Source organism: Micromys minutus (genome assembly GCF_963924665.1).
Source record: "Micromys minutus genome assembly, chromosome: 2".
Lineage (NCBI taxonomy): Eukaryota > Metazoa > Chordata > Mammalia > Rodentia > Muridae > Micromys > Micromys minutus.
Window position 1 is genome coordinate 59,580,014 of NC_137971.1, and position 121,896 is coordinate 59,701,909.

Below are 121,896 nucleotides of genomic sequence, written 5' to 3' on the forward strand. Positions count from 1 at the left end.
TGATTTTCAGCATCTGGATTCCATCTATACAAGGGCATCAGGGACCAGTGACCTCTCCATTCAAACTTGAGGGTGACATTCACACAGCTGGTTTGCCTTTTCCTAATTTTCCTTCTTGAATTACGATCAGGATAAAATATTCATGTGAAGCTTTTTACTAGGTCATGAACCAGTGAGTTGAAGAATAAAAATATGCCTAAGGGCAGCAAGAGGCAGAGGAAGTGAGACCTCACACGTGTTCCAGAATGTAGGGCCTCAGCAATGAGTTCTGTCAAAGCGGTGATGAAAGAGCCGGGAAACCAAGGCCTGCAGACACCAGCTGGACAGAAGTTTGCATTGCTACCAAGACTTTTGTGTGTCTCGTATGCCCATGACACAGGGGTGTGAAGGCCACACTCTCAAGACCCCTCAAGAGAAGTGGCTCCTGCTGTGTTGAACATCATAGCAAATCCAGCACCATGAGAATGGTCATTTGTCTTACCTGTTGATCTGAGTCACTAGGACACAAAAGGTTCGTTAAAGGGCTATAGAAAGGTTCTGGGTCATCCCATATATGTCTCTTTTGAACTCTTACGTACTTGCCTCTGGTAGAAGTCTAGATTTATGGTGAGAGCAAGGCTCAGTAAGGGGTATCCACATAGCTTGGAACCAGCATCTCAGGCTACAGGACATCTCTGTGGACCCTGATGTCCCGTGTACGCTCCTGAGGCTCTGACCTATAACTGACATCCCCATGGCCTGGGAGTTTTCTGTTCTTAGGGGTATCTGTGGTCTCTTCCTGGACATTCTTCAGGACCCACAGCCCTTCCTGTCTCCATCAATCTTAAGTTGCTTCAAGATCCTGTTTGATCTCAGCATCTCCCACTAGCTGGAAACCCAGTTCCCAGTGTGAAATGCTGTCTATGCATTGGAGACACCAGCATGTTTCCTGGCTTCTTGGTGGACCCACGGGACCCGGGGTGGGCCCTGGAGTGCTGTGAGGCAGGTGTGGTGAGGCAGTCTCGGTTTTGAATCAGCTGGAAGAGTAGAGGTGAGGCTTGAAGGCTCCCTGAGCCTGCCTGTTGTGGTGGATTGGGCCGAAGGTGTGAAACTACAATGGTGTGTGTGCTTAGCTCTGTAGAAACAGAAAACAAAGTGCTCCCCAGAGCACTCCCCCAAAAGGCCATGCTGAGTGACGTTCACGCTACTCCTCTCTAGTCGTCTCCTGGCACAGCCAGCGGTGGTGTCTGGTGATGATTTGTGTGTAGAGATCAGATGTCATCATTGTTTAACTTACACTCCATGGTGACCTAACACGGGGAGCACCTCTGAGTCTCACGGGTGTCATGTGCATCTTCCTTTCTCTGTTGTGTTGCTCTTCCCTCCATGGAGAAAGTATGCATGTCCAGTGCACAACTGAGTGTCCCTGCTCCTTTCCATGAGCTGCCCTTTTATTTTTCCTGTGGCATCCTTTAATGAAAAGTTTGAAAGTTTTGACAAATTGCATTTTTTCACATTTTTCCATTGTGTGAATAGTATGCTCCAGATAAGGATTCTTCTTATAACCCAGGATTGCAACAATTCTCTCCTATGTATCTTTCTGGAAGCTTTATTGATTTGAAGTTTACATTATGGCCTGTGGCCCACTGTGAGTTAGCTCTGTATGGGTTAGGTAAGGGAAAATGTTCTTTTTCTTCCACAGGGATATTTAGTTGTTCTAGTGTTTTGGGTTTTTTTTTTTTTTTTTTTTTTTTTTTTTTGATTGACTGATTTTTGTTTTTGCTTTTGCTTTTTTGAGAAAATTCTTTCTCTGGGGAATAATTCCAGCATCTTTGTCAAACAGTTCTCTCACCAGGTGTGTGGCAGCTGGACCATACTGCTGTGCTCCAGTGTGTCTGACTGTTCACCCTGTGTGTGTGTGTGTGTGTGTGTGTGTGTGTGTGTGTGTGTGTGTGTGTGTGTGTGCATGCAGTCACAACAGCTTCATGGACAGCCTCCAAATCAAGACCACAGGTTTGGTCATTTTGGTTTTGTTTCTAACAACCATCTGGATATCTGTTCTTTGTATCTGATGCTTCCACATGCGTTTCAAGCTGTCTTGTCAGTTTCTACCAGAAAAACATTTACACTGAGAGTTTTTTTAAGATGTGATTTTGTACTCATAGATCAAGATGAGAAAGCTAACAGTGTACTACTATATTTACATTATTTTCACCTGAATATATACAGCTTGAGCATAGTCAAGGTCTGTATTAATTTCTTTCATGTTCATAAAATGTTCTACAGTTTCAGCAAAGAGGTTTTATACCACACATTTAAGTTTATTTCTACATTTTCAATGTCTTCCTCATATATTTATCTTGTATTTTATATATTCTTTGTGTGTTTGTTTACAATACATTTATCCTATGTATTTATCATGGACTTATTTTTTGTGTTTATTATGGACTTAGTTTTTGAGATTTCAATTTCCAAATGTTGGTTGGTATCATATTAAAATACACTTTATTTTTTTAAATTTACATCTTGCACTTCTGCCAAACTTATTAACCTTCATGGCTATTTTCCATAAGTAATAAATCATGTTATATGTGTGGCTCTCTTTAGAGCCAGCCTTACTTTTTTCTTCCAAACATATGCTTGTTTCTTTTCTTGCCTTATCGCATGGAGGCTGCAAAGCTGAACAGAATCACTGAAAGCCAACACCCCTGGTTCGTTCTGAACACCAGCAGGAAGGCTTGAGGATTCTCCAGATGCCTCTTAAGATGTAAGAAACCCCTTATACTCTTAGTCTGCTGAGAGTTTTTGCTTGTTTCCTTTTTCTGTAGGTCATTATTTTTGGTCATTGAAATTTTATCAAATGTTTTACATCTGTTAAATTTTTTTTCTTTTATCTTTGCAATGTGACTGAATATACCAACTTTTAAAAAATGTTAGACAAAGCCTACCCTTCTGGAGTCATGCCCATTGGACCTCACTGTGTTATTGGCTGGATGTTTTTTTTTAAATATTACATTATATTTATTTATCGTGAGTGTGTGTTGTGTGTGAATGCAAAGGTGCCATACTGTGCTTGTGGAGGCAGGAGAACAACCTTATGGAGGTTGGTGGAGTTGGTTGTCTCCTCTACCCTGTGGGTTCTGGGGATTAAACTCAGATCATCAGGCTTTGTGAGAAGTTTGGTTGACATTTTGTCATGGATTTTTGCATCTATATTCATAAAAAATGATGATGAATTTTTCTTTTTCCTCTTTCTAACACACACACACACACACACACACACACACACACACCCCACCTCACATGCAATGTAATGAATATTTGGCCAACATGCATGTCTGGTGTCTCTGAAGGCCAGAGAGGTCATCAGATCACCTGGACCTGGAGTTAAGAGACCAACTGGGTGTTCTGGAAGAGAAGCCAGTGCTGTTAACTCCTGAACCACCTCTCCAGCCTCATCCTCCTTTATAATAACGCCTTGTTACATTTTGGGTTTCAGGCTTTGATGAACTCATAACATGAGGGTAGAATTGCTCCCTGGCTGTGAGCTGTCTGGAAGCCTTGGTACTAGAGTGCTATTGCTTAATAAAACTCATTATCTCAAGCAAGCCATTTAGGGGTGAATATTTGGACCAAGGTCTTGACAAGGAACATCTCTGAGGGGATGGAGCTATTCATGCTTTCAATTTAGTTTTGGGTCAATGTAACCAGTCATTTGAACATTTAAAGAATTTGTCCATCCAGACAGATGGGTCTGGAAACACAGAAACAAGAACAAACCACATAGTATAAATACGCCAAGTTGTTTATATTGGGGCATCGGTTTGAACGGCTTGAATTGAGTCAAAAAGATGAGCACTGACCAGAGGCGACCAGGTTCATAGCTCGACACAGAAAAGAGCAAGTTTTGGTTGATTTTCTGGAGTGGGCTCAAGTTTGGTAATTGTCTGTGGTGCAGTTTCAAACAAAACTTTCTACTGTGTGAAAACATTCTAGCTTCATATTTGAACGGCTCTTGGGAGAACTCTTGTCCTTGGAGAGGGCGGTAGGACTTCCAGCATTTGAGATGAACTAAGCACGTCGATGCTATAGACAGGATTCACAGATTGTTCCAACGGTCAGCAGACCACGTTCACCCTGTGATGGTTTTCGATAAAACATGATTGACATGTGCAGAGGGTCAGCTCTAAGGTTAAGGAAGCAGAAAGGGGCAGGCACAGTGACAGAGACATGGGGCTTCTTACTGGGTTCAGTCACTCAGTGGGGCTAGAGGCTAGAGGCACAGGTAAAGAGCCAATGTCTTTGCTGAAAGCACACTTCAAAATTCTACAGTGACCTGAGAAACATTTCTCAAGACCCACATACCAGAGGGCAAATCCTGCAGCAAAATTTAGTGGGAGGCCGATTACCTGTTGCTCAGCTGTGTGACTTCTGCAATTCATGATTTTTAAGTTAATGAGAACAAACGAAAGAAATAGTACAACTTATTTGCTGTTGTTTTTTGTAAAAAGAAAGAAAAGAGAAAAGAAAACTCCTCACTTATATTTGTCATTTATGAGTCCACTGTGACAGCTTAGTCACCAGGGTCACCTGCTGTGCAAGCATTCTCACTTCATGGTTTGACTTGGGGACCTGGGGCTTCATGATAAAGCAATTGAGAAAGCACAAGGACAGAAGAGGAAAATGCATGTTACTTTAAACAGGCAGCAGGTTAGGGTCTCTCTGCAGTGGTCCCTACTTCCGGCTCCACCAAAGCCAGTTTGCACGAACTATTGCAAAGTACGTGCTGTTCTCACACCTTCTGCTGTAGCCTTTTATTAGGCAAGGTCTCACTCTGCAGTCTAAAACTCAAAGAGATCCTCCCGCCTCTGCCTCCCCTCCTACCTGCTTGGATTTTAAGCCTGAGCCACCACACCCAGCCTGGATCTCTAGGAGTAATGGTCAGTTACCATGTATCACGGTTACTTGTTTTCAACTTAATACAAACCTAGAACTGCCTGAAAGAGACACTCTGTAGTGGAACTGCCTCCACCAGTCTGGCCTGTGGGCACATCTATGAGCTATTTTCTTGACGGCCCAGTCCACTGTGAAGGCAGGAAGTTTGGGTGGTGTAAGCAGGGTAGTTGAGAAAGTCAGAAGAGCAAGCTAGTGAGCAACATTTCCCCAGTCTCAAGGTAGGATTTGTGAAATCCTGCTCGAGCAGCCTGGCTTTCCTTAATGATGAATCATGACCTGGAAGCTGAAATAAAATCTTTCCTCTCAGGTTGCTTTGGATGATAGTTCTTATCACAGCAACAGAAACCAAATTGGAACAGTATGGTAGTGTGTGTTTGTGTGTGTGTTTGTGTGTGTGTGTGTATGTGTGAGTGTGCATGTGTGTGTGAATGTGTGTATGAGTGTGTGTATGTGTGTCTGTGAGTGTATGTGTTAGTGTGTGTATGTGTGAGTGTGTGTGTATGTGAGTGTGTGTTTGTATGTGTGAGTGTGTGTGTGCATATGTATGAATGTGCATATATGTGTGAGTGTGTGCGTGTGTATGTGTGTGAGTGTGTGTGTATGTGTGTTAGTGTGTGTGTGAGTATGTGAGTGTGTGTTTGTGTGTGTGAGTGTGTGTGTGTAATGTGCATATATGTGTGAGTGTGTATGTGTGTTCGTGTGCATGTGAGTGTGCATGTGCGTGTGTGTGTGAGATCATCATTTTCTACTGTACCTCTTCAAGTCCCCAGTCAAATCACTTGTTTAAAGAATTGGTGCTTGGTTTTTAAAGCTTTTGCTGTTTGGAGGGTCTTCTATTTTGCTGAGTTCTGTGCCTTTCTTAACTGCTTACTTTAGGGTTTTTTCCTTCTCTTCTTGATGCAGTCACTGGTCATAAACATTGAAGAATTTGTAATATAAAATTCACTGTACAGTTTCTTCTGAATGTTGTTTGAGCTAAACTTTATTCGCGAGAGTGTGTTGTTACAGTGTTGTTCACTATTGAATAATCTCTAATTTTCTTTTTGATCTTGTATTTAATTATTGGGTGATATAAGTGTGCTGTTTATTGCAAATATTTGTGATTTTCATTATTGATCCCAAAGTTAATTTCATTATGTTCAAAGGGCATCTTCTATATAATTTTAATCTTTTCTACTGTGATGTTGGGTTTTTAAAAATAGGATCTTACTACATGGTACAGGGTAGCTTTAGTTTCCCAAGTATTGGCATTGCAGGAATGCTCCCTGCCTGGATTAGTGCCTTTAACTCTATTGAAAATTGTTGACTGGCTAAGGACATAAGATTCAGTTGAGTGAAGAGACCATGTGTGTCTGCAGGAGCTGAGGTCTGCCAGGGTTGGTTAGTGGGTTTCCAAGAGCCAACTGATCCAAGGCAGTTGGCCATGAAGGACAAACTGTACTGGTTGCCTAGTTCTGTCAATTGCTAAAAGAAAGCTTTCAAATCTTACAGTGATATAGAATAATGCTCTTCTCCTTGAATCTGTCAATTTTTACTTCCTGAATTTTGAAACCCATTTCGTAACTATAAATGTTCATAACTATTGTGTCTTTTAGATGAATTAACCAAAATTGATCATTTTGGAATGTCCTTTCTTACCTCAGTAACAATCTTTGTAATGAGACACAATTTTTGTGCTGATACAAAATAAGGCCCTCTCTACGTTCCTCCTACTTACTGCCATCTGGGTGTCTATCTTTTCCCTCTGATTCTACTTGAAGTTTTCTTCCTTTGTGGGATTCTGTCCTCCTCCAGGCATGACTTAGCTGCTGCTGACCTGAAATCAAAGCAGCTGTGGTTGCCAGCAGGAGACCTCACAAGAAGGAGTCTGTGAACATTGCTCAGTGGTGGTGGTGGTGGTGGTGGTGGTATGTGTGTGTGTGTGGTGGTGGTGGTGGTGGTGGTGGTGGTGGTGGTGGTGTGTGTGTGTGTGTGTGTGTGTGTGTGTGTGTCGGGAGTTGGGGATGGGGCAGCCAGAGACTCACTAGAGATTGCTTTCATTCACTCTTGGACTCTTACCTAGCTGTGTGGTATTCTTCCTCAGGTCATAGTCCCCAGGGGTAATAGAATATGAAGAAGGTGGAGGGTAAAATGACCAGGGAATCTCTCTGCATAATTTTTGTGAGTCATCACCCATGGGGAGATGGGACTTTTCAGTTTACTGACCCATGCTTTGTAAACCACCCCAATGAGCTCTCTTGCTCACCAAGCTGGACATTGGTGAGGTCATTTCTTTGGTTTGTAGTCTTCCTTTATATCTGAAAGTTAGAAAAAATCGCACAGCAGTCTCTTTGGAGATAACATATACCTAGATTGATGTTGTTTGTTTACTATTTTATCCATTTTTATAATCTCTGCCTTTTTGAGTGTCATATTTGCTCAATTAACATTCAATACAGCAAATGACATGATTGATCCCACTTTCTGTCATATCAGTTTTATAGCTTAGGATTTATTTCATTTCTAATGGCTTTTTGATAAAATGTCTCCACCTCTTTTGCTCTTCTAGCTCTTGCTTTAAGCATTGTTTACTCTTGCTTTGGGAAATGTCCATTCTTCACTACCTGGTCAACTTTAAACACTTTACATAAAGTGTGGAAACATTGTAGCCACGTAAGGCATGTTTCCATTCTCATATCTTTGTTGTTTGTTTACCAGCCCTGTAACTTTTTTAACAAGGTAATTTTTTTTGTTTGTATGATTATATGTTTTACAATTTTAAATTACATTTATTTGTATGTGCTAAGGTAGGCACTTGGAGATCAAAGGATAACTTGCTGGAGTCAACTCTTTCAGGGTCTTAAACACAGGACATCAGACTGGATGCAAGAACTTTTACCCAGCCATCTTACCGATGCCACATTTATTTATATTTCTGAACAATTAAATTGTAGATTATTCACGCAAAAGCCATTTTTCCCCAAGAGCTCTTTTGAAGTGTCTGAGCATTAGATATTCACTTTGAAACACTTTTCAGTGAACTTCTAGTAATAAATTCTCTTGTTTTTCACTTTTATTTGTCTCCTTCGTTGCGGGTGAAGATTCTTGTCACGTATAGAACTCTGTACTAAGTATTATTTCTCTTCGGAGTATATACTTTGGTGGCAGGTGGTCAGTCTTGGCACACGGTTCCCTGGAAACACCGATCTTTATTCCTCTGTCATTTTTCTCACTATTTCTATGGATTGTGTTTACTTCTCAGGTCATGAAAGTCTTACTACAAAAATGAAATTATTAGTTTTTCAGCCTCTCTTTGTCAGTATCATTGGTTTCCTGGATGATAATCCCCATTCTTGCATTCACTGTGAGTAAACTACTTCCTTTGAGCTGTATCAAAGCCCTTTTCTGATTGCTGTCTTAGGACCTTTTGGGTCTCTCTGGTGTCTTGGAGAAATTTCCTGACTGCATACTGAGTGATGAGGATCATATTCACAACACCAAGTTCTACATTTTGTGGTCTCTGGGTGATGATGCTTTTGTTTGCTGCAGCGCCTTGGTGAATGCCTACACTGTGAATTCTGCTTCACCGAAGCAGTGGCTTGGGTCAGTTCAGACCTGTTGGTCCTTCTCTTCTTGGGAAGCTGAGATCAACCCAGAGACTGAGTCAGTCCAAACACTGTCCCAGACTTCTGGCTCTTTCTCTTCCAAGATCCCTCTTCCTCCTCTCTTTTACACACGCTTAGGCAGCCTGAGTGTCCAGGGGCCCTCGCCTGTTACCAAATCTTGCCAAGGCAGAGATTTCCTGTCATCTATCCACCCATGCCCTAACACCCACAGGCTTAGACTTACCTTTGAAGTCTACCTCACGCTCTGGGGCTCTTGGGTGGCCACCTCTGCATTTCACCTGGGCTTACACTGACTGAACTCTGGGAGTTCTCAATGTCAGACCCCGGCTCCTCTACATCAGAAGCAAACTTTTTAATTTTTGTAACATTCTCCTGTCAGCTCTGTTTTTTTCCCACAGAGCTACCTTTGTCCCCAGAGGCCTTTGAGGCAGAGTCCTGACGCCAGGGGTCCTTTTATAAGGACAGGGGTATGTGAGAGAAGACATAGGAACACCATGTTAGGAAGGTACAGTGTTAATGCTCTCCAGAATCACACTCCGGAGCTGCCACAGAGGCTACAGAGCTCTGTACACCTTGCCCTGGGCTCACCCATCTTGCCTCTCAAGGCCAGCATGACCCCTGCTTTGGGCCCTGGCCTCCTCAAACCAGTGTGACCCTTTGTACGTGACATTTAGGAGACTGTGATTTCTGTGGCTGCTTACTCACCGTGCTCCTGTGATCCTAGTGGAGATGAGCAGATGACAAGACACACAGGAAGAAGACAGTTGAGGGACCCCATGAGGACACCTTTGTCTGAGGGAAATTGAGAGAGGACAGACAGAGCTTTAGGCCATAAGGTGAGGAAATGGGGCTTTGTGTAAAGTTTGGGGCACAACAACAGATCAGTCATTAGAAGAGCCTGCCTCAGATGCAGGGGTCAGAGCCTCCAACTATTTGGGAACTTCGAGCTCACTGAGGATGAGAGCTCCCAATGGCCCCAGCCGCCCCAAGCCTGTAGTTCCTAGCTTACACAACCCACATTCTGTTCTGTTGATGAAGACTAGCCAGAGCATATTCTCTGAAATTGTTCCAACCTTTAGAATTAAATGTAGAAGAAAACTTTGCCAATTTCCTACTAGGTTAAATGTCAAAATATCAAATTGAATTGCTGCTAACCTATACACAGTAAACTAATCAGAACAAGAAATTAATTAATAAACAAAAAGAGGTCACACACCTGCCTTGGGATCTTATTTTTTAAAAAAAGAACTCTCATTTTGTTTGACATTAGAAGGTACCAGAGCAGGACAATTATGAGATGCCCCTGACACACTTGACACTCTCAACACTTAGAGTACAGGAAAACAACTACCATGCCACAGACGTAGACACCTGAATCCACATTGGCTTGGCTGCTCTATCGATGAGTTTTTGAGTTAACGCCTTTGTAAAAAGAACACTGTATCATCTTCCTGGGTTAATATTCCTGCTACAATCCATGATACTAGGGAAGTTAGGAGCAAAGCCATTGTCTTAGTCACTGTTTTATTGTTGTGAAAAGACACCATGGCCAGGGCAACTCTTATAAAAGAAAGCATTGAATTGGGGGCTTGCTCACAGTTTTAGAGAGCGAGTCCATGATCAGGAGCAGTAGCTGAGAGCTCCTGATTTTCAGGCAGCAGGCAGGGAGAGGCAGAGACAGAGAGAGAAAATGGGCCTAGCACAGACTTTTGAAACTTCAAAGCCCATTCTCTAGTTACACATCTTCAATAAGGACACACTTTCTAATTCTTTCCAAACAGTTCCACTCACCAGTGACTAAGTTTCAAACACGTGAGCCTATGTGGGTGGGGGATTCTCATGGAAACCACCACACACTTTTGGAACACTCAGTTCTAAATGGGATGTCTTCATCAAACCTGTCTCCTCAGTGCTCAGGGAGCTATGCAGAAAAGGAGGTGGAAAGAGTATAAAATCCAGAGAAAATGGGTGACACCCAGAAACAGTGTTATTCAGACACAGCAGGTCTGACTTATATATGAACTCAAAGACTGTGGCAACATGCACAGGATCAAGCTACACAGGGTCCCAGTGCCTAGAGGGGAAAGTGGGCATAAGCTCCTATCTCTAGACAAGAAACTATCTTCAACTGACACCTGCTTGCAAAAGAAAAATTCGTTTTCTCCAGTGATGTCTCATTAGGAATGTAAACCACGCTTAAGGGTAGACCGCATACCAGCAGGAGATGTCCAACACAAAATGAGCTCAATGGTAATTTTGTGAACTTTTTCTCTCAAATACTTTTAGGCTTCCTTTCTCTTCTTTCTTTCTTTCTTTTCTTACTGGTATCTTGCTTGTATATTATAGTTTTCCATTTTGTGTTTTCATGGTGTGTGTGTGTGTGTGTGTGTGTGTGTGTGTGTATGTTTCCTTGCATCTTTTTTTTTTTAAGAATTCTGGAGTTGTGTGTTTGTTGCCCATTAGTTATATAAGGAGAGAGAGAAAGAAAAGATGTGAAACTGGGTCAGTAGGGAGGTCTAAAGGATCTGGCAGGAGTTGGGCAAGAAAAAACTGTGGTCAGAATGCATTGTATGAAAATTAAAAAAATAAAAAGAGAATCCTTCTGCCTACCTTTTTCTCAGCATCAGGTCATCAGGCAGTGACTATGAGCTATAAACTCTAAAGGTCTGAATCAGCTGCTGTTGATATGCGAGCTTACAGACAGGGAAAGCAAGGTCCCTCCTCCTCCTTGAGCATGTGTGCACCCCTCTTCACACACGGACTTCTCCATGCAGCATCTTTTTAGGGAAAGCAGGTCTGCAAACACACCCTGTGACACCACTTAGAGGTAAATGAGGTGCTATAATAAAGCCCTAAAACCCCATAGGTCAAGGTCCCCTCGGAGATCACATTATCTCAGATGTCCCCTGTTTTCTTTGTCGTGTGTTCTTCAAGGGAATTCCAGACATATAGGAAACCTGCTTGTGTGATAACCTTGTGTACCCCAAGGATTCCATATCATCTATGGAGGCCATCAGCAGTCACCCCAACTGCTTGTTCTTAAGCGAATATCAATAATAGAACTTTATGTATTAATATTTCAGTGTATTTCACAAGGGGCATAGCCCCTTATTAGATCAATAACTTCAATACCATTTCACATCTAAAAGGAGTGGCAGCCAGTTTTCTGCACCATCACATGCCCAGTAGGGATCTGTAACACTGTGTGACCTGGCTTTCCTTTCTCTCTCAGGATAGCGCCTTAAGACTCAAAATATTGGGCATGGACCCTTGCCTGCTAGGTCTCTTCTGCACAGTAGTTTCCCCGTCTCTGCCTTTTCTATGTGGTCCTCATTTTCTGAGCTGCACCACACACTTTCTGGGTAGACATTAGCGAGACAGTAGGATTGAGGCATAATCACGGGGTCTTTAGTCATAAACACCTCCAGCATAGGTGACATCTGCTTGTCTTTCTTTTGGGGAGAAGGCTGATGATCACTAAATGCTTTGGTAGAGGGCTGTTTCTATGAATGGAAGGACGGCAGAACAGATGGATGGGAAGGTGGGTGGACAGAGGGGTGGATGGATGGGAGAGTGGGTAGGTAGGTAAATTGGTGGGTGGATGGATGAATGGATGGATGGGCTTGCAGAGATCTCCTCCAAGTCAGGCATATATATATATCCTTCCTTGGCCTCTGATTCTCTCATGCATAGCTTCTTCAGCTTATTTAAATTAATAAAATGTATACAAAAAATGCAGAAGTAATATACAAACTCCACCTGTTCCCTGAAGACCTTCATCACTGACATACGTGGGATTTCACTGCAGACACTTAGCTTCCACTAAGTTACACATCTCAGTGTGTTCTCCTAGAACAGAGTATGCCATTGCTGTGGCATAGTCGTGGCTGTGCCCTGCCACCCACAGTCCTATTCAACCAAGGGCCTCTTTCAAAGTCCAGGGCTGAGTTACACCCAGCCACCGAGGGTCTGGAGATGAAGCAATTCCTTGACTGCCCTTGAATTCAGAGCTCCCACAGACCAGCTGCCTTGTGTTATGTGCTATGCCCTTCAATTTTTACAGCAGAATGGCTTGTTTTTCCAGAACACAAATGCTCTACTTGATTGTTTAAAGGGAAGCATATCAATGTCAGTCATTTGTCCCCTGCCGGTCACCTGGCTAACAGGCTGGCTGCTGGGCTTCTCTGTTGTTACAGCAACTAAACAAGCATGATGTGTCTGACAAGGGAAAGGCCCCCAGCATGGCCCATGTCCTGATGCCCAGAATGTGGAATCTATAGAGCAAAAGGGTTCAAGACTACAGGTAAAGACCAGGTGGCAGACAGCTGTCCTCCTCTTGTGAGTTCCGCAGATACAGAGTCCAAAGAGGAGACAGAGACTGCAGGGCTAGGGAGAGAGCTAGAAACACATCTAAGCTTTGAAGGTAGAGGTGCTCCTTGATACAGGAGAGCAATCACCCATACATCTAAGAATGTGGAAGGCCCGGGTGGTACAATGACCTCAGAACATAGGACAGTTATGTTTAGGTTGTTTAAAGCCACCAAGCTTAGGTTAATTTTTTGTTGTTGTTGTTGTTGTATTTGCAGCCACTGAAAATGAATACATGTGGCACACATTAATTAAAAAGCAATTAATTCTTATTTTCTAGGGAGATGCTTAGAGAACAGTTTAGTTTCCTGTATACCAGAAATATGCCTGCCAAGTTGGCATCCTTAGAGGACTGCTGTCTAAATTAATGGCGGCTGACATACTGTTCATGGCAGTTTCCTGAGCCGTGCTCAGTAGAGGCTTTTTTGTAAGACAGGGCACTTGAACACTCCAGCGGCCATGTCTCTACCAAGTGTCCATAGTGCTCGGAGGCAGCGCCATCACCAGGCAGAGGTGCGGTCTGCCCTTTGAAAGCAGACCTCCATTACTGTAGCACGTTCTTCCAAGCCGACTAGAAGACATCCTGCATTTATCTTGTGGATTATCTGCCATCATCCCAGAGTTGATATTTAGATGTTTGCAGTTCGTGTATGTATGCATGTTATATGTGCATATAGACATGTGCATGCAGATATGTGTGATGCTACATTATCTATGTATAATACAAGTATGCTTGCACATGTGTATGTACATTTGCGAGTATGTGTTCGATGCTTACACATGTATCTGTGCGTGTGCCACATGTTTGGTATGTATGTGCTCATGTGTGTGTGTGTGTGTGTGTGTGTGTGTGTGTGTGTGTGTGTGTGTGTGTGTACTAGCATATGCATTTCTTTGCTTGGTTATCTTGGTCACCTGATTACTTTCTCTCCAAAAACAGGTGATTTAAGTGGTTAGCACCCTAGACAATCTGTGTTGAGGAGCTTAGATGGTCTATTCTCCATGAGACTCCTCCTTAAAGGTCTCCTACTTCTCCACAGGGGTAATGCCTCCCTTGAGATGTTCACAGAGACTGGATGCCCAAACCTGGTAGTCCAGAAATTCTGTACTCATCTGGAGACAGTTTGGAAATAGCTCATTATGGTTCCAGGATGCACAAGCCTGCCATCTGAGAGCATGAGATAAGAGTCAGGAGGCCCAGTGTGTCCAACGGTGCTGATGCAGGGACGTGAGAGCCCTGCCAGAGAGCTATAGCTGAGGTGGGTGGTCAGATGGCCTCGGCCTAGCCTAGGTCACCAGTGTGGAAGGGCCCCTGTGCTGATCTGCTTTCTCATGGCCTCTGACCCTAAGACAGCGGGTCTTTTGGGGAAAACAAGTTGCTGATTTTCAAACAGGAGGAGAGCTAGGGATAAGAGCCTGGGGTCTGGGAAAAGCTCTGGGGCTGTGGGTAAGAAGGGTATTAGGCTGCTTTGTAAGGACCTGAGACTTGAGACTAAGATAGTCTCTGTCTCTCTCTGTCTCTGTTTCTGTCTCTGTCTCTGTCTCTCTGTCTCTGTCTCTGTCTCTGTCTATCTCTCTCTCTCTCTCTCTCTCTCTCTCTCTCTGTGTGTGTGTGTGTGTGTGTGTGTGTGAGCAGTAAAATATAAAACTATCTCACTGGGGTCTGACTGCAAGCCTTAGCTCAGAAACCCACCAGGCTGGCCATGAAAGGGATCCAGTCAGCTCACAAATTGGGAGGGAGAAGGAAGAAGGAAGATAAACAGGGAGACCACAATTTCTGTGGCATAATCTTTTCTCTTCCTGGGCCCAGTACTGCCCCCAATGGACATCTGGAGTTCCAGCTAACCCCTGCCTTCCTTTGAGAGGCGGGTTCTAAGGTTCTAAGGTCACAGATAGGAAATTACAGGAAGTGGGGCACCTCTGGACTCTTAGCTGCTACCCTAGAATGCCTCAGTGTGAATGAGAAGCTAGTGGACATGCATACAGCAGTCTTCCTCAGACTGCAGAATCTTACTGTGGTTCTGCGAGTGCCCTAGGGTGCTGCCTAGGGCATTTTTGCTCTTCCCAAGGGAGTAAGCAGGTTGCAATCTGCAGGCTGCTGGGGGCAGAGGGTAGGCTGCACTTCAGGGTACTTCTAACAACCTTCTTGAATCTAGCTACCTACCACATTGGGGATGGGTCCTCTGCTAGTCTGCCTTTAGACCTGCTCATTTCTGCTCCAGTTTCCAGATCTTAGGAGAGCAGAGGTGCCTTTGCCATGGTTCTGTGCCTCCAATACTTGGCAGACACTGCACTCAGCACTCATCCCCACCCCCAGCACCTCCACCAGGCTTGGTTCTTCTTGTCTCCCAGACTCATTGGCATCCAGAGCATGCAAAACTCCTGTGTCTTGTTCTGCCTGAATCCAAACCCTCCCTTTCTTCCCAGAGCCTTGCTTCTGCATGACAGCCACGTCCAGGTGTCCAGGTGAAGATGTTCCAGGGCCCCTCTGCCCAAGACCTTCTGAAGCCTCAAAACCTATGGGTGAAGAGCTGCCTCTTGCCTGGCTTTAAATAGCTCTGCAGGGAGGTGAGGCAACTCAGCTCAGAGGACAGGAAGGTAATCACGCCTGACAAGTGTTATTTTTACACAGATCTGTCCAGCTGCGGGGCGGGGGTGGGGGTGGGGGCTTATGTAACTAAAAGCAGGATATTGCTAAGTCTAAGTAAACCCTCAAAAATGGGAAGAGAGGGGGGCGGAAAAGGGAGGAAGAAAGGAAAGGATGTAAAGAAAGAGGAAGGGAGGAAGGGAAAAAGAAGGTAAGGAAGGAAAAAGATAAACAAAAACAGATAAATAGAGATGAAGGGAGGGTGGGTGTAGAAAGGAAAGAAAGAGCTAGAGAAAGAAGAAAGGAAAGGGGAAATGTCAGGTCACCACAAACCAGCTGCTACTTTCTTTTGCTGCCATCTGGTGGTCACCAGTGTCCTCTATAGGTATGAGTCACCCACAGTGCCAGAACCCTGGAGTAACCTAAAACAAGTGTAACTAACTTTCATGGGGCACAGGGAAGAGGTCTGCCAGCCTGTGCTAAGGACTGAGCCTGCAGCTCCCAGGGGTCAGCACAACTAATGATGACATCTATCCTGACCACAAAACTTTGAGTGGATATGGTAGAACTGATCCTTTGCATCTGAGGATGGAGAAGCTGTCAGGAAGCAGTGAGCACCATAATACTATCCTGTCCCAAGAAAGCCACAGAGTGTGCTGTCAGCTACCAGGATTCTGATCTGAGGATGCCAGACACTGTCTCATAGGCTGGTGATAGAGATTTCCAACATCTTAAGCTGGATTTGGAGCAGTGTATGCTTGAAGTCCACACAGCATGTGGAATGGTTCAAAGCCCCTGCCCCTTGGGATTCTGGAGGAGGTGACAGGTCACAGTGCGTGCTTCTGCAACAGGGATCTATGCCTTCAAGGGGAAGGGGAAATGGCTCTCCCAAAGTCCCCATGAGTAAGCCTGTTCAAGATGGGGCTTTGAACCCCTCGAGCACAGCTTCAGCTCAGCCCCACCCATGCCAGTAGCTTCAGCGACTCGCCAGCAGGCTCAAATCTCTAGAAATTACCCACTCTGCAAAAAAGAGAGGCAGTCTTTTGAAAGCATAGGAGAGGGGTTGGTGACATAATTCACGTGCACATGGAGTCCCCTAAGGATGCGAGAAAAGCAGTAGACAAAAAAAAAAAAAAAAAAAAAAAAAAAAAAAAAAAAAAATGAGGGAATATGGCCAAGATAGGAACACGTTCAGATACTCAAGAAGTCCAATGAGCTTGAAGCTAAATAAACAGAGAAGTCAGACCTAAACACAGCACCAGCAGCTAAATAACCACAGGCCAGGAGAGAGTCTGTACAGTGGTCTGGGTCAGAGAACGCTGACACAGCTGCCAACTGACTTACGGAAAACGGACAGCAGAAAGCACACCTACCACCCACAGTTCTGTTTCTTCTGCATATGTGATTTTTATTTGCAAAATAGATATGTCTCCAGATAAGAAAGTATTCTTAAAAACAGAAAATCAACCAGAAGCGTTCTACAGGTAGCGTGCATGCAATTAAATGTGAAGGACTATATCCCTTTACAGCCTGATTATTTTAAAATGATGTGAACAGTTTAGCATAAAGAGGACAACATGCAGATTCTGACTGTGGGACCGTGGCGTGCAGAGACTTCAGTGCCCGGGGCTGTACTGCGTTAGGTGAAAGTGGATCAGTGTTTGCACTAAATAACCAAGAAAAGCCAAAGTTGCGCTTTTAAACTCTGAGATCAGGCATTAAAATAACCATGCAAAGAGGCAGGGAAAAAACATCACCGGGAGAGTTAAAATATATTAGATGACTTTCAAAGAGGCGGAAGGAAAGAGCTGAAAAGCAAAAGAGACAGAAAGAAAGAAACCAGGTGGCAGGTACGGTCGTTATGGTAGTTACAGGGGGTCCTGCTTCTCTGCTAAAAGGCTGGGGTTGCCAAGGTTTATGTGGTTCAGGGTAGGGTGCTTGCTTGGCGTGAGTGAGGATCTAGACCCAATTCCCAGAGGCACCAAGATAAAGGTCTAAAAGCAAATGCTGGCTTAGACTATAGGAGGCTGTATTTTAAAGATTTCTCTCTATTACGTTCATTGAAGTGGGGGGTCGGGCTGTGAGGAGACGTGCAGTGTGAGAGTGTGCTCATGGGCCACAAGAGGGCACTAGATCCGCTCTTCTCCAGTGGAATTACAGGTGACTGTGAGCCCACCAGAATGGGCACTGGGAACAGACTCAGGTCCTCCATAAAAGCACTGCAGGCTTTTTACAGCAGAGCCATTGCTTCAGTCCTCAGGTTATATTTTAAACACAGCTGTGGGGATAAGAAGAAGACAAAGGTGCCAAGAATGAGCGAAAAGTGATCTACGATAAATTAATGTTAATTGCTCAACACTAGACAAGACAGATTTAAGACAGTCGCAGAGATAACGGGTCAGGTTGTCAGTAAGACATGCAAGCCATAAACGCATATGCCCCCTAACAGAGACACTTAGACATAAATCCAAATCCAAGTGGGTTTTAGTTATAAAAGGAAGGCAATGACTGAGGGTTAGAAACAACATACGGATGCAGTCGCGGTGTGATGGTCCAGCAAGAGTCTTTACTGCTGGACGGAGAAAGTAGCTGAAATGCAATCAGGAACCTCACATTCCCACACACACTGGCCTCATGGCTCCCACAGGACACTCATGCTTACTTCAGATTAAACAGTCTCAGGCACACATTGAACATTTGCCCACACAGTTGGTAAGGTCAGCCAAAACAAAATTTTAATAAATTTCAAGACATTGACGTTACATTGAATGTGCTCTAATCACAGTAGAATTAAATTAAGAAATAATGCCAGGAAGAGATCGAGGAAAAGCTTCTGCCTGCCAGACATTTGGCAATTAGGTGACACACTTCTCAATAGCCTGTGGATAAAATAAAATAAAATTCTAAAAGTTATAAATATTTTAAATTGACAATGAACATTCAAAATTCTTTTATGTCTCATCTTACTTGGATAATTTTAGGGGATAAAAATTCAAAAGCAATTATCGAAGGCAAGGTACTCCAGAGAAACCTGACCACTGTACAAATAAATAGATAGGTAAACTGATAGAAGACAGATACACAGATACATAGGTAATTGACAGATATAGATAGACAGATATACAGACAGATAAATTATAGATAGATAGATAGATAGATAGATAGATAGATAGATAGATATCAATGAATGGATGAATGGATAGATAGATATATAGATAAATAGATAGATAGATAGATAGATAGATAGATAGATAGATATCAATGAATGGATGAATGGATAGATAGATATATAGATAAATAGATAGATAGATAGAAAGATAGAAAGATAGATAGATAGATAGATAGATGATAGATAGATAGATAGATAGATAGATAGACAGGCAGACAGACAGACAGACAGACAGATGAGACAGTCCAACAGGTAAATAGGGGGTAGAGAGGATATACAATAAAAGGTAAGTCAAGCAAATGGTAGTTCAGTTCAAGTCCAAGTGCTGAGAAACAAGGTTGATGTCTGAAGAAATGGGGTTTCCATCTCAAAGAAGTCTGTGTGCTCCTTACCTTTGTGCACTGTTCAGGTGCTCTGTGGCATGGGTGATACCCACTACACTAGTGACAGTGGGTCTCCACTTGGCTCACCCATTCAACTGCTGGTGTCTTCCAGAAGCACCCACACAGACACCCAGGAGATCCTGCCACTCTAGCCATCTGCACAGCCTGTGACCCCAACTGTTGCATCAGTACCAGAGACTGTGCCGCCCAGCTGTGATCTCCTAGGAGTACACTGTGAACAGAATTAAGGAGTTACTGAAAATAAGAGTAGACAGTCAGAGAAAAGGGGAGCTGGATCAGTTCAAATTTAAATTATCTCTTACTTTCTATTTTTCACACTTTGCTTATACACAGGTGGAGATCAGAGGCCAGCCTGTGGGAGCTGGCTCTCTTCTTCCACGTGTGGATTCCAGAGATCAAACTTAGATGGCTGGGATCAACGACAAGTGCCCTTACACTGAGATTTCCCCCGAGCCCCAGGTTTATTTATTTGTTATTATGTTTGTGGGCATGGGTGTTTTGCCTGCATCTGTGCCTGTGCATTGCACGCATGTCTGATGCCCGTGGAGACCGGATAAAAAGCACTGGACCCCTTGGAACTGAAGTTACAGACGGTTGAGAGCAAATGTCTCGAACTCAGGTCTTCTGGAAAAACAGCCAGTGATCTTAACTGCTGAGCCATCTGGACTAAATTCCATTATTTAAGAAGATGAGTAAAATCAAGGGAAATCTGAAAATATTATAAATTACTTCATAGAAATTCAAATCTTATACTATAAAATTAATTGGGAATATTCCTTGAGAAGCAGAACTTAACCCAACCTTTAATGAAATGAAATGGAAAATCAGAATGTCAGCTCGGATTAGGGATATGAAGATCAAACAGGTCACATTATCCTAGATGACACCCAGAAGAAGTGAAGGACATTCTGACAGCTGGCGGCAACTGAATGTCTTTGCCTTAGTTACTTTTTCTGGATTTAATTTCCCATTTTTCTAACTATTGTTTGGTTATGAAAAATTATGTCTTTTTGAGGGAATGCAACCATAATGTATTTAGCAACAAATTAAAATACTGTATTTCATTGCCAGTCTGACCACACACACACACACACACACACACACACACACACACCACACACACATCACACACACACATCACACACACACACACACACACACACACACACACACACACACACGTTGCAGAACTCTTCCAGACTCTGTTGTGAGGAATATCTTCAACATGGACTCACAGAGTGGAATAGTCGTGGACGATTAGTTCCTGAGTCTGTATGGTCGGTTCTTTGAAGGCTGGGTCAGGTTGCTCCTCTCACCTGTGGCTGCCAGCCTAAATGGTTCTTTATTTGTTTGTTTTAATGCCACTGGGGACCTGTTCACACCAGCATCTTTGATTATGTTTCTGTCCCCTTACAGTCAGGTCTCCTTTTCATCAAAATCTTGAAATGGAGCTTAGATCAAGCCCTTAGAAGTTCCAAAGCCCACTTTTCCAAGCATTCGATTGCTGGGGTAGCAAACTGTTCTCTGTTGCAGGAGGTAACTGATTCTCCTGAGGTTCTGATTCTGCCCTGTGCTGTGACCTATTCAGGAAGGGGCTCAGGCTAGAGCAGCTGGTATTTAGGGTTAACCCTAGGTGAACTGGGCTGTGAGAGGCATGTGAACCCCAGACAGACACTGGAAGATGAAACAAAGGCCGAAGCATTCAGGGAGGGGCCGCCTTTTCTAGAGCATTCTAGTGATGTAGCTGCAATTATAGGTTTTGGGAAACTGGACTGGAGGCAGTAAATGCGTGCTGATTCCAGCTCTCCACATCCCATTGCCGCTACATCCCAGAGCCCATAGGTTTCCAGGCCTCTTCCTCCTGAGGATGGAAAGTGTGTACCAGGAGTCCTGTCCCCATGGGAGCTCTCCAGTGAAGCTGGTTCAGTTGGCTTAGTGAGGTCCTCGGGTTCACTCATCTAGGAGAGGCTTTCTTGTGTCCTGTGAAGGTGGCAGAGCATCCTCTCTCCCTGCATGCATCCCACCAGAGCATCGGAAAGAGATGAGCAATTAGCAGGCTTTGGGTGTCTCCTGGGAAGTGGCTATAAACTCTCAGGTGCAGATCAGCCTCAGCCTCAGCCCTGGAAGTTATCAGGAAGAAGTTTACATTCATAAAATGAGGAACCAGGAGCTCTACTCCCTCCCACCCCCCACTCAAATGCATTTGTAAACAGCTTTATTTTGTTTTCACTTTGGACAGGGAGATCATTTAAATTTTAATTTCAGTGGCTCAAGATACCAGGGCTGCTCTTCTTGCTCCTTGTTTTCTTGGAAAAGATCAGGAGTGCCTTGACAAAAGAAAAAAAATAAGCTTAATGAATAATGAATGCAGAACAAATTACTAATGTTTAAAATTTCATACTCCCATGAATATTTCAGCAAATAGCAAAAGGTTCTCCCAGATTGTGATAATAAGGCTGCTGGGGAGACACCTTCTCCCCAGGACCCTCTTGATGTCATTGTTTAAAATTAACCCAAGAGCCACTTCCAGGTCACTGGAGAGAGATTCACATTCACAGTACCTCCAGCACCGCCCAAGATATTTTCCAGAGGATTGCTGTCGGCTCCTCAGAAGTCCCTTGCCAGCACATTCTGTTCTCACCTGGCTTTGAAGTGGTGTGCCAGCCGCTTGCCTGTGACGGGGCCAACTCTAGTCACATTAACTATAAAGGTGGAAACCCAGAGTATCTGCCTCGGCACGTGTATATAAAGAAGCGGAGGCCTCACATGTACCCAGGCACACACATGCACACAAATGTTCACTCTCCACAGACTCACATATGCTCAACAATCATACTCCCCTAACCCACCTTTCTGCGCACACACTCATGTACCCCAATGACACCCACATGCTTACATGTACTCCTTCACATATTTATGCACACTAGTATATTCATACACATTCAATTATGTGCTTTCATGCACTTGTATGTGCCACATATATGTTCACTGTCTTAGTTTTCTCTGCTGTTGACAAAGGCAACTCGAGGAAGAAAGGGTTTCTTTGGCTCATGGTTCCATGTTCCAGTTTATCAATGTGGGGTAGTCAAAATGGCTGGACTTGAAGCAGCTAGTCACCAGTCATGCTCCACCGATAGTCAAGAGCAGAAAGCAGTGGATTAACACACACATGCTGGTGCTTGCTTTGCTTTTTCCAGTCTTTAATAGCTCAGGATCTTCTTCCTAGGGAATGGTGCCATCCACAGTGGACAACACCCATCTGAATTCATATTATTAAGATACCCTCCCAACACACACACACACACACACACACACACACACACACACACACACACACACATGCCTTTAAGTCTAATCTAGACAGTTCTTCACTGAGATTTCCTTCCCTGGGAGATGACAGCTGAAACTTGTTGGGGAACATTGCTATTAAGGTAGTAGTTCCTCATGACCAGATGTGATCAAAATGGGGGATTCCCTTTCTTAGTGGAGATTCCCTGTCTCTGTCTTTGCCTGAAGAATGCCCATGAACATATGTGGCTAGCCTTGGCTGGCTTTATCTGAAAAATGACCTTGTACAGAGCTCTGTGCAAGGCTGGATAACTCAGCACACACATCCTACCCTGGCTTCCTGCCTGCATGATAACTAGTTAATGTGCTAAAACCAATTAGCCATTCCTGCTTGCTTGATACTATCACCAATTAGCCCTTTCCACCTGTACCCCCCCGCAAAATCCCTTATATACCCTATCCCTGAAACAATAAAGTAGACTCGTCTCCCTGAAGCTCTCTATGGAGGTCATTCTGTCTAAACCCTGCTCTCTGCCTCTGAACAACCCATGGGGAGAAAAGAGAGAACCCAGAAATTGACCCTCACATTTGCATAGATAATCACATACACTCATACAAGCCCAACACCCACACATTCCCAAGCTTACATGCTCATACTCATGGGTTCAAATTTAGGAATATACCTAAAACCAACCTCAGTCAAAACATTTTCAAAATTTCTCAGACATTTGCTGATATCACTAACAAAGTCATCTTTCTTACCCTTTTAAAGGCCTAAACATTAAGTTCCTAGATCCAAGCCACAGGCTGGCCCCCAGCACTTCTCCTCATTCCGGGCAGCACAGGGTTCTGGCAGGCTTTGTTTTCACACGTAGGCACAGATAACATCATTGGTAGACTCACAACTCATCACTCATGAGTAAGGACTTTAAGGGACACTTTTGGCTTAGACCCCAGGCCTCCAGGCCTGTACAAGGGAGCAGAGTTCCCTTGGAACAACATCTCCAGGACTTGGAGCACAGACCTGACTCTTCCATACAGCAGGAGACAGTCAGTGAGATTAACACTAGTGATGTTGGGGATTCAAGGAGCAGAACCCCAGTGAGCTCTTGGAGGCCTTGCTGTCCATGAGAAAAGGCAGGGTTCCCAGGGTAACTGAAGATATCCATGCAACAGAACCTGTGGGAACTGTGTCCTGGAAGCTCTGTTCCCATCCTCCACCTGACCCCACCTCCAGCCTCCAGGCACATTCTGTTCATGCTCTCTTCATCCCATATAGCAGCCCTGTGTGTGTGAGACCTAGATGCTATGTGATAATAGCCTGGGAGACATATAGGCATTGAGGCTAAAGTCGGATTATACAGAACCTGGTGCCTCCTGGGTTTGGGTCAGAACAACCTCACTTGACCACATGACCACTGAGCAGGAAGGTTCTGACTCAGACACCATGATGTTAGAAATACCTACTTCACTTGGCCTGGTCTTGAGGGGGACACAGTGGTGGTACTCTAGACCAAAGGGCAGCACCTCCATCAGAGAGACAACTTCTTCTACCCTTCAGGAAGGGGATCTCCTTGATTTACACTTCTGAGAACCTAACTGATCCAGACCTTGTCTGAGATGAGAGGCTGGGGCCACTGATGGGATCATCAGCTGGGATGGAAACCTGTATCTCCAATTTCCAGAAACAAGCCTTGCAGAGATCTCCCTCTGGAATGGGCATCAAGAGCATGCTACATGATGACTGTAGGCATGTCGGCAAAGATAGTATCCACCCACATATGTACACCTACAGGGGGTTGGGGTGCATGCAGCCCACAAGGGTTAGGGTAGAGGCAGTGCCAGGGCCCTTAGAGCCTAGGTTGACTTAGCCGGGAGCTCTCGTGACTAATGTTCACAAATGTGCTCTCAGAGGGCTCATGGCAACCTGACTACCACCTCCTGAGGCTTCCCTGCAGACCAGGACTTGTCCTTTCCCTCAGTGCCCATCCTGGCATGGCTGATCCTAAGGCTAAACAGCACCTTCCACTACCTGCATGATTCTCCACTTCAGTCTGCAGGGGATCCAGCAGCAGCTCCAGAGTCCCGAGGGGGGCATGATCTGGCCCCACAGGATGCTCCAAATCTTCGTGATTGTTACTGTGCACTTGACCATGATTACTTGGAGGACCAACCTTAGTTCCGTAAGAATTCCCCTCTCCACGAGGCAGGCGACCCTCTCATCTCACCAGGTAAGCGTGGGTAGACGTTGGAGTTAACATGACAGTGAGATGCTTGTGTATGGAGGGGTGGGCAATGCTAGCATACCTTTGTCAGATAACTAGAAGATTCAGAGATACAAGATTTCACTGAGAACTCAGGGTACAGGGCTCACAAAGAAGTGACTGTCTTCTGAAGCAACAGCTGAGCAAGGGATCGGTTAAGTCCAACTTGTCCAGAGCCTTCCCTGAAGGGATAAGTTGCCCGTCACTGTTAGAGCAGCTGTATATTTCCAGTCCCAGTTCCATGGTGTCAGAGACATAACCTGGGCAGCTTCTAGCATAGAACACATAAGCTCCAATAACAGCCTGCCCTTCTCAGAGCTATGTGTTGAGCTGGGCTCATCTTACTGGGACAACCTAGCACTTTGCCCCTTTCCCCTTGTTCCCAGCTGTTGTTACCTCCCAGAAGGTACCGAAAAGAAGCCCCTAAGATCTCCTTCCTTCCATATTATCTGGGGTTCCGGGGTGTGAATGCCACAGGATCTTCTCCATCACTTTCCAAGTGGCCCTGTTGAGGCTGATGGCAGTTAAGTGTTCAGGAGTCCCTGTCCTAGGAACAAAAGCTCAGCATGGCCTTTGCTTGCCTGTCACCAGACAAGGAGGCTATGACCCACTTTCTTCTCTTCCAGCTTGTGGGAGTCTGGTATAAAACTGTGACATGTTCCTCTCAGATCAGTGCCTCTTGTCACAGCTGAGTCTGCCTTTAGTCAGGTGCCTGCTGTGCTTGATGTTAGGACAAGAAGTGCCCTCATTTCTCAGGCTGTGTGTGAGGGGAAGAGGTCCTGTGTTGGCAGCATAAGAATAAGGCCCATGCCTCCCTGAATGGCCTGCAGAGGTGGATGGTAGTTGATCAGGGTTCTTTTTGATTGTTGGTCACCAAGAACACCCTGAGCATGGAGACAAGTTGTTGGAATCTCGGTGGTCAGAAGGCCAAGAGGCAAGGCCGAAGAGGCACCAAAATACCCAAGTCACTGGGGTCTATTTTCTTAGTATCTGTTAGATATCAACCCATCTCCTATTCAAGCTTCATAAACCAAACCAATGTGTTTCACAGGGTAAAGAGACCCTGAAGAGATGACCCAGCTCCCTGCATTAAGTAAAGCCTCCCCACCCCTCCCCCTGCTTGTATCACTTCTTGGCCACAGCTGGAGCCCACCCCTTCCCTGTAGCTTTCACAGTTACTTTTGATAGTGGAACCAAACTGGCAGGTTGTGAGCACATTTATATATGTTCCCTATAGGAAGCAGGATACAGGAAGGAGCTAGGAGCCAGAGGGAGCAAAGGGAAGGTGGAACAGAGTATCACTGGCACCACCCTTATTCCCCAGGATGAGAGCTGGGTGCAGCCTCTCATCACACAGACTGCAGACACTGCTTTGCTATCTTGCCTGCTTCCCCAGGGCAAAGGAACTTTTTTAAAGATGGCCCCACAACTCCAGTCACACACACACATACACACAAATGTATGCTTATGCACATAGATGTGCATACTTCCATATATATACACACCCAAGCACACACATGCACAAACACCCGTGCCACACGAGTATAGCCCCATCCAATAGAATCTAGGAAACTTTAAGGAACACAGTCATGGCCTCTGAACCCAGCACAGCAGCACACAGAAAAACAGCACATTTCAAAATTTCAAAAGAGGAGAAATGGTGAAATGACCTTAAGTATCAAATGAAGACTCTGATTTCATATAAGAGCTTAACCAACTACATGGAAAGGGGGCTAACAGAACACCACCCAGTCCTGGAGCCGAGTGCACAGGCTACGAGGTGCCATCCAGTCTACACTGGAGTACCCATCATCCTAAAGGAAATGCCATGGGATGTTTTCAGTTCTGTTTTCTATAGGTGTGTTTTAACTAGACCAGATGACTCAGCATTTACATAAACATGCAAATACAGGCTTGAAAGATGCTAAGAACAGAGACAGGACAAGCTCAGCCTGGCGCAGCAGATGCAGAAACATATTGGAGATGGGAACAACAAATCAGGGTGTGTGAGTCCCACACAGAGATGCAAGAAGAAACCAAATCAGAATTACACAAGACAGAGTGTGTGGGCCCCACACAGAAACCTGAGAAAAAAATCAGGGCACACTACAGCATATCAGGGTGTGTAAGAAGAAGCCAGAGCAGAGCCACCAGGACAGCATATGGTGACGAGGGCCTGGCTTGCTCCTCACCCACAAATCAAATGGTTTTTGTCAAAGACCTAAGAATCCCTGAAATATGGGAGGTCAGCAGGAATTTGCCCTGAGGGTTGAAACCAGGCAGTTCTTCCTGGGGAGATAGAAACAGCCAATGAACTCCATTTAATTTTTTAAAATTCTGGCTGACAACAAATCCAAGTAAGCAAAATCAGAGAAAAATAACCACAAAGCATGAGACACACTTGAATTAATACCACAAAGTGGTGATTTCCTTAGCCTCTAATGCTCCTGACAATCACCTAAACTTTCCAGGAGCCTAATGAAACTAACTGTAGAGCACAGTGACCAGCTGACAGAAGTGGGAAAAGTCAACACATACAGACATGCTGGGATTAGTTCAAACAAATGCAACTCAGAGCTCAGGGAGAAAACACACTCCCCAGCACATTAGTGAGACACAGCAAATTTGACAGCAACTTGTATAAACTGGAACCAGCCAGGCTGTTCCTTATCAGAGGAAACAGAAATCAATACATCATTGAGGGTGGGGGGACAGGAGGAAGGAAGCCATGTTGACAAAGTTTTAGATGCACAGGGGCCTGTAATACTACAACTTGGGTGCAAACTTCTTGACAGACAGACAAACAAGATCAAAGTGGGCCTCTTTGTATAAAAAATTAAGGTGCATAAAAGGAACTTGGGGAATGAGTATAGGGAAAGCCACACCCACTTCTGTCTCACCCTGGTGCACAGCAGATAAACTATTTAAAATAACCTTCTCCTTCTACATACTTATTCCCTGGGACCTCTTTCCTCAGTCTTTTGTTTCACCTTGTGTTTTTTTTCCTTCTCTGGAGACTCTTACGTACAAACAAAATATAAAATATTGACATCACATGAAATTTGTATCTTGCTACTATGTTGTTTGCTGATTTAATTCCAGGGCCCAAGATACTAATCCTAAGAGGAAAGAGGAAGAGATTTTACTCCCTGAAATAGATGGGAGACCAGGGGTGGAAGGAGAGCCCCTGTTTCTGAAGACATCATGCACTTCCAACATAGGAGACCCTTAAACTGGAACTGAACTCAATGACTCCTCCCTGAGGTCTGGTTCTCACAGTACCAGAAGACATATGTCTTAATTAGGGCTCTATTGTTGTGAAGAGATGCCATGACCACAGCAACTCTTATAAGGAAAAACATTTAGTTGGGGCTGTCTTAACAGTTTCCGAGGTTTAATCCATTATCATCATGGCAAAAAGCATGGCAGCATGCAAGCAGACATGGTGCTGGAGAAGGAGCTTAGAGTTCTACATCTTGATCCGAAAGCAACAGGAAGGGACTGCTACTTCTATTTGCTTGAGCAATGAGACTTGAAAGTCCACCTCCTCTGTAACATACTTCTTCCAACAAGGCAGCATCTCCTAATAGTGCCTTTCCCTTTGGGCCAAGCGTTTAAACACCTGAGTCTATGGGGGAGCATACCTATTCAAATCACCACAACACACACCACGCAAGCTTCCAAAGGAGGGAAGCAGTAACAGGCCTACGCAGTTGTGATGTCTATGAACCACAATGACAACCAGCAAGCCATGATAACCCCCAGGGTGCAGCAGCAGCATGAATTCCATGATGGTTGACAACAGATCTCAAATTGGACTTAAAACCTGCTCAACAGGATGGAAATCATGCCTAGTACTGAAAACCTAGCTAACTAACCAGGGTTAGTAAAGTCATGGATCTTAGATGAGAACTTATATGTGGGTTGATGTTACGGTGAGACATGATGGGAAGTGAAGAGGTAGGCAGGGAAAAGGCTAGGAAAATGGAAGAGGAGAAGAGAAAAGAGAGGAATTCCAGGAGTAACGGAGATGGAGGCAGATGTATGTTTCTCTCGGAGCATCTCTAGCTTGATGAGGTTGTTATTATTTCTAAGGGTTTCTATGGGTCTTTTATCTCATATAGAAGGGCAGTTTATATCTTTGTTCATTGGTTGTAAGTTTATTGTGTAGAGGGTTTGTAGATTGAGAATTTAATATATAAACCTGCTTGATAAGTTACCAGGCTGTGGAGTCATGCTTGCACTGGGTGATGCTAGAGGGTGTGGGGGTATCGTGGTCATACCCACCTGGGACAGAAGCAGTAAAGGGTGGTAGAGTGAACCACACCAGAGTTCACAGAGTAAGGACACGAAGTTAGAGATCCCCCAGTGCCAGCTGGCCATTGGGAGCCAGTACCCAGAGTTTTAGACAGAGAGAGCTGAGAGATGGTGTTGTGGGGACCTAAAATGTGTGCTCAGCTCCGCACTAGAGAGGCGTTCTCCGGTTGAGAGCGCGGGGCCTGATAAAAGGTTAAGCCACCCTTTTAATATTTACTGCAACACCTATAACCACTGCTTTACTAAACCAGTGCAGTCCTGCTCTATATGCCCAATAGTTGTCTTTATACCCACAGGTAAGTGTGCTCTTCACCCTTTATCAAGGAAATTTCTCTTTGCAACAAACACAGATCATTACAGAAAACCACACCCAACTGAAATGCAAAGTTGTGGAGCCCAGTCTCAACAGATATATCTACAGAATAGTTCCCACACCTAAGCCTATGGGGGCATTGTGGAAGATGGGCCAGAGAGATAGTAAGTGCCAAAGGATTGGGGAGTTTGCTGTGAGATTGTGCCTCCTAGTAACGGTAGAAGGCACACCCATATTTCACAAACATTGAAGCAGACACAGGAGAAAGGATGCTCTGCTAAAGCAAGCACGTGAGAAGACATGTGATGAAAGAGTTTTTGCTAGCAACACACATGTATTGGTTTGCCTTATACTGTGTAGTTGAGGCAGAGACATGGATCCATGGGCTAATGGAGAGAGCTTGGTTTGCTGGTACAGCTCGCTGTGCAATGCTTAGGGTCTCAAGTCTTCACTGATCTTCGCTTCCCTGAGAGTGGCACAACTGAGACCCTCTTCTGGTGCTCCTGTTGGTCCCTCCTGATGACTCAAGCCGAGGCTGAGGCCTGGCTGTCTCTGCTAGGTCATGTCACCGCTGTTACTAACCCAACTGTACTGGATTGGACTGATGGTGTATCCATGAGGTTTTTACAAGTGGATCAGGCTGCTGCCTGCTAACCTGTGAAAACTGCCCAGTGTCATGAGCTCAGGACAATTCACCCTACCCCCTCACCAGCATTCTGGAGAACAGGCCCTGCACCTTCCCTGAACAACACAGCAGAGCTGACCTTGGTGATGGGGGTACAGGTTAGCCAGACCTGAGAGCAAGAGTGTAGAAGAGATGACTCCATCATTTGTCTGCCATGAGGTGGTGTGACTGTAGGGGTGATGCTGCCCCCCATCACCACCTGCAGCATTTGGGAGAACTAGCCCTGGGGTCATGAGAGAAAATGAATGAGCTGTCTGTCCCTCACTGAGTGGGTCCTGACTCTCATCTGGACAGCACAATAGAGCTGGTCCTGGTGTGTGTGTGTGTGTGTGTGTGTGTGTGTGTGTGTGTGTGTGTGTGTGTGTGTGCTAGTGAGCTACCCCAAGGACGAGAGTGCAGGAGAGATAGTCCTACCACTAGTCTGAAGTGAGGAAGCATGTGTGTGTGTGTGGGGGGGTGATGCCCACCTCCTACCCCCTCCCTACCCAAAGTATCTGGAAGAGCAGGCCCTGGGGTCATGAAAGTGAGAGCCCTGGAGAACACAATGGAGCTGTCCCTGGTATTCATGGCAAGAGTGAGCCAGCCCCAACAGTGTGAGAGCTGGAGAGCTGGCCCAGCCCCTCACAGGCTGCAGCACTTGGCAGAAGGGGCCCTGAACCTTGGCTGGGCCACACAGTGGAGCTGGCTCTGGAGAATGGGTACAGGTAAGGTTCCTGATGGAATGACAGCAGGAGGGCTGACCCTGCCTCCTGCTGATGGTGGCATTGGAAGACATGGCTGGAGACCTTGTCCTGGTGGGTGGATAAGGGAGAGCAGGCAAACTGACCAGCTCAGCCACCATGCAGACCCAGATCCAGGGCTCTGAACTGGTTCAGCCCATCATTTCTATCATCTGTGAATGGCTGAGATGAATGAGCGGGCCAGGGCCAGAGCTGCAGGATCTCCATGACACAGGGCAACAACATGAAAACGGGAAAGAGTCCCGATGAGGATCCATATTGATGCTGTCACAGAAGCCAAAGATCTTGAGTCAGACCAAGGACTCACTGCAATGAACATGTGCAAGTAGAGGTGTGTGGTATACTGTGGAACACACTGTGACACACTACAGCTTCCATGGTGAGATGTTTTCTATGCTTTTGTTGTTGTGCATCCGTGCATGCGTGTGTGTGTGTCTGTGTGCACACATGTGTACGTGTGTGTATCTATGTGCACAAGTGTACGTGTGTGTTTATGTATGTGTGTGTTTATTTTGGGTGGGTGAGGGGCAGATATGAGAGGGACAGATATGAGAGGGACAGGGAAATGAGCTGGACTGGGTTGCATAATATAAAACTCTCAAAGAACCAATGAAAAGGTTTTTTTTAATTATATAAGAGATATGGAGGCACACTGAGGGTCTCTGTTGCAGTTCTGCCCCAAAGGATGCAAACATTTGGAGTTACTATAATCCAGGTGGGAAGACAATGCTCCTGAAAACTAATTCCATTGGCCATCCTGGGATGCACATGGCAGTTCCCCAGGGAGCTATACTGCTCAGAGTTTCCTCATGCTGAGGCTTAGGAGCCACAGTCTGCAGCGGCCGTATCTGCCACATGGGTCCTTGAGTGAATGGGTGGCACTTAGGTGGGAGAAAGTGAGGGAAACTTCTGTGAGCAAGGACACATTAGATGTGCACATGTCACCTGAGCCGTACTGTGACTGTAGGGTGCAGAGATGAGGCGAGAGGCACCAGATGACAGCTGCACACTATAAAATGAAGACACAGGAAGCCAAGTGAAAACCTAAATGTCAGCTAAATAATGAATGCGCTATTTTAGCATTTCCATAAAATCTTTACATATGCTTGCACAGAACTAAAAGGATTCACCATGTGATACCATGTTTAACTGCCATCCTGTATGTTAGCTGGCCCAGGAGGGTGGTGGGCCCCACTGGAAATGGAGGAGCAGTAGGGGGTTTCTGCAGACTGTTTGAGCACATTCCTTTGTGAGGGGTACTAGCAAAGCAGAGATGAAAGGAACAAATTTGATCGATGGAGAAAGATCCAGGTTGCAGAAGGTATAGGAGGTGGCAGAAGTCATAAGGACCATTTCCTGCTGATTCTGGATATTCAGGATGCTGGGATACCAGGTGTTAGGGTATTGGAGATACTGGATATCAGAGATGTTGTGTGGTGGAATGGTGAATGTTAGGGATGCTGGAGACACTAGGATGCTGGGGATGTTGAAAATTAGGAAAGATAAGATCCTAGGCATACTGGGAGTCTGTGGATGTTGGCATTTGAGGAAGCTTGGGTTTCTGGATAGCTGGGGTGTTGGTTTGCAAGGATGTTGTGATGCTTCACCCTGTTTGCAAGTGGGGTACAGAGTCGCGCTTTGCCCAGGGAGACAATGTCCTTTCTGTTGTGGGCTTGTTCCTTGAGAAAGGTGAAAATGGAAGATAAGTGGGCATCCCCTACTGCTCCATGCTCCCCTTGCTCTCCGTGCTCCCAAAAGGCATCAAGCTCTTCCTCTTGGTGAGGGACATGGCAGTATAGACTTGGTCTGGGAGAGGGGCAGGGCTTTCTGCACTAATTCTCTGCCCACCACCCAGAGCCTGGTCCTAGCTATTTGAGGGGAGAGAGGTTGTACGCCTGCTTCCTGGGCCAGAAAAAGATTGTGTGTAAACTCTCATAGTCACACTTGTGAACACTTACATTACATACTGCATACATTCACATGCTTGTGTTCATATTCATTACTTGCTCAACATTCATACACTTACACAATTCACACCTCTACAGTCACACACATCAACACAATCACATTCACACACATGTATAACTCACAGCCATATCTCCACACTCTCACACAAACACCTTGGATTCACACACTCACATGCACATGTGTACTCAACACACTCAGCAGAAGACTTGAAGGTCCCACTGACTGACTAAGCACCCCCTCCATGCCCAGGGCACAGGATGATCCAGAGCAAGGATCCCGCCTCCACATCTCCAGATGGACTCTGATCAGACTGCCCCTACCTGTGGTCACCCAGCCTGACATGCTGCCCATATCCCATATTTGAATTCCTGTGCCATCATCAAACAGACTCAGTGGTTCTCAGTGTGAATCCACGGCCAGGAAAGGCTGCCTGCAATGTGAACAGGAGACACACTTACCAGTCTTGCATCCCACAGCTGTTTCTTCCTGGTGTGGCAGATGCAGACCAGCAGCCTACTGACTTTCTCCAGGAGACATCTAGTGATAGGTTTTAGCCCACCAGCAGTGATGTGTGCAGGAGGTGGTGAGCTACGTAAGCCTGAGGCAGTTCGGACAGGTTGTATCAGGAGAAAGAGCAATGCTTTTGATTGGGGTACCATCTTTGTGACCTCTTGTGGGAGCCAAAGGTGTTCTTTCACATTCCTCCAAGAGCAGCCAGTGTTCCTCCTGTCCTTTCTTAACTTTGCTTTGGGTGTCTGTCTACCTTCTAAAGTTTTGCCCACTGGCTTGGGCACGGGGTCTTTGTGTCTGCGTCCTTAAAATTATTGAAACCTAGCCAAATATGAATCCTTTAAGGAGTCAGGGAGCCTTAACCATGATGGACAGACATGCAGAGGCTCCTGAAGATCAGTCCTTATAACTGGTGCTTAAGGTATAGTGCCTTGAAAGACTGCCATAGTCTGTGGGTCCCCATGCTGATGGGGACTCCCAGCTGTGCACAGAAAGGGTGGGAATGTCCCTTTGGTGGAGGAAAACTATAATTTTTCAAACCAGAAAAGTTGGTGACTGTCTTCCTGTTAGATGCTGAGCTCAGCGCTGCCTGGAAGGGTCCTAAGGACTTCCTGCTGTAAGTGGGAGCCAGTGGCATCTGAGAGTTGGGAGCAAGGAAAACAACTTGAATAAAAACTAGCAAACCCCAATCTCAGGAGGCCCGCCTCAGAAGAGTCTGACACCAGGATCTCTGCAGGCAGCCAGGAGATGTAGCCCTGTCTTCAGCTTCTACAGACAAAGGGCAGTGAGTGGCATCTGCTAGAAGGGAAGTAAGTTTCAAAGTAGCATAATGGACCCCACAATATTACTCTTAGAATCAGTGACCTGAATGGTCTTGGCAAAATGAAACACATCTAGCAAGAAAAAAAAATATTTTGTGTCACATTCTTCATATTTATAGCTACGATGTTACCAGAAAAAAATGAGGTTTAATATTTAATGTGTTTGGTTTTGGGAACTGAGAAAGCTGACTACATAATGTTTGAGCGATGTTTTCTTGGTGGAAGTAAATATCTTCATATTTACTGCTGTGTACACACTACAGAGAATCTTCACAAATAAACAAAGACCCACATCAGTGTTGTCTTTGGAGTGGAGAGACTTAAGGTTGCTACTTCCAAGGTGGAATACTGCTCTGGGACCCTTGAAAAGAAATATATGACATTTATGTTTCAAAATTATATCAGGCATACTCAGTTTTATTATACACCCCCACACAGATGGTCCTTGGGATTTTCTACCTCGTGAAAGTGCAAACGAGACCCATATTCAATAAAACCCACACTGCAGAATTGGATTCCAATTCCTTTCAGGTTAGCCATATAAAAGACAAAACTCCGGTGATACAGGGTAGTGACTAGAGTTGTGACCCCCAGTCAACCCCATGTATGTGCCCTCCACTCTTCAGGGGCCAGCAGACTCTTGCCCTAGGCACCCTCATGTTCTGGAAAGTAAGAAAATACCTCAAAGATGTTTTCAGCTTCCCAGTGCAAAACTTTGGTGGTAAGCATCTCACCCCTTGGGCCCCATAACCTGCCCAGGGCCCAGGGGGAGCTCCAGTCCCATTGCATCTCCTTCCAGGTAGAGTTCCTTGCTGGACCTCAGGGGCTTTGTATTTTCTTTGTTCCATCATGGAAGAAAAATGAACAGATGTACCTGTGTTCAGCACCAACCCAGGAATGGAAGAAACTTCACCATCGAGTCTTAACTGATCTGAACATAACACCCCAGCCTCTCAGTGAGAAACCTTCATGGCTCTCCAACATTCTCACAACACACACACACACACACACACACACACACACACACACACACAGAGAGAGAGAGAGAGAGAGAGAGAGAGAGAGAGAGAGAGATGTCTACTGTTCCACATTACCAGAACTCCTCATGAACTGTTGCCTGCAGGTTCATTCTTTATTGCTGAGCCACAGCCCCTTGTGTGACTGACCATCTTTATTGAAGTCTTTGTTGGCTATCTGGGTCACTGAGCCGTAGGCTATCGTGAACAAAGCAGCCAGGATCCCTCTCTCCACCTTCCTACTCTTCCTTCCCCTTCCCTCCCTCTTCCTTATCCTCCCTCCCCAGGATTACAAAGGGTAGACTCATTTAACCCTTAGGGCAAGCACCTAGGAGGAGAATTTCTGGGTCATGGGTCACATACATGCCTCAGGTTACTTAGAGCTTCCAGTTTTCCAGTGATTGTCATTACATTCCCGCGGGCTGTGTGGCACATGCAGCTGCTTGTCCCCACCAGGCTGGCTACCGTGCCTCTTGATTTTAGCTGCACTAATGGGTATGAATATGGGAGAGATTTCTTTGTGTTGTTTCTCTGATTACCGAGAACGTTCCCACTCATTCCGTGCTCACTGGGTAGTCAACTAGCTCACATTGTCAAGTGTCTATCTAAGTCTTTGGCATCTTCTAAACGTGTCTGTGATTTACCCATTGGACTATTATATAATCTAGACACAGGTCTTGTATCAGATTTTGGTTTGAATGTTTTCTACCTTTCCATTTTCCTATCAGCCTTTTTCAAAAGATCAGAAGACTATTTCTGAGGAAAGATGTGTCTGTTTCTCCCTCTGTGGTTGGTTTTTCAGTTTGCACCTGCTAAGGTCTCAGGGGCTCGTGTGCTGACTCATACCCCCAGCAGGTGGCGCTATTTTGAGAGGTTCTGTATTCTTTAGGAGGTGGCGCCTGACTAGAGGAAGTAGGTCACTGGGGGCGTGGCCTTGGGAACTGCCGGGGGAGGAGGTTTCCTTCCTTAGCTCCTGTATACACTTTTGTCCTTCTGCACTCTGTTTTAAACGTTCATGTAGGTTACTAAAATCAGCTTTGTCTTTGCCTATGCCCCTGCTAACCTGCTGTCCACCTGCTGCCCCAGAGGTCTCCATCGATACCCACTGACAATTGCTTCTCAGCTGATAAAGCGCAGCCCCTCCTGCGGCTCGGAGCTCTGCCCCAGATGGACCTCCAATGTCTTAATGGAAGTCATCTCTAAGAGTGGTCCGTGAAAAAGGGCCCTAGAGCGTAGAAGGCATTCCCCTATCCTCCCTGACCCCAGAACTGCTCCAATTCCAAGGCCCAGACAGCAGCTATAGGCGGGTCTACTCGGTCTTCACTCCTCAGATCCTTTAGATAATGTCACGTGTAGACTCGCCACAGGTGGCACTCTAAGATAGAAAGGGGGATGCTTTCTCAGGCTGGTAACTTCCCTGACCGGCTGGTACCCAGCAACCCTTCTTCCTGCTCTGGTAGGCAACTTCTGTTAGATAGCACCCCGACACAAACACAACACCCGTACCCCTGGCATCTGTTCAACCCGTGCTCACCCGGAGCAGGGAGGTTTCGTGGAGTTCTCTTGTCTTTCTCTGCTGCAACCGAGCAGGACACAGACACATGGGTGGGTGGATGAGAGAGGTAAGCGCAGCCAGACAAGGAAAGTGAAGAAAGTGGGTGCCGAGTTCTTGACCTGGCCTCACTCGTGTCCGCCAATCCCGCTCCGCCCTTGCCTACTTCCGCGCCTCTTTCCCTTCCCTTCCCTCTGCGTCACGGACCCCTCAAGTGTTGCCCCGCCCAGAGCTCCCGCGTCCCTGGTCTGGGCCCGTCTCTAGGCAACCGCTACTGGTCCAGCAGTGGAGCTGTCTAGCTGCGGGCCTCCAGCGCCATGGACCTGGTTATCACGCAGGAACTGGCCCATGCCAGGAACCAACAAGGTGGGTCTCACCCTAGCTTTGCTGATGGGAGCCCCTTGGCTCTAGTAGAGTGGTACAGGAGTCCTCCCATGATGTGATGCGATGGATACAATTGTTGACCCTGGCTGTGGGTAGAAACCATGTTTCTGTGCCAGAGGAAGGCGCTCCCGGGGGACTGTGCACTGTGCCTCTCTAACACACCCATGCTGGGCCCCTCTGCTGATTCTCTGCCCGACAGATGCAGCTGCCCTGAGACGAGCTTATGAACTGATCAAGTCAGCCAACCTGGGAAAGTCGGAGCTTGACCCCACAGAGAGCTTCAGCCCGGACCTGTTTGTACTGTGTGCAGAGCAGGCACTCAAGGTGGAAGCGCTAGGCCTGGCTGTCACTGGCACACAATGACCCTGTCCCCACCTTCACATCTTTGGGCGTAGACAGCACAGAGGGTGGATGGGACACTTGATGGGTGTCATGGGTATGGAAATGACCAAGCTAGCCTCACCGGTGACCGGAAGCTCCTTCATCCTGGGCATCATCTTCCTTTTCCTGGCTTCAATGTACAGATGAAAGAGCCCGAGATGAGCGAAGACTGCCTCCAGATGTACTTCAAAGTGAAGGCGCCGGTCACTCAGTTTCTGGGCCGAGCACACCTGTGCAGGGCCCAGCTTTGTGCCCCACAGTCAGAGGAAAACGTGGTAAGACCAACCCGCCCCCATCCACTTCTCACCCCACCTCCAGGGATGGCAGCAAGGCTGGGCTTAGAGAAGCTTTAAAGGAAAATGGAGTTGAGGAGCCAGGCTCTCATTCACAGTGATAAAGATAAATAAGTAAAAACAAAAGAAAAACAAAGCGACAGCTCCTGTTCTGCTTTTCTCTCAGATTAGCACTCCTGGTGCCTGACAGGAGTCCATGCGACCTTCCATCTCTGCAAGGGGATGCTATGACCTTTCTGTCTCCCCCCCACCCCCAAGCCCTCCCTGAGCTGGGCAGACAGGGGAGGTGGGAGAGTCTGGAACCCGTGGTCACGGTCAGCTGGACCCTGGCTGTGCATAAGCTGGAATGACAAGCAGTTTGCACTGGATGACAGGAATGAAGATGGCCGCCGACTGGTACTCAGGTGGCAAAGTTGGCTCACCGGGACATTGTTTGTGCTGTTCTAGGAGGAATTTGAAAATTGCGTGACGCAGTACATGAAGGCCATAAACTTTGCAAAAGGAGAACCGAGGTAGGTGTGCTGAACTGCCCTCGCCTACTTGATTGCTTGAGAGTCTGGGGCCCCACAGAACCAAGTGTGTTATTTATGTTTGTGACATCTATCCCTTCGTCCCTTCTGTTTCGTGCTTGTAATGGAGTTATGACACCGTCATGACCTGGGAGGATCATGCTGTGCTCAGGGGTCACTGAGATTGGTAGATGGCTGTCAAGTGTTTTCTCTATGGCCTCCTTCCCAACCTGTTCCCCCAAACTCCTTGTTCCTGGCTTTGTGTTTCTCTGAAGGGAGAAGGGCACACGGTCAGATTCTTCTGTGTAGACTGTGGTCCTCTGGCCCAGAGCCAAGGCTTCCTGCCTGCAGCCATGACTAGCACAGCTTTCTACTTGGTGGTTGTCTTTTTTCTTTTTCCACCCAAACCCAGACTCGATTATTGAAATGGTTAAGGTGGCACACACTGGCATTGGCACACATTCAGTGGGCCCCTGTTCACTGCTCATCGGTCGATGTCCTTCTCAAGGGTGCAGGGTCAGCCCCATAGGTCTTCATTCCAGGTGTCAGGAGCCAGTGCTACACCAGAGATCTTAGCCCAGTGAATGTTTCCACATAAAGCCTTGCAGTTCCTGGCCATGTCCCTCTGCAAGGGTCTTGGAGACAATTATAGATGTGCCAAACAGGTGGCTGGGAATCACTGGTCTGGCTGTTGATTTCTCCCCCTCCTTCCTGAGTAATGAGAAGCAACTGCCTGTCCAGGGCCTTTCACAGGGTTTTACTGCTGTGAAGACACCATGACCAAAGCAACTCTTATAAAGAACACATTTAATTGGGGCTGGCTTACAGGCTCAGAGGTTCAGTCCATTATCATCAAGGAGGGAACATGGTAGCATCCAGGCAGGCATGGTGCAGGAGGAGCTGAGAGTTCTACATCTTCATCTGAAGGCTGCTAGCAGAATACTGACCTCCAGGCAGCTAGGGTGAGGGTCTTAAAGCCCACACCCACAGTGACACACCTACTCCAACAAAGCCACACCTCCTAATAGTGCCACTCCCTGGGCTGAGCATATACGAATTATCACAGTGACCAACCAATAATAGAATGTCAAGCCTGACCACTCCAGAAAGTGGTTTAACAATAAGAAAATACCCTATGTGACTCCCTCAAATGATGACCTGCTACTCAGAGGAAGATGCTGGGAGGTAGCTCTCATACATCTTCAACACCATTCTCAAGAGTTTATGATCAGGCATGGAGTTTACCTACAGTCCCTCACTTCTGCCTCAACACACTCATCTGTCTGACCATTTTTTCCCCACTCAGCTCCTGGCTAATTCTTGGGCTTCTTCCAGGTCACAGTAGGATGCCACCTCCTCAAGAAAGCCTTCCATGTTCTTTCCTTCCTTGCTTTTAACTATTTTTCATAGGGTGTGGTTAGTTTGTGTCTGGACTGAAACTAGTCCAGACAGGTACCAGGTCATCACCACTATGAGTGACACAGCCACTGCTCGGGTGGGAAAGGGCTGTCGGGGTGGCTTTGCATCCTGGTGCTGATGCAGATGGGAGAGAAGTACTCTAAACGAGGTGCCTGCATCTGATGGTGAGTGGACACACCCCTCCTGAATGGGTTCAGGAATCAGGATCCCCTAGCCCTGTGCCTCTAGAATTCTGACTTCTATTCCCTACCCAGGTATTACTTCTTGGTGTTCAATGCTTCTGTTCTCTACTGGCACATGGTGCGGCCATTCCTCAAGCCTGGGTATCACCACCTCGTGATCCCCAGCCTCTCCCAAATCATCACCGTGTTAAATCAGACAGAAGAGGAGGACAAGGAGTGGCAGGCAGAGCTTATGATGTGAGTGGGGGTGGGGTAGCCCTGACAGCCTGACAAATCCCTTGTTATGATTTAGCCCTCGCTTTCTCTTCCAACGTAGGGGTTGGGTTTCTGACTTGTCAGCAGGTTCTTTCTAGAAATCTATGGATGTAGCAACAGGCCTTAAAGACAAATCAGGAGTCAAAGCAAAGGAAATATGACTCAGCCCTTACCCCGGCCCGTGTGTCTAAATCATTAGTGCAGTGGGGTTTTGTTGTGGGTTTGGTTTAGGTAAACATTTTGGCAAATGGCTATGCCAATGTAAGCCTCACATCTGGGTTCCCAGGTTTCTGTGCGTGGGAGCTCCGGGCTTGCTGCTCGAAAGCCACAGACTGTCAGCAAATGCCTGGTCACTGTGCCAGTGAGTCTCACAGGGTTCTGAGGATCTTGCTACAAGCAAGAGACCAGGTAGATTTTGACAATGTGAATTCCAGCACCAAAGATGCCATCTTACGTCCAGACCACAGTCCACTGGCTTAGGGTACCTGCCTGTAGCCATTCGGAAAACCTCTAAGAGGAGGTTGATGTAGATGAGATGTTCCTTCAAAGTGTCCACTGGAAATGTTCTTAATTAAAGTGCCGGTACCTGTCTGTGCTGTCAGCAGGGATTTCTCCCATCCCCGCTGGCTTGGCAGTGAGTGGTGGATGTGTCAGGGGCTCCCCTAGGAAGCTCTTGAAAGTCCGTGGCGCAGAGTTTGCAAAACCTGAGATCCTGGTTTCTGGAGATTTACAACAAGGGAGAGCTCTAAGAAGGCTAATGTCTGTTGTTCTCTGATGTCCAGGGAACTTCTTGAATGCTACCTGCAAGCCGGAAGAAATGAGGATGCTACCAAGTTCTGCTTGACGGCAGCTCCATTCATCAAAACCCATGTGCCGCACAAGTACCGGCAGATTTTCTCAACCATGGTAAATGGACACTTTGAAGAGAGAGGCAGCAACTAGCACAGCTCACAGCCGTTGTTCATAAACTGTGTCCAAAGCAGTAATAAGCCCACTTACTGAGGAAGACAGAAACATACACCTATGTGAACAACACAAGAACAGTGAAAAGAACGGGCAATTCCTCCTGCATGAAAAGCAACATCCGTTCATTGCTGTGCTTAAATATTCCTTCCGTAACAGCATCAGCTTTTTAAAAGACTAGCGGAGAATGTGTGGAACTAAGTACTTGCTCTAGCACTGTACCCCAAGTGGGTGCATAAGCATCAGCTGAGGTCACATAGGAGAATGTATGGGACTTAGTGAGAATTTGTCTTAGTTTCAAATACCCATTCTATAGGAGGGACTAAATAACACATAGACACAGAGCCTGAGTCCTCCTTTGAACAGATCATGACCCTGGGTTGCGTTCCCGGCAGGTTCGTTATGAGGTGGTGGATGATCAGGTGCTGAGGGAAGAGAAGAGGCACTCCCTTACTCTCTCTATCACCTACCACATCAATTCTCTGAAAGCGTAAGTGGGTTGGGAAGGCTGAACTTCCCAGCTTGGGATCAGCCTGGGATCAGGACACTGTCTGCCCCCCCACCCTGGGACACCCTTTGTCAGTCAGAGAATTCTAGGATGTAGGGCCACAGGGGCTTCCCTAGAGGAGGTGGCTAGGGTTTTGTGGGGAGGATCTAAAGTCAGCCCCATTTGCCACACCCCACTACTGGGAAGTGGGGTGCAGTGAAGCCACCAACGAAGCAGTCAGACTCCTAGCTAGTGGAGAGCATCCCACCAGAAGAGGCGTGAGGTAGACCGTGAGGAGGCCCTGACTGTGTATTTAAGGCTGAAAATGGGGAGAACGGTATGCTTGGTCCCAGGGTGAGCGAGGTGACCGCAAGATATCCTTTACTGAGGTAAAGTGAGAAGACTGCAGTATTTTGAGGTTGAGGGGGATGGCTTATGTCAGGGTGTTTTTTACCTCCGGGCAATAATGCTGAGATACCGAGAGACTTCTGGTCTCAGAAACTATAGCAAAGTGAAGTTAAGGGCCGAAGTGTCCCAGGGCAGGGGATTCTAGGGTTGGTGCTGGATCCACAGACAAGCCCTTGCACTCTCCCCCTGGAGTTTCCCTGCAGTGGTATGGGAAAGGAGCATTGCCTGCCAAGAGGGAGCATAAAGAGGTAGGAGCATTTACCTAGGCAACGAGACACAAAGGGAGACCGGATGGTTCAAGACCTCCATTCCATAAGAAGCGCGGACTGGCTCATTGGTTTCAGTTCTCCTGACCATCATTTTTAACAAATGTGGCAGGGTGCTTTGGTAACTTAGTGCTTACATCATTCCCAGGAAACTGGATAAGAACAATTTGCCGGAAAACATGGAGCAAATTCTGAAGAAAATGTATAAAGATTTAAGTCAGTACCATCACCAACGCTTCCCTGCCATCCGAGAGGAGAAGTAAGTGGGACTCCCCCCATCTGTGCACAAAGAGACACCTCATGGTCACCACACAACACTCAGTAAGTGGGACTCCCCTATCTGTGCACATAGGACACCTCATGGTCACCACACAACACGCAGAAAGTACTCAAACATATGAAAAGATACGAAAAAAAAAAGTAACTAGAACCTTGCAAGGACCAGCCCTACTCCAGGGGAGAATCTGGTACATCTCTGGTAATACTGTCCTGGGGTTCATACTGTCTGTGGACTGCACTGGGAGGTAGGTCTCTGAATCCCACCCTGGAAAGTCAAATTTACCTTCTAAGCAGTCATTTCAGTTTGACACAGTGCCTCGCCTGCCTCTTAGTCACTAACCAGGGAACACATTGCCACACGTGCTTTCCAGGGGTTGATTTTAACTCTGAGATCTCGGGCCTTTCTGAACATTGGTGGAGCTGGAAGGAGCTCTGGGCTGGTTCCTGAGTGAAGAGAAGGATGTTGAAGCAGAGGCGAGGTTCTGGAATGTTCTCTGACAGAGGTGGAGGGAGTTTGTTTCTCACCCCAGTGGCTGGCTGGCTGTCACACCACAGTGAGGACTTTGTATTCATTTGAGATGATGAAATCGCAATTGCCTCCACATGTTGGCTTTGACTTCTGAGTCTGATCACCAGTGGGATTCAACCTTCACCTAAGTTTGGGGTTTTGGGACTACCTCCTCTGAGAATTCTATCTTCCACTAACTTCTGTCTACTTCTAATGTATGAAACCTGCTGATCCCTTGATGGTGATCATTGTTTTAGCCATAGGGCCTCTCAATATGATGGCTACTGTTACCAGAGACAGCCAGAAAGAGCACCCACTGTCCTCGATGGCCATCTGGCTGTTGACTCGGTCTGCAGCATGTAGAGTTTAGGATACAAGGGGATGTTCTATCTGTGGCAGTGGTGAAGGCGTCAGACTGCAAGTACGTCTTGGATGCATAGTCTCTGTTCAGTGTGAGTTCAGGCAACTTACCCTGAAGGAAGGTGGGCTCTGACTACCAGGACAGGCATCCTGTTAGGAAAAGGGGAATTCCCGCACAGAGGCATACATGGGGAAGCCCAGGTAGCAATGGAAACAGATGGTACCAACATTTGCTGGCCACAATCTGGAGAGGCAAGGAGCGAGCATCCGCTGCCTTCAGATGGAACACCTTGATCCGAGGTCTGGCACGAGAACTTGGAGACAACCTTATCTGCTATTTCATGCTACTCCATCTGTAGTAAGCAGAAAATGAATGGCAAGCACGTGTGTTGCCTGTGGTGGTGTGACAAATGACCACAGAACCGAAGCTTAAAACAAAGCACACTTGTATCTGTCTGGTTGTATCTGTGTGTACGACTCTAATTCAGCTAACCAGCAAGATGCCAGTTGCCTCTCTCAGGTCTCTCTGGCAGCTAAGTTCAGAGAGAGCATCCTCCCTCACATGGCTATTAGCATCAGTAGGTCCTCTTGCCATGTAGACCATAGGATATCTCCATGGGACAGTCTGCTTTGTCAGGCACAGCCAGGGAGAGAACGAGCTGTCTATAGGCAGGGGTATGTGTGGCTCAGGGCTAAAGTAGACTATGCTTGTACATGGTGGCTGTGGAATGCTTGATATATACTTCTTGGGCAGAGGAGCATGCAAGGAGCCATATTTGGGTTCCCAAGGACCCTAAAGCCTGAGTAAGAGCCAGAGCAGAGGGATCAAGTGCTTCTGTGTTTCTAGATCCTCTGTCAGGCTCATAGGAGCTCAGAGGAATGAACACTCATGTGCGTTTGAGTGTGTATGTGCTTGTTCCTTGAAGGAAGACCACATCTGTCGTCTGATTCTGAGTTACTTTAACTGAAATCAGACCCCAGCAGCTCTGTCCGTGGCAGAGAATTCTACCTGGGGTTTGAGGATAATGAGATCCCTTTATGAGGACATGCTCACTGCTCTCTGAGTGAGATCCCTAGAAATGGGGTTCTGGGGTACTGCATGAGGCATGCACACAGCACGTTTGCTTTCCGCTATCATGGTGGCTTCCCTGAGAATGTATGGCTGGACTAGGATGACGCCAGGCATTGACTCATACAAGTGTGAGCACTGCTTTCTCTGTCGGCTCCATGGTCCTCTTTGATGCTCCTGACTTTGGAAATAGCTGACTGTAGGACCCTTCCTGTCTCAGCATCTGAGCCCTTCTGCTTTGTTATAATTACACATTCTCCAGGCGACCAGTTACGCTTTTCTAAGGTTTCATATTCAGAAATGTTGTACTTAACACGCACAAAAATAATGTGAGTTAATATTCACTCCTGCCAGTCCTGGGCCAGATGCTATCTTTGGTCCTTTACTTGTGTGAACTCAGCTACTTAGTGGAACCTGGGGGTGGATGTGTAGATGCTCAGAGGAGCTCACTGGCCTCAGCCAGGTATATGATGTTTCCTTGATCATCTACCTCCTAAAGGATTCCTCACAGTGAGCTGATGAGGAGCTAATCTCCAAGGCTCTGCTTCTGGGGGAACTTGTAGTTGAAGTACACAGGGACACCCCTCCAGGATCTATTGTGTATAGAGGGACCCCAGAACTGCTACAGCCCTTTATACAATCCATACTCTACTACCGCTCTTAGGGTACAACCATACAGCTCCCAACTTGTCTGGGATATGGCATATGCAACCTAAGCTGCCTTCTAATGGATATAGAACCCTTCCCCATAATCCAGAGAGCCTCAGAGCCTCCTGACACTACTGGGCCATACTGCAATACCTTCATTTGGGCTTTTATGCCTGGAATTCTGAATGCTGGGGACTGTACTATTTGACCAGTTATTTACTCTTTCCCAAGCTCCTCCTTCTTGACTGGCAGGGCCAGAGCTCAGGCGAATCAAGGAGGCAAAAGTCCTGAGGCCATGCCTTGGCTATGCAGAGCCTAAGGAGAGAAGGGTGGGCAGCCAAAAGATCCTCTCTTTCTGAAGCTGCCCCTCATCTGGAACAGCTCAAGAGCAAAGAAAGGGAATCTGGTGGCACCACATGTAGTCACTATGACTATATGGATGTGTTTCTGACATTACAAAGGCAGACGAGATGCTCAGCCTATTCCCCCGCTCATGATGGCTGTCCTATCTGGAGACACTTAGTGGTCACTGATAGGGATGTTGCTGGAGCCTAGTGGGAAGAAAGCAGGAATAAAGAAGGAGAAGATGATGTGATGCAGAAGGAAAGAATGATGGAACGCAGAAGGAGAGGATGGTGGGATGCAGGAGGAGAAGAGGATGCAGAAGAAGAAGAGAATGATGGGATGTAGGAGGAGGACAGGATGATGGAATGTAAAAGGCCCAAGGTTGAGTCCAGGAAGCTCCGGTCAGCTTCTTGGAGTATAGCCTAGCATAAGTCTTAAAAAAAAAATTGACAGTTTCCTCTATCAGGTTTTTCTTTGTCAAAATTGTCTATCGTAGGTCCCTGCATTTTAATACGTGCTGAGTATCACCCGCTGAGACTCAGACTAGTGATGGTGAGTATATTGGTGACATCCCGTATGCCTGTCACAGGGAGAAAGCACCCGTGCTATGTCTTCTGTGCAGGGTCAACTGTGTAGGGACTCTGTGGTGACCCAATGTTACCATGGCCTGGAGACCTGGATGGAGACAGTGTGTCCTGCAGGGACAGATGCAGCATTGTGGAGAGCCCTGGATCCTACAACAGCTAGCTCTGCCAAACAAGTGAATGCCTGCTCTGTGCTGAGCCAGGGCCTGTTTCTTTCCTTCCAGAATCCTTTTGCTCTTTGAATTGGGCCGCCTGTGTCTGACCTTGAAGAATGAGCCCATAGCCTGTGACTGCCTCTTGAACCTGAAGAAAATGGAAATCAAAGTGAGTGAGTTAAAGTTGGCTCGGGGCGGTGGCTACAGGGGGCAGCTCATAGGACGATGGGCCCAGGGCTGAAAAAGAAGTGTTGGTGGGAAAGGCCTTGTCTCCTCAGCCTGTGCCTTCTGCAGAAGTATGCCAGCCATTTCTGCTGATCCACACCTGTGTCTCTCCTTCCACCGTTGTCACTGGCTCTGGCCTGTGTAGCCACCATTGTCCCTTCAGGTCAGGGGAGAGCCATGTAATACGCATAGTAGTAACTATATGACCCTTGACCCCTGACCCCTGACCATTTAAATCATACTTAATTTTTCTTATCTCACAAAGGACTACCATAGAGATTCTGTGTCTAAACCAATCCCTTAGCCATCAGGGCTTCTTCAGTAACCTGGATTACCAAGGAACTATAACTTATGTTCTTTATGCTTATGATAATATTGGCATCCAGTGGAAGCTCAGGAGCACACACAGACAGGAGCAATCTACTATCTATCCACCTGCTGAAGCAGTCCCCAACCAACATCCCAAGGAGGCCTTCGAGCTTCCAGGTTCCACCCTGCCTAGCTGAAGCTGTGGTCTCTTGGTAGTGAGCCTTGGCTGCTCGCTCTGGGTATCTTTAACTCAGAGGCAGGGGAGTGTTGAGGGTACTGTGCCTCTGAGTCCACGCACGCTCTCTCCTCCTCAGTGATCTGTTTGAGGCCTCTGCCTCAGTGTGTCTAAGGAACATCATTCATACATGCATACTTAAAGGAGATATAGCTGCATTTTTAGTTAAGCACGTCGGTGTCAGTAAGTTCTCCAGCCTTTTACATCCTGTTTTCTGTTTGCTCTGTTTTTATTTCCTGTGGGAAAACACCCCTATTCTTTATCTACGTGGATGGATGTCTCAATTTGGCAAAGAACGCCCGTCCTCTGTTATGTTCCTCGGTATGAGTTGAGGGAAGACTGGCTATTCTTTACTGGTAAAGTGTCTCGGGTCTTCCTTAGAAGTATACTTCAGCATGTGTTCCTTGTCCATGTTCCCTGCTGAGGTGACGCCTTCTTGGACACTTTGGCTTTCTCCCTACTATACCTCTACTTTCCTGGTGTGGAACCTGCTGCCTAAGAGGTGGTCAGAAAAGGCCTCTATCCTGCTGAAGATGGCCAGCCCTCAGGTCTGCAGCTCCTCATGTGGCCTGAGGAACCTGAGGCTGGGAGTCAAAGAAGCAGGCCACCTTCAAGGTCAGCAGAAAGACACACCCCAGGAGGAAGAAGCACCAAACCCAAACATCTGGCTCTTATGCAAAAACAAAAGCAAAACCAATTCTGTCCAGATTGTCCAGGAGTGAGTGAGCTTTTCACTGTGAAGCAGCAAAGGGAGACAACGGTGGAATCCATCTTGTGGCCCAAAGAGCAGAGGTGCAGAAATGTTGTCCTCAAGTTCAAAGCACCTAAAAACCAAACAGCATACAAGGAAACACAGCCTTCAAGGCGCTCGGCAGCAGATAAATAGGGAAAGTCCGGTGCTGTCTTACCACCAGTAAGAGAGATTCAGGCAAAGCCTGGCGCATCAGCCTGGAGGTGGGGGTGCAGTGGGAACCAGTCAGCTGCAGGCCACGGGACAGAGTTGGAGGAGTGAGAGGCACACTGGAAAGCTGCTGTGCCCCCTAGCTGAGCATTAATGAGCACCTCCACTTTAGGGCAGCATTCATGTTGGGGAAACAGTTTACCCAGAGAAGAAAGGCAGTAGAGGTCTCTGTAGACAGCCTGGGTAGGAATAGCTCCTGCCCTCTTCAGCCAGAGAACCAGACTCTGGATCTTCAGGCTGAAAGCTCAGGAGTGTAGCACAGGAGCATCCCCACTGTTACATCCTGACTGCATGTAAGGATGCTTAAGAACAGCAATAAAGAACTGAGCTATGATGAGACAAATGCAGGTAGGAACTCACAGTGGCAGATGTGAACTCACGGTGGCAAGCATGAGCTCACAATGATTGTGATTGTATGCACAAGGCTTGCACAAGATCAAGCCAGACAAAAATCTCTGTGCACGTGCTGAAGGGGTTTACGAGGCCCACCCTAGCTGGAGAACCACTGGCACGTGATGTCTGATTTTCTTTAAGGATGTAACCCCTAGGGGGTTACCCACACTCCAGTAGATTGCCCTGCACCCATGCACATACCAGAGAACTAAGTAAACTCAAGGTGGAGAGGGGGAGGGGAGAGGGAGGAAGAGAGAGAGAGACGGTGGGAGGAAACAGTAGTGTGAGTTATACAGAAGGAGTTGGAATGGAAAGAGTGGGAGGTAGATCAGAATACATCATATGCATTGTGAAGTTCTCAAACATTAAAAAAAAAAAAAACCTGCCTTGTCCAACAAAGTAGAATTATTAGTATGTGGCACCTGTCAAAAAATTGCCAGGCATGCAAAGAAGAGAGAAAGATAAGGCCCATGGGTAAAATGAGAAAATAAAAACAATCCAAACCAACCAACACACGATATAAATACCATGACATGGGTGATATAATATCTAACGTATTCCAAGCATTTAAAACGGTAGAAAAAACATTGACCACCCATGTGAAATAGAAATGAAGTCACGAAACATAGAACAAAGTTTAACTTGAGCTCTTGGAGTTGAAAACTATACTGGCTCAGATAAAATAATTCTGGACAGACCTCAAAGCAGGTTAGACACCAGTTGAAACTCAGAGAAGCTCTGTGAGGAGGTTCATAGTGTCTGCAAACCTGGGGTGGCTTCCAGGAGAGCAACAGATACGCTAAACAGCCCCGAGGACAGACAAAAAGAGAAAGATACTGGAAGACATAATGGTGCAAATGCTACATTAATAGCCTTGAAGACGGAGAAACAAGGGTTGTTGGGTACTTAGAGGGTACAGTTAGGGGTGGCAGTAGCCTTCTTACTGGAGAAAGTAGAAGCAAAAGGACAAGGATGGTCATTAAAACGATAACATCTAGTTGGTCTAAAACTACAACCTAAGATATACCTGTGATGGTTTGTGTATGCTTGGCCCAGAGAGTGGCACTATTGGGAGATGTGGCCTTGTTGGAGAAAGTGTGTCACTGTGGGGGTGGGCTTTGAAACCTTTGGCTTGGCTCCCTTCAGAAAAAGATGTAGAACTCTCAGCTCCTCCAGCACCCTGTCTGCCTGGGCACTGCCATGCTTCCTACCATAATGATAATGGACTGAACCTCTGAACCTGTAAGCCAGCCCCAGTTAAACGGTGTCCTGTATAAGACTTGTCATGGTCATGGTGTCTCCTCGAAGCAATGAAACCCTAAGACAATACCTTTTAAAGCAGAGTCGGCTTTATTTGATCTACTCCACTTCCCAAGAGCAGAAAGGAAGCTGAATGAGAAGAAAGCGGTACTTGACGGGACTAGAGCCGCAGCGGACAGCAGTAGCAGCTGTGATAACCAAGGCATGCTGCGGAAAGTTCGATAAGTAGAATTTGACGTGAGGCACCACGGCAGACTAGCAAGAGAGAAGTTATGTGTGCGCTGCTGGGAAATTACTCATGTGGAATCACAGTGGGGAAAAGACTGTAGGAGGGAGGCACAGGGAACCGCTGGCTGGAGTGTTACCATGTCTTCACTAGTGAAGCTTTCCTACATTTCAAAGGGGAATTATTAAGAAAGCCAACAAATTAAAATTGCCCTGAAACACAGACGTAGCTTCATCCATGCCAGAGCCCGAGCTTCCTTCATGTTCACAAGCCTGTTCCTTGGGATCCTCATGTATTCTCTGAAGTGCTTTGACATGAAGACTTGAACAGTGGCTGTTATGTAACTCTGAAAAGTTCAGAAGTTCTGGCTCTGCCTATTCCCACTAACTCTCTTTTTAAACTTCAGACTTCCACCTGTAAGATTTCAATACTGGGATGAGGTCCCTGAACGGGGTTCACTCAAGGAACCCCGCAATGATCATAGTGAAGACAGAGTCAGGGCTTTCACCACATCATCCCACAAGAGCAGGGTGCCTCACACCAAAACAATGAGAATTTGCTGCTTGATGCTGGGACCCCAGGCAGTAACGGAATGAAACACATTTGCCAAGTTTCATAGATGTTTGTTGGAAACTAGTTTTGTTCTTTAAAAACTCGAGCCAGTGTCTCACAGGGTGACCCCCACAACATTACAGAAATTTGGCATTGACCAAACTTGATGGCAAGACACTGTTCCTGAAGACTCCCAATAGTTTAATCATAGAATGGAGAGAAGTTGGGCTGCTATGTGGGCACTCCCTCCCTACTGTCTGGCTTTCAGAGAACTGGCTCTAAACACACCACCAAGGCAGACAAGCTGTCATTAGTGCCACCCAGCTGCAAGTCCTATGAACTACAACAATAAAGGGCCTGACAAGATAGCCCACTGGTGCAATAATGGCACAACAGTTATGGGAGAAACAAGTCACTTTCTGACCAGGTTTAAAGCTGTTCCTCATGGCAGAACTCATGCTGCCTAACACTGCTGACATGATCCAAGGCTAGGTAGGTAGTAGCTCTAAGAGAGAACCTACAGTTGCTGTTCTTCTGAGTGGAACTAGCAATAAACGGACGCCTAAATATTTAGCATCCTTGCACTAGAGAGATGATAGCCCAGCGGTTAAGAGCACTGTCTGCTCTTCCAGAGGTCCTGAGTTCAATTCCCAGCAACTACATGGTGGCTCACAACCATCTGTAATGGGATCTGGTGCCTTCTTCTGGTGTGTCTGAAGACAGCTCAGTGTATTCATATACATAAAACAAACAAATCTTTCTTTAAAAAAAAGAGGTTTAGCATCCTCACAGATGAGTGCATCTCTAAACCTCATGAGAGAAATGTCTTGAGGTAGATGACTAACACAGAGTCCCACAACTATTCAACCCGCAGAGCATAAGAAATTGCTGAGTGCTCAACCCTAAATGAGACATCTATATCATATCTCATCCTCCCAGCATTCAGGATCATTGCAGAAGTGGGGATAGAAAAGGTATAAGAACCAGAGGCAGTAGGTGACTACAAGAACCAGTGTCTTCCAGGCTGTCACAGACATGAACTGCCTGGCTGTGTTAGTATACACCATACACCATCAAGCCAGACACAAATACCAACACGAAGTGTAGATATCTGCAGGTCCCATGCCTAGATGAACTGATATTGGCTATTGGTGGCTTCCAGGAGAAGGAGGATCAGTTTCCTTCAGGGCTGTCACCCCTGGGAGGCTACCCCTACTCTGGTAATGGCTCTACACCAATGCACGTGCTAAGAGCATTAAAGTACTCAAAAAAGTAGACATCAACAAACCAAACAACCCAACTAAATGGGGTATGGATCTAAACAGAATTCTCAACAGAGGAATCTCAAATGGACAAGAAACACTTAAAGAAAGGTTCAACATCCTTAAGCCATCAGGAAATGCAAATAAAAATGACTCTGAGGTTTCATCTTACACCTGTCAGAATGGCTAAGATAAAAAATACAAGTGACAGCAGATGCCGTGAAGGTGTGAGAACAAGAGGACACTCCCGCATTGCTGGTGGGAGTGCAAACTTGTATAGACACTTTGTAAATCAACACAGTGGTTTCTTAGAAACTTGGAACTTGATCTACCTCAAAACTCAGCTATGCCATCCTTAGGTATATACCCAAAGGACACTCCATCCTACCACAAGGAAACTTGCTCAACTATGTTTATATCAGCTTTATTTATAATAGCCAGAAACTGGAAACAACTTAGATGTCCCTCAACCAAAGAATGGATAAAGACAATATGGTACTTATGCACAATGGAGTGTTACTCGGCTGTTTTTAAAAAATGAAAATTGCAGGCAAATGGGTGGGACTGGAAAAAGACCGTCCTAAGTGAGGTAATTCAGACCCTATATAGAAAGTATTGGTCACTTATAAGTGGATATTGGCTGTAAAGTAAAGAATAACCATTCTACTATCCATAGACCCAGAGAGGCTCAAGTGGGAATGTATGAGTCCCTCTGGGAAGGGGAAATAAAACATATGTCTTGGGTGGATGAGGGGCAAGTGGGGACAGAAACAGGAGAAATAAGTTTTGAGCAAGAATGGAGGAAGAAAGTACTTTGAGAGACAACTGCAATTGGGGATCATCTCTGGGGCAAAGTAGTAAACTAGTAAAAAGGAAACTCCCAGGAATCTCTGTGGGTGACCCTAGCTGAGACTCCTAGGATTGGGGATAGAGATCTTTAACTGATCATTTCCTGTAAGCAGGCAAGACTTCCAGTGGAAGGACTGGGACACCAACCCAGTCTTAAAACCTTTGACCTACAATTTAATTTGTCCTGCCTGCAAGACATGGGGGGGTGTTAAAGGTGGCATAAAAATTGTAGGAGTGGCCAACCAATGACTGTTCCATCTTGAGACCCATGCCACAACAGGGAGCCCACTCTTGACACTGGCTGGAGGGCCAGAACCCAGAGGCTAGATAGCCCAGAGACCTAGGATAGAACCAAACACGACTGGGGAAACAATTTATGAAATGATGCTATCCTTGTATACCAGAGCTTAACATAATCTTCATCAGAGAGGCTTCATTCACCAACTGATAAGAGCAGTTGCAGCCAGCGACACACAGCTACACCCTAGGTGGGGCTCAGGGAATCTGGCAGAAGAAAGGGAGGGAGGGAGAATTGTAGGAGCAAAAGGGATCAAGGACACCTCAAGAAAACCCACAAAACTCACTAATGTGGGCCCATAGAGGGTCACAGAGATTAAAATGACAATCATGGAACCTGCAGGAGTGTGACTAAGCCCTCTGCACATGTTTTAGTTGTGTAGCTTGATCTTCTTGTGGGAGTCCTAACAGTGGGAACAGGGGTTCTCTCTAGCCCTTTGCCTGCTTTGGGGGACCCTTTTGCTCCTGCTGGTTTGCCTTGTCCAGCCTGGAAGGAAAAAGAAATCTAATCTCCTCACACGGGGCACCAATGTTGTAAAAAGACGACGTTCCATGGGGTTTACAGAATCCCAACACAGCCTTAATATGAGGGGAGGTGCCTAGTCTTACTGCAACATAATATGCCATGATGGGTTGATATCCCTGAGGGGGCTGCTCTGAAGGGACATGAAGGGGGAGTGGATCTGAGGGAGAAGAGGTGTAGGGGAGGGACTGGTAGGAGAGGAGGGAGGGAAAACAGAAGTTGGGGCGTAATATGTAACAGAAGTAGCTTTTAGAAGTCAATACCTGAAATTTGAAGGAATAGAGGTGGTGGGGATGAGTTAGAGTGGATGGAATGGAGGTGAATCTGATTAAAATACATTATATGCACATACAAAATTCTCAATTAAAAATGAGAAAAATTCAAATCAGAGGCCGGTGAGATGACTCAGCGTGCAAAGGTGCTTGCCAACTCAGCGTGCAAAGGTGCTTGCCACCAAACCTGATGATCCGAGTCTGAACCCTAGGATCCACATCATGAGAGGAGAAAACCGGCTCTGGCACAATGCCTTCAGACTTCCACACTCACACACATGCATGCACACAGTATGTTTTTTATCTTAGGTCATGTGTGGTGGCTCAATTCTGATAATTCCAACACTCGGGAAACCGAGGCAGAACTGGTGTGAATTCAAGGGCTTCCTGGCTCCAGGGAAATCCTAGAAATGTGAGACCCTGCATTTTTAGAGAGAGAGGAGAGAGGGAGAGACAAATAGAGGGAAGGAGGGAGGAAGAGAAAAATATTTTAAAAGGAAAGAAAAATTCAAGGTCCCCATTCCCCCACAAAGGTTTCAAATAGTCTTGTCTCCCTTTGTATCTTTTGAGACTTGTTACATTTTCTCCTACTTTGTGCTGTTCTGATTGTCCATTTTCTGGTTTCTGTTTCTGCTGGGACTCAAGGCTTTTTACGGGTCTTTAAGGCTGATGAATGTGCATGATTGCAGTCATTAATGTTTTTGTGTTCAAAACTCCATCTGCATCTCCAGGATCCTAGCAAGCTGCTAGAAATTGAAGGTCTGGAGTGTGAATTAGATGCTTTGAGACTGGAAAGCAAGCTCAAAATGTACCTTCGAGGAGCCGTCGAGGTAAAGCCTTAAGCCCAAGTTAGAGGTCCCGTAGACCAGAGCATCACTGGGGTCAGACCAGGTTTGAGGACACTTGTGCAGCATGGCAGTGAGGCCCCTGGGTGCAGAAAGCCAGAGGACATGGAGGGAGGAGGCTGACAGAACAGGATAGGTGTGGTGTTTGAGGAAAGGCTTGAGTATGAGTGTGTTGGACAGCTCCAGAAAGCTCAGCCTCAAGCCTTCCTGCTGGAAAGGTCGCATAACACAAACCAGAGGTGATTCTTCTTGGGTGGTGAATGAAAGATGTAAGTCCTAGCAGGTAGACTCCAGTTAAAAATAAATGGACTCTGACCCCACTCGCGTGAGAAACATGATGAGCTGCAGCCATGTCTAAGCCTTTTGCCTACTACAGGATATCAAGGATCACCTTGGCATCCTTAGAGGGATCAGGGCCCTGGTCTGATGAGCCCAGAATCTGCCATTTCCTCTGACTGTTGTCCCCAGCACTGGCTCTTCCAGGTGGTGACCATTGCTGGCTTCCCATCCAGCCACAACCCTCAGCCAGCCATTCACTGTGCCCCTTACAGGAACAGCTTGTCATCATAAAGAGACTGGACAACATACTGCAGCGGGCCATTCGTCTGGGTAACCCCACGACCATCCATGTGCTGTGTACCACACAGTGGAACACCTGCCTGCCCCTGCTTCAACACAACCTGAGGCACCACCTCCGGAAGCCGCTCACCAACATCGCCGAGATCCTGGAAAAGGTTGATAGGTGGGCACCATTTATTCTGTGCATGGGGAGAACTGGAATAGAGATTTTTTAGTACTATAAATAGAGCCCAGGATGTGTGCACCCTGTTCTCACCATCACCCGTGGAGTAGACTGGTACAAGAGTGGGTTTCACTTGTTCAGATGATGTCTTTCAGTCACCTAGGCAACCTAGATGTAGACTCCTCGTGACATAAACAGTCCTCACTCTAGCCACCCATCAAAGTATGGTGGTGGGATTATCTGAAGAGAGACTTGTAAATGTATTCTCAACAGCCACTGTGGACATGTGGTGGACAGGCGATTATCATAAGCCAGAGACCCCCTCTCTCTAACTGCACCTCCCTTTGCTCACACCATACTGCAGGGTCTCTGTCATTCCATATCCAGACAAATACTTGACTTCAGCTGTACTGTGAATGAGTATTTGTATTCGACAGTAGGTGCTCTTCATTTCCCTTTGTGAGCTAGCATCTTTCTTGTGCCGTTGATGTTCATCTCTCTGCTTTGTGGCCTGCCTGCTCAGACCTTAGATCTCTGCTAGTTTGACACCAAGGTAGCAACAAACTTTTTGCAAGCTACTTCTAATAAGGGTTCAACCTTTCCTCTAACCCCTCACCCAGCAGAGTTGGTGGAAGAGAAAAGTTATTAGGATGGAGGGAAATGGACCTGTTCAACAATAGTTTTTGGGGGGTGAGATTGATCTTCTTTGGCAGCGGTTCAGTTCTATAGCAAATGCCAAATATGACTCAGCAGCTGCAGACCAGTCCTCTAGGCAGGCAGACACCAGACATAAACCAGCAGCTACAGTTCAGTCCTTTCAGAAGGCAGACACCAGGCATGAACACCAAACTGCCTGAGGCGAGGCTGTGGAAGTCTGCAGGAACCTCAGGAGCAGTTCTTGGGTGAATTTCTCTCAATGGTGATGTCACCACAAGTTGAGCTCAACAGCGTTGTGTAAGACAAACCAATATATGCGTGTTGTTAGGAAAGAATGGCAAGGCGGAGCAAACCAAACCAAGGCTAGTGCTCGTCTGTGGCGTCACATTTGTAATCCTTAATCAAAGGTCCTTTCGCATGTTTGCTATATCAAAACATTCTTTTCACCATGTCTGCTTCGGGAAAACATTATTTTCATGTTCACCCGTGTGCCCCAGCAAAACATCATTTGACATAACTAACTTCCCAAAGAAGCTAGAACTTTCTACTTCAGAGGTCATACTGGCTGTATGCATTAGTTGTGAGGTGCCTTTCTAAAATCCCTTTCCAGCATTGCTGATATAGGTACTTGTCTTGGTTCCCATAATCAACAGTTAGATAGAGATCACCCAGCCCCTGTGGGATACTTGTCTAGTTGTCTATATTCTGGGAAGCTCTTCAGTCTGAGATAGTCCCTATGTCTGGACTGAAACAAGCCACCCCTTCCCCAGAGCACAGTGTCACATGCTTGGGTGGTCATGTGGCTCATGCTGCAACCCAAGATTTTGTAGATTGTAAAGATCCCAGGGAGAGGAACACCACATGTCCTCATTCCTTCCACCCTGGCAGATGGACTCTCCACTAAGGCAGTGTGCATGCCTAGCCTGGCAGCCTATGTCACTTGATGGGGACTCCAACATGCCTACTACCCATTCCCACTGTTACACAACATGTCCACCAGTCCTTGTTTGAAGTGAGCAACCTTCCTCCTTCAATTTGCCTACTGCTCTATCCCCTGGAGCTAGATATTCTAAAATCCTCTCTTCCTTCTACTAGCTTTTTTACTTCTATGTATCTCTTGGGAGAAGGGCTCCTCCAAGGCCACTGTGGTGGTGGTGGGGGCTCCTATACCTCACACAGCCTGCATGGGGCAGTCAGTTCTTATCATTCATCTCCCTACCCATGGAGATGCCAGCCTTATGCCACCATAGTCCTGCCCCACAGCTAGCCTATGCCTATTGCTGGCAACCTTTTCATCCTATGAAAACCATGACCTCTTATGTCCACTTCATTTTTGCAAATTCCAGGATCATCTCCTCCTTCCACAGAGCAGAGTTCTCCAGCTGGGGGATAGAGGATGGGGGTTGGCCATCCTAGAGAGCCGGACATGACTGTTCTCCCTCAGCTCTGCTGATTTGAACTGGTCCCACACCATTTCAGCTTCAGAGAACGTGCTTGTTATCGGATGCTGGATTGACAGATGTGGCATTCTTCAAACAGCCGAGGGGCTTCTTTCTCCCGGTCTCTACGGTCTCTGAAGGGAAAGCCAGTGCAGTATGGTTCTCTGTGTGCATCTTTTTCTATTTCTGAGCATGTCTCTTTAAATTTTTAGCATTGTAGCTATAATATCTCAGGGGCCTTTTAAAATTTTCATATAATTCAAGAATGTTAAATGATACTTTCATCAGAATGAGGAATTTTTGGCTATTGTTTCTTTGAATGCATTCTGCTGCCTGGGATGCTTGCATACACATGCAGAATACGGGGTGCTTCCTGCAGCTCCTGGGGATTGTTTGGTTTTAAATTCCTTTTGTCTTGGTTCTTCCAATCCACCCATTTCTGTTTCCAGACTCATGAGCTTCCTGGCTGTCCACTCTGCTGCTGGCCTGGTTCTGCTTCTGACCTCCGGGTGTCCATGCACCTGGCAGGGCCAGAATAAGGAACAAAGCTTATCTGGGCAGGTTCGAGGGAACTCACAGGACCTGGCTTGAGTGCTGGGGAGAAAGAGCCTACTGTTCTCATTATTTGGGATGGTAGGGGCTATATAACCCTTGGGGAGTGGGTAGGAGTTTTCAGGGTGAGCGTACATTACTGGGTGGCACTGGGGTGCTGGGATTGCTCCATTTACATGAAGAGGAATTCAGGTGCTTGCTGGACATGTCCTTATAGGGAGAGAGGACGTTTAACCTGTGATAGGGCCACTGGGCGATGTGATTACCTCAACAGTGGTGGAGACTGGGATCACAAGACTATGTGCACCGGAACATGCAGGCAGAGAGAGTGTGATCCTTACTCCTGCCAGGCTCCAGATGAGATTTCTGGGATTTGGACGTATTTTGACCAGGTTGGTTCCCCGAGTCACAAGGCTCACTGCTCCCAGACTCCGCCATCACACTTGGCTAGGATTGTCCTCTTTCCACTCACCACCGATTTTAAATCAGTGTTTACTTTTTACCACTGTTTTCCTTGATTTGTGAGCAGCTTCGTGTCACGTATATCTACTTGAAAAGATTTATCTGCAAGCCCCCAAAGCCAGCCTGTCTGTGGCCTGACCCTGAACTATCTTCTTCCATCTCCTGGCAGGACCATGACTGATAACTCTGTATCAGGCATTGCAGGTGGAATCCTAGGAAGTCTTTGCGGTTTTTGTTTGTTTAACACAGGGTGCGTAGCTTGTAGACAATAAAGCCATGGCTAGCCTTGAACGTGTTATATAAGTCAGTTTAACCTCCAGCTTGCAATGATCCTCTTGCCTCTGCTTCCCAGATGCTGTGATTACAGGCATGCACCATGAAGGCTGCCATTTTAAAAGAAGTGCTGTTTCTGTTTCAGTGGCTAGTTCAATGTTGGCCGATAGTCTTAAAATCACACCGGCTGCTCTAGAATATCTCTGGAAGTCCAAGTGCTTTCCACACTCATCCTGGAGAGCATCTTCCCATGAAGCAGGCTCTCTTCAGGCTGAGCTTTGTGTTTTTCTGGGACAGAGACACAAGGATCCCTGCTGTTCAGCAAGCCAATGTTCTGCCTGCTGCCTGCTCAACTCAGGAGACACTGTGCCCACCTGCTTTGCCTCTCCTTGAGCTCATGGCCTCGTGAGTTTCCTTCCAGGGGACCCAGATTTCATGCTGTCCAGCATCAGTACCTAGGAGCAGGTGCCCTCTTGTTAGATAGTTTTTCAGATGCTGTGGGTGACAGGCTGACTTTATCGGACTTGGAAGCAGAGGGAACAGCTATGTGGCTTGTTTTCAGGTCATGGACTAGGGTCTTAACACCTGCTGGTTGTGGTTTACATTTCTGCCCCTGGTGGGCTTCTCTCTATGAATGACTCCTGCTGTCGTCTTGCTCCTGGCAAGATTCACACGGCCCCTCTTGCTCCATCCACAGTAGACACCATAGTACACCAGGTTCCTGTTCCTTTGGGTCCCAACACCTCATAGCACAGTCTCTCTGCCTCTCATCACAGCCCCATGGTATGTATCCTCCCCCTGAGGTAGTGAGAGTGTTGCAATCACTTCTGTCTCTCCATCCTGGCAAGAAGTCAGTGAGCCATGGCCACTGGGACATCTCCATCCAGCAGTGTGTAGGTCGTTAGCTCTGCATCCTGCAGCAGTGTTTGCATCCTTCCATCGCTGCTGTACAAAGCCTTTGCTCAGATGCAGGGGCTTCCCCAGCCCTGGCTATGATTAGCCATAATGTGCCAAGCCTCCTGAGCAAATGTCCAATTTATCCATCAGGCAAAGACAATGGACCACAACATTGCCGCCAAGTATAGTCCAGGAGACAGAGGTCCATTGCAGTGGACAGCAGCATAGCTGTGACCTCTGAGTGACAACAGAAAGGCTCAGCATGCCCTTGTGATCATGTCATACTGGAAAGTAACCCATGAAGCTTTTTTCTGTTGGCTTTTTCTCAGCCTGGGCCAAAGGCTCAGTGAGTTTATCTCCAGTGGTCTGTAGCAACCATTATAATTTCTCTCTCCCTTTGTGAGGTTTCAAGACAAGATAGGAAAGAGTCTGAAAAGCAGGGTTCTGAACAACCCTATCATTTTGTGCCCCTCACTGGTGACAGGACAAAAGCCACACAGGCTCACTAGCAGCCCACCCTAGCTCTCTCATGTGCATGTCATCTCCAGTCTCATGATCCTGATGCGCTGCCAAGTCCACATGGAGATGGCATATATTGAGCAGGATGAGGACCGGGTGGAGCCTGCCATTGAGCATATGCAGAAGGCAATGCGCCTGGACAGCCTAGGTCTCTACAAGGACAAGATCAAGATAACGCTCCGCCGGCTGCAGCTGGGTACCATGCTGTACCAGTCTCCTGACCGTCCTGAGGACAAGGCCACTATGGCCATTGAACAGGTGCAGACCTAACTTGTTATGGGGTCAACCCTCTAATGAAAAGACCAAGGAGGGGGAATCTTGGGTCAGAGAGAGCCTAAGGGACATTTAGACCCAAGCATGAGGCCCAAGCTCATCTATCCGAGGTTCATATGGCAGTCCCAAAGGCCTGTGGGAACTGTGGAAGCATAGATGCCTTGAGTGTCTCAGCTGTCCCAGTGGAGTGGGGGACTCAGATATCATGCACACCTCTCCTGTCTGTAGGCAAAGAAAGCTACCATGAAAGACAGCGCCCGGAAGAAGCGTGCAATCCTGGTGAATGCAGGCCTGGCTCTTGCCCCGGACACCTTCCAGATTGTGCTGGACAGCGAGAATGAAGCCAAAGGTCAGTGCCACCCTCAAACTCTCCGTCCTTGACCTTGCTGTGACACACCTTATTAGTCACTAGAAGCAATAGGGAGGGGTTGTGCTCATGAGTGGCTGTTAGTAGCAAAAAACTATACCCAGGCCTTAGCCTTGCTGTTCTAGAGACTGAACGTCTGTGATGGCAATGTGGTGGGCTCGTCTCTCATACCTTCCACCTTCCTTGGCTTATATAAGGTCATCTTTTCCTCATGTCCTCACCGAGTGTCATACATGTCAACCTCAATATCCTCTTTATATAAGGATTCAATCAGATTGAACAAGACGCCCTCCCACCAATGAGCTCTTCAACCATATCACCTATTCAGACCCCATCTCTTGAAAGCAATACTTTATCCTAGCATCCTAAGGGCAGGACTTGGAAACAGCTGGGGGCCTAATTCAGCCTACAGTGTCATCTGAGGGATGAAGAGAGTGGTCCTGGAGTGCTCTATGGATCAAAGCTAAGTAGATTTCACTTACCTGGCCCACTTTCTTTCCAGTGTAGATAAAGGTAGTGCTACACCCTAGTTGTGGCTGCTGAGCCAAGCTCTGGGGGACAAGCCAGCAACTCTGGCTGGATATAGGCAGTCCCAGTGTTGCTTAAGCACTAGGCAGGTCTTAGTTGGTGGGGACACTCTCCTGGAGCTCCCTCTCACACAGTGCAGCTCTGATGAACATATTATAGGGACTTGAGCTTCAGAGATTGAAGTTGAGTTGGCTTTAGCCCATGTTGTGGGTCCAAAGCAGGGGACAAGATGGAGAGGATGGAGTCATGGCCCTATGCTAGGATGATTGAAGCCTCTGAAATAGCCCTTCAGGCCCACAAGTTGTCTTACACCACCATCTGCTTTGGCATTTGCATTGATTTGGTTTTATTTTGACCCTCATGAGTCTGTGCAGCCATTGGTTTGGTGACATCACATGGTGGGTCTAACTTGGTTGGTTTCTTTTATTAGACGAACACAAACAACGGTCTACAAGTCTGCATTTTCACCAAAGGACATAGTGCCAAGCTGATACCTATAGGAGATTTTGATATTTTCTAAGGTAGGGGCTCCAGTGAGAAGGCTACCCCAGTAAGTGGACACCTGCGTTATATAGGGGAGCACAGAGGAGGCAGAGCACCACTGAAAGGCAGTGCATTCAGGACCAAGCCCCAGTTTCCTATCTGGTGTCTCCTGTGCCTGACTCTGCAATGGCATCTGGCTCTCACTGTGAAGCTGAGCTTTGGATAGGTATTCACCTTAGATCTAAAAAAGGAATCAAGGCCTCCATATGAAAGAGACAGGCCTCCCGGACTTGGAAATGGACAGTGAGTGCTGCCCAGGAGGACAAGATGAAGGGGCAGGACTGAGACTTGGTGCTACTAAGCCCACACAAGTGATCTGTATATGTACATTTTTGTAGCCTATTTTTATAACCGTTCTTTTTTCCCATTACCCACAAGAGGTAGTGAAAGAGAAAAGTTATTAGGATATGGAGGGAGTGGATCTGTTCAGCAATAGGTCTTTGGGGTGAGCTTGATCTTCTCGGGCAGCAGTTCAGTCCCATAGCAAACACCAAATATGACTCAGCAGCTGCAGACCTGTCCTCTAGGCAGGCAGACACCAGGCACAAACCAGCAGCTGCAGTTCAATCCTAAAGAAACCACAATGCTTGCCAAACAACTCGAGGCAGGCCACAGAGGTGGCAAGCTGCCGCAGAATCTCCTGAGCAGTTCTTTGGTGAGTTTCTCTCTGTTGTCACCACTAGTGGAGATCAACAGCACTACGTAAGGCAGCATAGTACATGTATGTCATTAGCAAAGAATAGTGAGGCAGGGCCAACCTAGCCGAGGCTCCATCCCTAACTCCCGATGTCTCTGGGGTCATATCTATATTCCTTCACCACAGGTCCTTTCACATGTCCGCTATAGCAAAACATTCTTCCCCTGTGTCTGCTTCAGGAAAACACTCTTTCCCCTGTGTGCCCCAGAAAAACATTATTACACATAAACCACAAGTTTTCACTTCACTCTCCCTGATGATCGAAGGCCTCACACAGTCCATAATAGCTCATGTCATTGCTGGTGATGCACTGGTGATGATGCACTGATAATGCGCTGGTGATAATGGCACTGGTGACAATGTACTGGTGACGATATATTGGTGATGCACTGGTGATGATCCACTGGTGATACACTGGTGATGATACACTGGTGATGATCCACTGGTGATGATCCACTGGTGATACACTGGTGATGATACACTGGTGATGATCCACTGGTGATACACTGGTGATGATGCACTGGTGATGATGCACTGGTGATGCATTGGTGACGATGCCTTGGTGATGCACTGGTGGTGATGCCCTGGTGGTGATGCCCTGGTGGTGATGCCTTGGTGATGATGCACTGGTGGTGATGCCTTGGTGATGATGCACTGGTGATGATGTACTGGTGACGATGCCCTGGTGGTGATGCACTGGTGGTGATGCACTGGTGGTGATGCCCTGGTGGTGATGCCCTGGTGGTGATGCCTTGGTGATGATGTACTGGTGACGATGCCTTGGTGATGCACTGGTGGTGATGCCCTGGTGATGATGCATTGGTGATGATGCACTGGTGACAATGCACTGGTGATGTACTTGTGATGGGCCTCTTCACACTCCTAGATGAACTCAGCTGCCCAAACCTCATTTGTAGACTATGGGCTGTTTGCCTGGCTCAGCAGTGCTATTCTTTACACAACCCTGGTGCACCTTTTCTTCTTGGCTGTCTTCTGCTTTCAGTTTCCACTGGAAAGATCAAGGGCCGCTTCTCCTACCTCTGTGCAAAAGCTCGACATCACATCCTCTGTGTGGACAAAGCGGCCGGGCACCTGCGGCGTCTGGGATATGAGAATGACAAAGAGAGGTGGGCCAGCAAGGAGGGTCTGTCGGCTGAAACCTTCGTCTAGGCACCAAGTTCATGGTCCACATGCAACCCCTGTGCTGAGGATGTGGCTCCCTCCCACGGAACAACTGGCCAGCTATTAGGCCATGCTGGCTAAGGCCACCACAGGAATCCCCAACCCAGGGACACCCACCCATACCAAGTGTAGGAAATGAATTCTGTGGGAGCAGTTCCCATTGCTAAATGACCAGACGTGCCACTGACAGTGAGGAGAGGACAGCTAGAGAGCTGTGCATGACCTTGGGGACAAGCCTAGCTCTTACCTTTGGGCCTTGACTCCAGGAATTATTCCAGCTCTGACCCCTCAGTTATGACCCCCTGCATCACCCAACCCTCCCTAACTATCTCCCCATTCACACCCTCAGCCAGTTGCACTTCCTTGTCCAAGCCACTGCTTGACACCTGGACACTGTGGGGTGGCTTTCCCCTGGAACAGCCCTTCTAGGTGTTCCTAATGTCGCCTGTGTTTCTTTCTCACCACCTGGATCCTGATGAGTAGAATTGTGATTTGGGCTGAACTGGCCAAGGTTGCCTGGCAGCAAGATGTGTGGGATGTCTGTCGCACGGCAACCCGCTTCTGCCTCCTGTATGACAGTGTCAAGTCAAAGAGGTTCACAAAGCTAAAACGAGGTACGCATCCTTACCATGTGCTCCCTGACAGGTGGGTCAGCTGGGCTTCATTAGCCTATGGTGGCTGTGGTACCATCAGTAGGTCCCATCAAGGGACACAAAGCAACATAGAGCCAGTGACCACCTCTTGGAAGATCCCAGGCCTTGTGTCTAGGTTTAGAAGAGCCTTTTCACACATGGCAACATTTCTGAGTACTATTCAGCCAGGCCTCTGTATCTGTGATCTTCATAGCCACAGGGTCAACCACCAAAGCTTAGAAATATCTGCAACAAGAAGCAAGCATCTAAACTGTGCACACACAGCCTGCTTCCTGAACATTGCCCTTCATCAGTGATCCACACAGTGTGCACACTGCAGTCACTGTCACGGTCAACTACAGATGACCACAGATGCTCAGGGGAGGACTGTACAGATTCCACGTGTATGACACCATTTCATAAAAGGGGTCCCAGCAACACTGAGTGACAGACCAGTAGTGGCCACGATCCAAAGGATACAGGTTTATACCAACCCATGCCGCCCTTCTTGAAGGGCTTGTCCCACAAAGAGCTGGGCAGGAACCGCTGTGCTTTTGATTGCTCAAAAAGAGTCTACCTTTTCCTCCTGCTGTTTCCTCAGGGAAGAAGAAGAAAGGTGCCGAGGGCTCTGTGCAAGACTGCGGTCCCTCTGAGGTGGTCCTGCAAAAGCAGATGGCCCCCGACCTGCTGAGGAAGATTGCAGAAGTGTCCTTCATCAGTGCTGAGGTGCGTCAGGAATGTCTTGACTATTATAGCTGCCAGTGTTGCTGTGGCCACTAACACACCAGAGAGACTTGTTGTAAGGACTCCCCTCTGCACACACCACACACACCATGAACAAAACTGCATGCTAGAGAGAGAGAAGAGGAAACTAGCTCTGTTCTTGAGGCCTGCATAGGAAAAGTATGACTTGAGATGCATCGTGGTATGTGTTGGTGTACATTTTTTTTTTGTTGGAAATAATTTCTGAATTCTGGGTGTGAATTCATATTTGAGGATTGAACTTGGAGTTAGATGAGATATCTGTCTAATGACTCCATGGACCCAGCAGAGGCTTGGGCTGAATCTTGGTCCCTAGCTCCAATAGGCCTGCTCCCTTACAGACAGGGATGCTGAGACCCAGTGCTGGTCCTGCCCAGAGCTAACAGCATGTTATTGGGACCCAGCTTCATCTAAAGCCCTTGAGTGTGATCTCACTGCCTCCATGTCTGGGCCAATGCCAGAGGTACTGTTTTACCCTCACTGTAGCGACAACAATTTCTTTGTTCTTACTCAGTGAGCACAAGGCAGAGGCCAAGACACACACCTGTTTATTCCATTAGAGTCTTGGGACACGACCAGATAGATATAAGACTCCCAGATGGCAGAGGCAAGAGTTGATACGCAAGAGACCAGTGGCTGGGACTGACTAACTGGTTTACCAGTGTGGGGCTGGCCTGACCCCTGTCCTCCCACCCCTCCCCGTCAGGTGGGCTTTGTTGCCTTTGATGTGGCAGAGAAAGTTTAGGAGACTTCAGGGAGATGAGCAGTCAGCTAGCTGCCATGGGCGAACATGAGAAATGTTCTGTTCTCCCGCTGAAGTATGACAATGGGCACAGGCTGTGCTTTTGAAATAAGCTCCCCTGAGTTGAGATTCTTAGACTGGCAAGGGTGCTGAGGCAGGTGGGGTATGCGAATCCGGCATGTACTCCTTTTAACTTGTGTTTGGCCTTTTCAAAAGCAGAGTTTCAGGAAGGAGACTTGGCTGTGTGCTTCCCTGGTGCTGGGGTTTGCCTAGCTGTGACTTCTCTGACTTACCTTCTTCCACACAGGCCACCGTTCACTTCCTGCGCTTGGAAGGTGTACAGCTAAACAACCAGGCCATTCCTCCTGAGGACTTGAGCCAACACCCAGCTGGCTATGTTCCTGAACCACCAGAAAGCAATTCAGAGTGGATCACATACAGGTGGGTAGGAGTCCTAGCGACCCTGTAGACAGTGGTTCTCAACCTGTAAGTCAGACCCCTTTGTGTGTGTGTGGGGGGGGTCACATATCAGATATTTACTTTATGATTCGTAGCAGTAGCAAAATCAGTTATGAAGTAACAATGAAAATAATATTACGGTTGGTGTCGCCACAACATGGGGAAGTGTATTAAATAGCCACAGTATCAGAAAGGTTGAGAACCACTGCTCTACGGTAAGTGCTTAATAACCTTTCTCCTTTGCCCAGGCCAGTTGTAGATGAAGCACATGTTCTAACCCAGGTTGTTTGCATGCAGCCACAGCTTACCGTGGCTTGGATGAATCGGACAATTATAAAAACAAAGAGAAGACTAGACACTCCAGCAACTCACTAAAATGTCCACTTGGCCCCTGATGGGAAGAAGTGGCCCAGCCTGGGCTGATGGGAGAGAATCGCTTCTACTGTGCACATGGTGGTGGATGGCTTTCAATGCCCTGCTGTAGGAACTGCCACCCAGCAAGCGATGAATATGGGAGGCACTCACAACTGAAGAGTGTCCAGGAGCCAGGAGGCGAAGGCAGACACAGGCATGGCAGGAGGCAGCCTGGGCGGGCAATTAGGCCAACACTCCTCCGCAAACCAGAGAGCTGTTAGAAGGGCCTGTGAGACTCGTGGTATGAGGGGGACAGTGAGAGGGAGCTGCCAGAGTCTGGATAGGATGGAAAGACAGGATATGGCAATGGGTAGCTAGGCCCAGGTGTAATCAGGGGCATTTGGGGACTGTTGCATAAGCAGAGACACATCAAGACAGTCCCTCTAGAGCACAAATCCCTGGCCTGTATAGCTAGACTGAGAAAACTTAAAAACTGGAGTGGGGCTTGTTGCGGTAAATATTTAAAATGTGGTGCATCCAGTTTCCGAAATACCGCTCCACGCTGTCCTTGGCTCTCTCTGACGCGGGCGGTCACTCCCACACTAGTTCCAGCACTGCAGGGCCATATGAAACTTGCACTAATTTATCTCAGTGGCTCCACGCTGGCCCCGAGAGTACTCTGTGACCTGGGCAGTCGGCGAGCCACTCCAGCGTGGCATCTTGCTCCTGTGCTTTCACTCGCAGTTCCCTTGGAGGGTTGTTACCACTCCAGTTTCACACATTCCAGTTCCGTGGTGGGCTTGGCATGTCCTGCCATTGCACCTTCTCTTGAACTCAATTACGTTGCCACAAGAAAAAAACACACCACACAATAACCTCTGATCCAATTGATATAATTTTCACATCTAGACAACACAGAACCCTGTGCACACCCATCCTTTAAAAACATTCATAAGAACCTGTATCTATGCACAGAGAAGAATTTTTACATCTGCCTTCATGTTGCTCTGCTCCCCAGCTCCTCCTCCTCTTCTTGCTCCTTCCTCTCTTTCTAAAACTTTGTTCCTCTCCATCCTTTCTTCTCGTCCAATGACAGGCCTCGTTTTATCTGGTACCCGCCTTCCTGCATAAAGACATTATCTTACAGGAATGACCAGGAGAGCCCACACCCACGTCATCAGTGGTGTATGGGGTAGGGACCGTGGAGGCTGAGTTCTGAGCTGACCACTGCCTGGTGTGTTGTTTCAGGTCCTGGATAGAAAGTTTGTCACAGTATGCCATGAACAACTGGCTGCGTGCTGCAGAAATTGGGCAGGAGTTAGGGGAATCCTGGATTGTGCAGAACGCCGTGGTCTATGTTTTGAACCACAACCGGCATCTCATCCTGGCTGGGAGGCAGAAAGAGCTGTTGGATTCCCTCTTCCACTTACTGAACATCATCAAAGTCACCGGATACACAGGGTGGGTGAGGGCACTCACAGGCATTCATGTTTGAGAGTCATAGCTGTGGGGTCAGGCATGACCATTGTGAGAGCAATGAGAGACAAGTTGGCATGGGTCAGGTCTGTGCACAGAGGACACCTTTGACCTGTACATGACCTCCATGGCCCAGGGAATTCACACCTGCCTCACTGCCCTTAGTTGGCACTTCCCCAAGCCACTGCAAACAGGCCAGCTTAGAGCCAGGTACTCTGTGAAATAGCTTTGTGGTCTTCACACCTTGAGCTATGGGTGGGGAGAAGGTGGGATTTAATCACACACACACACACACACACACACACACACACACACACACACACACACAAATGAGAAGTTAGAAATATAAAAGAATTGTTGGGATGGGTTTGAGGCTAGCCTGGTCTCCAAAGTGAGTTCCAGGCCAGCCAGGGCAACATAGTGAGAACCTGCCAAGAAGGAGAGAAAGGCAGGGAGGGAGGGACTGGGGGAGGGAGGAGGAGGCAGGGAATGAATGGGAGCTGGTGCTTAGCAGCACTCACCTATGGTCTGTGCTCTAAAGCACACCCACCATCTGTCTTATCCAGGCCTAGAGGCAGAGGGAGCTACTGCGGGGCTGTGAGGTTCTGCATGGGCTAAGCATTGTCCTGCCCTGGCTGTCACAGCTCTCATGTCACCCTCCAGGGACTCAGTCCTGCTGGTCATGCTCTGTAATGCAATTGCTCGAGGCCTGGTCATCAGCTGGATTCCCACCCAGACACCTGAGAAGTTGAAAAAGAATGTGCGCCCTACCATGGTTCATGCTCCACTGGAGTCTGCTGCTTTATCTGATATCAGAGCAGCTGTGGAGGTGACTTCACCTGCACCCCATGGGTGCGGCCCTAGGAGGACATGATGCCTGGGTGCAGGGAGCCAGGGAGAAAGTCAGAGGGAGGAGGGCTTGAGGTCTCCTCTTAGATTTGCCTTGTGGCGAAGATGCCCTTGTTTTAGGTCTGTGAATTTGCACTGAACCTCACTAACGGGAGTGTGCCGGAAGACATCGTCCCCACCAACGTGCGGCAGCACCTCATTTCCACCTGGGTAAAGGCCAAGCAGCTACTGCAGCAGCAGATCGGCCAGCGGCTGGGCACCGACGGAGTCGGTCAGCGGCTGGGCATTGATGGACAGGTAGGAGTTGAGGACGGCCTCTCCCAGTGTTCCACTGGGAGGGGACTGTTGCTCTACCTTCTCCAAAACTGCTTCCCTTGCCAGTTAAGGCAAAGTCTCCAGCAGGTCTGAGCTCTGGGCCTCTGGAGCTGCTGCCCACTCTCATTACTACTCACGGAGAGTCATCTCCTTGGCACCCCACCTTCCCCTCCCCCAAACACAATGGACAACGGGAGCAAGGTCTGGGAAGAAGGGAATGGTATGAATTCAAGTATCTTCACCATGTCCCTGACTCTGCAGCATTTAAATCACTATGAGGAGCCGTGGGGCTGGGGAGAGAGTGGGGGAAGGGTGGGAAGAGACATCTATAGTGGGGCCAGGCAGAAGGGGCTGATGAGACATCCCATACCAGCAACCAGGACTCAGCAGCTTTCTCCCTCTAGAAAGCCCTCCTTAGTAGCCAGACAACACTATCTTCAAAGCCCAGGAGCGTATAGACTTCAGACCTTGTTGCTTAGAAGAACAATTTAGAGGTTATCTTTACCAAAATAGCCTAGGAGGTAAACATTCCAAATTCTGTGGCCAGGCGAACAGTGCTGCACAGAATTATCTCAAAAATGGCTCAGGTCTCCAGTGCTTCCCTCCCCTGCTTCCTGAGCAACTGGACACTCTGGCCCGTCTATCCTTCCAGGGTACCAATGAAGATATCAGCTCCGTGACCAGAGTCCTAGTTGCCCTGGAGATGTACTCATGCAACGGGTTGGGCCTCATGGACTTCATTGTGCCCCCGCTAGTTCAGGTGGGTTCCCCAGGTGTCCCCGGTGGTGACTCAATAAGCCCCATCCAGGAAAGACGAGGAGGCTGAGGCTTGGGATCCTGCCTGCAGTGGCCAGAACTCAAACCCACATCCACATCCGCACTACAGTTCCCGCTGTATCCCGACAGCTGCCTACTCTCAAAACACAAATGTCTGGCCTCTGTATAGAAGCATCCTTTCTGCTAGTATGAGGAGGATGCTTCTCCGAGTTCCTCTTCCACCTAAGGCCTCTGCACAGACAGAGGCATATGAGAGGCCAGCCATTTCTTGTCCTTGGTCTAGAGATGGACGTCATTGGGAAAATGGTGAGGATGAGGCAGCTGAGATCAGTAGCAAATTTTGCATTGCAGCTAGGCTTCACAGATGGGCGGTCCATCTAGAACGGCATATGCTTAGTAATCCATGTCTGCATGCGTGCTAAGCCATGTGCTGACAACATGATTGATGGAGCTCTCCGAGCTGGCAGTATGTTCATTGTTGAGGGCCACAGACTACTAGGTAGTCATTGTCACTAATGTGATGATATCCTTCTCCCCTGCTTCACTCACTGGTTAGGTGGTGAAAATGGCCTCCGAGTGCAACTGGTCAGACCGTCTGGTGGAGCTGCAGACCCTGACACGCCTCACCCATTTTGCCTATATGACTCATGACCATGAGGTCACTATGGCATGTTCTCAGAATGCCACACAGATGGGACTCAAGCACCTGAGGTCGTTTGACTCGTAAGTGACTTCCACAATGATGTCCTAGAGGCATACAGTAACATCCTCCAGAGAAGCTGAGCAAGAAGTGTGTCCCCGTGACAGAGCAGGAGGCAGAGGCACAGCCCTGCTGACCATGGGATGGCTGGCAGGAACATGATGGTCCGTCATAAGGTGCTTCCTTCGCCTAGTGGCCAGTGTGGTCAGTGGTTCCTAAATCCACCGAGTTCTTCCCCTTGCCCATGTCCCCAGTCTTGAGTCATGTCTACCAGCCTTGCATTCGGAGTCATTTGATGCATTCCTGGTATGGTAGTAAAGCCAGCCTGTGTTGGCAGGATTTGGGAGGCATGTGATATCTGCTTCCTGATTGGTCAAACCTCTATGAGGACAAGGACAGGCATGTGTCCTGCACACAGTGGCAGCTCCAGGGCTTTGTTCAGACAACTGCTGAATCAGCAGAAGCCCACGACCTGCAGTGTGGACAGGATATGTGTCCTGAGTACCTGGTCATGTGGTTCATGGGCCTTTAGAACTGGCTAGTAGGAGGAATGTGAAAGCGTTTGCAGATGCAGGACTGAATGGCATAGTGCTGGCAAAGGGAGTGCTGAGAGAGATCACCTAGGGGATGAGGCTGCCCGTCTCTGTATTCCAGCAACTGTGAACCAAACGCTCTACACTCTTTAAATTGTTCTGATCAGGACTTTGGTCACAGCCATGAGAAGAGAAACTAATACTACCTTTTGGTGCCCCGGCCTCAGAGGGCATGACCTTCACCACTGAAGAGGAAGGGCAAAGTAGCTGAAGTCCACTTACCATAGCTGTGCAGGGAAGGTGGACAAGGGCAGGTGCATGAGGGGACTTCAGACTTAGAAGTCGCACCCTGTAGGGTCGGACCAGAGCTGGGGGGAGTGGTCATGCTCAATCTTGCAAGCCACATCCACTTCCATTGCTCCAGAGTCATCCTGAGGAGAAAAAGAATTGAGCATCTCAGCAGAAAGGTATGCTGTGTGTGCTACTGCACACAGCCACCACCTTCTTGGGCACAGGAGGAGAGCTGGGCACAGCACCAGGCTAGCACACTCTTCCATCAGTGATACTAGATCAAATCTAATTTACAAAGGAAATCCCTGTAATAAACAAAGCAAAGATGCCCCTGTATACAAACAAGAAACCTGGAGGGGGCAATGCCGAGTTCCTCACCTAGGCGTCTGAGAATCTTTTATAGGCTGTTGTTGCCCCCTGCTGGCGACTGATGTTGTTGCACCCTGCTAGCTGCAGAGCACCTCTTTCTTATTTGTTTGTTTGTTTAATGAGTTGTGTGTCCCCGTGTAGCAAAGATCAAAATTTCCAGTTGCTACTCCCCAGGATAGAGTCTCAGCCTTCTTTACACCAACCTACCATCTAGAAATGGGATTTTAATTACCACACAGCTTCAGTGTATGTTGAGACCACAATTTCCCACTGCACAGCAGGTCTTTGCAGGCTATGAATCAGATGCACTTTCTTCTGCTGGCTCCCTGGAGCATATGTGGTTGTTTGCTCCAGTAAGCAGATACCTGTCTTCCAGATCCCCAGGACCCAAAAGAAATGTTCACTCATATACACAAGAAATCTATCACTCACAGAATAAAATCTGAGTGGCTGAGCTAAGCAGCCAGAACATGCCCTCCACCTCCTGGCCCACTCTCAGCTCCCCCAGCCCCCATGCTGCATGTACCCAGACCACAGCTCCACTGGGTTCAGGAAACAGGGGTGTCTGAGGAGCTGTGGTGCTGCTCTGAGATGACACTGCAGGCCCAGGTGCCTCCCTTAAGTACAGAGGACAGACCACCTGGGACAAGACTGTCTTTTGAGCTCAGAAAACAGAGCCTGGCTGAGCCCAACAGGTGGTTCTGCTGGCCCACTGGCACATGGAAAGCCACTAGAAAATAGCAGTGAAAAGCGAGTTCCTTAGTCTGTCTCATGGTTCTGTGGGCTCACTGCACATGGTCAGTAGGTTCTGATCGGGGATCTGTCATAAGGGTAACTGAGAACCCATCAGCCAGGCACCCACAGAGCTGATACCCACATCTCTAGAATTCCTCTGTGTATGGGCATCTCCAGGAACTGCCACGAGTCTTGCTGTGTGGTATCTCTGTGAATGTGTATCTCAGTGAATAGCCCAAACACCCAGGCCAGATGTAGGCATCTCGGTTCACTAGCAAGGACACCCGCAGAAGGCCAGAAGAGAAATCACTTGCCCCGCATTGTCCACCAGTTGGGCAAGTCCCTAAAGCACAGAATAAGGTAGAAATGCGCTTCTGTCTTTGGATGCATTTGCAGGGCAACAGGTGAAAAGACAGCACTTTCATCGAGTGGAGCTCAGCATGCGTCACCTCCCACCTCTCCCCTAAATTGCTCTGTGTCCTCTCCAGGACCAATGCCAAGCTTGCAGCAGAAATGCTGTGTATGGTGTCCTGCATCCAGGGCCGGAGCATCATGGAAAACCTGAAAGGCAGGAAGCAGCTACGGCTGGCAGCAGCCAAGGCCTTTGTAGAAAGCGCCAGGTATGCAACTGGGGGGTGGGCTGGCTTGGCTGAGTGTATTGGGGAGCCTGGAGCCGGTGTAGTGCCAACATGGTGCTATGGGACATTACTGGGTCCCAAGGAAGGAATGACGAAGTAGTGGTGAGCCCCTGCCTACCTTCTGTCATGCAGCTGAGCTCACGGAAACCAGGGCATCCATAGGAAGTACTGGGAGAAGCTCAATAGAGCTGTGAGTTGACTGGATGCTAAGGATGTCTGGAGGGTCCCTCAGCATCCAGGGGCTTAAGAAGCAGGGGGCAGGTTAGGAGAGCCCATCACTGCCCCCTGATGTGGTCAGCACCTGAGGCGCTAAGAGGCACACTAGGCTTGCACTACCATGGCGCCTACCTGCTATCCAAAGCCAGAGCTGGACCACCCTGATTCTGCTCCTTCCCTACAAGGCACAGAAACTTCTGGGAATGGATGTACTAGGGGAAAGGTGTGGGTGTGGCTGGACAGGCTGGGCAGCCTATTGGGTTTTTCAGATGAGGCACGTCATTCTAGGTTTGGGGGCCTGGCAAACAACAGTTCCCTGGTGATGATGGCTGCCCGGCACTACTGGAACACATGGCTCCCACTTCTGTCCTCACCGATCAACAGAAAGAAGGCCAAGGGATCCCTCCAGAGAATCATCAGCATCATTAACAAGACAGAGAACAAGAAGCAGGTGCCACAGGGACACAAGCTAGCTTCCTAGGAGGCCTTTACCCCCAGGCCTGGCCAGACTCCCAGGAAAAGTGAGCCTCACAGCATGGCTCCCACAGATTATGGCTCCCTTGGGGCATAACTGTCACTGAACACAGCCCCCATGGGACATGGCTCCCATGGGACATGACCCTGCACACGACATGCCCACATTAGGTGCCTCCTCTACCAGATACCTCTCACACAACTTCTGCTGGGTAACACTGCATTCTCCAGGTCCCAGAGAGGCAGTGGGAGCCTCTGACCTCCCCTCCCCCCACCGTTTCCTTGTCTTTTCATTCCCTCCCATTTCCTTTTCTTGTAAAACAACTTTGAACCAGCAGCGTCCTCTATTGGCAGTTGTGTATATCTTTTTCCCTCTGCTGTTCCATCTTTTTCTGATACCTGGAGAATTAAAGGTAGGTTATCATTTGAGGCTGATCATTATGTCGACAGGGGTGTTGACTTGCCTCTGAGCGTTGCTTTCAGTGCATCCCATGGGTTTTTTTCTAATCTTTCTATTCCATTGATTTAATGTGTGAACTGCATTGGAAACAACTAGCTCACATTAGGGGAGAAGTGCATGGGCTGTACATGTGTGTGTAATGTGGGATGTGTAGTGTCTGTGGGATATGTGATGTGTATATGTTGTGCTGTCCTGTGATATACAGATGACCTATGTTGTATGGTATGTGGTATGTATTGTATGAAGTGTGGGGGATATGTTGGAGTGTGTGTGTGGTATAGTGTTTGGTATTTACATATGGAATGGTATGTGTTAGGTATTATATATATATATGTATATGTATATGTATACGTATACGTATATGATGTTTGTGTATGTGTATGTATATGTATATGTATATAGTATGTGTGTGTGTATATATGTGTATTGTATGATCTAAGCCTGATATGGTACAGTAGTGTGGTGTGGTGTAGGGTGTTGGTTACAGTTCATTATGTGTGGTGCAATATATGTGTAATATGGTATGAGAATTGTTGTATTACAGTGTGCATGGAATGTTGTATGTAGTATGATATTGTGTGCACAATGTATTATGTTGTATATAGTATGAGAGTGTGTGGTACAATGTCATGTGATATGGCATTGTTTACATATGGCACAGGAGTTTCTGGCATGTATACTATGTATATGGTATGGTGTGTTATAATATGATACATGATGTAGTATGCACATATGATATTGTACACATGTGGCATATATGTGACGTGATCTGAAATTTTTCAGCAGTTTCTGTTTTTTTTTTCTTCTCTTTGGTTATTTGTTTCTTTTTGTTTTTGACTGACACTGAGTACCAAGATGGAGGAACACATCAGTCCCCTCCAACAGGTGCTCTTTGTTTGTTTCGTTTAAGGAGACAGAGAAAACACTGCCTCTGCACCAGTGGCCGACAGCCGACTTCCAGACTGGAGGGATATCACCTGAAATCCAATTTGTCCCAGGTTAGTAGCTGTGGAGCAGTGGAAAAGAGAGCCCTGGGAGTTTGAGCATCCCATGTTTTATATCCTGTCTCCTTACACGAGGCACCTTAATTGGGACCATGCCAATGAGAATGTCTGCTTCTCACTTGATGTTTTCCCCCAAGTTCCTAAGAAAACCTATTCTGTACAGAGAATACTCAGCCGTGATTCTCCACCCTACCAAAGTGGAGAGCCTTTGCCTAAGACTGGCTATGATGACAGATGCGTCTGTCTTCCCCTTAATCATGTTTCTGCCATTGGGAAAAAAATGTGGAGGTACACCCCTCTGCAAAACAAGGACAGGAAAATGCCACTCTGACCTCAGAACAACAGAGATTTCAATTTTTTTCAAAAAGAATATATTTTCTTCTCATGATTTTCTGTCAGTCAAGAGCCCTGTATGTATCTGACACTGCAGAATAAATTAGTGGACCCTGCCTGAGCATTTTAGTCTATTCACAGGTAAAATTAATTTAAAATGAAGAACAAATGTGTTACCATATGTAAGCAAACAGTGTTCTGAAACCCTGAAGTTTTGAATATTGGCAGACATCGAAAGAAAAAAAATATAGGTAACATAGTCTGAGAGGCAGGCCTGGCTCAGACTCCAAGAGATGTGGTAGCCAGTGAATGTTAAATAAGGTGCGAGGCAGAAGCTGGAAGTCAAACTGCACTTACTGTTGGAAACCACTATTGGATAGGTCAGAAAGTCCACGGCTTCAAAACTTCCCACTCTTGGTGCTGGAGGGGTAACTCAGCTGTCAAGAACACTTGTCTTCCAGAGAAGCCAGGTTTGATTTCCAGCACCTACACAGGTGTTCACAGCATCTGTAACTCCAGTTCCAGAGGATATGACGTCTTCTTCTGGCTACTATGGGCATAGTCACACATGTAGTATAAGACATAAACCTTTAAAATAAAACAAACAAACAAGCAACCAAAAACCTCATACAACACACACACACATGCACACACACACACACACACACACACATTCACTCAAACACACAAACAGCAACAACAAAACCACCTTCCATTCCAGATGAAGAGCATTAGAAGGCAAAGTCAGGCAAGCAGAAATTCTGTAAAAGGAAGCACACTTTCAAATAGACCAAAAAAAAAAAAAAATCCAACTGATGAGAAAGGTGGAGGATGAAGGAGTGACAGTGTGGGAAATCCTCATGTCCCGTGTGGGGAAGAGCTAGAGCGAGTCAGATGAGGGCAGCACTCTGCTCAAGGCTTAGCTCTCCCAAGCCTTGGCCCCTCTCCCCAGCATGCGCCCCAGGCAGGCCTGGGTCTCTGGACCTGGTATACCTCACTGCACCAAACGAGGAACCAAGAAAAAAAGAGTAAAGGCTAGGCTGCCTAGAGTTATGGATGGGCATGTACAGAGCATGCCCCCATTCCAGTGAGCTGACAGGTTCAGATAATAAACTCAAACTAAAGGAACTATGAGGTCCCCAAGTACCTGAGGGTAGCCAGTTTTTCAAGCTTGTCTTGGATCAGAAGAAAGCTGGCAAAGCCACCAACCTGAGCAGTACCTCATGGTGTCATCTCTCAGCCAACATGTGGCAAGAGCCACAGGCATGTTCAGTCTGTGACCCAGCCTATTCTATGCTAGGACAGTGAACATGAGAACAAAGGCAAAAAGAAAAACAGGACCCTGAGAATCTCAGCCAGCAAGACTCACCTCTGTGCTCAGTGCCAGGGCTGGCCCTGGAGATCGGCGACAAGTTTGGCAGCAAGGCCTGCAGCCTTCTCTGGATTCCCAGGATGAGCAGAGGGAAGAATAGATTTCTATTTCTTCCTGGTCATGTTGTTTATTTTTAGATTAAAAGAAAAGTAACAGGCTTTCTAAGAAGAAAGGGCTCATGGGGGATAAAGGACTCCAAAAACCTGTCATCCTGACCCCCAGACCATGTGCTGAGCAACCAGGAGACTCTACAAGATTTGGAGAAGGTCCTCAAAGCCAGTGTAAAGAGAGTGGTAGTGACCAGCGGGAGCACGTAGAGCTGGTTCCCTCAGAAAGAAGAGTGCCTAAGCCATGGTGGGCTGTGGGCAGGGGCCATACTGATCTACCACCAGCCCTACATGGCAACTTCAGGTGCCTGTGTATGAATGGAAGGTTATGACATGGGTTGTGAGAAAGTAAAGGGTGTGGGAGTCCAAGGGCATCAGGTCAGTTGGCAGGGAGCTGGCTGCCCAGCCCCCTTGAGACCCTATCTCTTCTTTGCCCCAGGGGCTGAGGACGACCTCACACTCCGTGCTGCTCTCTATACTCTGCTCTTCAACAGCCATGCTGACCAGAATGACTGGGAGTTGGGTCTTAAGGTGCTGGATGAGGCTGTTCAAGTTCTGCCGAGAACAGCCCACCGCCTGTGAGTGCCCGTGTCCTGAGCACCCCAGGATGCTCTAGCACTGCCTCAGCTGGGCTTCCCCGTTGTTTTCCACTGAAGGACTTTGCCTCCCCAATAAGAACCAGATATACAGCACAAAACCCTAGCCAGATCCCTATCTGGCCCCATCCCTGCCAATAGAAACGTAGGCAATGGTCATTCTATATATGTCATGTGTGTGCTCACTGTTTAAGCATCCCAGCATTGACCCATCCTTTCCTGTTCTGCAGCTTGATTTTCAAACATATGGTCATTGTGAAGGCCAAACTTGGGCAGAACTTCACCATGGAAATTCAGAAGTTCAAGGATGAGCAGGAAGGCTATTTGGCACACATGTGGTACCGTCTGGCCCAGAACTCGAAAAACATCTGTGGAGAGCTCACCTGCTACCAAAATGCTATCCAGGCACTGCAGGTCTGTGCCGTGTCAATGATGGTGATGGTGGGTGGACTTGTGTCTTAGTTACGGAGATGATTATAAGAAAACTTAAGAACAGGGGTCTTAGTGGGTCGGCTCAGAGGATGCCACTGGGTGGTAAGCCCTGGTTGAGTCCGGAGACTCCCTTGTGCCGATTCTCCTTTTGGTCACCACTGGAGAGTGTGAGGAGAGCCTCAGGGTAAATGTCAGGGTTCCCTGGAGACCGTGGGTGGCTGCAGAGACAGCAGGGATCTGCATGGAACAGGCTGGGACAGGTAAGTCTTGTCCCCACTACCCAAAAGCCAAAACAGACATTCCATTCTGTGCATTTGGGTGGGAGGGGCTCTGGTTTCTGAGTAGAGGACAGTGGCTGTTGTGAGAGAGACCCATGGGGGGGGTTCCCTGAAGTCTTGAGCGTCGGACCAGTGGTGTCCTGAGCTTCTGGATTGAAAGGTCTGAACTGCTGAGGAGACACCTTGGAAGGCTGGTGTGTTTCACAAGCCCTAAGCACATCCCTGCTGTGAGGTCCTAGATGCTGCCAGGGCCAGGGCAGCTCTCGGCAAAGGCGCAAGGCTCATCTCAGGCCACAGGCTGTGGCTTCAGAGAGCTGGCACTAATGTATGTGATTAAATGGAGCCCCTAGGTTTTGCTCTTGTAGACAAACTAACCGGTCATCCTCATTTCTTCTTGCTGGGTTTTAGGGAGCCCTGCTTAGCTTCCCTTTCAGGAACAGAGACTTGGAATAGTGTTAGGAAATGCAGGTGCCAGTGGCACAGGTAGGACGGAAACGGTACAGAAGACCTGGGGGACTTTAGCAAACTCTGTGAGCTGGAAGGACAGGCCCCCACCCCGAGAAGCAGAGGCCACCAGAGAAGAGAACCCAACACATTAGGCAGTCTCACACAGAAAGCATGTCGCTCTTCAGTGACCACGAGTCTTGTCCTTGAATTTTGTTTTTATTTACTTATCATCTAAATGCACTCATGTATGTGAAATGTGCATGGTGTGTAAATGTGTACGGAAAAGAGCATGCACGTGCCACGGCATGCCTTTGGAGGTCAGAGGACAACCTCACGTGTCAGCCCTCATCCTGTAACTTGTGTGAGGCAGGTCCACTGTGTATACCAGGGTCGCTGACCCCCAAGCTTCTGGACATTGTCCTGTCTTAGCCTCCCATCTTACTGTAGGCATGCTAGCGTTACGGAGGTGAAAGGCCCATGACTCTAAGTCTTGAAAAGTGTGGAGGTCGCCTTAAGAGGCCTGGGAAGAGAATGTGCAGCAGCTGGTCAGCATTCTAGAGCTCTGGCCTGCCCGGGCCTCTCGTCTTTGAAGTTGGCCTGCATTTTCCAATGGTCATAGGCCAAGTGTATACCATGCCACCACATTTTTGACTGTAGTTTCCCTGACACCCCCTCCCACAGGCCCACAATGAACCCTAGAAGTTGTTGATAGTTTAGACATAAGCTGTGCATAGGTGGGGAGGGAATTATGGGGCCCTTAATAGGGGGCTTAACCACTGAATCACCCATTCAAGGCTTCAGAATAGCCATACTGCCTTGCAGGGAGCCCTGCTCAGCTTCCCCTTTCATAATGGAGACTTGGAGTAGTGTTAGGAAACGCGGAGACCAGCAGGACAGGTAGGATGCAGAGGACCTGGGGAAGGTGACTTTACCAAACTCCTGTCCAAGGCTGGAGCCCTCGGGGAGTCTCACTGGGCATGTAAACCAACGAGTCTTGCTGCTATAAGCTTCCCCATGCTAATCCATGGCATGCTGACCTGATTCGTGTCATACCTCACAATGCTTTTCTGTCTTGTCCCAAAGAAGCCAGAGAACAACTGGCAGAAGGTAGACTACATCGTGGAGTTCAGTGAGTGGATGTATTATAAGCAGTTCCCTCTGGAAGACGTATTTGACTACCTGGATTGGGCAATCGAAATTCTGTTATCCATGCAGCCCACTGAAGACTCCCTTGAGCCAGAGCCCAAGAAGGAAGGTGAGGGCGACCATGCTGGCTTCCCCTGACCTATACTATACTATAGGCTTCACATGGTCCTACAGCCGGACAGAGTAGGGATGTTGCTGGGCCACCAACGTCCTCTGATGCAGAAAGACCTTCATTTTTGGCTTACAGCAGTAAGGAGTGAGGAAAGGGACAGGAAGGACAGTGCCAGCTCTTGTGTGCCTGCTCGCCTTTAAGCCATGGAGATGAACATAACACACTAAGCTTGCTAGGAAGAAAACAGAGCAGGTCAGCCTATGTCCTATCATTCTGATTAGTGTGAAGGCTTCAGAACACCAGCTTGGCACTGAATGGGTACTAAGTCTAAGGCCATCAGCCATTGGCTTCCCAGAAAATGGGACTTAGAGAAAAGTCCGGGACCCAGGAAAGGCTATGTAGAAGGTAGCCCTGCTGCACAAACTCCAGCCCAGAGCAGGCACCAGCACATCCCTAGGTGCCTCACGATGGACAGGTGGCTGGGTCAGTGTTGTAGGTCAGGAGGGGAGCTACCCCTGAGCTTGCAGGAGCCTCATTCAGTTCAGGGTCCCAGACTCACTCCCACGACGCTGTACAGGGCAGGCCTCCCTGGCCCCGTCCCCCACAGAGAATAAAATGCCTTCAAGTGTGGAGACAGTCTCCTTGGACCGGTTTCGAAGTGTGAGGCAGTTGGAGGCCCTGGCTCGTGTGCACATCCTGAGGGCTTTGATGGCATCCCCAAATGCCGCTTCCTACGAAGGCGACTGCTTAATGGCCTACGGCTTCTTCAAGCACATCTTGCAGGTAAGGGAAGGATGGAGAAATGGTATTAAGTTGTGAAGACCCCTCCCAACCCTGCCAACCCTGTTCTCCAACCCCTGGGAACAGACTCTGAGGCTCCCGTTGCTTCTGTCTCCTTTGGGAAATTATAATAGCATTTTTTAAAAGAAGTCAGAGCCTTACCAGGTCCTCTGTAAAAAAAAACTTCTGAGAAGGATGCAGACAGTTTTTCCTGCACCATCCACCTCTTTCTCTATGATGAAAGACCTGTCGGCATCTCCCTGGACCCTGCCACACTTGAGTTCCCGAGGCTCCTTAAAGAGAACACTCCCTATACCCACGCTATCCTCCACAAAGACCTGTAGTGACTGATCAGATTTGCTCCGTGCTGTGGGGGCTCCCAGGTTTGACCCTGGCTGAGCAGCGCCCTCAGTCCTAGGAGCTATCTCCAATTAGGTGCAGAAAGTAGGGGATAAAGACTCTATTCTTAATGCTCCCAATTTATCATTTCCTCCCCTCCCCCCCAGATTTCCTTAGCAGAAGGAGTGAAACTAATTCCAGAAAAGAACTTACAAGTAGCTAGTTCACAGTTGTTATTAACCAAAAAGGAGAAAGAGAAGGAGAAGGAGAAGGAGAAGGTCAAGGACATGAAGCAGGTAAGTGATCCCTGTGGTGTGTTCCTTACTTGAGACAGGCGGTGAGGGTAATGGCCACAAAGTCTGAACCCCAGTTCCACCACATTCACATGGGGGGGGGTCTTAGGATTTCCCCATTCTTCTGTTTCCCCTTCTGAAAGGCATGTTATCCCACGCCGGGGCCACAGCCTCCAAACTCTGTGCTAGAGGCTGGCAGCCTGTCCTCTCCATGATGGGCCATAGAGGCATCATCTTAGGACTCCACGATTTACTTTCCCCCCACACTCAGATTTCAACCTCAGCTTCCAACAAGCCACCTGATGATATCCCCACCAGCATCGGAGAGTGGGCCTCCTACTCCTGCTCTGAGGATCTGCTGTATGTGTTCAAGCAAGACAAGAGTGACTGCACTATTAACTCGTCAAGTTTCCAGAAGCCCGTGAGTAGATTTGAGCAGCCGGCCAGGTCTCTGGCACGGGGCTGACAAGCTCGACCTCCCTCCCTCAAAGCTACAGCTGGCAATTCCCTTGCAGATGTCACCAACTAAAGAGGGACCCAGGAGAAAGGTAGGAGTTTCTAACAAGTGTGTAAAAAGAGAACATCTCTTCACCTCTAGCACTCACAGCTACAAAACCCCTCGTTCATCCACATCCTCTTCCTTCCCATACACCAAGCCTAACACCACTGGAAGTATTAGCTCCTTTTTCTAGACATACACAGAGATCATCTGTTTTAATTAGAAAAATTAAACAGAACATAAAATCAATGAGTTAAATGGGTGTGTCTCTTGTGTGGATCTTTAACCATCCTCTGGTGGGAACAACTAAAGCAAAACTTGTAATGGTGGTTAGGGAAGAGAGCATTCCACAAACGTGTTAAAGACCTGCTGAGTGCTGGGCACTGTACTAGGCAAAGCTGGGTGCATTTGTTAACTTTTCTTGCCACTGTGACCAAAATGCATGGTAAAAGCAACTTAAAGAGAAAGCATTTAGTTTGGCTCACAGTTTGAGGGTGAGGTCTATCCCGATGGGGAAGTCACAGCAACAGGAACTTGAGGCAGCTCTTCACAATCCATCGGCATCCAGGAAGCAAAGAGCAATGAATGGTCATGCCAACCTAGCTTTTTCTTCATTATGCAGTTCAGGAACCAGTCCACTTTAGTGTGGGTCTTCTCACCTCAATTAACCTAGTCAAGATAACCCTTTGCAAAAGAAACCCAGAGTCTCTAAGCTAATCTAGATAATCTTTCATAAGCAATGACAGAGACTTTCGATCAAGTTGACAGTCACCATTAGCCATCATTCTAGGGGACTAGTGTGCAACCCCTGCCTGTGACCACACCTGTTGGCTGTGTGTTTATACAGACTTACAGTTTGTACTACATAGACCATTTGGCCAAAGCCCTGCAGAAGATGTTCCTTCATGAGCTCAGCATCCCGATCCTACAGCTCGGTGTGCTCATTGCAGATGCTGTGGTGGAGAGCAAGAGCCTTGTGGACCTCTACCGTTTACGGTTGGTGTGCCTCCTTTCTCTGCCGTGGTGAGCGTAACAGTTATGTCTAAAACAATATAAAAACAAGCAGCACCTTAGCTGCTGTGATCATGTAAATAGTAAATCCCTAAGATACCCAAACTTGGAATGGTATCTTTATTGCAAAGTTTTACCTGATCCTTAGAGGAATCCTTGTTTTTAAGGAGATGAATGCTGAGATATTTAAGGACCAAGGGACATTGTACTTCCCATCAAGGGTCTAGGAGATGGAGAAATGGAGGAGAGAGCAGTAAAAAGGACAGGGTGACAGGGCTCCCTCTGGGGAGGAAGAACACACAGAGAATGCTTGAGTGTGCTTGCATGACTGTGTCCAAGTGAAGTGCTTTAAACAAAACCTCAGTTGAGTTTCCTGCTGGAAGTGATGGCAGGGGTTAGAAGAGCCCAGCAGGGCACCTGACTATTACCTCTGACTGTTCCCCAAGATGTACATATAGTGAATAAAATCTGCGAGTGACTGTCAGAGAAAATTGTCACCTGAAGATTTGTAGAACCCCTGAGCAGATTTAGCTTAAAAATTAAAAATACCGAAACCCTGGGGTGCACATTTTTTAGTTTAGCAGCTCTGATGAAGTGCAACAAATTTAGCACCACTTCCTTTGGACAGCATCCTCTGAGACAATCCCTCCTCCATTCCCACTCCCCACCCCCAACCCTCCAGACTCTTACAGGTGTGCTCTGACCTGAGGTTGCATTATGCAGCAACTCATCATGAAGGGCTGATTGGACAGGCATACTTCGGGGACATGGAGCAAGCCAGGTTTGTGACTTCTGAGTGTGGGACCCCTCCTTCCAGCAGGGTACAATCCAGCGGTTGTAAAGGACAGCTCTGGGGAACCCCTGGGTTGGCTGTGTTTCCCTTCTTAGTCCCAGGACCATTGTGGCTACTGGATCCTTAGTTAGGTGCCTGGAGGTGCCTGGGGGCAATTTCTATGGAGCAACATCTGGGAGGGCAGTACACAGAAACGTGTGGGTTTCCTGCATGGTTTCCATGGCAGTGTGGGGACTGCTGAGCTGGTGGGTGCTTCAAGAGAGGGAAAAAAAGGGTAGATAGGTCAAGATGGGGAAAGGCTGTCCTTCCTCAGTCTCAGCCCTCTCCCATGGTGTGCCATGAGTGAGCGTTCTGAGGAGTAAGGCACATGTTGGGTTCTAGGTTCTTGGGTAGCTCTGAAGTACTTGTGGTTAGCTGATAGTAGGCTGTCCAACAATTAAATCACGATTTCTATAGCAATCCTTTTCAGATTTAGAGACCACCTAGGAATACATAAGAATGTATACATAGTCCTATTATTGTTCATTTGTGCAATGTGGCTTCCCCCATATATAAAATATATGTCCTTTGTGCAAACTTTAAAAAACAGGTAAGGAAAAGAGTCAGTGTCACTGTGGGACCCTTTCCTTCACAGTAATCCCCTCTGGGGCTTTGCTGTCACACACCTGGTCAGTTATGAACATGTAAGTCTGCACATGCTTGTTCCATTCTGCAGCCTTTGGCAACAAGTATCTGTCTCCCAAAAATCATTTTCATGCAGTTAGCACAACCATTTATCTGTGCATCCCTGGACTGGCTGTGAGAGTGTTTGCTTGCTGAGTCCTTCCTGCCCTCACATGGGTTCCAGAAATGCAGTTGCCAAGGCTGGGAGAGCCTACTGCCTCTCCCTGTTATTTGGTTTACTCAGGGCACCTGCTATGCAGTATGGATGGCACTGCAGGTGGGTGGCACAGCAGGTGGGTGGCTCTGCAGGTGGGCTGCTCTGCAGGTGGGTGACTCTACAGGTGGGTGACTCTGCAGGTGGGAGGCTCTGCACTTAGTTGGCTATGCAAGTAGGCTCCAGAAGGATAACTCAGACTGATAAGAAGGGTTTGTGCCAACGATGATACCAGAGATGGGGATCCAGAGAGGCTTCAGTTCCAAGTGTCTGTAGTCAGAGAATCCTGGGCAGTTGGTGTGAGCAGGCCCTAGTGTTCTGTGAAGTGTCAGCTTTGGGATAGAAACGTTGAATGTCCTGATGGCAAGAATTGTCTGACCAAGAATTTGTCCAGACTGGACTAAACACTGTGGTGCACTGGCCCACCTCCCAACAGACTACTCTGGATTAGTTACAGTGGGTGAATTGGGTCTGGAGTAAGTGGTGAGGGAGGAAGAGGACCCATGGGTGGAGGAGCCACCCCACTTCTCTATAGGAAACCCTTCGTACTAAGCAGTTTTACCTTTCTGGAGAGGTTTCCAGGGGCAGGTCTGCTCTACATAAATTAAGCCTGAGAAGCTCGTTAAACTACATATCAACTTGTCAGATAGCTGCAGAGAGAACGGGCTGCAGGGGTCAGTTCTGGAAAACAGACTGCCGCCCAGCTAGAGAATGTTTTGGGTTTTGTAGACATGTGTGACTCAAGGCTTCTCTCAGCTGGGTTAACTTACATTTCTTTGACTATAAATGAGACTGACCATTGTTGCCAACTACTTGGATTCTTCTGTTGCATGGTGCTATCTCACTCCAACTAGCTGCAGAAAAGAGATTGCATTTAAAAAAGAGAAGAACAAGGAGCCTGTGATAAAAGACTGTCTGCCAGCCCTGCATGATCAGCTGGCTCTGTCTCCCTCCACAGAAGTGAAGCCACTGATAGCACAAGACAAGGTAGGTTGGCACTGCCCAGAGATGGCATTGACATAGCCTGGCACTGCCACAGTGGAATCCATGACCCAGAGGTGACCCTGACCTAGCATGGCTCCGCCACTGCATGATCCAAAACCCAGAGATGACATTGACTTGGCTGTCAGGTAGGATTGCACCACCCCCACCCCCAGTCAGCAAGCCACAGTGGATTTGTGAAGTGCTTACTTTGTACACTTATGTATGGGAGACTCAGAGACCCAATCATGTTTGTCCTACCCTAACCCCCTGGATCTCCTTGGGGAAGGCAGAAAGTATACGTAAAACAGATCGCCTGGGGCCCAATGAGCAACAACCTAAAGAGTCGGGTAGCTAGAGATAGGATGTAGCTAGTGAGTGTTTACCAGTGCATAAAGGCCTGGGCTCAGGCAAGGGGAATTAAAGGAGAGAGCCTCTCTGTGGAGCATCTAAGAGGGTCTGGCTCGACTCTTGACGCCCCCTGCTGTCTCCCCACCAACTGGATGTCCCCTTCAGTCTGTGAACAGGGGAGGTAGTAGCCATCACAGAGAACCTTGGCTCCTCAGAGCACTAGCTCCGTTTGTGAGCTCACTAAAGTCAGCACTTGGAGTGAGTGAAACATGCTCCACGTGGGGTTTGTTAATGGGACCTGAACTCTGAACGGCCAAGGATCAATCCTGCACTTTGCTCAGCTTCAAAGACCCCGTGACCCATCCACAGTGGAGGTGGGGTATGCTGCTGAGCACACTGGGAAAGCGGAGAAAAGCACAGCTGTACACAAAGGCAGGCCTGCCAGCCTCACAACCACTTCCCAGCTCAGTTCAGAGGGGACGCTGGCCTGCTCAGCCAGGCAGCTCTGCAGCTGCTACAGTCAGCAGTGGGAGAGGAGAGTCAAAGATGTAAATAAGAAGAGACAAAGGTCCCAAGGGCTTGGGATATGTCATAAGCTAGACAAGTAGAGGCTGTAGGCATGCTGGGGACATCCCTGCAGCCGTGTACCCTCTGGGACACTAGCCTCACAGGATGTTTCTGCTTCTAAGCCAGAGCATGTCTCAGGACATACACTGGGCACAAAGCATCTTAAGGTCATGGTGTCTCATAGATTTTGAAGATGAATGAAGAGACTGGCAAAGGCCTGGATGGCACATCCTACCCCCAGCTGTGGGTACTCAAAGGGGAGGTCCTGCTGGAGTTGGAGCTGCACCAGCCAGCACGGCTGCTCCTGTCTGAGGCCCAACAGGCTTTCCAGGTAAGGTGTTTCACCTATTTCCACTGAAGCCATCTTGACCTGGGCCTGAACTCTTCAGACGTATCCTTATTCCTCACCTGAGGACATCAGGAGCATCTGTGGTGTCTCAGAGCCTCCAAGGAGTTTCCCCAAAAGGCTTGAGTTAGCATCCTTCCACAGAGCACTTCTCAGAGCCTGCCTCTCTATGGGCTTGGGAGCATTGGCTACTCTTCTCTGAGTAGCTGCCTACTAGAGGAACTTGCACCCAGACCTGGTATCCCAGTGCCCACTCCCTCCCTAAGTTGTCCCTTTGTGTCTCAACCCTAGACGTTCCAAACTACACTTGGCAGGGCTTTTCTATCCGGAACTGTGTCCCCAGTGGAAAGCTGACCTTGGACAGTGTGGATGGAAGAAGCTTTTTGTGTTGTCTGCTCTAATGATGCCATTCTCCCAAGTTCCAATCTCCACAGTTCCCCCAAACCCCTTCAGACAGACTTAGATGAGGCTAGCCTGTGGCTTGCTCTGAGCCATTCAAGGAAAAGATGAAGATCCAGCACTGATGGGAAAGAAATCAGTGACACCAGAAAGCTGTGAGCCCAGGCTGGCCCTTCAAGTGAGAGCAGGGACTCAGGTACCAGAGAGGGGGCAGGTAGGTAAGTAGTAGAGTTAAGGCAGAGATGTGCAGGTGCTGGGGTACAGCTGTGTAAATTTCAGGGATGAGACAAAGGTGCAGGTGCCAGAGATGGGACACATGGACTGAAGAGAAAAGAGAAGTGGTTTCAAAGAAGGAACAGGGAAGACACCAGGGAAGGAAACAATGTAGAAGAATAGGGAGGGAAGAAGTATGTAGGTAAAGTGAGCAGAGAGACACCCTGCATAGGCTGGTTCCTGTGACTCCCAGGGCACATTCGCCACTCCTGAGGACTCCACTCCCATGTGGTGGCCATCCCAACCTGAGTGGAGCTAGCCACCCGTCTACCCATCACACACCACACATCCCTCTTTCCAGGAGTTAGGCGATGCCTGTGCAGAAGCACAGTGTCTGTTGCTTCTAGCAGAGTTAGCCAACAAGGAGAAGAACCATGGGCAGGCCATGCTCATGATTGAGAGGGCCCATCAGCTAGGCGGAGCCGAGGAGTTCTGGTACAGCTCAACCCTGACTCTGGCTGAAGCAATCTTATCCTCTGAAGAAGATGGAAAAGAAATCTCAGTGAGTTGGGGTAGCCAGTAAACAACATGGGGTGCATGTCACAGGGGAGAGGTATGTGCTGAGGTCTGACCAGTGACATGGCAACGTGATCACCACACCCAGGTTTGCGACCTGTTTCAGAAACTCATAGATACTTTCAGGGCCCTGCAGAACGAAAGGCCAAACCGAGTCTCCCTGCTGGAATTCTTCATCATGGAGCTTGAAGCCAGGTAATGGTGCCAGGTGTGCCAAATCTGTGGCCTCTTCTACCACGAATTCTCTCTCATGCTACCATGTCAAACCCACGAAGGCTCAGAGCCAGCAGGAGACTGAGTTCATTTCCTGCTCTGTGGCTCTCACATGTCTGTGTGTCCCTGCAGGTCCCTCTGGGGATCAGACCTTCCTTCCACTATGTGCCTCAGAGGAGCTATGGGCTTCTTTCCAGCCAGCGTACACTTCCACAGTGTCTGCTGGAGGCTCTGAGTTTTGCCCCCTTGTGGAGGGCTGTCCACACATATCATTCACAGACTTCAAGGCCCTTTCCCAGAGGTCTTCTGAGCTCACTGACCACAGATGTAGGGATCCTTGTCTTGTTCCTGCTTCTGGTTCCTCTCTGGAAAGTGCTGTGAGCACTGTGTCTCATCAGCTGGCCCTGACTTCAGTGTCATTTCAGCTATGGTTTTCCATGGGCAAATCCGATACCTGGGTGGGGCTGTTAGAGCGCAACTTTACTGATCCAGGGCCGTGGCTGCATTATGTCCATCTGGTGGCTGGGGCATTGGTACTTGATTCAGTGTCCCTGGATGGACTCTAGACAGATGAGGAGTCACTGTGGTCTTGGGCTTTTGAATCTGGTGGGCAAAGCCTCAAGCCCACGATCCTGAGGACACACTTGTCTATCAGGTGTATGAAACTTAAAATCCAATTTGCCTGCAACCTGACGGACAGAAAACTTGATGAATATCCATTTTTGCTGAGAGAACTAGAAGATCACCTGTTGGAAGTTGAAGAAGACTTTTTATTTAGTTGCTACCACAAAATTGATTTAAAACTAGAGCACGCAAGGATAAAGAGGTAAGGGTGTCCCCACATACTCCACCCATGCCACTGGGGCTTCCTGGGGGTCTGCCTTCTGAGTAGGATCCACCTTTGACCTCTCCCAGCTAGCCTCTGCTCTGCTTCAGCCTTAGATATGGTTCCTTCCTAACCCCCTCCCTGCTAACCCACCACCGCAATCCTGCAGCACCTCCCCCCAACCTCACCCCCCCTGCTGCCACAACAGCTATGCATCCCAATTTGCATACAGCTCTTCTTTCTCCCACCCCAGCCTCCAATGCTCCTCACAGTGCCTCTGTCTGCCCCAGATACCCACAGGTCACATCCATTACCCCAGGTGTGCCCCATAGCAGCCACTGTGGGCCACCAAGAAGGCAGGAACAGAGATAACCGAGTCAGCAGGTGGAAAGTGGGGCATTGCTCCATCAGACTCCTTTCGAGCAGAGATTCCTTAGAAATGTAATTTCACATTCTACACCCTGTGCCATTCTAACTGTTCGGAATCTTGTTCTAAAATGTGTTTAAAGGGCTGGGGAGATGGCTCAGTTGCTAAGCCACTTGCTTACCAACTGAGTTCCCCAAACCCATCTAGAGAAGCCAGGTATTGTGGGGTACATTTGTAATGGTAGCACTGGGGACACAGAGACAAGTGGATCTTTAGGGATTTCTGGCTAAATCCTCTAGCCCAGTTGGTGGGATCTAGGCCAGTGAGAGACCCTGCCTCTAAAGATAGGTGAACAACATCCGAGGAGCAGTGCCCAGGGTTGATCTTTGGCCTCCACATGTACATATGTGTACCAGTGCACATAAATGAGTAAAATGTATTGAAAATTCCTTCGTGTGTAAAACATTTAACCAAAAAAACTTTCAGTCATGATAAAATGTATGGCATAATCATATGAAAATTGTGTATTATATATGAATCAATATGACATGCACTAGTACAATATATTATTTAGCTTTTGAATCTTTGTTCTAAACCCTCCTTTTATATTGTATAAAGGTTCTATGCGCAAAATGAAAAAGATGAAGAACAAAAGACTGCCTACTATCTGGAAATGTATTCATTGTCCCAGAAAGCTATAGCCGAGGAAGAAGAACTATTTCACAGAGTCCAGGCGATGCTGTCCCTTCAAGATGTAAGTCTGGCCCTGCATGCCACAGTCATTCTCTGTGCAGGACAGTGCTTCCTGGCAGACCTGACTTTAAAACAAAACCAGCCAGGCACAGTGTAGCACACCTGAAACCCTGGCACTTGGGAAGCTGAGGCAGGAGTATGCAGAGTTCCAGGCCAGCCTAGGCTGCCCAGTGAGACCCAATCCTATAAACAGACACACACACACACACACACACACACACACACACACACACACACACACACACACACTCACACACACACCATGTATTTTCATACATTCACAAACCAATATACATCTTCATAAAATCCATATAAAGAAGGGCTGGGAACATAATTCAGTCAAGTTGTCTATGTTCTCTGGGCCCACTGGGCCTCTGTCTTTCCCACCTTAGACCTCAGCACCCTCCTGCCAAACATGCCCAGAAGCTGGAAATACTCTAGTATAGAAGTGAAGTTCATCTTTTTCCCCTAGAACCTTTGAATCTATATAACAAAAAGAAGTAGATACGGTGACTTGTGCTAATAATCCCAGCACTGAAAAGTAGAAGGTAGGGTTATGGGGAGTCCCTTGTCTGCTCTGCCACAGGGCTTGCTCACTTGGGGAGGCAGGATTTTGGAAATTGACCATGCTTAACCAAGGTCGCTGGGCAGCTGGCTGTAGGGCAGCCCTGGGACACTGCTCCAGGGGTGAGGAAGCACAGTCTGAGGTGCAGGACAGCTGGAGATGGCTCGGGGTTCCCCAGGCCTATGATGAGGCCGGGATTGTCTGGCACTCAGGCTCTCAGACACCCAGATGCCACTGGATGCCATGGAAGTGCTAAGAACAGAGTGGGGGTCCGCAGACTGGATCTAGCCTGGGGCCTAGGGGGAAAGGGAGAAAGCCCCTACTGGTCCCATGAGAGTTCTTGGCTTGATGGCTTGAGGCTTGGGCTTGGCTTGATGGTGGTTGTGAGTGCAGAGAGGCCTTCTATGGAAAACTAGACAGCAGCTATGTAGGTGAAGGCTTTCTCCATTGCTGCCCACGGCAGATCCTGATGAAAAGAGGCAGTCCATGGTTTTAAGGTATTTATTTTCAAGGAAGAAAGTAAATGAGTAAAACCATACCCCACTTCTCAGAGTGGGCCTGAGGTTAAATACCCTTTCGAGGGAGGAATTTCTTGAAAGGAAAACTTACTGGCTAAGCCCTCCAGGCCTTTAGATACCTCATTAAATGGAGATCTGTCTTGAGCTTATGTGGCCACAGGTTACATGCTCTACATGTGGAGGGGATTGGGGCATTACCCATACATGACTGATGACCACAAATCTGGGGGAGTGGCGGCTAGTGACAGGGGCCTGGTGCCTGGGAACAGGTAAAGCATTTACTGTCCCTTAAGGGTTTCTGGGGTTTCTATCCTTAGCTTAATCAGGAACAAGGCTGTCTTTCACGGTCCCGCAGTGTATCCCTGAGCTCACCAGCTAGGCATCTGATACACTTGGCAAGGTCCAAACCAGTAAGGACAGTGTCTCAAAAAACAAGGCAGTTGGTTCCTGAAGAATCACACCTGAGGCTGTCTACTAGCCTCCCCGTGAATGGGCTCACACATTTGCACTGAGCATGTGCGTGTGCAAATATACTTTTTATATATATATACCTGATATACTTGGGAGCTAAGACAGAATTATAGTAACTAGACTCATGCACCCACACAAACATTTTTTTAAAGTCAAAATACACAAAACAAGAATTTTCCGAATGCCATGCATCAACCATGTCAGTCAGTGCTCTCCAACTCTAAGTCCCAGCTGGCTGTGGCTGCAGAGAGGAAGCCAGGTTAGAGCTATGATGAGCATCAGAGTCAAGGATGTCGGGTCCTGAGAGACTAGGGAGGAGGAGGCAGGATGGATCCCCAGGAAGCAGAGTGCAGCTCACAGACGTCTAGAGGACAGCCCAGAGTACCCACCTTAGAGTCTGTTCCTGACAGAAGGCTGCTACCCAAGGATAGGGAAGAAACAACCTGGAAGGATAACAGGAAGTCAGTTGGTGCTGATTGGCAGTCACAGGGTGGCGGGGAGAAAGCTCCATGACTTGGAGGTGATGAGCAGAGTACACAGAGGGCCTGACCTCAGAATCTGGCACCGAGTAAGGAAGTGAAGCCCAACTATGTGATGCCTACAAGAAAGCCGTTTGTGACCATAAAGACAAAGACAGAATTAAAGTAAAATGCTGGAAGTAATATCCCATACTAATAGTGATCAAAGGATAGCTAGAATGTGGGTACTAGCTTCAAGCAACCAGGCTTCCTAGCAAACACTACCAGGAATGATAATATTCACCTCACAGTGTATCCTAGCCAAGTAAGAAAAAAGGAACTCTAAATGCAATATCATATTAAGAGAGTTCTAAAATGCTTAAGAATCAAACACTGATCTTAGAAAATTGCTAAATCTATTATAGCCAATAATGTTAGTATCCCACTCTTTAATTATTAGTAGAACAAGTAAACACAAAATCAGCAAAGAAGCAGAAGATTAAAGTATTTGTCAACCAATATGACAGAATGGACATTTTTTAAACATTTCACTCAGCAAAAGTCTTACCCAAATATGCAATGTCTTTTGACATAGGCCATACTCTGAACCACAAGACAAGGCTCAATAAATTTAATCATACAGAGAATCTATTAGTCCCCAAATGCAATTATATTGGACATCAAAACCAGGACGTAGAGTAGAAAAGTCCACAGACTCAGAAAACAGACAAGTGGTTTCTGGGGGAGGGGAGGAGTAGGAAATGGCTGCCAGCACATGGGTTTCCTTGAAGCATAATGTCACTGTTTGGGAACTGAGCTAACCATGACTGCGCCACACTGCAGACTCACCATGTGCTGCCGGACTTCCCATGCTTACATTTTTTCATCTATTTATTTTCTTTTATGTCTATGAGTGCTTTGCCTGTAAGTATGTGTGTGTTTACTGTGTGTGTGTGTGGTGTCCATCTACCCTGGACAGATGGGCCATCAGATCCCTTGGAACTGGAGTTACGAATGGTTGTGAGCCACCACATGGGTGCTGGGAATCAAACCTGGGCCCTCTGCCAGAGCAGCCGGTGCTCTCAACCACTGAGCCACTTCTCCAGGTCTCAGACTTCAAATGCGTTAATTACAGTATGTGACTTCTACTTCAAAATAAGAATGAAAACATTGTGTGTTTGGAAAACCCCACACATTTTAAATGTAAGTAGAAAACAGCCACAGATTAAGCCAAAGATAAATCATTTTGAAATGAAGGGAGGAAAGAGCATCAAGAGGTTTAGGATGTCGCTGGTGGGTGCTTAGGGGCAGTCTGGTGCACTAAATATCTGAATAATAATGATAATGATAATGATATCAGGCCAGAAATCAATGAGCTCAACCTTTTCCTTAAAAGTAAAGAGCAAACTGAATCCAAAATCAGTAATAGATTAGAATTAAAAAATGAAGTAAAAAGAAATCAATGAAATAAATTCACCCTCTCATCCAAAACAACCCCAACCAAACAAAATCCAATTTCCAAAACCTTGGGCATCAGACAGCAGTCTCTGAGATGAATTCAAGCTGCCACAGCTCCTTAAAGAATAAAGTCATGAAAGCCAAAGTTGGTTATTTAAGATTGATGAGTTGGTAAACTGAGTCAGATTGACCGGACGGTCAGTAAAGGATGTTAGTGCCAAATACTAGAAATGAGTGACCCAGCCCTGCCACAGATTCCTCATATGTTCAAAGGATAGTGAGGGACATGTGAATTTTACAAGTTAGGTGAAATAGACCCTCACTTGTAATGCCCATCAGAAAGAACTAACTCTGTGTCATGGTGAATGAGAGAAGGCGAGTTTTATAGTTGAATACTTTACCACAGTATGAATGGAAAGCCCAGACAGATCTACTGCTGACTTCTAACAATGTGTTTTACATACGACTTCCAGGAAGGTTATTTTAGAAGATTGAAAGGGAGGAAAGAAAAGCTAATTTTTCAATGAGACCAGTATAATTTGTAAATAAGATAAGGCTGGGTATGGTCATGCACATCTTTAATCCCAGAATTCAGGATGAAGAAGCAAAAGAATCTCTGTGAGTTCCAGGCCAACCAGGTATATGTAGTGAGCTCCAAGACAGGCTCATAGACCCTGCCTCAAGAAGGAAACAAAAACTTTAGAGACATTACAAACAGTGTTGCCCATGGACACAGCTAACACGACACCGTGCTTACTGGTTAAAGCTTATTGACCCTCTCCTCCCCACGGACTAAGGCAGAGGCATCTTACCACCTTCATTCAGAATTGTTTTGGAGATTCTAGCCTATGCAATGAGAAAGAAAATAAATTAAAAGCATCCAGGTTGATAGAAGGAGCAAGCAAGGAAAATTCTTTTCCATAGATAGCATGATTATATAGAAAATCATGTAATATACCAAAATAAAAACTCCAAGCAAGTTAAGTTAAATTATCAAGTTTAGTTGAGTTGCAGGATTATATAGTATATACATTATATTTCTACACAAAGAACAATTAATTATATATTAAAATTAAAATGGCATCATTTATGACTCCTAAAAATGATATTTGGCCACCATAATATGAATGCTTGTAGTTCAAGGACAATAAAACGTTGCCAAGAATAATGAAAATAATAATAATAATACACAAAAGCAAAAATCTCTAAATACTGTTAAGATACCAGTTCTTCCTAAACCATGATACTACCACGGGCTTTTTAATAGATGTCAACGATATTATTTTAAAATATGGAAGGCCTAAAATAGCCAAGACAATTTTTTAAAAAGACTAAAATTAGAAGCCCAATGGTACTTGACTTTAAATCCCATTGAAGAGCTTCAGCAATCAAGACAGTGTCTGGTTAGTTGGAAAGTGGACAGAGAGAACAATGGGACAAGCCTTAGAATCCAGAAACAAAGAAACCCACAGTCTTCAACAAAGGCACAACTCCATGGACAAAGAACAGACTTTAGACGGTGTTAGAACAACAACAACAACAACAACAACAAAATGTATGTCCAAACACCTGAACGCCTGTTCATACCTCAGACTAAGACAGAAAGCAACCCTGTATGAATCTGAAACCTAAACCGAAGACTGTACTAGAACACCTAGAAAAGTCCCTGACTGATGACAAACTTGGCAAAGAAATATACCTAACCCGAGGTACAATAAAAGGATAGCTTGATTAAAGGTCTCCTTAAAGCATACTCTCAAGGAAGCAGAAGGTGAAAAAGCACAGGCCGGAATTAAACATTTACAAACATTTGCAAATTCCTTGATAGCAGCAACGTACCAGAAACGCACCAAGAGCTCTCAGAAGTTAAGGGTAAAATATTAAGAATGAGCAAGTCATGTGAAGACACGTTTTCTCCAATGTGTGGAAAACCAGACACATGAAAAGATAAACATCATATGGACGAGCTGTCACCATACTGTGATGAAACAGGCAAGAGTCACACACCATATGCCGCCATTTATACAAAGCTGATTTACCATACCACAAAGCAGCCAGTTGTCACTTGAGAGACAGGAAGGATATCTTGAGCATGCTATGCCAGAAACAGGGACAAACACACTTGTGTCTTTTTACAATGTGGGAATTTATCGAATAAAAATACGTTCACAAGGTTTAGGAGTTTTAACGACAGCAGTTTGTCGTTATCCCGCCTACTTCAGTAATCTGACCAAGGCAAATGCAAGTTCTTGGTTTGCAATCTCAATTACTACTATTAGCTCTCATATCACACAGCACACAGTAAATACATATGTATGTACACATATGTGGGCTGCAGAAAGAATACACATTAAAGAGGCTACACTGGAGTTCTTGAAGTTTCAGAGGCGGGCTGAGAGAAATTCAAGCAATGTCTATACTTGGTAAGGGAAAGAAGGAGCTGTTTCTGTAGGGGGAGCTGAGGAACAGTGGTTGAGAGCAAGAATTCGGTCAGCTGCAGAGATAAGAGGGCAGAATCAGGTCAGAGCAGGAATGAGTGGCAGGTTCAGGTCTGAAGGAACAAGCAGGTAGACAAGCAGAGACAGCTGTCAAATCAGGTGTGTCAACAGTGGGGGACTGAGCAGAGCAGAAGCCCCAAGAACAGTCAGAGACTCTTTGTGAGTCCTTGACATACACACACCAGGTATCACCAGATGGTAAATTGGTAGGGCACCATGGTATCACAGTGCTAGGTGCTGATCATTTTATGGGGGCCAGGTGAGGGCGCCATGCCCTTTCCTTGGTCTAATAGCCTGCTTTCCCTAATATGAACTATACCTATGTGCCCCCCATGGTCTCAGTTCACCCCAGTAACTGTATAGAATGGCCCCTGGTTTCCCTAATATGAAATATAACTATGTGCCCCCCATGGTCTCAGTTCACCCCAGTAACTGTATAGAATGGTCCCTTTCTCCCAGGAATAATCCATTCATTGGTCTATGCTGCATGGTTAGTACCAGACAGATGGTGGTGTTTGTGGGTCCAGCCAGGAACCTAAGTATCTGCTACCATTCAAAGCTGCTTGTAAAATGGAGCCTCTTGGGACAAAGGCCCAGCCAGAAAGGCCACTGTTTATACAACGTGGAGTAACTTAGAGCAAGGAACAGCCTGCTGTCAACACGGGCTCAAGAAAGGAGGCAGGGAAATCCAGTATGAAGACCACATTCCTGTTGCACTGATGGTGTTTGGCCTCTATCTATTACTATGTGAAAAGGTACCCACTGTACACTCTGTGCTGTCTGTGTGGCATGTCAGCTGTGCCTTGTCAAAGTTCTTGCCAATGGTTGGTCTCCTCAAGAACAGTGCCTTGCTTTACCCACCTCCCAACTACCTCAGTTACAGAACATCAACTCCCCGCTGATGAGAAGGCTGGCCCGCCTCAAGCTCAGCCTGGCAGAAACGTGCCTGGACTTGCTGCAGCTCGTGTGCAAGGAGGCCCTGGAGCGGCAGATGGAGCAGGGCTCCTTTGAGAGGCTCCTCGCAGACTTCCTTCAGAACACCAGTGACTACTCATCCATCGGCTTGGTAACAGCAGTCTTAGCTCATCTTCTCTCCTGGGGGCCTGCCAGTCACACGACAAGCAGGGTAGCAATCTATGGGACCCCACCACATGCCATGGCAGCCCTTGACCACTCCCACACCTTGGCGCAGATAGGCATGGTCTGATCACCAAGAGAACTAATAACGAAGAGCTTCCTATGTAGGCTTAAAGCTCCCATTCCCAGGCCTTGGGGTTACTACTCAATTCGTGATAGAGGGCTGATAACAGCCAATTGCACTATCTTAGAAAAAATGTAAGCCAGGAACTGAGCATGCAGTTCAGAGCACTTGCCTAGTCCATCCCTCCCCATCCCCCACTCCACTGCACCCCATTTCTTCTCAGTGCTGCAAACAGAACAAGTAACTCAATAAACTGAATACCTGTTTGTAAGAAAACTCTCTTTCTCTGTCTATCTATCTATCTGTCTATCTATCTATCTATCTATCTATCTATCTATCTACCTATCTATCTATCTATCTATCTATCTATCTCTCTCTCTCTCTCCCTTTCTCCCTCCTTCCCTCCCTCCCTCCTTTTTTTCTTACTTCCTTTGGCAGTCCTAGGCCAGAACCCTAGGCAAGTGCTCCACCAGCTTAGCTGAAGCTCCAGCACTTTCCTGTTCTTCTAAACGCCATGAAATAAGTCAAGGTGATCATAAGTGAATCCTACCATTAACCTCCATTCATCAGTGAGCTCTCCTTTATACTACAGCAGCTGCCCTATAGGATCCTTCCGACATCTAAGTTCCACACACACACATACCCCATGCTACCACACAGGACTGCGCAGAGACGGGACATGCATCAAAGTACCCGGATGTCCCCTGCTAGGGAGTTATCTGAGACCTCTGGGTGACTGGGCAGAGGTCACCTGAGAGCCACTGGTGGTGACACACCTCCCTGTCTTCCCAAAGCAATGGTTCTTCCTGAAGCGGACCCTGCCTCACTTGGTGCTAACACAGCTGGAGAGTCTGCAGCCACTCTGTGTGGGCTGCACGGACGTCCGTGCCCAGCTCCTGATCCTGGCTGGGAAGGCGCTCCATCTGCTGTCCGTGCAGACAGATCCTGTGTACCCTTCCTTCTGCTGGGAGGAGGAACTCTTGGTAGGTGGCCCTTCCTACTGCAGTCTGCTCCCTGATTTCTCCACCTCGACTGTAGAATCGGCGTGGAAGGGGCGTTTCACCAGTTCAACTAGGGAGGGTCTGGCCCTGGCATCTCTGTCTTGCGTCTGGTTGTGCACAGGTCCCTAGGGGCTTCGGAAAGCTCGTGCACTATCTGAAGTACCCTTTTGCACTGGGTGTTGACCTCCATGCTAAGATGCACCAAGATGGGTGCTGTCTGCCTCTGTGACTCTCTTACATTCCACACAGCCTGGGAAATCTCCAAGGGAAAAACACCATCTTCTCCTCCCAGGCCCACCCTCCTCTAGGGCTGGGGTTCTCTGCCAGAAGCAGCTATCCAACTCAGATCCCTAGCAACAGATCCTGCAAGCCTGTCTGTCCCTGAGTCCCCATCCTAAGAGCCTGAACACAGGCACTTCTACCCCAAGAAGGTGCCACCTTCAGTGAGCCAGCTGGAAGCCTAGCAGACAAGCTCCTGTAGGAACTCCCAGAACCCACTGTAGCAAGCCATGCCCAGGACCCAAAACCCAGGGAAGCTCCCAGCCAGCTAGCTCTGAAGCCCTGGGCTCAGTTCCCAGGTTGTAGACAGCAGGAGAGCAGGAAGACCCATGCTAGGCAGATGGAGCTGGGGCCCTTGGTGAGCAGGTGTTTCTAGCATCTACACAGGTAACAGAGTCAGGGACTTTCAATCCAGAAGCCCTTCCCCGTCTGTCCTGTTAGGATCTTCAGCTGTAAGACAGTGAGGAACATCCATGTCTAAACATGCAGTGACCCCTGTGTGCAGAACTTTCATCCTCTTGAGTCTGTGTATGGGTTTCCCAAACACCACTATGAGATTTCTTCCCTGGTGGGCTTGATGGCTCTAAGGATTTGGTCTGACTTTGAGGCTGCTGTATTGTCGCAGACATCTGTTCCTGAGTGCTAGCCTGTTCTCACAGATGACCTCTGTCCTTGGGGATCTGTTAAGGCTGCTGGTAGACAGGACCTTGTGGGTCTTGGTAGCACTGACACACTTGGGCAAAGTTTGAGAAGTGGCGTCTACAGATGTCAGCTTGGCCAGGGTCCCCAGGCCATCTGTGTAGAACTCGATTTTTACTCCGCTATGTGTGCGGGCCACCAAGAGATTGTGTCCCTCTTCCCACCACACTGGTAACACCTTTGACCCCACAAACACATGTCTCATGATCAATATTCCATGATCACTTACAACTTGAAGGCCCCACAGATCCTTACCATCTTTCCCTTCCCTGGCATCTGTGTTTCCTCTACCAACCAAGCAGGAATCCACAAACGCCTTCAATCACGCGGTGTGCCCTGTAGGTCAGTACTAAGCAGACCAGCCTGAGATCGCTGGAGACAGACACGGAGGACAGGAGTGTGGAGACCTCCTCCAGGAACTCGACAGTCTTCAAGGAAGCCCCCAAGGAGCAAAACCGGAAGGCTGAGGGTCTGAAGGTATGCAGCATTCCCTGCCTGTCCCCTGGTGGCCTCTGCCCGAAGAGCCCACTTAGCTTGAACTCCGCACTGTCCACAGAAGAGGGTGGTGCTGGCCCAGAGGTTCCTGGCTCAGACATCGGAGGTATTGCTGCAGTGCATACAGACTGCCCTGAGCAACAACCTTCCGGACATCGCAGCTGCTGCCAGCATAGAGATGGTGGAATGCATTGGCATCCTGGATCCTCTAACTACCTGCCAGTTCCTAACACTGTCACAGGTATAGACTTCCCTCTGCCCATCCCCAAAAGGGCCCTTGACTGTCATCCCGGGGTGGGAGTGTCTTAGTACCAGCCAGTCATGTTGCTCTCCATTAGACAAGACAGGGGTGGCCCTATGATGGAAAGAAGAGATCCTCCCTGTTCTCTGAGCCTCAGGCCAAGCTAGTCCTCAAGTAATGAAAGCCAGCCATGTACCTGTTCTTGTAGCTCAGTGAACATATGCTGTGCTCATTATCACCTCCCCCCCAACACACACGCATGCACACACACACACCAAGTCTCCATGGTGAGACATACTGTGACTCCAAACAGAGGGTTGGCATGTACTGATACCTGGCTCGTCAGGAGTCCAGCAGAAGATGGCTCACACAGACTCCCAGATGCCCTCTCATGGCCTTCTGCTGCCCTTCCACACCTCACACACCACCCTTCTCTGCTCTGCTTCAGAGCTGTTCAACCTCAGAGATGATGCGGAAGGTTTTGCTCACGGCCACGAGCAACACCAGCAGCTCACAGCTGGCCGCCCTCCTGCAGCTCCACCAGCGACTGAGGCAGCAGGACAAGATGTCCTCCAGCCTGTTTGCCAGCATAGAACAGAAGCTGGCCACCACTTCCAGGGTAATGGGCGAGGGAGCCCCCCCCCACACTCCTGTGACCTGTAGGCCTCTGTGCTCACTCACTGAGGGGTCTAAAGAGACAGTTTCTAAGTTACACACTCTCTGGCTTCTCGTCCTGTGCCACCCTGTGCCATCCACTCCCTGTATATGCCATAGCTATAGGCACAAGGGGCAAAAGAATTATAGTTCCTGTCCATCACTTGCCCCAAGGGAGCCTAAGTCTTGGTGAAGTCCGGTGAAGAGCCAATGGCATCTGGCAGCAGGCAGCCATGACACTAGAGAAGTAGCTGAGAGATTACTGAGAATCCAGAATATAGGTTTTTGAAACCCCAAATCTTGTCTACCCCGAGGCACACTCCCCCACCAAGGCCACACCTCCTAATCCTACCACGAAGGGATCAAGCTTTCAATATAGGAGTCTATGGGCTCCTCACTTAAACTCCCCAAAGCCTCAACAGATTCCCAAGGACAGAGCTCGCCCGTGAAGTCAGGCCAACTAAATCAGCAAAAGAAGACAGCACAGCCGTGCACTCAGACATCAAAGCACATGGACGCAAGGCTTCTGCGTGAACCTGTTGGCTACCCACATACCTGAGGTGGCCAGTGGCTAGGCAGAACAGTAAACCCCCACCAATAGAAGCCTGTTTACAGCCCCTATATGGTAACACCATAGCCGGTCTCTTCACCCGCCATAAGGGTATGGTCACTGTGAAAAGTCTATGTGGTGCTCCATGGAGGGTTTATGTGGTTCTCTATTTCTTATTCCTTGACGAAAGTTTTCTAAAACATCACCTCATTTTTGGAAAGCCGAAGCTCTGTCTTGAAGGCATGAGCATTAACAACTCACACAGGAGATCTCAGGGTACTCCCTGAGGCCCAGGCTGGCTGCCTGCCATGGGCAGTGGGGACTCTGGGGTGGGCAGTCTTTAGGATTACTCAGATTATCCATGTACAAGGTTCACAGGAAGCAAGAGAACTGGGCATCTGGGTAAGCTGACCCCCAAACTAGGTATGCAGCCTGCAGCCCCAGAGCTTAGCCCCAGCCCTTAGCTAGGCTCCAGGAGGCAGGAAGGACCTTGAAGGGTTTAGGGTTTCTGGGAACTTGCCATCAGCAAGTAGGCAGAGCTGGACAATTTAGAGGAGCCAGTGAATTTCTTGTGCCTCTGCTGCCCCCTTGCGGTAGTGATGCATTCCACAGCCCAAACACCTAGGGGAGAGCAGTGGCCCCGCATTCTGAGAATATCCCCCTGTCACACACAGGCATGGCAGAGCCTCTGTGTCACAGATCAGCACTTCAACATTCTGAATGAGATCCCACCCATGTTCCGGATCGTCTTTCTGCAGCATTCACAAGACAGGTGAGGCTTTCCTCTCTTATCATTGTAAATCTCCACCCTGTTGAGAAAGCCTACCAAGGAGGCATAGGTATAGCAAGTTTATACTGAGGCAGACTGGGCCATCTGGGAAGCATGCTGGGCAGACTCAGATAGCCCACTTGACAGGCATGAACACTCGTTCAATCCAGAGGCATAGAAAGCCCTCTTCCAACCCTCCCGGAAAAGACCAGGATGAGTTCCCATGATGATGGGGGATGTATTGGGACTCAGGATCTCTCTGTTAGATCTGCGTAGCCCTGCACTGCTGAACCTTTTATAATTTCACTCTTACTTAGGTTATATAGACTAATCCCTGGGCCTCTGCCTAAACATTTAAAGGCACCAGTTTGGGTGCCAGCTGCAGACTGGCTTGCTAGGCTCCTGAGATCTACATGTTCACCTCTTCCTGGGAATAGGCCCATGACCTTTACTCTGCCTACAGGTCTTGTCTGTATGGTGCTGCCTTTGAGAGACCAAAGTCTATACCTGTACCCAAGGGGAAACCGGTAGCAGTGGCCGGTAAGCTTGGGTGTAAGCAGGACTCCTCCCATTGATTCCAAATGGGTTGCAGTGGGTGGGAAAAATCTTTGCCACACAGCAAAAAGTCTCACTTCCAAATGCAGAGGGGAGGGGAAGGGACGCTGAACCCAGGATACAAGAGAAAATAGAGGCCCCACATGCTCCTAAGGGATCCAGACAATCCATGCCTCCCTAGAATTCCCTCTGCTGATCACCACTGTGTTTTGACTCTGCCTGAACTTTCTGGGTACCAGCCCTCATGTTGCCCAGGAGACGTTGCCATCAGATGTCTCACCTCTGAGATGTCAACGTTAAATAGCCTCACAAGGATCTCCACCTGTTCACACACCTCCAGTAGCTATGCTCTGAGCCCTGCAAAGGTCATGGGTGTCTTTCTACAGGTTATTGCAAGGTAACTCGGGTGGCTAAGAGTCCAGCTGCCATCTCTGACCTGTTGACCAGCATCCAGTGGTTCCAGAGGCACACACAGACCCAGGTACACAGCAAAATTATGACCCTGACCCCAAGCACTGGAGGCCTAAGACTCTAAGCCATATTGCAGACTGCAGCCTATCCCAGGGAAAACCAAGACTTTAAGGTTGTGTTGGGCCGGGATAATGAACCCAGAACCTAAGAGGATAAGGGGGAAGCCCTGTGAATGGTGGGAGTTCTCCTGAGTCCTTGAGTTGAATGTGACCCCAGAGGAGGGGTCTGGCTATCTATTCTCTGCAGAGCATAGTAGGCCTATCCCTATCAGCAGGACAATTTACGGTGTCATCAGAGGACAGGGACAAGGCTGAGATGTCAGGATAGCCCTTGGGAAACCACTGGAAGCATTGTGCTGGGAAGGAGAACATGCCAGCACTCTGTCCAGAAGGACCAGAGTGTATAATTATTTCCATGGAGGTCTTCCCAATTTGCTTCCTAACTGAGTGGAAGTCATATCCAGACACTGCTGAACAACAGGCTATGGTTTGGGTTAAGACAGAAATTCAACACCTCGCCTGATGAGGAGCAACAGCTATGCACTCAGAGACTCAGCAGCATCCTGGAGCACACAGAGGAATATCTGAAGCCCATTGCACCCCTGTTCACCTTCCCAGAAGCCAGGTATCAGTGGGTCATTTCCTCTGAAGGCTCCCAGGGGTGATGGGCAGCTGTCTTCAGCTGAAGCTGGTAATAGAAGAAGCTAGAGGCTGTTGTACATGGGGTTATGAGCCCCACAATAACCAATCTTCCTGGAGCCCACAGGCCAGGCCAGCTGGGTACAGCTGAAGCTCCAACCTCACATCTGGAGACAGAAAAGTGCCCATGTGAGCTAAGTAGCCTGCTGTGATAATCAGACATCCAGAGTGGTTTCTGAGATTTTCCTCCGTGTGGAACCTTGTTTCTGAGAGTTATGGCTCTAAGGACAGTCATAAGAGCCTAGCTCTTCTGTGTGTTTTATAGGCAGAAGTCCCATTGCCGCTGCTTTCCCTGCCCCCACTGACTGACTGCCCTGGTCCGAGTGTGATGTGAGAGTCTCAGGGCTCAGCCTCTGGCACTCACTTTGGGAGAAAAGAAGGCAGGTGACAGCAGAGGTGGGCATTCTTCTCCAGCAGCATGAGGGCATCCTAAGGTACCCCTCTGTTGGATGCAGAGATGGCCCTCAATGACAGCTGGGTGTGGTAGCACAAGACTTTAATCCCAGCACTCAGGAGGCAGGCAGGTCTCTGAGTTTGAGGTCAGCCTGGTTTACAAAGAGAGCTGTGAAGGGCTACGTGCTGAGACTGTGTCTGTAAAAGTAGAAACAAACCTAAGCAGAGATCACTGGGTGAGGACTAGGCTGAGTGGTGTGTCTCAAGCCTTTGAGTGTTTCCCTATGTTTCCCAAAGCATCAACACAATCACTCTGAATTTCAGAAATCTGATGCCAACAGCTGTGGGTGATGCAGGGAAAAATAAAGGCAAAGAGAAGGAAAGGAAAGTATCTCTACCTCCAGGTAAGTGAAAGGGACAGACCCATAGGCCAATTCTGGCACCTCAGGACCTTATGGGAGTAATCACCCTCTCATCACCGAAAGCCTGGGTGGGTCAGGAGTCACAGGTTCCACGCTCAAACAAGTTCTACCCGGGAGTGCTACACAGGCCCCAAGCTTCCTCTCCTTGGAGTCTCCTAGTACACAATCAGCCCAGGCTAGGTGGTAGGCCCTAGAAGAATGGTTCTAATGCTGTGACCTCATAACTAATTCTGCTACTGATAGGAGTTGTAATGTAAATGTCTGTGTTTTCCAATGGTCTTAGGCGACCCAGGCGAGCCGGTTGTCCAAACCCTGCAAAAGGGGTTGTGACTCACAGGTTGGAAAACACTGCCCTGGAAGGTTTGGAACTGGGCAAACTGTCAGTTCCTGGCCCATACTACCATAAGCAAGAGCAGTGTTGTGTCCAGCTCTCACTCCCCCGGCCAGGTGGGAAGAGGAAGAGGCTCTGATGACAATCTGCTGGTGCTTCTAGGAAAGACAGACATTGTCACCCTGCCTTGGGGAGCTCACCAGAGGTGGCCTTGAGAGAGAGCTGTCTCATCCACCTGGCACCCATATTCAGTCTCAGCCAGTGGTCTTGCCTCTGGGGTACTTTTAGCACAGGTCCACCACTTTTACTCTGACTGGAAAGACCGGGAGGATGCTCTCCTGGCAGGAAGGACAAATGCCATCCTGTTTCTTGGCTACTTCTCTGATTTTACTAACTCCTTTAAAAGGCAACTTTCCATGTTCAATTTTGCCTCCTTTTTGATAGCCACAAAGAATTGACAGATGGCAGAGGGGGTAGCTGCTTGCTTCCTTCCCTCCTCCCCCAACCCCCAGCAAAAAAAAAAAAAAAAAAAAAAACACACACACAAAAACAAAAACCCCAAGCTTTCTCCCAAGTTGAGCCAGCCTAATTGCCATGAGCCAGGTGCAGCAAACACCCGGAGAACTGCAGACTTCGAATGTGTGAGATCTAAGTTAGGGTGAGAGGAGGTTGTTTAGACGTACTGCAGTAAGCAGAGAACCGAGTTCAGGTTTCGTACTCTGTGGGCAGGCAGGCAGGCAGGCAGGCAGGCAGGCAGGCAGGCAGGCAGGATGGCTGGCAGGCAGGCAGGCAGGCAGGCAGGCAGGCAGGCAGGCAGGCAGGCAGGCAGGCAGGCAGGCAGGCAGTCCCTGTGGCCTCTCTCCTGACCCGAGGCTCTGCCCTACACCGAACTCCCAGAATTGAAAATAGAGACAAAGGATCACTGGTAGGTTTCAAGCAAATCTCTTCTCGTTTTGAAAATTAAGAAAATCCAGGTGAAGCCTGCTGGCGGTGGCGCCCGCCTTAAATCCCAGCACTCAGGAGGCAGAGGCAGGTGGATCTCTGTGAGTTGGAGACCAGCCTAGTTCCTGGACAGCCAGGTCTACACAGAGAAACCCTGTCTTGAGAAAAAAGAAGAGAGAGAGAGAGAGAGAGAGAGAGAGAGAGAGAGAGAGAGGGAGAGAGTGAGTGAGTGAATGAATGAATGAATGAATGAATGAATGAATGAATTCAGTTAAAGTGAATCCACCTCTGGATACCAGCATAACTGCATGCAGAGTGGCAAAACCTAGTCCATGGTCACAGAGAGGCTGCCAGTGGGGTCAAGAGGGTGAGCCTTCCTTCCAGGGCTCTCTGGAGGACTGACCTTTGAAAAGTCCCCTGGGAGGAGTTTTCATCAGCCCGATATTACATGGCCTGCCTTGGGAGTTAGGTATCTTGAGATGTAGCATCCTATAAGGTGTCCCTGCTAGTGACCCAGTGACTCTGTCCGGGGCCACGTCTTAAACCGCTACATGGGGGCTCTCTCCAGGTCCGTGCCATAAACTTGATCTCATCGTCAAAACTGCGTCAGGGACCCTAGCATGTCACCAATGCAGCCATGCTTCTGCAAGCTGGGCAGGGGACATACTCTTCCCTCGTGCCTCCATGCCCGGGACAGCAGCCACCAGGCCAGTCATCTAGCCACAAAGTCAGGGATAGAATGAGGAAGCCGGAGCTCCAGGCCTGCCCCGTCCTCAGATCTGCTGCCATTTCCATCCCACAGGGCAGCCTGATCCCGAGTACATGATCCTGATCGTGGACAAGCTCCTCCTAGAGCTGCCCCTGGAAGGGCTCTCTCTGCTCAGTGAGGTCGACTCCCTCTCACGAGATTTTTCTCTCCAGATGCTGTGGAATCGTCTCCATAAGGAGGAACTAGGTGAGTAGTACCTTAGCCACCGCAGTACTTAATTTTAAAATGGAAAAAAAATTAAATTACTTTTCAGATAAAACACTGCTAGCTCCAGTGTGGAGTGCTTGACTAGCGTGGACAAGGCCCTGGGCTCCATACCCAACACTGAAAACCATTGCCAAGCATTTTCACAGTTTTCCTTGGCCCTTACCCATTCGGGTATCACTTCCAGAATAGACACTTGGTGCCGTGAACAGAAAGCCTGCTGGAACCCAGGCTTCATGAGCGCTGATACCCCAGCAAAGAATCCCACTGAGCAAAAGATCTGGCGCCCACAATCATTTGGCCAAAAGTTGAGGGTCAGTGAGACAAGGCGGGCCCTGAGTCGGGCACCTATGAGACCGCAGGACCGTCCTGTCTATGAAAGTCCTCCAAACCGCCCCTGCTAGTGCTGTCACTCTGCTCTGAACCTCCAGGCAGGTGTGCATGAGCTCTTCACAACCCCCCCCCCCACACGCACAGCCTTCCACACACGCACAGCCTTCTATTTTAATATGCCTTAAACAACACAGAGACTGGGCACTTCCAAACCTCCCCGCAGCAAACCCGCTCTCCCCTCCAATATTTCTGAATCATTACTTATTAAAATCTCCATTCTATCTTGACCACCACGGACCCAAGCCTGTAGCCCTGAAGGGCCGAGATCCCCAACTCTTATTTGCTGGCAGCGTCTAGGCCTCTCTGCCCTACACAATCTTGTTTCTAGCAGGGACTCAATCCTGGCTGACATGGGACTTGAGCTAAGCCTGCAGCTCTGATTTCTAGCTTCTTATCCCTGGGGCTTTATCCATCCCTGTCCCAAAAGTGTCATGTAGTATAGCAATAACCCTCCTAAGGCCTGGTAGTGTCTTCTCCTTTCTTGGCAATGGCGATTCTCCTCTTCCCATGTGGTGGTCCTTTCCAGGGACCTTCAAAGTCCCCCCATCTCCCTACCCCCACCAACAACTTTATTTACTAATTAGAACCAGCTGGGAGCAGAAACTGTCTGTGTCTCCCAGGCAGACATTCGAGTTCCCGAGAAATCCTGGAACCCAATTAGCATAATATAAGCCAAATTCACAACAGGGCATACTGACACTTTGGAATGCATGCTGTACACCAATAAATACTGAGTTAGAGCGGAAAATCCAGCTTCCTAGTACATCATCCGCTCAGCACACACAAGGCTTTGGGTTCTCAAACCAGGACTTCGGAAAGGGAAAAGCATTCAGCCCTTAGTAAATACCAAGTTATGTCAAATAGCCTGCACTTCTGCCCCTCCAGATAAGACAACATGAGCCACATTCTTCCTTCCAATGACAAGAAACCAGGCAGAAAAGACGCTCAAGCATGGACAGGAACGGCAGGAACAGCCCCCCCCCCCCCCCACCAGGCTATTCCTGACATGGAGCTCAGAGTCTGGAGGGAAATCTGGGTACAGTGGGCTCTCTGATGAAGAAGCCACAGGACTCTGGGCGCTCAGCATGTTTATTATATACAGGTGAACAAAGAGGCAAGATTATTGCTGAAGCTGGACAAGGAAGTGGGGTTATTGCATATAGGTAGGCAAGGAGGCAAACTTATTATATAGAGATTAACAATTTAGCTAGTCTCTGTAGGACCAGGTTGTGCCAGGGAGCAGTCTTCTGTAAAGAACCAGAAAAAGAAAGCCATGGTGGACATTTTCGTCACACAATACTAACATTGTTCTTTCCCTCTGAGCCTCACCGTGGGGCGTGAGGTGGACTTTGTCATTTTCCCATGGGTCTGAGACTATGATACTTGGTATGGCCACACCCATCTCAACAGCACACATTCACTAGGCCTTCCTCTGTTCCCCACAATTGAGCAGCCACTTGATGGCCATCTGAACACCCACTTGGATGGATGGGAACATATCAGCACTGAAGAGACTGTGCCCAGGGAAAGACTCCAAGGAGAGCACACAGCAGATGCCTTCATTTTTTAAAATAAAATTCTGGGATATACAAATTGATTTCCGCTTAGAAAGCAAGTAAGTAGCTACTTGGCGAGGATAAAGGCCTCCAGAAGTGCGAAGCTCAGGTGTACCTGAGGGCCTGTGTGAAGGTCAGCTCTGACTCTGACAGATTCATCAGAACCAAGTACCCTCTTAGTGTGTCCCGGAGAAGTGTCCTTGGCAAAGTGGGGATGGCAGAGAGCCATACCTGCACCTCAGCCCCCGTGCCCTATGGAAGTCCCACCCTGGAAGGAATAGCCAGAGTGAAAAGCACAGGGTGGAGGAGGAAGAAGGTGACCACAATGGAACATGGAGCTATTCACATGAAGCCAGAAAAACCTGCCCACTGGGGACAGCTCAGCATAGAAAAGACTTAGGCTCTAATTCTGTGCAGAGACCCTGCAACCAGCAGAGGTACAAATACCTGGCGAGTTCCTTGTGCGGAGTGTGGTCAGAAATGGGTGCCTGTAAACCTCGGGGGCTGGTCTTTCCTCTGGAGCTTTCCGGGGGGGGGGCACAAAGCTCTGTATTTTGACACGACACAACTTAAAATCAGTTGTTCTCACCACGTCAGATTCACAGAATTCAAAACCGAACATCTGGGCAGTGCTGTGTGCCTTGGCAGCGTCATGTGCCCGCTGATGCTACATGCCTGTCCTTGTCCTCCACAGAAGGCAGCATGAAGAAAGAGATGAAGAACAAGGACGCCAAGAAGAAAACTCCAGGGAAGAAGAGCATGAAGGTAGGTGGGTGGGAGTCCAGGGACCCCATGCTCCTCCCAGCTCGAGTCCAGCCAGGCCATATCTACTGAGGCCCAGCTGTCAATCTCAGGCATTGACACCTCCCTCCACTTGTGTTACAGAGCACCGTGATCCGGATTATCCCACAGGAATGCACCCTAATTGACTCGGATAACATCAAGTGTATCCTTTGATGATGGGTGCTTATGGCCCCCAGGACCCCTGCTTTGGTTCCTGTTTGCCCTTGACTCAGATTCAGTTGTTGTGGACCCTTATGAGGAGGCCCAGGGCCAAGGTAAGAGCACCACACAGGCTCCTGGCATGTGGGCCAAGGCCACCCAGGCCTTGTACCAGCTGCCCTCGTAGCTGTATGAAATCACCTCAAGTGGCCTTGGAGCCTTGGGTCTGAATACAAGCTGACCCACCTTGGCATTCTAAATACTTTGATTCACTGGGGGCCTCCTCCTGCCTTCTTTCTCTTCCTACTGTTGATCCTTTTCTACCAATTCCTCCAACCGAAGAGCAAAGGATTCCCACCTGTGCTTAAAGCTCCCTCTTCCCTAGCCTATGCCCCAGACCAGTGGCCCAATGGCCCAGGAGCCCATCCCCCATGCCTTGATGTGGAAGTCACAGCCTCTTCCAATTCTTCCTGCAGACGCGCTGAGACCTGTCTTTGTAACCCAGGAAATCTTGGAAAAATACCGAGACTCGTTTGCCGCACATTGGATGGGGTACCTGGGAAACCACCACTTTCCAAGGTTGGGTCCTGGGTCTTCAGAAGCTGACTAGAGAGGCTGGTGCCCACATGTGACACCTTCCCTAGTGGCTAGGTCTGTCCTATAGAGCCCAAGGTGCAGCACTAGGCAAAAGACCCACCCACACATGATCTGCCCCAGGTAACCTCAGATCCCCTCAGGCCAAACCTCCCAAAGAAGGTACACTAGCCCCTATGGACATGAATTCTGTCATCCCTGTCCCTTAGTGTGGCTGAGCCTGGAGCAGGAGGAGCCAAGCCAGTTGGTACAGGGGCACAGAGGTACAGGAGTGAGCCTGTGCGGGGCTAGGGGTGGAGCACAGAGGTCAGAGCTGGTGATGAAGACCTCACCTAGTCCCTGTCTCCCATATTGGAGGTGCTATAGAACTTACCAGAGCCAGCTCCCACTGGCATGAGATGCATGTTTGTTCCTAGACCCGTTCATCCCTGAGGGTGGGGGTCCATCTGAGGCCAGCTGTATACTGGAAAAACAAAAATCATTTGGGCCCCACAGCAGAATAAAGGGCTTAGTGCAGGTGGCAGGGAGCATTTCCCCACTGGAAGGAGGGGTTGCAGGTGCACCCTTCCTGACCCAGATGTGGTGTGATCATACCCACCTGCTGTTTTCACCCTGTGCAGTCAGGCTGACTGGGAGCAGGCACTGGACAGCTGCAGAGGCTTTTTCTTCTATGGGATGGAGACCTTCCTGTCCCACCTGGAAGTAGAGAGACTGGTGGCCATGGATCTGCAAGGTGAGGCCCCTCCTCCATCGACAGTCCCAGCCAGGGTCTGCGAGCACATATGGGATCCTGGGGAGAAAAGCAGAACCCCTACTACTTGATGGGAAGTCAGGGACAATGATTCAGGCAGCCACAGCACCCTCCCCTAACCTGTGTCCTATCTGGAAACTGTCCCTGCACACCATTTCCAACAGTAGTATGGCAGCCACAGGGTCACTCACCCTCCTGGTTGCCCTCAGCACCCCCTTTTATGCAGAAGACCCCTGTTCATATCTCTAGACTCCCACAGCTGAGCGTCAGATGTGAGGTGTCACCTCAAAGGGCCAGGCTAAAAGAACCCTGCAGAACCTTCCCAGTCTGAACACGGGTGTTCAGGAGCCTCGTTCTTTCTGTGTGTCTACTAACACCAGGCCCAGGGGTATCATGGAAATGCTGTGCCCAGACATTCCAGGGACTAAAGGGGTTCAGAAGCCAAGCAGAGGGGCTACGGGTGGGAAGTGACCCAGGCTAAGTTCAGAGGTCAAAGAAAGCAGTACCATGTGACATGCTGAGTACAGTGTGCTTACAGGCACCCTGCCAGGTGGGCAATGCTGACACAGCACCCATAACACAGCACACAACAGGTTCAGTGCTCACACATTTGGAGAGTATGTCGCAGTGTGCTGGTCTTCATGGTCCAGTCATCTCAGCCCCAGGCCATAGACCCTCTGGTGTGTCTGTTTCTCTAAGGTTCCCCCAAGGTCCTTTCCCCTACGTGTAGGAGGATGCTTTTGTGGGACTGCTCAGGGCCAGCACAATCAATGGATAAGCCTTTCCTGGATCCCAGAGACATCACTTCCTCCCTTGTGAAGCATATGGCCCCTTGCATGGTTATATAGGAGCTGTCCTGGTTGCTCTTTCCACACCAAGGCACCATGCCCATCATGGGCACGGTCGGTTTCCATGCTGACTGGGTCTATTTCTGACAGCTGGTAGCCCTGGGCATGTACACGTCCTACATGAATGGACGGAGCAAAGGACCATCACCAGAGCACAGGTGGACGTTTTGCCTACGGGAACAGACGTTAAAGCCCCACTCACCTCTGTTCATGCAGGTCCTATAGATAGTCACACCAGGACCACATACTGCCACTTGTTTCAGTGAGCATTCCTGTCTAGGGTGGCCCACTCAGTACATCCCAGAAGCCCTTACATCTGCAGCAAGCTGCAGGGTAATGATCTTGGTCGGTTTCCAAGGCCCTGTAATGCACATAGTACCTTTGGCCGGTGCCCCTTTGGGCTCAGCTTCTCATACCACCCCCACGGGCATACACTGAGCTTCCTTCTCTCTCTTGGCACCAGTATGGGATGCCAGAAGTTTCCATAAGTGATGGTGGAGCAGAGCTCTCTATGCTAGACAGAATTAGAAGTGGCCCCGAGTAGGCTTGCTCTCCGTTCCCTGTGTGTGGTCAGTGGGTACCTGAAAAGAGCCCATTGAAAGTCCAAGCATCAGGTTGATGGGTCAGAGTGCAGCTCCCATGGAGGTCTGGCTATGGTGTGTGTGACCACTGAGGAGCCTCACTGTGTCTTGCAGAATGCCAGATGATGGTCCTGCTGGACTTGACAAGGTCCTCTCAGAGCCGGAAGCGGAAGGCAGAAGCCTCAGAGAGCCAGAGGTACCTACTGTTCTTGTGTCATCAGGAGCCTATGGATGGGAAGGGGGTGTTATGAGCAAATGCTAATATAGCTTACCCCAGGGATGGGTGGACTACTGGGCTGACTGGTACCGAACTAATGGTACCAGCTCCCACTATGGGCTCCATGCTAGGCCTGGGAGCAGCCACTCAAAAATGCTATTTCCTGTTAAATAACATTTAGCTTTTGTGGGTGAGATTCAGAACTATAAAGGCCCACACATGCAGTCTAGCAGCTAGTGCAGGGAAGGATGGAGGGAATGCCATCAGCCCCTGGGTGCCAGTCCATTTTCTCTACAGTGCATCACAGCAGTCCTTGGAGAAGCCCATTGAGACCGTCATCCTTCTGAGTCTGATAGGGGTTGAGAGTATTGTCCACAACCAGTGGCCCACACTGCTGAAGGACAACGCGCTGAGGGCCACCATCCTGTGGGATAGTGAGTGGGGGTCCTGGCTATTCCCAAGTCTTTTGGAGCTTTTGCTGGAAGCCTTCCAAGGGTATATGTAGCACACCTGAAGGGACTTTTCTCTCCCTCTCCACCTCCAGACCTGTTAGCAGTTGGCAAACCACTTGGGAAAACAGTTCGTCTCATTCATAGGCTGCACAATGAAACAGGTAACCAAGGTAAAGTAGAGACTGTCCATCTGTTTGCTTGTCTGTATAAATCCCCAGAGTTACACTGTACTTCATGGCCCTCAGGGGTAGTGTGTCCCCACTTCAGGAGGGAGAAGGAGTGGGAGAGTGAAGGAAAGAGGGAGTGAAGGAGGAAGGAAAGAGGAAGGGAAAAGGGAAGGAGGGGGTTGCATGAGCCAGCAAACACTGTCCTTATGGAGAAGCCGGTGTAATCTGCTCAGCCCTCTGAGTGAGCTGGAGTTGAATAAGAACAAAGTGGACTCTAGCCTTTAGCCCATCACAAACACACAGAAAGAAGGGAGGGAGGGAATGAAGGGTGGGAAAGAGGGAAGGAGGAAAGGAGGAAATGTGCAAGAGGAAGAGGGAGGGAGAGCAAGCAAAAGAGCTCAGTTGTACTCTCTTTGGAAAGAAGGGAAGATCTGGGTGGTCCCTAAGCTTTGCCTGTGCCCAGAAAGATGACTTTGGAGAGTTGGCCACCTCGGCTACCCGGTCCATGAGCCCCATGTAGTCACCTGGGTCTTCCTCAACCAAGACAAGAAACCCTTCATGAAGAGGAACTCCCAGACTGAGGGCATGCCCTGCTAGAATCAGGAAGACCCTCCAGCTTGTGTCTCCCGTCCCTGTAAAATTCCAGACAGCCTTCTAGCTTCAGGGGTTATGCTTCAGGCAGGGTTGCAGGGTATTGCCTGCTCTAGATGAGACAAACCTCCACCCACTCATCCTTCAAAACAAACCTTGTGCCAAGATGTGCCAGCTGCAGTGAAGGAATTTGCAGATAAATTTCATATGTGGATACTAGGGTAAAAAAAAAAATCAGATAAAACTCTAGCTAATTGCATTTAGCAATATGCCAGAGTGAAAATGTACCGTAACTCAGAAAGATTTATCCTGGGAAGATTTAAAATCGAGAAATCTGAAATACATTCAATTCAACTCAGTAAGAGATTAACTTTTGAAATAGCATGTGCTTTGCCAGTGCCTGGGATGTAGTTGCTGGGATGGGGGGAGGGAGTTAAAGGTTTAAATGAGTGTGAGTGAATGAATGCATGGCTGAATGAATGAATGAATGAGGAGTGAGTGTGTTTGTGAGTAAACTAGTAAGTTGAATGGGTAAGTGATGGAGTGAGTGAGTGAATGAGTGAGGAATGAATGAATGAATGAATGAATGATGAATGAATGAATGAATGATTGGACATGTGAGATAGCAGAGTGAATGGACAAATCTGTGGTAGTAAGTGAGGTAGTGACTGAGCAGCCAAGTAAAGAAAGAGGGACCAGAGAGGTGGACAAAGGCAGTGATGTCTGGCTCCTTCCTAAGAAACCAGAAAAAGGACTGGGCAAGACTCCACCCCGCTCCTCCTGCTAACGCAGAGAGGGCTAGCATGTTGTGACCACTGCCATCAGTGTTGGCTTCCCAGTTCCTGTCAGTACAGAGTAGCCCAAACTGAAGCAAGTAGTGTGTGCTTGGAAAAAAGGAACCCAATGCTGCTTATCCCTGCAGAAAAGGGGTGCCTCTAGGCATCACAGAGGGATTTATGAGGCCAGTCTCCAGCCTTAAGATGTCTCAGTGAGTCTGGTGAAGGTGGACAGGTGGATTTGGGTCAGACGTGGTTCTGTCCTGGTGTTGTCATTTGATAACCCACTGACAGCCATGTAGCCAGACCCCCATAGTTTCCACACCTTGTCTACGCCGAGGAACAGAAGGTAACAGAGCTGCTGTGGTCAGGCTGCAGGGAGAACTCATGGCCCCCTGCAGCCAGAAACACCAACCTGCTCCCCAGTGCTCCCCCCTCCCTGGCACCATGCCCCTAGTAAAGCTGGACATCCTGGCAAGACCCAAGCTACTGTCAGAGAGCTCTGGGATTGACAGGTTGTGTCTGTGCTCCACAGACGAGGGCCCCCGGCGCTCCAGGGACGAGCCGCTCTCCGAGTTGCAGCCTCGCCACCTTGAGTCACTTGTTACTGCTCTCAACTGTGTTCTCTATGGCCTGCCTCACCAAGCCATCATGTGAACTAGACCCTAGAGGTTTTGTGAAGCCACTGTCTCTAGATCTATTCCTCCATGACTTCTCCCCACTTGGGACCCTTTCCCCATTTTCTGGGGCTCACCCCAGCCTTAACACAGCCTGATATCTGTCCCTTTGTCCACAATACACAATCCTGAGAAGACAGCTGTTGCTGGGCCCAGCACCTAGCCTCTTTCTTACTAATTCGTGTTAGCCTGCAAGACTTGTTTTTCATTTCGGCGTTTCAGTAAATAACAAAACGAAATGTGTGGTGTGTTTCTGGAAGTTCGGGACAGCAGCACCTGAACACACCTGCTCCAAAGCTGATGGGAGCACGTTATCCCTGAGTGACCCCAGATCTTCCATACCTGTCCCACACTCTGGAGATGAATGTGGTCCTCCTATCCCATCTCCTGGCTGCTCTACTGGGACTTTTGGTGGTGGTGTGGGGGTGGGTGGGTATGAGACCTATTTCCTATGTGATCCTTCTGCAGTTCCAACCATTCTTTTCCTGATATGACCTACAAGGAAGCCCATTTAAGCCATGGACTACAAAGTCCAGGTGTACATGCTCTGCTCATTCTGGCCCCCTGACCCAGAAAGCGGGAGAGCGAAGAGCAGTCCACAGGACGAGAGCTTGGAGTCTCAGTGTCCATTAGCTTCCCCGACTGCCTTCTACCTCTGCTGAGGGGTCAGGGTGGGGCTATTTCCCATTCTTTCTGCTACTAACATACACCACAGAAAGACCAGAGGACCATGTCGCCTTGTGGTTCTGGTAGCCAGGGGATTGTGTTTGGCAACGACCTTCTTGCTGATCAGAGTTCTGTGTCCCAAGATGCTACAGGCATCTGACGGTGAGTGGCAGGGAGTATACCTCACCAGTCTCTGTTCTTCCTCTTACAAAGCCACGAGGGTCCAGTCATAGATTTACACACCATGACAAATCCCAGTCACTTCCTAAGCTGGGCCCCAAACACCCACTTTCTCACAGCCCCCCAACAGGCACTGACTTTGGATACAGCTCCTCAGAGCATCTCTGTTGTGGGGCTTTTTGTGTCTTCTGAGCTCAACCTGTAAAAGCAAAGCATGCAGAGCCACCAGTGTATGACAGACATTTCTTGTGAATGTCTGTGAGTCCCAGAGCTGTCTCCACAGAACTAGAGTCAGATAGGTTGCCCTGGGGAAAATGTCACCTGGGGGAATGACAGGGTCTGAAGGAGGCATTCTTGACAGCTGAGTGCATCTTCAGAGTCCCGGACCTGCTCAGTTCCCCCTTATGCCACTGTGGACTCACCTTTCCCTGCCTGTGGGCTCTGAGGGATTGATTCCATGGCTTCCTGGATCAGGCTGCGTGGCACAAATTAATTAAGAAAATTAATTCTAAAGCACAAATTATATATACTGACTATACTAGCAGGAGGGAAATGATACCGACAGTGTGACGTCACACTGCTGCCGTGCTAGAAGACACTTACACAGAACAAAACCTGCATCCGGCATTATCCCAAGGAAGTGGATCTTCATCCCCTACTCTCATCCCACACACACACACATGAGCATTTAGATCAGCCTTGTTCATGATGGCCAAACACCAGAAACAGCACAAATGTCCCTCAGTGGGAAGACGACGACATTCCATGTAACACCACAGTGTGAACCAGTGTCCCTTCACCATGATAAAGAATGCAGGCTAATTCTGGCTCACAGTCCTGCTTTGAGCCTGTGAAGAGGCAGTTCGGCATGGCAGGGTCTATAGCAAGCAGAGCTGCCCACCTTATAGCTAGGAGGCAAAACAGGACTGAGGCTGGGGCCCCACAAACTGTTTCAAGTTCCCACACCCAAAAACCTGAAGAACCCTTCCACAGCTGGGCCCAGTCTCCCACACTGACACTGTGGACCAAGCTTTTGACTTCTGGGCTTTGAGGAATACGCCAGAACGGGACCATCACACCCATTCGTGTATTAAAGCAAAACAGCCCCCTCACAAAAAGCCATCAACAGAGCCACCTAGATGGACGTGGAGGGTCCCTGCTTAGAAATTGAAGCCACTGTCTGAAGTTCCGTGATTTCATGATGAAACATTCTCGAATGGAAAAATATAGAAACAAGTATTGCCAGGGCACAGGGCAGTGCTGGGGACAGCAGCAAGGACCCCGGTGACACAGGAGATAGTATTGCAGAGCTATGCACAGGCAGAGAAGTATGACAGCCTCACCAACACTTGGGACCCAAATCACCGTCTCTCTCCTGCTGTCTAACCATTCTGCAAAATGTCACCACTCAGGGAGAAGGGGAAGGAGGAGGAGGTTGGGATTCAAAGAAATGCACAGTCAGCACTAAGCCCAAGAGGGGAGTGTGGGAGAACAGGAAAGGGCTCTGCTGGAGCTTGGTTCTCTTTTGTGCCCTGTCGCCTCTTTGGGCCATAGTCCTGTACTTTGTCCCATCAGCTGGTAAAGCAGGGGTCATGTATGTGCAGTCCTGAGATTTCAGGACACTGAACCTGACAGCTGAGATGGTAGCCCAAGCCCGGCAGGTGGGTAGCATGGTCCACCTTGTTGGGGCGATGTGATACCGCACATCCCGACAGACAAGCTGCACATAATGGTGCATAGTTTGTTACAAGCTGTTGAATGGTGGGTTTTCTTTTTCTTTTTGCCTGAACCCACCAATAGTGCATGTGTGAACAGTGGGGCTGCACACTGTTTTTCTGACTTCAGAGAATCTAAACTTAACCTGAAACAGAAATGCATCAAATAAACATCTTCGAGGGCATTCAAAGAGTTATGTGTGACTCGCCTCTGTTTTGTTTGTTTTTTTTTTTTTTCTCCTTTTAAAACATATATGCATACTTGTTCCAAAATTAAAAAAACACAAAACTAATAACCAAGGGATAAATTCAAATCGGAGCAGTGCTGAAAATATGAGCTTTCTTCTACAAAGATGTTGGCACTCACCCAAACAACAAGAATAAAAGCTTCTGGAAATATTTCATCTGCAACATCACATTCTTCACCTCACACCGTGTCTGCTCATGTGAGAAATATTAAACAGTGAGTGCTATTCCATGTATCAAAGGCGTTAAAATAACTTTCTGAATTATGTCCCGGCAACATAACAAATCACATTATCAATTAGCTCCTGCAGCGGAAGTGGCATTCTGTAATATATTCAAGCATGAAAAAAATTACATAGGTGAAATTTATGTAACCCTAAAAACTATGAGGAGAAAAAAAGATTGCTTGGGATTTATTGGTCATAATGGGAGACAGGATGTAATTCCAGCGGTGGATGGCCTCTGAGTAAGGCACCTAGCCCTGCCTCTTAAGATGTTTCGTCTGGAGGCAATAGACAAGGAGGGGAGGCAGGGGGCATCGGGCACAAGGGTGATGGCTGCTGTCCACATCAAGCCTGGACTTCCCTGATGTCAGGTGACCCTGCACAGGTGGGTAGGGGATGGGGCCATCTGCAGGTTGGTGTTACCTCTAAGTCAACACAGAGGGAGAGGAACCAGGCTAGGTGGTCTTCACCAAGATCTTGAGTGTGTCTCTTAACAACTTCATCTTCTCCTCTGTGAAATGCCTGGGGAAACAGGAGCCAGGAATTACCTGTCTAGGGCTAAGAGAAGTAGGGCCAAAGGTCTGACCCCACCCAGCCCCTTGACAATGACAAAACATGTTATCACATAACCTCTAGCCCATGACCCACTAGGGATGCTCTGTGTCTACATCCGGGCAGCCACAGCTGGTCAGTTAGCTTCTTAAAAATAAAGTCTATGCTCTTTAAGTGATGAAATTTTCCATTTTTTAAAAATAAAGATTTTTGTCAACCATTGATTTTAAAAATCTGGCACATAAAAGAAGTGTGTATAAAATCTCAAAATCCTTAGTGAAGCTGCACCAAGGCTTGACTGGGTGTTTTCTCCCACCATCTTCTCATTTTCCCCAGACTTCAAGAGCTGAAATATATTGAATCTGACAGTTTTTAACCAAAATCCCATTTAAAACATCATTTCCTTCCAATTGGCAGCCAAAGCCGGGACTAGGCCAGAGATCCCTGACAAAGCCCCTCTGCTGATTCTGCAGCCCTTGTCTTCTAGGGACTAGATCCCAGTACCTCGTCCTCTCTAGACACCAAGCCTAGGCCTGTCTGGTGGCCCACCTATGACGGGAAGGGGGACATAAGGGATTATGAAGGCTACTGTCAACTGGGCTAGAGTGCAGGGCAGAACCCCAGATAGGCACAGTCTGGATTCTTAACACTAAATCCTATCTCAGCAGCCATCTCCCTTGTACCTGGCATGCTAGCTTACACTCCTTGTCTTCTGCCTCTTCCCAAGGAAGTTTGGAAGGCAAAGCTGGGGTCCCTGGGATGTTTTAACAAGCTCTGGAACAAGGCCTTTGAAGATCATTCCCCATTCTGTTCCACTCACTCGGGGGCCACACCTGGTTTTGGGAGGGAGCTCACCAAAGCTGGGGTCCACACACTGCACCAACATTTCTCAGCATTTCTCAAGAAACTCTCCAGAACATCATTCTCAGGAGGCTGGTGGGGGCCCTGCCTGACTCCCCCCACCCCAGTTCTCGTTGCCTGCCCAGCCTTAAGCTACTGTCTGCCACACAGGAAACCACAGCCTCCTCTGCCCAAGTCTGGTTCTCCCAGGGCCATTGCATGTAACACAGAGCCACAGCCAGAATTTTGGGGGTTCTCGCAGTAGTCCCTGGAATTCCAAAGCAAGATTCTCCAATTTCCCCGTTGGCCAAACTGCCCATCTTCCCAGAAGCACGCCTCCCCTGCCTATCCTGCATGCCGTGGACAGCCTCCTCCTGCCCAGGCAATCCAAGCAGTGAAGTAATGGCCACAGCTAAGGTGGCCTCCAGCTCGTCTGGATTAAGGAATTAGGCAGGTTAATAAAACTAAAATGTTCACAGACACTTGTATATAAATTTCTATTAAGTTGCCTTGTCCAGCATTGGTCTTGTAATCGTTTAATTTCTGTATTAAATAATTAAAACCCTATTTTCAATTGCTGTGAACAATTGTTTTCCTTAATGATCTCCCTAGAGCAGCCAGTAATTTTATATCTTGTAAAAATGATTAAATAGCATCATTATCCCATATCTCTGAAATATAACTCAGCAACTCCCAGAAAGGGCCATTTGTATTCAATTAATGTTGCCTCGCATTAAGCCAGCACAATATTACTCTATGCCACACATAACCCCTCCGTGCTCTCGTTTTATTATGACGATGATGAAGAGAGAAACAACCGGTTTAATTATCCCACTTCCAACAGAGAAATCAATTTCAAGACATCTTCACCCCTTACAAAAGAGGCCGCCTGGTCCCTGGGAAGGGCAGAGCAGGAAGGTGCCTTCAGGTGGCTGCTGCAAGCTTGACACCAGTGTCCATGGGGGCCACAGACACAGGGAGCTGACCCCAGTAGGGCAGAGAAAAGCAGGCCTGAGGTTACCCTCCCCTGTGACCTTAGAGACTACCCTTCTCTGTGATCAAGGTGGGCAGCCTCTCTGCTGTGAGCTACCCTCAGTTTTTCTGGCTCTCCTCCACCTGTACAACCCCAGAGCCTGAGAGCCTCCAGAGTAGGAATCTGAGGGACCCCATGGCACTTCCGAAGGACAGGCGTGCTCATTCACTCTCTGGGATAGACAGCCACCCCTTGCTTCTCAGATTCCTCCCAAGGTCCTGTGGGGGGTTGCTGCTGCCACACAGAGCCTGGCTTCCCTGGTCAGGGCAATCAAGGGATTCTCTTGCCTCGCTATTCAATCACCACAGTGCTGTGGCCGGTGTAGTCTAATCATCTGACATCTTTATCACAAATCACAGAGGCCCAGGGAACGACTAGATTAATATCCCGATGCCATCGGCTAATGGCCGAGATAGAGCTGATGACCAAATTACTGGGAGTTCTTAAATGTCCTTATTATAGATTTTAATCTTTGTGACAAGAGGTGAGACATAGTGTTGCCATGACATGGAGGAAGCCGTCGCCCTCTGCTTGGTGTCCCACCCCCACTGCCGTGGCTGTGAACCAGGCCTGTTGAGGGGGATGGAGAGACTGGGGGGGGGACCTGAGCAGAGACCAGGGATGACCAGCCATGCCTGAGTTCTACAACTGGTCCCCAAAATGGAGCCTGCTGGGGCTACCAGCAAGTCTGAGCCAGAAGAAGGCTGTGCAGGGCAGGTGGGTTTGTGGGGGATTTTTAAGGCTCCAGTTTAAGACTTCCCGAGCAGTTCAATCCCTGAATGTCTTGCCCATTTTTGGTGAGCTTGGAGATCCCAGACCCTAAATCTTAATGATGGGCAGTGTGCGGAGAGGCAGTTTAAGCCCAGCACCTGAATGCCCATCTTCCACTATCTTTCTAGTGTTTCTGGGAAGCTGGGTATTCAGTATGCTTGCTGTGACAGGGACAGAGCAGAGGGTCTCAGGGTCCATGGGCTGCAATCTTGCTCTGCAGATTGTAGAAACAATGGGACGAAGAAGATACCTCGGTAATAGGGCCCTTTGTGCTTAGAGAGTGTATATCTACACTTTCTAATATGTCTGGCC

The 121,896-nt window shown here is 48.0% G+C and overlaps 1 protein-coding gene across 1 annotated transcript; it reads left to right on the plus strand.

The window, feature by feature from the left end:
- Positions 1–36,859: 36,859 nt before the first annotated feature.
- CFAP46 (cilia and flagella associated protein 46) lies at positions 36,860–115,337 on the plus strand (the record flags this gene model as incomplete). The annotated part of the gene is made up of 59 exons (XM_080912982.1): positions 36,860–36,908; positions 37,126–37,250; positions 37,451–37,582; positions 38,048–38,112; positions 39,783–39,947; positions 40,748–40,871; positions 41,324–41,418; positions 42,238–42,348; positions 46,107–46,206; positions 54,133–54,231; positions 54,798–54,988; positions 59,817–60,045; positions 60,289–60,409; positions 63,199–63,322; positions 63,861–63,991; positions 64,611–64,735; positions 65,821–65,954; positions 67,575–67,787; positions 68,466–68,631; positions 68,772–68,948; positions 69,619–69,726; positions 70,300–70,466; positions 72,860–72,991; positions 73,514–73,676; positions 75,070–75,157; positions 77,415–77,553; positions 77,802–77,985; positions 79,812–79,983; positions 80,564–80,769; positions 81,273–81,401; positions 81,670–81,819; positions 82,745–82,893; positions 83,591–83,689; positions 85,433–85,565; positions 86,662–86,808; positions 87,797–87,997; positions 88,100–88,206; positions 88,880–89,050; positions 90,036–90,171; positions 97,016–97,204; positions 98,134–98,322; positions 99,661–99,795; positions 99,875–100,054; positions 100,503–100,673; positions 101,933–102,030; positions 102,491–102,567; positions 102,969–103,063; positions 103,580–103,677; positions 104,469–104,548; positions 106,642–106,794; positions 109,456–109,526; positions 109,647–109,707; positions 109,784–109,819; positions 110,180–110,282; positions 110,918–111,030; positions 112,592–112,673; positions 112,992–113,128; positions 113,239–113,316; positions 115,216–115,337. 59 exons carry the CDS (start codon positions 36,860–36,862, stop codon positions 115,335–115,337), a joined length of 7,725 nt encoding a protein of 2,574 aa, XP_080769108.1.
- Positions 115,338–121,896: the final 6,559 nt, after the last annotated feature.